The sequence below is a fragment of the Budorcas taxicolor genome, chromosome 11, assembly GCF_023091745.1.
Source record: "Budorcas taxicolor isolate Tak-1 chromosome 11, Takin1.1, whole genome shotgun sequence".
Classification (NCBI taxonomy): Eukaryota; Metazoa; Chordata; class Mammalia; order Artiodactyla; family Bovidae; genus Budorcas; species Budorcas taxicolor.
The window spans coordinates 119,744,140-119,866,035 of record NC_068920.1 but is presented as its reverse complement, the minus strand read 5'-3'; the positions used below and the strand labels follow the sequence as shown (position 1 = coordinate 119,866,035).

General features: G+C 40.4%; 1 protein-coding gene and 1 pseudogene across 1 annotated transcript; both read left to right on the top strand.

Annotated features, from left to right (window-relative positions):
* Positions 1-1,257: 1,257 nt before the first annotated feature.
* FAM161A (FAM161 centrosomal protein A) lies at positions 1,258-26,324 on the top strand. The gene is made up of 7 exons (XM_052649502.1): positions 1,258-1,455; positions 13,893-14,131; positions 15,373-16,542; positions 16,973-17,140; positions 18,754-18,853; positions 25,580-25,734; positions 26,165-26,324. Exons 1-7 carry the CDS (start codon positions 1,258-1,260, stop codon positions 26,301-26,303), a joined length of 2,169 nt encoding a protein of 722 aa, XP_052505462.1. The 3' UTR covers positions 26,304-26,324.
* A 16,950-nt stretch (positions 26,325-43,274) lies between these two features.
* LOC128055709 (protein O-linked-mannose beta-1,2-N-acetylglucosaminyltransferase 1-like) lies at positions 43,275-63,405 on the top strand (annotated as a pseudogene).
* The last annotated feature ends 58,491 nt before the right edge of the window (positions 63,406-121,896 follow it).

Here is a 121,896-nt window from a genome sequence, read left to right as displayed (position 1 = left end):
ATGTTCTATTTTCAGTGTTTCAGCATGCTGATTTGGGGTCGGGGTCAAATCACAAGAGGGTCATGTGCAGCCACAGAACTCGCTGCATGCAAACGCCTGGACGTCCCTTCTGTGGTCATTTGCGGCGTCCATACCTCATGGGCTTCCAACGCTAGCTTTGGCTAAGAATCCAGCCAGTATCTGTTCCAGTGGTCAAAGCAAATCCTCAGCCAAAACAGAGCAGCCTGCAGAAATGTGAGGGAGTAGGGTGTTTCGCAAGTGTTTACATTCCTGACGGAAGAAATGCTTGGTTCAGACTTCAGAGAAGGTGTCTTGATATTGCGCGTTGCGTACCCTAACTTTGTGGTGGTGACAGCAGGTTGTAGGGCCAGGAGTGGGAGGTGGCTGCGGCCTCAGCCTCAGGAAGTAGGGGTTTGGCTGACACAGCACCACGAAGCGACTTAGCATCAGCAGCAGCAGCACCACCACCACGCCTGCTATTTTAAGGCTAGGCTTCTTTTACAGGCGCTTGGTGTAGCGGCAAGGCGTCATTTGAAGCGCCCAAATCCCAAGTGGGAGATGTTGTTGGGGATGAGGTGGAGATGAGGCTTGTTTGTGGCTACTGGTGGGCGTTCACGCCTTCCGATCCCCACCACTATAAAGCGGAGGAACCCAAGCAGCAAACGTGCGGGTCACACACACCTGCACTCTCAATCACTGGTGGGGGAACCAGGCTCCACCTTCCTCCAGATTGGTCGACTTCCGTTAGCTTTCACGTCAGGGTAGAAAGTAACTCACGGCTTCCCATTCTCCGGCTCGCTGGAGAGCCATGTTAGGTCGCGGGATGCAAACGTTACCATTGTCCCGAGACCGCGACACGATAACACGCCCTGCTTTCTTCTGCCGCCGCCACCTCCTCCAGACATATTATTTCAATGAATAAAAAGCCCCACCACTACCAGCACAAGTCGTTTCATTAGTGTAATGTGAGAAGTCTGCATTTAGGGGGTGAAATGCGAAGAAGAGGGACCAGGTGCCCTATTCTGCCGACCAATCCTCTAAACCAGCAAAGACTCAATACTGGCTCCCACTATCCAAGGGGCCCCGCGGCGGGCCCCGGTTTGAAGTGATTTTTGGCCCCTCGCGGCCCCTGTAGCGTCCCTAGTTACCGGGCCCCTAGTAACCACCACCCTAAGCAAAGAGCAATCGGGCGCCTGCGGCCACGCCGGCTTCCCCGCCCCGGGCCAGCGCGGGCGCTCAGGCCTCGGCGGCGCGGTGATGGCTGCTTCGCACCGAGCGGCGAAGTTGGCGGCCAGCAGTCTCCAAACCCCGGTCAATCCCAGCACCGGAGCGCGGGTCGCCCAGTACGAACGCAGAGACCCCTTGAATTCCCTGTCGGCGGCGGCGGCGGCCATGGAGGAAGAGGAGGAAGAAGACGACGAGAAAGAGGCGGCGGCACGGCTGGCGCGGGCGCCGGTAATGCAGGCGAGGGCAGTGGGGTGGGGCTGGGCGCCGGGTGCGACTGGAGGCTGATCGGCGACCCCCGGTGGTGAGGCGCGGGCTGGGAATTGCGAACCCTGTCCTGACCCGCCGTACAGGTGAGCCTGGCCCGCCAAGTCCTCTGGGCCCTCACGGAAAATACTCAAAACCGAGGCGTTGAAAAGTCTTTTAACCAAAGAGATTGTTGTAAAAATTTCTTGGAGGGCATTTACGTTACGCTATTTCTAATGAGAAGTACAGAACTTCATTCTTATGCTCCAGCAACTGTTGGGAGTAGATATTTTCTTTTCTTTTCTTTTTTTTCTTTTTCTTTTCAACTCGAGGAAAACTGTGCTGTCCTACAGAGAATAATCCAAAAAATGCAAGTGAATCAGCTGTGTTGTCAGGTGTGTTTTGTTGTCACTTCAATGTCTTGGTTATTAGTGCATCTTAATACAATACATGAGAGATGATGGTTAAAACCAGCAGGAGTTTAGTGGGTAGATCAGAAACAGAGTTAAGCCTCCAGAGAAGCAAATTACTGAGGCTCCAGTGTTGCCACACGGCTCTTCAGAGTGGGGAGAAACAGCTTTCTCACAGATCAATTTTCAGTGTCGAGTGTTTTGTGAACACCTGTCTACCAGGTAGGGGGCCAAGTCTGCCATCTGCTCTATTCCCTTAAAAGATGAGAACTTTGAATTTTAACCAGCAATCTGCAGATATAAACCTTCTTAACCCCAGGTAAAGATTCTTTTGTTATTTTTGATATTTATTTATTTGGCTGTGCTGAGACTCAGTTGCCTCCATGCAACCTTTGTGTGGATTCTTTAGTTGTGGCATGCAGAATCTACTTCCCTGACCAGGGATGGAACCCAAGGCCCTTGCATTGGGAGTGCAGAGTCTTAACCAGCAGAGAAGTCCCCCCAAATTCTTAATACTGTTTGCTCAAAGCATCTTAGATTAAAAACATGTAGTCTAGTGAAAGTCACTCAGTCAAGTCCAGCTCTTTGCAACCCCCATGGACTATACAGTCCATGGAATTCTCCAGGCCAGAATACTGGAGTGGGCAGCCTTTCCCTTCTCCAGGGGATCTTGTGGTCTAGGGCTATTAGAAATCACTGGATATTTTGGAATTCTAATCTCTTTAATCTGCACTAGAAATGGTAATGAGAAAATCTGTAGTAACACCTTTTATGGGCAGTATTTTACCAACAGATAAACTGCTTGAGGTTATCCAGAGTAAAGCAGATTCAAAGACCCTGAACTTCAACCAGAATGAGTGACCTACAACCAAATTCATTCATGATAAAGCTTCAAATTTCAATACCCAATGAAGGAGGTGGACTGATGTTGAAAAATGATTTGAATGAAGAGAAGAATTTGGAGTCCTGGGTTAGGATCTGTTCATTTGCTAGTTAATATTAAGACGTAACTTCTCTCAGTTTGTTTCCTTATCTATAAAAGAGCTTTAAAATAACTGTCTTTCTTGTCTCACTGGGGTATTATGAGAACGAAATGAGAGCATATGTCATAGCTAAAAGACAGTTTGTGTAAATTAGTAATAATAATAACAGCTGCCAGTGGGGCTGTTATTTGAACACCTATCCAAAAGAGAACAGGAGATTAAGTTCTCTTCTGGCTTGCTGTAGTGGAAAAGTCAGTCATTTCTGTGGTTGCAGGTATACTTCCAGAGTACCCTGTAAAATTGCAAATTTGTATTAGAAACATTACCTTAGGAGAGATCAGTTTATCTAATAAGCTAGTTTCTAAGGGACAGTATCTCACTAAAAAAGAAAAAAGGAAGCTAAGTTTAATGCTATTCTGAGACCACAGTACTTGAAGGAACCAAAAGCAAATCTGGGTCAGCTGCCACTGTAGTAGTGGTAAAGGACCCCCTGCCTGCCAGTGCAAGAGATGTAAGAGACGTGGATTTGATCCCTGAGTCAGGAAGATCCCTTGAAGAAGGGAATGGAACCCATTCCAGTGTCCTCTCCAGGAAAATCCCATGGACAGAGGAGCCTGGCAGGCTACAGTCCATAGGGTCGAAGAGTCTGACACGACTGAAGTGACTTAGCGTGCAGCACATAGCAGTAGACCTGATGGAGACACTGGGGTGGGCAGACAAAGCACTGGAAAGGCAAGAAAGAAGGTGCAGCAGCCAAGCTTTACCTTCCTCACAGTTTGGCTTGATATCTCACCTCGATTTTTAAACGCTAGTTTCTCTCAACTTTGTCGTCTATAAAATGGAGTTAACTCAGCTTACCATAGCCATCACACAAAATTGATTATGGAGAACTAACTGTCATAGTTCAGTTCAGTTGCTCAGTCATGTCCGACTCTTTCCAACCCATGGACTGCAGCACACCAGGCCTCCCTGACCATCACCAACTCCCATAGTCTACCCAAACTCATGTCCATTGAGTTGGTGATGCCATCCAACCATCCCATCCTCTGTCATCCCCTTCTCCCCCCACCTTCAATCTTTCCCAGCATCAGAGTCTTTTCAAGTAAGTCAGTTCTTCACATCAGGTGGCCAGAGTATTGGAATTTCAACATCAGTCCTTCCAATGAACACTCAGGACTGATCTCCTCTAGGTTGGACTGGTTGGATCTCCTTGCAGTCCAAGGAACTTTCAAAAGTCTTCACCAACACCACAGTTCAAAAGCATAAATTCTTCGGCACTCAGCTTTCTTTATAGTCCAATTCTCACATCCATACATGACTACTGGAAAAACCATAGCCTTGACTAGATGGATCTTTGTTGGCTAAGTAATGTCTCTGCTTTTTAATATGCTGTCTAGGTTGGTCATAACTTTCCTTCCAAGGAGTAAGCGTCTTTTAATTTCTTGGCGGCAGTCACCATCTACAGTGATTTTGGAGCCCCCAAATAAAGTCTGCCACTGTTTCCACTGTTTCCCCATCTACTGTCATAGTAGGCCCCTTTAAATCCTTTGGCTTGCCAAAGCCACTTCTCCCAAGCCTCCATGGCTCCATATACACCCCTTGCAGGACTCTGTGCCTGTATAAGGGCATAATTAAGGCATATTTTTTGAATCTAGCCTCAGTTGGAGATATCAGTTCACAGGTCTTGCTTTGTGGTTGATGATGATATGGGTAAAGCAATATTCTATAATTCACAGTTAAAATTTCATGGATTTTCCTAATGGGATAGCCTTCTCTTTTTCAGCAAATTTTGAGCATTTATTAAGTGCCAGTAACAGACTATTCCGAAGTGAGTGCTAGCAGACATCGCTCATGTTATCACAGTGTTTCCAGTCTGATGGGGAAGTTGGACAATAAAAAATGAACAGTCAAATGATTATAAGACAGGAAATGTTGGGAAAGAGGTGCCCAGGCTACTATAATTAAAAATGCAATAGGCGAGGACCTACTTCAATGAGTTAACATTTAAGCCAATGCCTGATGGATGAGAAAGAGCAGCCATTTTTGAAGATGGGGGTGGGGTTGGGGGTGAGAAAAGCATTCCAGGCAGAGGGAGCAACATATACAGAGGCCCAAAGATAGGCAGAGAAAGAGTTTTGTGTGATTAAGAATCTGAAAGAAAGCCAACAGGACTGGAAAAAGGAGAGGGGAAGAGGGGCAGAAGATGAGGTCGGAGAGGTAAGGAGGTCCTTATAGACCAAGGTAAAGAGTTTAGTGTTTATTGCAGGTGCAATGAGAAGTCTTTGAGACTTTTAAGAGATCTAGCATGTTTCTGCTTACATTTTTTAAAGATGACTCTGATGGCTTTGTGGAGAATGACTGGAGGGTTTGACAAAGAAAGGAGATTGGGTAGGAGGCTGTTGCAGTGATTAAGGGGCCAGAGGCAGTGGCTTGGACCTAGAGTCCAGGCAAGAAGTGGACACAAATTGTATAGGACTTATGTGAGGCCAAGGAAGAAGTCAAGAGTGCTTTTTCCCAGATTTCTGGTTTGACCAGCTGCACAGAAGATAATGCCATTTACTGAATTGGGAGTAACTTGAAGAGGATTAGATTCAGAGGCCGGGTGGGAATCAAGGTTTCAGTTTTTAACAGGTAAATTTGAGATATCTGTGAAACTAGCAAGTGGAAAGATGTAGGAACCAGTTGGGCCTATGAAACTGTAGATCTGTGGGGCATGGGTTGGATATTTCTATCTGGGAGTTTTCAGCATTTTTGAAACAGTGAAGTCACTTAGGGGCAGAGTGCAGAGAAAGAAGAGAAGGAGCCTAGTATAGAGCTCTTAAAACCCTCAACGACAGTCAGGTTGCGAAAATGGGGCAAAAGAGGTTAAGATCAGCTCCCGTGGTAGAATTATTGCTGGAGCGTGGAGGTTTCCAATTCATTGGTTTCAGTGATGAGGGGAGGGGTCAGATGCTGCTAAGAGAAGGGACATTTCATCTCTGAAGCAGGAGGGAAGGCGAAAAGGGGCACAAAAATGGGCAGTTTTGTAGATGGAAGGATGAGGGAACTTCCCTGTGATGGTTTCTTTTTTCCTGAAGAAATAAAGGTGTTATCATTTGCAGTTGGGGGGTGGGGGTGGGAGCAGGTAGAATAGCAAGGAACAGGTAGGCAGGATCGTGGGGGCAGTGTGAGAGCCACTTCCAGGAGCACAGGAGGTGCCAGGCTGACCAAGTAGCCATTAGAAATTGTTCAGTTATTAATTTAGTATTACTATTCACAAAACATTTTCTTTTTTGTTGTTGTTACATTTTAATTATAGAAGTAATACATAAACATTCTCCTTTAAAAATTTCGAATGTTATAAATAAGACTAAGGCCCTTTAATACTTCTCCCTGCAAAAATAGAGTCTGGCCTCTCCCCGCCCGTTAGTAGCCACTGGGTTTTATTTTGTTTTGTTTTTTTAATGTTTGTTTTATTTGGCTGCACCCGGTCTTAGTTGCAGCATGCAGGATCTTTAGCTGCAGCGTGTGGGATCTAGTTCCTTGACCAAGGATTGAACCCAGGCCCTGTGCATCGGGAGCCCAGAGTCCTAGCCACTGGACCACCAGGGAAGTCCTAGTACTCACAGTTTTGAATCAGATATATACTCTAGGCCTTTTCCTATCTCCTGTGTACATAGTATTTTAATATGTGGTAGCGTTTTGTAGGTACATATTGTCCTGCCACTTGCTTTTTTTCCTTTTATCATTTACATGTAGATCTGCCTCATTCCTTACAAATCCCTTTAATGCAAAAAAATTTTTTTAATAAAAATTCCAGAATTATAGATGATAACTTTAACACAGATAATGATGAATGCTGATTACTAATGAAGCAACATGTGTTGGCAGGAGTCATCCTCTAAATGGGTCAAGCCAATCTAGGAAAGATTATCCTCTAATCTCATGGCTGTGTGTACAACATTCTAAAAAAGCTCAACAGTTGAAGGGAAAGGGTGCAATCTTAGGCTCTTGGAAAATCAGGCCTGTCGCATCTCTTTAGAAGTTACGCATCCTTCTCTGTCGTTTTCAAACATCTTTTCCAGGTTCAAATAAACTTCATCCTTTTTGTGAAAATGATTGTTATAAGACCTTCTTTTAAGGAAGAGTCTAAAAGAATGAATGGTGGATGCTTTTGCCTAAAAACGATTCTTTGGAATATCCACCCTATTTTAATGATAGCTTTTGGAAGAGAAGCCCTTTCCTTAATACTCAGTAGAATATAGCTCTTTAGAGCAGCCAATATTTCTTTGATTCAGTCTTTTGTGAGGGAATACCTGTCCATTCCCCTTGGGAGGACTTAATATTGTTTTAGCTGGACATTTGTTTATCTAGAAAACACTGATTGAGGGTCTTTCAATGACCATACACTCTTCTAGGTACTGGGGACACAACAAAGCAAAGGCTTGCTTTCGTAATGCTTACTTTCTGGTAGGGGCAGGCATGTAATACACAACTACATCAGCAAATGTGAGTAGAATGTCAGTTGGTGGTGAGTACTTATGAGACAAATAAAGCAGGAAACAAAAAAGGGTGACAGTGAGTCAGAGGAGAGGTTGTCATTTCAAAAACGGGTAGTCAATGAAGACCTTGTGGAGAGGATGACATTTTGAGTAAAGCTCTGAAGGAGTGAGCAGGTGGGCCGTGCAGATATCTGGAGGCAGAGCATCCGAGGGGGAGGGAACAGTTAGCCCTCGGGGTGATTCTGCTGATTCTGTGAGCACTAGAGAACCTGCAGACTGGAATCAGCCCCTGCTGCTAGAGTGAGCTGCTGCTGCCCAGAGGAAGAACACTGCTGGGATGATGTGTTGTTGTGCTTCGTCGCTCAGTTGTGTCCAACTCTTTGCGACCCCATAGACTGTAGTCCATGGGGATTCTCCAGGCAGGAATACTGGAGTGGGTTGCCATTTCCTCCTCCAGGGGATCTTCCCAACCCAGGGGTTGAACCCAGGTCTCCCACATTGTGGTCCGATTCTTTACTGTCTGAGCCACCAGGGAAGCTGGGGTGATACAAGCAGACAAATAGATGGAGAACTAACAGGAAGGAATAGTCCCTTCTTCCTCCTCCAGCCTTGCAGCCTCCCTCTAGCCCCACTTTGGGCAGAATCTGGTGGGAAGCCTCTGGCAAAGCAGAAATGTGGTTTGCAGAGTCCTGTCCCCAGCATCACATAGCAGGTTTGGAGCTGTGAGACAATAGTTTAACAACTGGCTCACATACTTCATGTTTCTTAAAGCTGAAGTTCCAAAGTTCTTAGCCTCCCCACATGACTAAGAAGTGCAGAACCTAGGCTTGAATGAGAAATCTGACACCATGTCTGTAATCTTTCCCCCAAGCCATATGAACGTTCCAAACTGCAAAGTGTCTGACCCTTTCAGCTTTGAAGGGTTGTAAGGGGGCTGAAACCAGATGACCAGGGCAGAAACAGAAACCGCATCTTGATTGCCCTAACCTCCCTTTCCAGGCTTTCTGCCCCAAATTGCTTTGTGCATTTTTACTTTCCTTATAGCCTGCAGCTGTGTGCTTTCCACCATGCCCACCCACCCACCCACAACCCCATCCCCACTGCTTTTACTGTCATTTCCTCTTTCTAGAGTACCTTTTCCCTCTTTCCCCATATACTTTCTCTGATCCTCCAGTTTTTCCATTCTTTGGCTCAGCTCAAATATCACCTCCTCCAGGAAGTCTTTTAGCATCTTCCAAACTCAAACAAAACCAAAGCTCCCTTCCTTTAAATATGGTATCACTTTGTTGCTGAATCCAAGTTCATTTGCCCAATGCACAGTGAAGCCAAACAAACTGACACATTAGAGCTTGGAGCAGAGAAAGGTTTATTGCAGAGCCAAACAAGGACAATGGGCAGCTTGTGCTCAAAAAGCCCAACTACTCTGTTGGGGAAGAGGTTTTATAAGCAAAATTTAGGGGGTGGGCTTCAAGGGTGGGTGACCTTTTCTTTGATTGGTTGATGGGAGGTAGCAGGGTGGTGGTCAAGGAAGCTTAATCATCAGTCTTCCAGTTCCAACCATGCTGGGATCCATGTGCTTCTGCTCAGCCTGAAGTTACCATCCTCCACCTGGGTGGGTACCTTAGTTTCTATATCAGATTGTTTTGTGTTTCCCTTAAGGAGGAACCAGGACCCTGCTCCTTCCAAACACTATTTCTTGACTGCCTTTTTTTTTTTTTTCCTACAGTCCCTCACTCCTCTAATTAATAACTGTTTGCATCTGCTCTTTGAAACAAGGACATGGAAAGACTGTTGTGTCCTGGAGGGCCTCACAGGATTCTGCTCAGTTTCAGCCTGGTCTTTGTGATCTTTTGTGACCGTGGTCCATTTCATACTTTTTTGTACATATTTTTAAAAATTAGTCATTTATTGTATTTTTGGTTGCACTGGGTCTTTGTTGCTGCTTGCAGGCTTTCTCTAGTTGTGGCGAGTGGGAGCTACTCTTTACTGCAGTGCATGGCGTTCTCATTGCGGTGGCTTCTCTTGTTGTGGAGAACACGTTCTAGGTTCATGGTCTCAGTAGCTGGAGCTCGTGGGTTAGTAGTTGTGATTCACGGGCTTAGTTACTCCATGCTGCGTGGAATCATTCCACACGAGGGATTGAACCCGTGTCCCCTGCATTGACAGCTGGATTCTCAACCAGGGGACCACGAGGGAAATCCTATCACTGCTTATTTGGATGCTAGTGTTTGCCAACATTTCCATCCTCAAGTTCTTGCCTCTCACTGCCCACAGGAAGCCTTACCTACACCCAGGGCTGCACCTGCATTTCTGTGTGCATTGCTGGCTCCTGTATTTCCATCTCCAGCCCAGCCTTCTTACTAGGTCTCCAGATATATTTACCCGTCTGTTTCCTGGACATTGGGCTGCCCTACTGTCCCCTCACACTTAGTGTGTCCTAAACAGAGATTAATTTCCTTTCCCTAAAAATACTCCTCTTCCCTGTAGCCCCTCTACTGATAAATGGCAGATCGTCATTTACCTAGACATGCAGTACTCCAAACAGAAAACTTTTTCAGTTTCTTGCGCACAGTCCAGGCCATTGTCAGGTTAATGATTCAGCCTCTTGAATCTCCCAGTAGCCCATTAACCACCACCAACCTTGCTTTCCTTCCCTCCACTTCACTTGCTACCAGAGAGTCCTTCTGAGTGTTACTGACTCACTCTCTGCTCACATCCTTCAGGGCTCCTGGTGCCTGTGGCTTGGCCCACTGGGCTGTTGGTTGGGGCTCTTGACTTGCCTTTTTCACCTTGTTTTCCCTCCTCTGCTGTGCTCCGTATATGCTCTTCCCCACCCCCTCTCAGACTGTATACCTTCCTCTGAGCACAGCATGCTTGTTACTTCCACTTGCAGCGAAAAAACCCTCCTGCGCTTGGGAGGAGTGTGCTGTGTCTTTGGAGTCTAACAGGCGTGGTATTGGAGCCCAGCTCTGCTGCTTACTAGCTGTGTGACTGTAGACAGGTCACCTGACTCCTCTGAGCCTCAGTTTCCTCACCAAGGACAGAGACCTGCCAGTTGCATCATCATGAAGTAACAGTGAATGTTTGAGCCCTAGGCCTCAGTTTCTTTGTATTTTACAGACTTTGTTCTTATCCAGCCTTGTGTCTCCAGTCTTTCTGATCTCTGCAAATTTTGCCTCTTCTTTCCCCCGGTCAGAATTAGACGCTCTTTCTGTGAGCTCTCAAGCTCCCTGATACCGTGACATACATGGTCACTTCTCTGCCTCCCTGCTCAGCTCGGAGGAAATCATGGGCAGGAATCAGGAGTTCTGTCTCATTCAGAGCCTGCTATTGATTATTTATCTGCGTGTCCTCTTCTAAACTAGCTGGAAGCTTCTGGAAAGTGGAGTTGTCTTTTTTTTCCTAATGCTACACATTTATTCAGAAGGTCAGAAGTTTAAAAAGACTAAACATATTGGCAAGAATGTGAAAGAACCAGAAGTCTCAAACTCTTCTGGTAGGAATACAAAAGGAAACAACCATTTTAGATCACAATATGTGCTGATGTGCTCAGTCACTCAGTCGTGTCCGGCTCTTTGCGATCCCATGGACTCTAGCCCACCAGGCTCCTCTGTCCATGGAATTTTCCAGGCAAGAATACTAAAATGAGCTGCCATTTCTGGAAGGCAGAGTTTTTACCTGATTTGTATCTTTCAGCAGCTAGCTAAATACTGAGTGTCTCTAAATATTGAATGAATGAGGAAATTAACAAAGTACTCATTCCCACAGCTAAGAAGGTAATGGTGAAGAGCACATAGAAAAAACAGCAGAAGATATCAGAAAATTCTCTTAATTGAGTTGTATGACTCAAGTGGGCCTTAAGAAGCACTGCTATTAATAAAGCTAGTGGATGTGATGAAATTCCAGCAGAACTATTCAAATCCCTTAACGGATGTTGCCATCAAGGTTTTGCATTCATTATGTCAGCAAATCTGGAAGACCCAGCAGTGGCCACAGGACTAGAAAAAGTCCATCCTCATTCCAGTTCCCAAGAAGGCTAGTACCAAAGAATGTGCTAACCATCGGACAATTGCATTCATTTCTTATGCTTGTAAGGTCATGCTTAAAATCGTGCATGCTAGGCTTCAGCATTATGTGAACCAAGAACTTGAGGATGTCCAAGCTGGGTTTAGAAAAGGAAGAGGAACTAGAGATCAAATTGCCAACATTCACTGGCTTATAGAGAAAGCAAGGGAATTTCAGAAAAACCTCTCTCTTTCATCAACTGTGCTAAAGCCTTTGATTGTATGGCTCATGACAAACTGTGGAAAGCTCTTAGAGAGATGAGAATACCTGTCTCCTGAGAAACCTGTATGCAGGTCAAGAAGCAACAGTTAGAACCCTAGATGGAACAACTGATTGGTTCAAGATGGAGAAAGGAGTATGACAGGGCTGTCTGCTGTCACCCTGTTTGTTTAACCTATACGCTGAGCACATCTTGAGAAATACTGGTCTGAATGAGTTACAAGCTGAAATCTAAGTAGGCGGGAGAAACATCAACAACCTCAGAGATGTGGATGATAACTACTCTAATGGCAGAAAGCGAGGAGGAACTAAAGAACCTCTTGATGAGTATGAGGAGGCGAGTGAAAGAGCCAGCTTAAGACTAAAATATTACAAAAACTAAGACTATGGCACCCAGCCCCATTACTACATGGCAAATAGAAGGGGAAAAAGTGGAAGTAGTGACAGATTTCCTCTTCTTGGGCTCCAAAGTCACTGTTGGTGACTGTAGCCATGAAATCAGAAGACAATTGCTTCTTGGCAGGAAAGCTATGACAAACCTAGACAGTATGTTGAAAAGCAGAGACATTACTCTGCTGATAAAGGTCCATGTTGTCACAGCTGTGATCTTCCCGGTTGTCTCATACAGTTGTGAGAGCTGGACTGTAAAGAAGGCAGAACGCCAAAGAATTGATGCCTTCAAACTGTGGTGCTAGAGAAGACTCCTGAAAGTCCCTTGGACAGCAAGGAGATCAAACCAGTCAATCTTAAGGGAGATCAACCCTGAACATTCACTGGAAGGACTGATGCTGAAGCTGAAGCTCCAGTATTTTGGTCATCTGATGCGAACAGACAACTCATTTTAAAATCCCTGATGTTGGGAAAGACTGAGGGCAGAAGGAGAAGAGGGCGTCAGAGGATTAGATGGCTGGATGGCATCACTGAAGCCATGAATATGAACTTGGGCAAACTCCGGAAGATGGTGAGGGACAGGAAGGCCTGACGTGCTGCAGTCCATGGGGTCACAAAGAGTTGGACACAACGAGGGGACTGAACAACAGCAACGTGACTCATAAAGCAATTCTCCAGTTTATTTGGTAATAAATTTCTGCACACTTGTTCTACTGAAGAAAACCTGTTTTCTTTCATTTGTTTTCTCTTAAGTTATCCCAAGTGGTACAACACTGGCCTCATGTTTTTGAGCCCATTAAAGTGTTATAAGTATTATGGACAACTGAATCTTCTGAATTTTCTGTTGGGAGACACTATTCAGGTTTATTTTCTAGAGTCTTATCAGGTTGGATCTCTATTTTTCTTTGGCAAATATACTTTTTTCATTTTGAGTCTATTTCAGGCAGTAAGCTAAATTTAAAACCATAGTAACCTTTTATGCATAGTATCATAAACAATTTCAATTGTTTCTTACCTGAGAAATTTTTATATACTTGTGGAGGATATGGGGTTTTACCTCTTTAAAGTTCCTTCAGTTAAAGGAAATTGAAAGGTATTTGAAGGGAGTGAGGGGGAAAGGATCAGTCTTACCCTTGTAGGCATGTATATAGAATAACCGCCCTATGTGTTCTTGTTCCCTTGTCACCCCCACAGTCCTTGTCCCCATGGGAGCTACTGTTCTTATTGCCCACAGGAGTGGCTATTTTGGAAGTCCCTCCTACCTTCACCTCCTGCTGTTCCTGAGGTTGCCCCCAACCCCCACCCCATGCACATGGAGGAGAGTTTCTCTCTGGCTTCTTGATGAGCCCCCAAGAATTTTGTTCTCTCCATTCCCACATTTCCCGGAATTCTCATTCAGTTTTCCTCTCTGCTGAAACACGCTTGGGGCCCACACTGCAAAGCCCAGCTCAGAGAGGGCACTGGGCTATGGTTGGTTGGTCTGCAGCAGGAGAAACTGTGTTCGTCATCTCAGATAAGCCTGCGCTGAGAAGGAGGCTCTTTATAAAGCGTGATTTGGTTTGATCCTGCTGTAGTGTTTCTTAGTACATAATTTGAGAATCTAACCACCCTTTAAAAGATGGATTAAACAGTATTTACTTTCTGGCAACTTGGTCTCTCTATCTCCCTCTCTCTCTCTCTTATTCTTAATAAAATACTTATTAGGAGAAAATGTATATAGCTCACGAGTAACTTATGTTATATGTACATAGTCCACAAATAAACATATAACCTCATTAAGTGGACTTTTAAAAAAGCAGCATTGGGAATAAGTGTCAACTTAATTTGTCTTACAACTCCAGACATCATATAACAGGTTTTTTTCATCCTACCAGGCTGATTTTAACACCAGCATTTCTAGGGTGAATGAACAAAAACATATAAGCCATGAGGATTTTGTGGACTTTTCTGATATTTACCACTCTAATGAAGAGTATTTCAGGAAACTAGAAGAGCTGAAGGCAGCCCACATAGAAACTATGGCAAAGTTAGAGAAATTGTACCAGAATAAATTAAATTTAAAGGAAGTTCAGCCAGCAGTCACCAGGGAAGAAGCTGCTAGTGTCTCTTCCAGGTAAGTTTGTCCATACTGTTATTTGTAGACTGTAAGATAAAACGTATACTTAAAAATGCAAAACAAATTATTTCAAAATATTTTCTCTCAAATATTGCTTTGTGCTGTTAATGATATATGGAGGTGGGTTTTTATTCAGATTGTTTGATGGCTTATCAACCTACTAGGTAGCTTCTTGCTTTGAGGGTTATTTGGTGGACATTTAAGTCTTTTCTCTCTGATGCACCACTCTTAGACATGTATCAAAATATTTAGTCTGGGCCGTTTTCAAATGTTGAATATTAGAATTCAGTTTTAAATGTCTTTTATTTTTATAATATGTGGATTAACATGAGCTCTTTACAGATATAACACAGATTGTTCAGAACTAAGACGTAAATCTGATTTGTTTTCAAAATAGTCATTTTTGCCATAAACTTCTTCTGCTTCTTTTGAAACTTGAAGCCCGTCATCCAGTTAGTCAGCACTGATGGTGCATCTCCTGTGTACCAGATGTTGCCTAGGCACTGAGGACTCAAAATCAAGATGCTCTCAAGGAGATCAAAGACAATCTGAGATCCAAAAATACAGCATGGTATAACAGAGTATCATGGAGAGAGAGGAAGAGCAGTTGAACATGTCAGAGTGTGAGTGGAGGGATACAGGCAAGTGAAGTATCATATCGGAGTTCAGTCTTCAAGGAGAAATAGCTGAAGCAGATGTAGGAAGCAAGGAGTGCCCTTCTAGGCACCAGGAACCATGTGTGCAAAGTGCCTTGAGAAATCACCACAGGGTGGGAGAAACTTGCTATGATTGGATCTGACTTAAGAATGGTGACCTGGGTAGGGAGAGGCAAAGGTGAGACTGGAAAGGTAGGCAGGAGCTAGTCTTGAGGGGCTTTATAATCTAAGCTTGGTAACAATGGCAAGTCATGGGAAAGTTTCAGGAAAGAAAGTGATGTGATCAGATGTATATTTTAGGATGGTAACTCTGGAAAACATGTGGAGAATTCAATAGTGGTTAGATATAAGGAAACTACTGTCTCAGGTTCCTCCCCTGTAAAATGAGGGCGTCAACTTAGATCAATTTCAGGCATCTCCCAGGCTCTGTTCTAAAAAAATTTGATAGTTTTCATCAGCCCTGTCCAATTCCTATTTTCTAACTGATTTTACCTTGATCTTAGAAATTATGTAGTTTTTAATTTTTCTATTTGGTCACATGCAACTGAAAAGGTAACCTGATTATTCTCCTCACTTGCTTAGGTCTGTATCAGAAAAGAACTCATATCACCCTGTCTCATTAGTGACATCAATTTCAGAACCTGATTTAAGTCAGTCTTCCTCCTTGATTGTGTCTTCCTCTGAAGAAGAGTTGCCCAACTTAGAAAAAAAGTATTCCAAGAAAAGCAGTATGATGACCTATGCTAAGGAGCTCATCAACAACATGTGGACAAACTTCAGTGTAGAAGATTATATCCAATTTGAAGATGTCAACCTGCCAGTACTTGAAAAACAAAGAAAGAGACCGAAAGAATGGGTGCCAAGGATTACAGTACCTGAGCCTTTTCAAATGACAGTTAGAGAGCAGAAGAAAAAAGAAGAAAGCATGAAATCGAAATCAGATATTGAAATGGTACACAAACTGCTCAAGAAGCAGAAAGAAGAGTCAGAGTGTAAGAAAAAATTCCGAGCCAACCCAGTTCCTGCATTTGTCTTTCTCCCCCTTTATCATGATATAGTCAAGCAAAATGAGGTACGGAGGAGGGCTATGAAGGAGAGAAACAAAGAAGCTCTTTTGGCCTCTCAAAAGCCCTTTAAGTTTGTTGCAAGGGAGGAACAGAAGCAAGCAGTTCGGGAAAAGCAGCTGAAAGACTTTTTTAAGTCTAAAAAGAAAACAAATCGTTTTAAAGCCAGACCTGTACCTCGATCTACTTACGGTTCAACTATCAATGACAAGTTAACAGAAGAAGAACTCTATAAAAACATTAGGGCACATCAGAGAACTCAAGACTTTTTACAGAACCCTTCCCCTCTGCCTTACAGTCCAGCTCGCAGGAGTTTTGCTACAAGGAAGTCCAGGGGTCCTGAACAAGCTGAGAAGTCCAAGTATAAACACAGGGTTAGGCGCCAGACTGCTGATTTGGAAGACCAACCTGAGAGGTATCAGAAACACCACTCAGAACAGAAGTATCCCAAATTCCTGCCAGTCTGTGAACCATGTGACCTTCAGGCAGCCTCACATTCATCCACTAAAAGAGAGAAAATTTTGGCAGACATTGAAGCAGATGAAGAGAATTTAAAAGAAACACGTTGGCCTTATCTGTCTCCAAGGCGCGCATCACCAGTAAGGGATGCAAACACAAAGCCTGCACCTCGTAGCTGCAACCCTCCAATGCCCACGGTGTCCTCCCGAGGAAGAGAGCAAGCCACAAGGTAAGTAACCAATACAGTGATGACTGACTCATGTCACGGTCGCTCTAGTGATTTTGTGTTGGGGGATTTGAAAATACTATGCTATGTTATCTGGTAACATATTTTACTATAAAATATAGAACATATTGCCAGAAGGTGTGCTAAGAGGTCTTCCCCGGTGGCTCCGATGGTAAAGAATCTGCCTGCAATGCAGGAGACTGGGGTTCAATCCCTAGGTCAGGAAGATCCAAGAACTAGATATATTTTCCATTTTATGAATCTTTGGGGCTAGAAAAGGTTACAGTCAGCCTATCGATTTCTAGTTACGACACAGATCCTTCTCAAAAGGTTGCCCTTTTTTTTCAGCCATTGAATTATCCTGTGCTAAATCTTTACTAAACAACATTCTCATTGGCTTAAAGTGAATTAAGCCTTAGTTTGTTGCCCTCAGGAGATCACTTGAGGAAAAGAAAATGTTGGAAGAAGAGAGACATCGGATCTTAACTAAGCAGAAGCAAAGAATGAAAGAATTGCAGAAACTCCTGACAACCCGGGCTAAGGCTTATGATTCACATGAGAGTTTAGCTCAAATGTCTAAATCCAGAATAAAAGCTCTCAGGTATCATGAGAGAACCCTGACCCTCCAGATCACTGGTTTTCAAACTTTTTTTTCATCAGTGGACCCCCCCCCCCCCGAATATATGAATGAATGAAGAATAGTGTTAGTATTTCAGTTTGTGGATTCAAGTTACTATCAATTACTTATAGTTTGCTTATGCACACACACTCTTAACACTCACTCACTTCATGGCAAGAACCAACATGCATACTCACCCCACAATGAAGACCATGATGCTGTGTTGATGGATAGAAGCATTTTATACTGTGGCCATGGTTCACAGTTGTAATCCTGTATCAGCATCTAAACTTTTTATTTATATTATTTTTTATTGTACGGTGTGATATTGAGAAAAATCTTGATTCACACAAAGCTCTTTTTTAATAGCTTGCTGTGTAATCTGAAAATATTCTTCAGTAAACAAATATGTCCAAGACCTGTGTTCTAAAGTCTACACAAAATCTGATAACACAGATTAGCACATTGATGTTAGCATCAGTTATGTGATGTGTCAGTTAACATGTGTGTTAAGGTTTAGTGGTATGTGACACACTGGAATTCTGCAGTACAAAGTTTGAAAATCAGTGTTCCAGAGGAATATTTTTATGTTGCAACATAAAAATGTTCATGTTTAAGTAGTAAAGTATCTCCCTCAAAGCTGGGTAAGTAATATGATTTATTAATTTTTAATCTGATTTATAAGTACCCCCCAAATCTATATTTGCTTTTAATTGTGATCATTCCTTTAAATATTATTATATTATATATAATAATTATTATATATTCCTTTATAATGTATATATAAAATATATATACCTTAAAATGTGTATCAGTGTAACTCATTGATAGAAGGAGCTTGATTTGATACGTGAGCAAAATATTCTCTAGAAATATACTTTTCATCTTTAGAAAGTAAACTGGATTTTCCATAATGCTAAATTGTGTATATTTAAGCATAATTATCATTTTATGGTATAATTATTTTTTCTAATCCAGGAAGTCATGATCTTGGTAGAATTAGTGTATTTTACATAGAGAAAGTAGCATAGTTTAATTCATTATAGGATCTGGTTCAAACAGTGAATATATTTACTGTGAGTTTTTGTGTTTTGGTTCCTGTTTCTCTATATGTGCTCTTTCCATACTCCTTGTTTCTCCCCTACCCTGCTCCCATTTAATTAACTGTGCCACCAGCCTATAGGAGATCTCATCTAGGGAAAAAAGAAGAGCACCGTCTAATTTTCAGAAGAAATTCCTCAAAGAGAAGATACCTAATTTGGACCAGATTTTTTGGTTTCTAAATGAGAGGGCATTGATTAATCTCCTGAGGCCAGTTCGAAGCCCCTTAATCCATTCTTGTTTTGAAGATTTCAGGAATCATAGCATACCCAGACTGCCTGAGATGTAAAATGTGTGCTCTTAAAACCTAGAATTTGTATTCTGCATTCCTTAAAAATTTACCAGTCTAATGGGAAAAAAAATTTACCAGTCTAGAAAAGAAATTGTCATAAAATGTGCTCATGATTTAATTTCTGATTTGTTATCTAAGCTATATGTTATATGTGCAAGTTCTTGTTTCTTTTAAAAATTCCATTCCTTTTATTTGATTTTAGAAAGAGTGAAAAGGAAAGGATGAGAGAATATCGACGAGAACTAGAAGAAAGAGAAGAAAAATTAAAAAACAGGCCGCTGCTATTTGAAAGAGTTGCTCAGGTTGTGTTTGTTGGAATTTGAAAGCTATTGTCAGCCTTTTTTTTTAACCTCTCTAGCTCCTAATTTTCATAGTCCATTCTTCATATGTATTATGTAATTTACTGAGACATTATTATGTGACAGCTTCACCACATCAGTAAGTAATTTGCTTAAATTTGAGCCTTATATCTTGATGAGGTTCATAAGCTTGATAAAGCACATGCTACTAATCCATTCATTTTCAAAATAATAGTTTCACAGCCTGTTTTTAATGGCTAGTCTTTTTTCAGTACCAACTTGGCCAAATATTGAGGTGAGGCTTCATGATACGAATTGGAAGTCTTTGAAGAATTAAAAAATGAAACAAAATGGCTAACTGAATCAGATTTCTTTCTGCCAGTTTTTTTTTTTTCCAGTTTTATTGGGATAAAATTGACATTTGGCAGGTATAAGTTTAAGATGTACAGTATAATGACTTGACATTCATATATTAGGAAATGATTATTACAGTTAGTTAATGCCTATCAACCTTATTGTTACCAAAAAATTTTTTCCTTGTGTTGAGAAGTTTTAGGAGTTACTCGCTTAGCAACTTCCATATATTCCACACTGCAGTGTTAACTGTTGTCATCAGGTTGTACATTACACTCAGTACTTCCATATCTTATAAGTGGAAGTTTGTACCTTTTGACACCTGCATCCAATTCCTCCAGTAATCACAAGTCTGATCTCTTTTTCTATGAGTTTTGTTTGTGTATGTGTGTGTGGATTCCACACATAAATGAGATCTTATAGTATTTGTCCTTCTCTGTCTGACTAATTTCTCTTAGCACCATGCCCTCAAGGTCCATCTGTATTGTTACAAATGGCAGGACGTCCTTTTTTGTGGCCAAATAGTATTCCATATATACCACATTTTCTTTATCCATTCATCTTTTGATGGTCCTTTGGGTTTTTTCCATGTCTTGACTATTGTAAATAACACTGCAGTGAATTGACATAATGATTTCATTTCCTTTTAATAAATACCCAGGAGTGGAATTGCTGGATTGTGTAGGGGTTCTATTTTTAATTTTTTGAGGAATCTCCATACTGTTTTCCATAATGGCTGTGCCAGTTTACTTTCCCATGAACAGTGCACAAGGGTTCCCTTTTTCTCTACATCCTCACCAGCATTTGTTATGTGTTGTTTTTTTTTTGAGACCAGCCATTGTAACAAGTGAGAGGTGGTATTTCATTGTGGTTTTGATTTGTTTTTCCCTAATGATGGTGATGGTGAGCACCTTTTCATATGCCTGTAGCCATTTGAATATCCTCTTTGAAAAATGTCTATTCGTATCTTTAGCCCATTAAAAATTTTTTTTTTTTTGCTCATGACTTATATGAGTTCTTTATATATTTTGGATATTAACCTCTTGTCAAATAGATGATTTGCAAATATTTTCTCCCATTCAGTAGGTTGCCTTTTTGTTTTGTTGATCAGTTCTTTTTTAAGTGAGTCTATAATTTTTAGTTTTAGCCATAATTAGTGAAATTACCTCCTTTTTCTAAAGATTGAAGTATAGTTGATTTACCATGTTGTATTAGTTTCTGGTATACAGCAAAGTGATTCAGTTTTTTTGTATATATGTATACATACACATACATATATATCTATTCTTTTTCAGATTCTTTTCCATTATAGTTTACTACAAGACATTAAACATAGTTCCCTGTGCTATACAGTAGGACCTTGTTATTTATATATTTTATGTAAAGTAGTGTATATCTGTTAATCCCACCTCCTAATTTATCCCCCTTCCCTTTCCCCTTTGGTAACCATAAATTTTTTTTCTGTGTGTGTGAGGACTTCCTTTTTATTGGGAAAAAAAAAAAGAAGCTTGGTGCTGTGAACAATGAATCATGATTTTACTAGGTTTATACTCAGTTTTACAGTCTTTCCCTTTAGAGAAATGTGTCGATGTCAGGTGATCTTTTTGTATCCATAAGGGAAAAGCTCCTATGGGCTATGTAATTTTAAAATAGACAAAATCCCTAGAGGTTACAGGTGCTGTGTTGTGAATTTCAAGCTGTTTCATTTGGAGCTTGCTGCCAGCAAGTGTCTGGGAGAGATGAGTGTTCTATAGGACTGTCCTTGTCAGAGTCTCACTGAGGACAAAGGACATTCGTTGTGGCATATTACAATCTCCCAAAGTTATGGGAACCCTTTACTTACTGATTTGGATATAAGTTTATGTAACACTTTTCACTTTAAGGGTTTTTTTTTCTCACATCCCAGTTTCAACTTTAGGGGAGAAAAATGATCATAAGCTGTTCTACGTTACTCAGCATAAAGTGATTGACTTTTGCTTCACATAGTTTTCCCCGGCTTTCTACTGCAAGTTTTACGTCCACTCGTCTGGATATATCTACCCAGATTTCTCACAGGCATCTTATAGTCATCTTGCCACAAAATAGACCTTCCTCTCTATTTTTGTGTTTTTGTTGGGCTGCAATTTAGATGACTGGAAACCACTGCCCTCCCCCCGCCCCCAACTTTTTCTCAGTTCTCTCTGAGACATGAGAAGTTCCTTTCTAAACAACTTTTGTCTCTACCTTTCTCCATTCCTGATGGTGAAATGCTAAGTGACGCCGTTATTTTCTGTCTGAGTTATTATTATGGTTGGACTGGTTTTCTTGCCTTGCTCTTTGCAAAGCCACTCACTCTGTCTTCTCTTTGCCGTTCCCGTTCCCTTGCCACAGTGTTCACCCCAGTAACGGTGGCAATCATCCACTTCACTGATGCCCTGTGTTCTCATTTTCAGTAAATGGTATCAAGGGAGCTTGACACTGGCCTCTCCAAACAGTGCTGCAAGATGGGTGTTCTTGTATTGCAGAGGAAGAGACTGAAGTTGAAAGAAAGTAAATAACTCTTAATGTCTATAGTTAGTAAATAATGGAACAAGGAACCCAAGTCAGCCTGCTTACAAATGCTTAGCACTAAGCTGTCCTGCTTTCTCCCAGAAGATAAGTCCACAAGTCTTAACATAGTGTGCCGAATCCTCTCTTATCTGATCCCTGTTGACCTCTTTAGTTCATCGACCACTGCACGCCTCCACCCCCTTCTGTGTACACCCTTTACTTGCAGACTGTACCACACCACTAGTTTCAAACTGGAAATCTTTTTTTTTAATATTTATTTATATATTTGGCTGTGCCAGGTCTTAGTTGCAGCAGTCGGGTTCTTTGATCTTTGTTGTGGCATGTGGGATCTTTTTAGCTGTGATGTGTGAACTCTTTAGTTAGGGCATGTAAACTCTTAAGTTGCAGCCTGTGGGATCTAGTTCCCTGACCAGGATTTGAGCCCGGGCCCCCTGCATTGGGAGTGCAGACTCTTAGCCACTGGACCCACCAGGGAAGTCCCTCAAACTTGAAATCCTTATTCAGGCTGTTTCTCAACACCCATATAACTTCTTTGTATCTTTCCCCTGACTCTTTCAAGGCTTAGTATAAAATCACTTCTTGCACTGTGTCCCCAGGTTGAGTTGCATGCTATTTGTTCTGTGTTCTTTTATTACCCTTTGTGCATTTCTGTCTTTATTCCTATATATTGTGTGGAAATTATCTGTTTAATGCTCTCTCTTCTCTTTCAGCTAGTTACTTTTAAAGGTGTTGGTCAAATCTTTGTGTTGCTAGCTCCTAAGACAGCATATGGTACGGAGGACATGTTCATAAACATTTGTTGAACCCAAACTGGACTGTTTCTCCCTGTGATTAGCCCAGGCCTAGAGCACTACCCTAACATAGTAGTGATGAGTCTCAGCAGTAAGAAGCAATTCTGCAATGCTGTGAATTCCCAGTCTTTCTAGTCACCAGAGAAAATGTGGCAAAATAGTGGTGTGTGTGAAATTAAACCTGTAAAGAAGTGTTAAATATTGAAAGCATAGGTTAGTTTCATAGCCGATAGTTTCTTCCAACAACTTCAGCCAACACATATGCTCTCCTCTCCCCATATACTTCTACCTCCCATGAGGGCTTGTCACAAAATAAGTAGTCAGTAATTATTATATAAAGGAAAGAATTGCTATAAAGTAAACTTAGGCTTATAAAACTAAGTATTTTTTTCCTCTTAAAACTAGAGTAGTGATTGTAGACAAATTGCCTAAAGAAACAAAGATAATTTGTTTTTTGCAGTGTCTTAGATATAAAAACAAAATAATCATTCAGTTATTTTAACCACTTTTATTTCATGGTCTTTACAGTTCTTTTGCATGGTGAAATTTGAGGGGGACATGTTTGTTTTAAAAAAGAACAGTTACACACTATTCACCTTGATATGAAATATTAAAAGACAATAAATTCTATATACAGAGTGACTGGCAGTGACTCACCATTGTTTTGGGTTTGTTAACATATATTGGTACTTTTTTCCTTGCAGTTACTATTACTGCTAATTAACAGCTGTTATTTAATAAATTCACTCACAACAGTATGCATTACCCATTTATAAGTGTTAATTATTTTCTTGCTGCTGTTGAGTTATCCCCCTAGCAGAGTTAGCGTGTGATCTAGGACAGAACAAACCATGTTTTCGTATTTCTTAAAAATCACAGGATTTATTAACTGAATATGTTAAATCAGATTTTAAACCAAATATTGGGGCATCCCTGGTGGTTCAGCTGGTAAACAATCTGCCTGCAATATGGGAGACCTGAGTTTCATCCCTGGGTTGGGAAAATACCCTGGAGAAGGGAACGGCTACCCACTCCAGTATTCTGGCCTGGAGAATTCCATGGACTGTATAGTCCATGGGGTCACAAAGAGTCGGACATGACTGAGTGACTTTCACTTTCAAACCAAATATTAAACAAAGCATTACATCAAATTTTAAATCAAATTCAGATAAAGGCTTAAGAGCAGTAACACTGACTAGTATCATTTAAATCTTTTATACCTCATTTGCTTCAATCAGAATATATTCTTTTTAGCACATTGAGTTAGGTCTGGGGTTTCTTTATCCTGCTTGAGTCTTTGGGGCATTATTCTCAGGTCACTTTCCCATGCCTTTCAATTGCCCAAGGCTTGTCTGTTGGTATTCATAGCCTCTGGTTGCATTTTTACTTACTTGTCTAAAAATCATCATCCACAGTGGGTGCATTTTGGCAGCAGTTTGCTTCTTTTTTCAGTTTTCTAGAGTGTCAGAAAATGCACTAGTGATAGTTTCATCCATTGTAATCAGCCCTTGCCATTTTGGTTTCTCCCATGGAACACTAGTCTCCAGGGTCCTTCCTTATCCTGGAATCCCTGGGTTAGGAAAATATCTGACACTGCATTACCGAAGTCAGGCTTCAGGCCACGTTGGATGACCACTACCACTTAGAGGAAGCAGCATGGTAGAGTGAAGAAGACCCAGGAAAGGATTAGGAGACTTGCTTTTCCCTCAGTATATGCTGTGACTTTAAGCAAAGCACTTAACCTCAGGAAGGGTGGACCGAGTATCTTGGTTTCCTCTTCTGTGTTAGATTTTGGGGTGAGACCAGGAGCTCTTCTACACCCTTTTCAGGATGGGATGCCATTGGTGCATCGGGACTGGGCCATTCCGCATCACTTTCCTTTAGTTCCAGGTTCAGAGAGTGATTTTTGGCCCTGTGCTAGTTCACACCCACTCATAGGAGGTAAAAGTGGACAAAGCCAAGGCATTCGTGTGAACCTCAGTCATCTTGTGAATCTGTAAAGCCTGTGTTATCAGGAGCCAAGGCACTCATATGAACCTCAGTTATCTTGTGTTTCTGTAAAGCCTGTGGTCTCAGGAACTGTGATAATTGATTTGCTTTAGGTATGAGAGGGTCATCAAGACTCCCATGCCCCAAAGCCAGGAAGTAACAGTCTGGAGATTTGAACCCAGTTCTAAATTCATGTTTTTCCTGCTGTATCCATTGCTTCCCCCACACAGTAAAGATAACAACACTGATGATTTATACTCTTCAGTGGATCAGAGACATGGCTTGTAAAGAGTAAAATTTATAGTAGGCACATAAAGAACCCTCTGACACCTGTCACATGATCTTATTTTCTTACTGATTTTTTTTTTCAGGTATCCTTGAACAGTCATGAAACAGTACAGTGTAAAGAACAATTATAGTTCAAAACTCATGTGACCATTACCCATGTTAACAATATAGCATTAGAGCATTGCCAGTACCCCCCCAAACACTGTGTGCCCTGCCCAGATTAAAACTATTTCAGCCAGAGGTAACCACCATTTTAACTTTTGAGATAAGCATTTCCTTGCTTTTCTTTATGGTTTTACCACTGATGTACCAATCCCTAAGCAACGTAGTTTAGTTCTGCCTGTTTTGGGTCTTTTCTACTATGTGTACTCTTTTGTGGCATGCTGCTTTTGTTCAGTGTTGTTTGTGAGGTCCATCCATGTTGTAACATACAGCTAGAGTTCATTTTCTGCTTAATTTTAGTCTGTTTTATGTACACACCAGTATTTATTTATCCATCTAGTGTTGATAGATATTTAGGTTGTTTCCAGTTTGGGGTTGTTACAAACAACTATTCTGAGCATTTTGGTGTGTCTCTTTGGGCACATAGGTAGGAGTTTCTCTAGGCACATACCTAGGAGTGGGATTGCTGGTCAGAGTATGCATATTTTTCAACCAGCTGTGATTATTGAATTTAATTTTCACTGGAGCTTTTAACATTTTTAATGGAAACTTGAAGTATTTTGTCCTCCTCTAAAAAGGTTTGTCTTTCCTATAGAAAAATGCAAGAATGGCAGCAGAAAAGCATTATTCTAACACTTTAAAAGCACTAGGAATATCTGATGAGTTTGTTTCAAAGAAAGGCCAAAGTGGAAAAATATTTGAGTACTTCAGCAATCAAGAGATGAAAAATTTCACTGAAGATAAAGAAAGGTAACATATATAAGATGTCTGAATGGTTAACCTTTGAAAAAATTCTTACTTGCAGAAAAGCATAAAAATCTGTTCTATAAGATTTTAAAAGGTGTTTTATCTAATGGAACACACGTGAAGTGTTACAAAACATACTGACATTTTAACATGTTTGACACTTCAAAATATTACATGGTGATGAAATATTTTTTAAAGTCGAATAATGTAAATTTCTGACATAAATAGTGAAAACAATAACATGCTTTCAAATGAAGCTTAAAGAGTCAAACTTTACTTTCCCAATTGGTACTTTTATAGACTTTTCTTGATAAATTGGAGCTTATACACTTTGAGGAAGACTGGCTGCAGGATGGCATACATTGCAGAGGGTTTGTTTACCTTTAAACCAAATCCTTTTTGCTTTGAAAGATTGATAAATTTCTTCCTCTAGCTTTAATGAAGAAGAAAAAATAGAAGAAAGAGAGAATGGGGAAGAAAATTATCTTACTGATACCAACAGCCAAGATTCTTGCAAGGAAACAGATGAAGTCAATGAAGAGAATGGAGAAGAGAAATGTGTTGAAGAATAAAACTGAGTCAATTGCAGGGTCGCCTCTCTGTGCCCCTGCTGTTGTTGGCAACATTGGGCATCAGAAGCTGTACTTGTGGTGTTAAGGACATCTATGAGAACCCATCTGTTATGTGCAGGACTCTTGAGCGAAGTCCTCCTGTGGCCTGGAAAGGCCAAATCCAGCTAATGGGTCATTTGATCATTTAGAGTCAGGTTTTGCCTTCCAGTTTTAAAAATCACTATATATGGTCTGTTTGCAACTTTGATCTATTTTTTAAAAAAGTTTGAGAATCACAGCTGTCACAAACTGATTAGATATAAAAGTATACATCGCTTTATTATTTTGGGTGGAAAAATCACTTAACATTGAGAGTAGAGAGAAGTATTGGCCTTTGGTGATTTGTTTGGAAAAAGTGTTCTGGAAAGCATGAATTGAAAAATAAATATTTTTAAATTACACTATTTTCTCCTTCTTTTTCTCTTCAATACATCTCACAAAATGAACCCTCAAAGTTATTTTACTAGGTATTTTAAGTTTCTTATCTGAGCCATTTTTTGAAAAGTAGTAAGATGTAGGAAAAAATAGATAACTTGCACAATTATATTCATTTATGCACCGAGAGTTACTGTTTAAATTATCCACACCATCGTCACTTTTTCTTCTACCTACTTTCATTCCAGTTTATTTTTAAAACATAAATTATTAGAAAAGTTTTTATACTAGTTTTTTAACTCTGTTTATTATGACAGGTGGAAATAATTGTAGCATCTGAGTTATAATCTTAATTGGAATTAAATATCACCCCTATTTTATAGATGATGAAATTGTACATACGAACTTGTTCAGGACAGGTCTCAAAGTAACTCAGATTTAACCCTTTAATACTGAACTTACATGCTGTTGTAGATACTTGTCTTTCTGTGCATAATCTCGGTTTGATTTTATGAATCTTATTTTGCTCTTTGAGCAAACTTTTGCTTTAAAAATTCAAATCAGTCATAAAGATGTGATTGAATAAGATGTTTTTAGAAGAAAAATATCTACATCCTTTAAAGATGATGAACTAATAAAAGTGTGTATAATAGCACTGTTTACCAACTGGCAATTTATGCCTTAAACTACAAAAATGAGGTGATTTTTCTCAAGGGCAAACGCTTACTCCTAATTCCTTTCCTACAGTTTGTGTTAAACTCATTATCATTAGATTGAAAACTCTCCTTGAGAGTTGGCACTAGTTAAAAATTCATCTTTCTATTGCTTGAATATTTTGCACAGGATTGTCCATATCAGTTCAGTTCAGTCGCTCAGTCGTGTCCGACTCTTTGCGACCCCATGAATTGCAGCACACCAGACCTCCCTGTCCATCACCAACTCCCGGAGTTCACTCAGACTCACGTCCATCGAGTCCGTGATGCCATCCAGCCATCTCATCCTCTGTCATCCCCTTCACCTCCTGCCCCCAGTCCCTCCCAGCATCAGTCTTTTCCAATGAGTCAACTCTTCGCATGAGGTGGCCAAACTACTGGAGTTTCACCTTTAGCATCATTCCTTCCAAAGAAATCCCAGAGCTGATCTCCTTCAGAATGGACTGGTTGGATCTCCTTGCAGTCCAAGGGACTCTCAAGGGTCTCTTCCAACACCACAGTTCAAAAGCATCAATTCTTCGGCGCTCAGCCTTCTTCACAGTCCAAATCTCACATCCATACATGACCACAGGAAAAACCATAGCCTTGACTAGACGGACCTTAGTCGGCAAAGTAATGTCTCTGCTTTTGAATATGCTATCTAGGTTGGGCATAATTTTCCCTCCAAGGAGTAAGCATCTTTTAATTTCATGGCTGCAGTCACCATCTGCAGTGATTTTGGAGCCCAAAAACATAAAGTCTGACACTGTTTCCACTGTTTCCCCATCTATTTCCCATGAGGTGATGGGACCGGATGCCATGATCTTTGTTTTCTGAATGTTGAGCTTTAAGCCAACTTTTTCACTCTCCTCTTTCACTTTCATCAAGAGGCTTTTTGGTTCCTCTTCACTTTCTGCCATAAGGGTGGTGTCATCTGCATATCTGAGGTTATTGATATTTCTCCCGGCAATCTTGATTCCAGCTTTTGTTTCTGCCAGTCCAGCGTTTCTTATGATATACTCTGCATATAAGTTAAATAAGCAGGGTGACAATATACAGCCTTGATGTACTCCTTTTCCTATTTGGAACCAGTCTGTTGTTCCATGTCCAGTTCTAACTGTTGCTTCCTGACCTGCATACAGATTTCTCAAGAGGCAGGTCAGGTGGTCTGGTATTCCCATCTCTTTCAGAATTTTCCACAGTTTCTTGTGATCCACACAGTCAAAGGCTTTGGCATAGTCAGTAAAGCAGAAATAGATGTTTTTCTGGAACTTTCTTGCTTTTTCCATGATCCAGTGGATGTTGGCAATTCGATCTCTTGTTCCTCTGCCTTTTCTAAAACCAGCTTGAACATCAGGAAGTTCATGGTTCACGTATTGCTGAAGCCTGGCTTGGAGAATTTTGAGCATGTGAGATGAGTGCAGTTGTGTGATAGTTTGAGCATTCTTTGGCATTGCCTTTCTTTGGGATTGGAATGAAAACTGACCTTTTCCAGTCCTGTGGCCACTCCTGAGTTTTCCAAATTTGCTGGCATATTGAGTGCAGCACTTTCACAGCATCATCTATATAGTAGGTACTTAATAAAGGGTTGAATAAATAGATGAATATAGTTTTAAATTTTACTTATAATTACTTCAAAATGAGTACACATAGATTGAAAACATTTCCCTTTCAATTCATTGAGAACCTATTCAAACGCAATTCACAAATTGTAACATTTAAAACATAACTTACTTCCTAAGGATTTACTCTGCTTTCTGGTTCTTCTCAGTTTTTTGGGTAGTGTATAGGACTTGGTTTCAGGACCAAGCTTCAGTTTTCTTTAAAAAATGGGAATTGTATAGTCTGTGGGGTCGCAAAGAATCAGACATGACTGAGCAAATTCCATTTTTCTCCACTTGACCTATCTTGGGTGGCTGTGGGAAAGACTGGCTAATATACGGAAGAGTTCTTTGTAAGCTAGGGTATTCAAGTGACAGTGTCAGAGGACAGAGTAGTCCTCAAGAAACTTTTAACTAGACCTTCTTTTATTTAAATGAGGTACAAAATTATTTATATATTTTGTTAGAAATTATATTTGAACCGACCCAGATAAACATGATGGTGTGATCACTCACCTAGAGCCAGACATCCTGGAATGTGAAGTCAAGTGGGCCTCAGGAAGCATCACTACAAACAGAGCTAGTGGAGGTGATGGAATTCCAGTTGAGCTATTTCAAATCCTAAAAGATGATGCTGTGAAAGTGCTCCACTCAATATGTCAACAAATTTGGAAAACTCAGCAGTGGCCACAGGACTGGAAAAGGTCAGTTTTCATTCCAATCCCAAAGAAAGGAAATGCAAAAGAATGCTCAGACTACTGCACAATTGCACTCCTCTCACATGCTAATAAAGTAATGCTCAAAATTCTCCAAGCCCGGCTTCAGCAATTGTGAACCATGAACTTCCAGATGTTCAAGCTGGTTTTAGAAAAGGCAGAGGAACCAGAGATCAAATTGCTAACATCTGCTGGATCATCGCAAAAGCAAGAGAGTTCCAGAAAAACATCTACTTCTGCTTTATTGACTATGCCAAAGCCTTTGACTGTGTGGATCACAATAAACTGTGGAAAATTCTGAAAGAGATGGGAATACCAGACCACCTGACCTGCCTCTTGAGAAACCTGTATACAGGTCAGGAAGCAACAGTTAGAACTGGACATGGAACGACAAACAGGTTCCAGATAGGAAAAGGAGTACGTCAAGGCTGTATATTGTCACCCTGCTTATTTAACTTATATGCACAGTACATCATGAGAAATGCTGGGCTGGAGGAAGCACAAGCCGGAATCAAGATTGCCGGGAGAAATAACAATAACCTCAGATATGCAGATGACACCACCCTTACGGGAGAAAGTGAAGAAGAACTAAAGAGCCTCTTGATGAAAGTGAAAGAGGAGAGTGAAAAAGTTGACTTAAAGTTCAGCATTCAGAAAACGAAGATCATGGCATCCGGTCCCATCACTTCATGGGAAATAGATGGGGAAACAGTGGCTGACTTTATTTTGAGGGGCTCCAAAATCACTGCAGATGGTGATTGCAGCCATGAAATTAAAAGACGCTTACTCCTTGGAAGAAAAGTTATAACCAACCTAGACAGCATATTCAAAAGCAGATTCATTACTTTGCCAACAAAGGTCTGTCTAGTCAAGGCTATGGTTTTTCCAATAGTCATGTATGGATGTGAGAGTGGGACTATAAAGAAAGCTGAGCCCCAAAAAATTGATGCTTTTGAACTGCAGTGTTGGAGAAGACTCTTGAGAGTCCCTTGGACTGCAAGGAGATCCAACCAGTCCATCTGAAAGGAGATCAGTCCTGGGTGTTCATTGGAAGGACTGATGTTGAAGCTGAAACTCCAATACTTTAGCCACCTGATGTGAAGAGCTGGCTCACTTGAAAAGACCCTGATGCTGGGAAAAATTGAGGGCAGGAGGAGAAGGGGATGACAGAGGATGAGATGGCATCACTGACTCAATGGACATGGGTTTAGGTAGACTCCGGGAGTTGGTGATGGACAGGGAGGCCTGGCATGCTGCAGTTCATGGGGTCGCAAAGAGTCGGACACGACTGAGCTACTGAACTGAATTGATATATGAACCACTATTTTTTCTTAATAAATTTAAGTATAATTGATTTACACTATTATATTCATTTCAATATACAGTGTAATGATTCAATATTTTTACAGATTGTACTCCATGTGAAGTTATTACAGAATAATGACTATATTTCCCTGTGTTGTACAGTATATCCCTGTTACTTATATATTTTATACCTGGTAGTTTGTGTCTCTTAATCAACTCTTTCCCTATCTTCCTCCTCCCCCTTCCCTCTCCCTACTGGTAACCACAAGTTCGTTCTCTATACCTTTGAGTCCGTGTCTGTTTTGTTATATAAATTTATTTTATTTAATTACCTCATTTTTGGCTGTTCTGGGTCTTCATTGCTGTGGGTAAGTTTAGTCTATAACACTGTCTTGAAAGTAGTTTTTTGTTTTTTTTTCCCTCTTGGCCACATCACACAGCACGTGTGATCTTTGTTCCCTGACCAGGGATTGAACCCTATTGGAAGCACAGAGTCTCAACCACTGGACCACCAGAAAAGTCCCTTAAAAGTAGTTTTTAAAATGTAATAATTATTTTTAAAACTTCTGCCCCATTAGAAAAAGGTGATTGAATATGGTGTCTTACTTTGGAAATGTTGGTTTAACACTTGATGATAAAGCAGTCTGAAAGATGGTTCTAAGCTGAGTGTATCTCAGCGATGGGCTTGAATGCCCATCATGCTGAGAAAGATACTGCACAAGACTCAGTGCTTAGTATTCAGTGTCCACATATGATGAGGTTTGCTATTGATCACAGTGTACATAAATGCTTATTTCAATCATCTGCTAACTTTGAACTTTTTGGCTCACTCCAAACAAGACTGGTTAAACCATCATTGTTTTTGCCTCCTTATGTTGCTGATTAAGAGCTCATACCAGGTACAGGAGAAGTGCTCTGATATTTTCCTGTCCCTTGTGCTTGTGTTGAGAGTATTAGCCTCAGTCAGAGGTGTCTTTGCAGGATTTTCTTTTAAAGCCACTTGTCTGTTTTGTGAGGATTGGTTTTGGAAAGCTGCTGATACAGTCTGTGAAGCCACCTGCCAGGGCACACACAGCCTGAGCTGCATAGCCACAATAGTCACGGGAACAAAAGTAGAGGCCGTGTCCCAGACTGGCACTTGGCTGTCTGAGGACCGGACCATGTGAATAGCCAGGGACAATCCACACAGTCAATTTGGTGACACTGACTTCTTTGAAACAAAATGAGCAGAAATGTTCTAGTAGTCACTTCTTTCCACACCAAATGGGCATCTTGCTCCCTCCTGCTCCTGTGTGTGCATCCCACTTCAGAAATACTGCTCTGGGTCCCTGCTTCCTCTTGCTGAGGTCAGTCAGTGTGGCTCGATCCAAGAGTGATTGTAGGGCTGAGGTCACCAAGGCAAGTAGGGCAGAAAATAAAGAGCCCGTTGTTCAAAGTCAAATACACAACACGTATCATTAGGCTTGCTGATAAATGCACTTTGCAGTGAGTCGGGTGGAGGCAGAGTCAACCAGAACTCCGGGTCCACCACTGCGGCCATGTCCAGTGTTAGATAATTGCAAGGCCCTGTGGAAAACTAAAAAACCATGCCAGGATGCTTCACGGCACCCCTGGAGAGCTGAAAGGAACCTGCCAATTGAATCAGCCTCAAGGAGGGGACGAGTTATGACTAATGTCCTGGTGGCCCATGGTTCTGCCGCAGGAGAGCACACACAAAGGGTCAGAAGCCTAGTGTGTGCCGCACCCACCCTCTGAAAGGTGAACATGTGCAAAGGTGAGGAAATTACATTTGCTCAGACACTTGAAGATAACAAGATCTTACTGCAGAGGGTGACAACCAGGTGTTAACAGCTGAACTTACATAATATATTTTGTATAGAGAAGGCATTTAGAAAATTGCTTTAAATATAATGTTTAATTCTAATCGTATCCTTTAAAATATCTACTATTGCATGCATTTCAATTCATGTTACAATAAGCATTTCAGTTACTCAAAGTTTTCCTCAAAATAGACAATGTTTTAATTACCATTTGGAACTGACATCACAACTAACTAGGAGAATCCAAGTCTTACAAAGATGAGTGACAAAGATGATAAATGAGAAGAGAGGAAGGAGAGAAGACAAGACATGGAAGTGAATGCATTGATCAAGGCATTCTGTAAAAAGCAGTTGAAATCTAACAGAACTGATAGTAAGTGGCCAAAGAGTTCAAAGTGCAAACTATCAGGATCCTAAGAACTCAGAGAAAATGGGGATAAATTCTGGATGAACCTTAGGTGCTTTCCAGTTGAAAAACCAATGAACAAACCTCTGAATCTCAAACACTGGGTACCACAATTCAGTTTCATCTCCAAAAGAAACCAGAAAGTTTCCCAAAGAGTTGTGCCACCTCATTACATCTCCTGTAACAGAAATTGTTTGCTTAGACTTAAAACCAACAGTTTCAGTTCAGTAGTCCACATCCCAACACATCTTTAAAGCAGTCATTTTCTCACTGGCAAGTGACCCTCCAGCCATTCTGAGCCACTTCACAGCCTCAACAAACCTTGCCCCCCTTGTCTCTCTGGCTGCATTCTGCTTACCCCATCTGGAGCTCTGCTTTACCCCGCTGCCTGACTCCCCTGGGGTCTGTGCATCTTTACTCCTGTCACTTTTTCCAGGGGTCTTTCGGTGCCTTTGACATTACCTTGACATGTAGTAGCTCTGACTCTCAAGCATCATACACACCTGCCAACTCAGAACCTTCCCGTGTTCTGTTGTAATTGGTAGTGATGGTCAGTCCTTGAGGGCCACACTTTTCTTTCACCTTTGAATCCCCAGGACTGGCCCATCACCCTTCATACAGGAAGGGCTCAGTCTGTGTTTTTGAGTGATTGATTAATGAATAAATCTAAAATATGTTTCAATAAACATATTGAATAAACATTTCAATAATCATGTAAAGCACAATATGTTTCAATAAACAATTTCAATAGTATGATGCTAAGAATAACTTTTTTCCTAAAATTGTTACACTAATCTTAGTTTGAGCATAACACAAGGGTTTTCACTACCCACTTGTTCTTGGAGTGTGGGATTTAAGCATTTTAAAAAATTAATCTTTTTTTTTTTGCTGTGGCGGGTCTTTATTGCTGCATGCGGGCTTTCTCTAGTTGTGGTAAGTGGGGGCTACTCTTCGTTATGGTGCATGGGCTTCTCATTGCAGTGGCTTCTGTTGTTACAGAGCACAGGCTCTAGGCGCTCAGGCTTCATTAGCTGTGGCACACAGGCATAGTTGGCTCTGTGGCATGTGGGATCTCCCCAGACCAGGGATCGAACTGGTGTCCCCTGCATGGAGGATTCTTAACCACTGGACCAGCAGGGAAGCCCCTAAGCATCCTTCTTTTAAAGCAGGCTGTGTTTTACTGAAGGCTTCTGATTCTTTTATTTTAACCGGAGATCTAGCCTATAAATAACCTATATAAGATAATCAGAATGCTCCATAACACATACTAATTTATTCAGTCACTAAGAGCTTAATCTAGGTACTGAGAACACATCAGTAAAGAACAACAAAAAGGAATCCCTGCTCTCATGGAACTTATATTCTAGTGGGGGGTGATAAGCAGGTGGGGTGGGATGGGATGGGATGAGGAGGGAGGTTCAAGAGGGAGGAGACATGTATGCATATAGCTGATTCATGTTGATGTTTGGTAGAAACCAACACAATTCTGTATGTTAATTATCCTTCAATGAAAAATAAATTTTTATATATAATAATACATATTAAAACATTATGTCAGCTGATGAATAAAGAAAAATAAAGCAAGGTAAGGGGGTAAAAAGTGACTGGGGAGAATTTGTCTAATTAGAGTCAAGGAAGTCTTTTCCGATAAAGCAGCACTTGAGCAAAAACATGAAGAAAGTAAGCACTGTATCAGTTCAGTTCAGTTGCTCAGTCATGTCCAGCTCTTTGTGATCCAATGGACTGCAGCTGCCAGGCCTCCCTGTCCATCACCAACTCCTGGAGTCCACCCAAACCCATGTCCATTGAGTCAGTGATGCCATCCAACCATCTCATCCTCTGTCGTCCCCTTCTCCTCCTGCCCCCAATCCCTCCCAGCATCAGGGTCTTTTCAAGTGAGTCAGCTCTTCGCATCAGGTAGCCAGAGTATTGGAGTTTCAGCTTCAACATCAGTCCTTCCAATGAACACCCAGGACTGATCTCCTTTCATATGGACTGGTTGGATCTCCTTGCAGTCCAAGGGACTCTCAAGAGTCTTCTCCAACACCATAGTTCAAAAGCATCAATTTTTCAGTGCTCAGCTTGCTTTATAGTCCAGCTCTCACATCCATACATGACTATTGGAAAGACCATAGCCTTGACTAGACAGACTTTTGTTGGTAAAGTAATGTCTCTGCTTTTTAATATACTGTCTAGGTTGGTCATAAGGTGTGTGGATAACTGCAAAGGGCATCTCAGTTAAAGGAACAGCAAGAACAGTGGCCCTGAGGTGGGAGTGAGCCTGGGATTTTGAAGAACTACAAGGAAACCAGTGAAGCCAGAGCAATGAGGGACAGAGAGTTATAAGATGTGAGGTTAGGAAAATAGTGGGGCCCAGATTCCCTGGAGCCTTCTACACCACAGTAAGGCCTTTGTATTTTGTTTTAAATGAGATGGGATGCTCTGCGAGTGCTGAGAACTGAAGAGGGACTTGAGTTTGAAATGGTCACTCCGGCTGGTGCATAGGAGACCAGTGAAGGTGGTTTCAATGATCCAATCATCCAAGTGAGAGATGATGGTGGCTTGGACCAGTGTAGTAATAGAGGCAATAATGAGAAACATTCAGATTCTGGATCATTTTAAAGGCGACATTAAAAGGAATTTAAGGTGGAATGTGAAAGAAATTGATGAGTCCACGGATGAAGTTTCTAGATTGAGCCACTAGAAGATGGAATTGCCACTTGCTGAAATGGGAAAGATTTGGGATGAAATGGGTTAGGGAGGTGGGCTTCCCAGTTGGCACTAGTGGTAAAGAATTCACCTGCCAGTGCAGGAGATGCAAGAGATGCATGTCCAATCTCTGGGTCAGGAAGATCCCCTGGAGGAGGCATGACAACCCACTCCAGTATTCTTGCCTGGAGAATCCCATAGGCAGAGGAGCCTAGCAGGCTACAGTGCATAGGGCCGCAAAGAGTCAGACATGACTAAAGTGACTTAGCACACAAGAATCATTTTACAACTCAAAGGCAGAGGTAAGTAAACCATTTACTGGTGGTGGGAAGGCGGGGGTCTGTTAACATGGAAAATGCTGAGAAGGGAGCCAAGGAGAGGCAACAGCCCTCAAATTCAGCACACTAACAAGTTTAACCAGTCTCTGCAGCCCTGGGGACCTTTTCATGATATTTATACATCTTAGGCCGGATATGGAGTTACCATGGTTCTTAAAAAGGAACTAGAGGATCAAGCCATTTGAAAATTCTTACTTAAAAGGAAGTCAACATGTTATCTGGAGAAGGCAGTGGCACCCCACTCCAGTACTCCTGCCTGGGAAATCCCATGGACAGAGGAGTCTGGTGGGCTGCAGTCCATGGGGTTGCTAAGAGTCGGACGCGACTGAGCAACTTCACTTTCGCTTTTCACTTTCCTGCATTGGAGAAGGAAATGGCAACCCACTCCAGTGTTCTTGCCTGGAGAACTCCAGGGTTGGGGCAGCCTGGTGGGCCGCCATCTATGGGGTCGCACAGAGTCGGACACAACTGAGGTGACTTAGCAGCAGCAGCAACATGTTATCTATTTACAACTACCTTGTGATTAGGCATCATCCATCCCACCCCACCCCATATACCCATCTATCGTGTTGTGCTTTTCACACCTCACTTTTTTTTTTGGCTGTGCCTTGTGGCTTGCAGGATCTTAGGGCCCTGACCGGGACTTGAACCCGGGCCTGGGAATTGAAAGCACCAAGTCCTAACCACTGAACAGCCAGGGAATTCACTTTCACGTGTCTTTTTAATGATGTAGTCCCTTCTCCTCCCCCAGGAGTAACAACTTACATTTCCCCTCTAAGCCTACCTGAACTTGTTCTTATCATGCATCCCAGATACAGTAATGCTGTAGTTTCCTGGAGAGCACATTCTATGCCTAAAAGAAAAAAAGAGCCTACCTTAAATCCTGGGTTCAGCTCATAATTAGAAAATATTTTCCATTGTCTGTAAACAGTTACTAAGAAGCTTTAAATATGTTTACTGTTTAATAACTGAAATCTCAAAATACTTCCTTTGAAAACAAGGCAATTTTTGCTCTCCCTCCTTTCAGTGGTTGTCAGATGGCAGCTGCCCCTCTCCTTCACTGAGTATCCTGGGATCACCTTCCAAATAAATACTTGTACCCAAATCTTCATCCCAGGGTCTGCTTTGGGGAAAGCCCAAACCAAGACGGTGGTCGTCTGAACATCTGGAATGTCGAGCAGCATTGGGCCTGCACTTCACCTGGCAGCAAAGGGTGATGTCAGAGGCAGCTGACTCATGGCCATATGTCCCCCACTCTGGGCAGCCCTCCCTGGAAGTGGCCGAGCAGACATCTCAGTGTGGAGCTCTGCACATGTGAGGTGCAGGCACATGGAAATCTCTTTTCTGTTTTACATTTTCAAGCAGTGAGAGAAGAGACACAATGAACAGATATATTTCAAAACTATAGTATAATCTATGCCATGTGTGTAACTGAAAAATATGTAGTTAAAAAATACTTCCTTTAATAAGTATTCTGTCATTTTAATACTCTCAATTTTTTCTTTTTTCTATATGTTTTTTTCCTGGTTATTTTCTCAAGTTGGGGTTTCAAGAATTTCATTTCAAGAACTAACTTTACTTAATTTTTGTCTGGGCTTTGGGTTAGCTTGAGTGCTTTCAGGAGGATGTTTATTAATAATGCTTCAACTCCAATTAGCAATCTCTCCTGGAAGAGTGAACACTCTACTGTCATTTCTAAAGTAATTCTACAACCTCACAAAATTTGATTTCCATAAAAGAATGTGAAAGTCATCTCAGATAATTTAAGCAGCAATTTCATCTGACAAATGTGAGATTTGATTCTTTCAAATAAAGATGTGGAAAGCAAAATTGCTTTCATGTGAAAAATACACATGATTTAAATTTTTTCAAATCAATTACTCATAACACTTTCCCTAGAGATTTGCTTCTAAATAAAAACTGAGAACTACTATTAAAATTTCAAGACCATTAGTCTTTCCTCTGATTTTAAGACATGGTTCATGTTGCCATTCCCCAGATGTTTGATATGAAGATTTCACAATGACACTGACAGAATAATAGGGAGCAACTGCAGTCACTGCCATATCTGAAGCCTGCTCCATGTAAAGTAACGCCAGATTCTTAAGCAGGGGCTAAAAACAGTAACATGAGTTTTAAAATAGAACCTCAACATGCATTTATTTAAGAAGTGATGGCTCCTTCAGAGGAATAGTTCTCAGTATATTTTGAGCCACTAAGTGTGTGGATAAGCACATACTTAGAACACTCCTTCTGGTTTGAAATTGATTTCTGAGCTTAGGGTGTATTCTTTTGAGTATCACAGTGGTGCCAAATATTTCTTCTTCGAGAACAAGGTAATTTTTTTAAATACTGACAAAAGTAACTTGACAAGACTAGTGAATAAGATAAGTAGTCAAACTAGTGGCATTTGTTTCAAAAAAGAAACTAACAGCAAAATAACCAGACTGGTGTTCTCACCTTGCTCAGAAGTCACCTCTGAGATGGATCTATGAAGCTCCCCGAGGGCAGGGCCTGTGACCATTTTGCCAATTACTGTAACTGGTGCAGTGTGGGTGCTCAAAAAATATTGGTTGAATGACTGAATAAAGGCAAAAATTGACAATGGTGCTAATTCTGTGATACTCATTGAATGCATGTATTTGAAATAGTTGTTTAAAAAAGAAAATAGTTTTTGTTATTTGCAAATTTGACAGTGCTCTAATGGTTTATAGGAAATGCCCCAAGCTACTCAATTTTCTTTCTTTTGACATAATACCATCTTCTGGATTACAGTCCATTTTGCAAAATAAAAAGAGCACTTTTTCAGTGAGTACATTGAGTAGATAGGGCAAACAGAATCACTCCTGTTTTATAGATTAGAGCACTTGATGCTGGACTGTTGAGTAATTTTCCCAACATTAGTGTTATTCATTAGAATATTTTTAGCCAGTAATAATGCAAATCCTAACTTAGATGACTAATGTCCATTTCTGACAGAAACCACTGGGAAAGGGGAGGGGATTGAGTAATGAAAACAATACTATCACATAAATGAGCTAGCTACAGAGAAAAGTCCTGTGCATTGCAGTGTTTTCTGTATGAGGGAAGTCATTTTAACCTTTGCAAGTAATCATATGTTCTGTTTGAAAGGAATTCTGGAAATAATTTATCCCACAAAGCAAGTCTTTTCTAATTCCTCTCACCAAGCAGGGTCTGAGCAGAATCTTTCATATACTGTTAATGTGTCATGATGAACAACAGTGCTACTCATTCAAACACAATACTATTAACAGCCTTTGTAAATCCAGTCTCTGCTCCCACTAAAAGAGACAGCCTAAACTCACCATCCATCCATAAAGCCAAACAACAAACTTGAAACTTAGGGCCTGGAAGAAGAAAAGGATGAGGAGAAAGGTAGATACGTGAAAACATTTCTCTTAACTAGTTAAAGTCAGAAAATCTGTGATCACTTATAAATTCTTGGTGGAGGAACATTCTTAAAGAGATGGAAATACCAGACCACCTTACCCAAACCTGAGAAATCTGTATGTGGGTCAAGATGCAACAGAACCGAACATGGAACAATGGGCTTGTTCAAAATTGGGAAAGGAGTACATCAAGGTTGTATATTGTCACCCTACTGATTTAACTTACATGCAGAGTACATCATGTGAAATGCCAGGCTGGATGAATTCCAACCTGGAATCAAGATTTCTGGGAGAAATAGCAACAACTCAGGTATGCAAATGATACCACTCTAATGGCAGAAAGCAAAAAGGAACTAAAGAGCCTCTTGATGAGGCTGAAAGAGGAAAGTAGAAAGGCTGATTTAAAATTCAACATTCAAAAAATGAAGATCATGGGATCTGATCTTATCACTTCATGGCAAATAGATGGGGAAAAAGTGGAAACAGTGACAGATTTTATTTTCTTGTATTCCAAAATCACTGTGGATGGTGACTATAGCCATGATATTAAAAGACGTTTGCTCCTTGGAAGAAAAGCTCTGACAAACTAGTCATTAAACTAGTATTAAAAAACAGACACATCACTTTGCCAACAAAAGTCAAAGCTATGGTTTTTCCAGTAGTCATGTACAGATGTGAGAGTTGGACCGAAGAATTGATGCTTTTGAATTGTGGTGCTGGAGAACACTCTTGAGAGTCCTTTGGACTGGAAGGAAATCAAACCAGTCAATCCTAAAGGAAATCAACCCTGAATATTCATTGGAAGGACTGATGCTGAAGCTAAAGCTCCAATACTTTGGTCACCTGGTAAAAAGAGCCAACTCATTGGAAAAAGACCCTGATGCTAGGGAAGATTGCGAGCAGGAGAAGGGGGTGATGGAGGACGAGATGGTTGAATGATATCATTAACTCAATGGACATGAGTTTGAACAAACTCCAGGAGATAGTGAAGGACAGGGAAGCCTGGCATGCTGCAATCCATGGGGTTGCAAAGAGTCAGACACAACTTAGCAACTGAACAACAAATAAATTCTTGGTAGAGAATTAGATATACCTACTTCAAGTCCTAACCAAAAAAAAGTCCCTCATGATCTAGATCCTGCCGTGCCCACCTCTCTGATCTAATTTCCTGGAGCCCCATTGTTAGACATTCCACTCCAAAGCCACACTGACTGTCTTGCTGGTCCTCCTGTTCCTCCAACACACCAAACCTTTAACCACCACAGGACCTTTGCACATGCCTTTGCTTATACTTGTAACATTTTCTCCAGATTGTCACCAGACTTGCTTTCTCACCTCATTCAGTCTTCTGTTCAAATGTCACCTCTGATAAGCCTTTTCTAACTTCTATATCTAAAAAGGCACCACTTCACATTCCCAGTCTCTTTTACTCTGCTTTTCCCATAGAGCATTGATCATTACTAGGCATAATGTAATATATTTATTTGTGTATTTATTGTCTGTTCTCCACTAACATGTAAGCATCCCAAATGCAGAGATGTCCCCATCTACATTGTTCACTGCTGTGTCCTTGGGCCTAGAAGAGTGGCAAGCAAATATCATTCCAAAATATTTATGAGCATCTGCTATGTGCCAAGCACTGTTCCAGATGCTAAGCATATAGTGAACTAAACAAAACTCTTTGCCCAATGGAGCTTATAGTCTAGTGACACATGGTAAGTGTTTGATCAGTATTTGTTGAATGAATGCTCAGGACTATAATAAAAATCCACTAAAATAAACATTTAGCTCCATGTTGTTGTTTAGTCGCTGAGTTGTGTTTGACTATTTTGAGCTCCCATGGACTGTAGCTGGCAAGGTTCCTCTGTCCATGGGATTCTCCAGGCAAGAATACTGGAGTGGGTTGCCATTGCCTTCTCCAGGGGATCTTCCCAATCCAGAGATTGAACCCGTGTCACCTGCATTGAAGACGGGTTCTTTACCACTGAGCCCCCAGGGAAGCCCATTTAGCCCCTCGGTAACCCTAGTTGTGTCAGTTTCCTGTGGCTGTGTAACATATCACTACAAACAGTCTCTCATAGTCTTGGAGGCCAGAAGTGTGAAATCAGTGTCACTGGGTCAAAAATCAAGGTGTCACAGGGCCTTCTTGCTCTGGTGGTTTTAGGGAAAGATTCGTTCCTTGTCTCTTCCAACTCCTGGTGGCTGCTGACCTTTCTTGCTTGTGATGACATCACTCCAATCTCTGCCTCCATCTTCACATCACCTTCGCTATGTCTCTGTCAAATATCTGTCTCCCTCTCTCTTACAAAAATGTATTGATGGCATTTAGGACAACCAATAATCCAGGATTATCTCCCCATCTGAAAAGAAATCTGGAAGAAAAAAAAACACACACACATCTGCAAAGTCCCTTTATCCAGATAAAGCAGCATTTACAGGTTCCAGCTGTTTGACCTGATATCTCCAGGACCATCACCTAGCCTACTACACTGACATTTTGTATTAATAGCTGAAGGGAAGTTCCCACGAGGAGAATACCAGGAGGTATCTTTTTGCATTTTTCCTTTGCTGTCCTTGGAAAACATATTTATCTCTGGAAAACAAAGAAAAGCAATGACTATTTTCAAATATAACAATAGAATTGCATTTTCCAAAGACTTGTATAATAACATTTGTGATTCGTTCATAAAAGTGTTTGTCTTTATCCAGAAACTCCCACAAAATTAAGTTAATGAGCAGTGGAGATGGCAAAGCAATATTTGAGAACAAGTTGTTTTATATCTTGTACCATGAGATTCCCATCATAATTTGCAGACAGAACATAAAGCCCTTACCATTCATCACTTGCAGTCATTATCTCCTCATCATGAAACCAGGTTGTGACCTCAGAGTCCTTGCCACATGCCAGGGCACAGAACTGTGTCTGTTTCACAGTTAGAGCTGGAGTCCTACAGCCTTTGGGGGTATTTGGGGGCCCCCACAAAAAGAGAAGAACAGGCATGACTAACAGTAATGTAATTTTGATGCTGTTAAGTCTTCCCAAAATTTGATTTGGAGGCCCAGAATTTAAACTTGTCCTGCTTTCTGGTCTCTTAAAAACAAGTGTGGGCCAGGGTGGGGCCACCAGGGGCATGGAATAGATGGAAGCTGCAGTGCGCTGGGCAGAGCTGTGCGGGCCTCAGCAGGGCCTGGGCTCCCTGAGCCATTCCTGCAGGCATGGGTTGGCCAGGACAGTGGTGACCGCCCTCGCACCCCCTGCCCCCCAATACAGCATGGATGACTGGAAGCCCAGCCTCCTCATCAAGCCCTTTGGGGTGTGGAAAAAGTGGAGTGGTATCTTACTGGGAAGTAGAAACTGACCTGGGCTTCCCTGGTGGCTCAGACAGTGAAGAATCTGCCTGCAATATGGGAGACCTGAGTTCAATCCCTAGGTTGGGAAGATTCCCCTGGAGACATGGGAACCCACTCTCTTACCTGGAGAATCCCATAGACAGAGGAGCCTGGCGGGCTACAGTGCATGGGGTCACAGAGTAGGACACGAGTGAAGCGACTTAGCAGGCATGCTCGCTCCTCATATAGGTGAGGCCATGGTTGCTGTTCCTCAACATGATGGCACCTGGCCAAGGGTTCATCTGCATCATTAAGGACAAGGGCTCCTTCCATCTCAAGGACACAGCCAAGGCTCTGCTGAGGAGGCGCGACAGCCAGGCTGGCCCTGTCCTGGGCTGGAGAGACACCTGGGCCTTTGTGGGATGAAAAGGAGGTCCTATCCTTGGGGAGAAACATTCTGACTCACCTGCCCTCTCCTCCTGTGGGGGTTCAGTTCTGCTGAAGACAGATGTGCCACTAAGCTCAGCTGAAGAGGCAGAGATGAAGGTGTGCCACTGGGCAGACACGGAGCTGAACCGTCACAGCCACTGCTTCTGCAGCAAAATCAAGGGCGATGAAAACGTGTACAGCTGCAAGGACCCCACACCTTCCAAGTTCAGCCCTGACCCACCCCCAGACAACAAGGTCCTCAGTGCGCCTGTGGCTGTCGTTGCAGGGAACCGGCCCAGTTACCTGTGCAGGATGCTGTGTTCTCCACCCTCAGCCCGGAGGTTGTCTTTCCAGATGATAACAGTTTTCATCGATGGCTACTATGAGGAACCTACTGCTGTGGTGGCTGCTGTTTGGTCCAAGGGGCATCCAGCGCACTTCCGTCAGTGTCAAGAATACCTGTGTGTCTCAGCACAACAAGGCCAGCCTCACTGCCACTTTCAATCTGTTTCCAGAAGCCAGGTTTGCTGTGGTTCTGGAAGGAGGACCCGGACACTGCTGTGGATATTTTCAGTTTCCTGAGCCAATCCATCCAGCTGCTAGAGGAGGACGACGACTTTCACTGGATCTCTCCCTGGAATGACCAGGGCTGTGAGCACACAGCTGAGGACCCAGCACTGCTGTGCCATATGGAGGCCATGCCCTAGGCTGGGCTGGGTGCTCAGAAATCCTTGTACAAGGAGAAACTTGAGCCCCAGTGGTCCACACTGGAAAAGCTCTGGGCTTGGGATATGTGGATGCCGATGCTGGAACAATGCCAAGGTACAGAGTGCAACATCCCTTATGTGTCCTGATCCTACCACTTGGGCACCATTGGCCTCAGCATGAACAGCTGCTTCCATGAGGATTACTCACAGAAGCACAAATTCAACACAGTTCCAGGTGTCCAGCTCAGGAACATGGACAGTCTGAAGAAGCACGCTTATGAAGTGGAAGTTCACAGGCTGCTCAATGAAGCCGAGGTTATCGACCACAGCAAGAACCCTTGCGAAGACCCTTTTCCTGCCAGGCACAGAGGGCCACACCTACACTGCCTTTATCCAAATTGAGAAAGATGATGACTTCATCACCTGGACACAGCTTGTCAAGTGCCTCCATTATCTGGGACCTGGATGTGCGTGGCAACCACCGGGGCCTATGGAGATTGTTTCAGAAAAAGAACCACTTTCCGGCGGTGGGTGGCCCAGCCTCTCCCTACTCGATGAAGAAGCCACCATCAGTCTTCTTGGAGCCACCCCCAAAGAGGAGGGAGCCCCAGGAGCTGGAGAACAGATGTGAGAGCCTCTCCAGGAGCCTGCAGGGCTGGGTGCTGTATACCCCCAGGCAGGCTAGCCCTTCACCCAATCCTTTAGGATTTTGTAGACACTGGTAGGGGCTGGGGATGGTTTGTTTTTAACATGAGACTTAATTACTAACTCCCAGGGGAGGGTGTCCCTGCTCCAACACCTCTGTTCCTGAGTTGAAGGTCTATTTATTTGCTCCCTTGTCAGGAAAGGGCAGGAGAGTGCCTAGGAATCACTGGGATCCCTGGATACTTGATCTTGCCTGCCCTTTGTAAACTTCCTCCTCCCAGGCCGGGTTCAGAATCTAACCTATTTCCTGAGGGCCTAGGAAAGAGGCTGAAGCCTGGAGGGCCTTGATTTTTTTTTTTTTTTTTTGGACTGGGGTGCTACCCTGAGGGTGGGGCAGGCTCTTACTCAGGAAACTGCTGTGCCCAAACCATGGACAGGCCTAGTTGGGGCCCACTGGCTGATGCAGACTCACTCAGAGACCCTCAGACACGGAACCAGGCCTCTTCTCAGCATCTTCTTCGTCCAGATTTCCGAAGCTGTATAACGTGGTCATTGATTAAAAAAGGAGAAAAGCTCAAAAAAAAAAACACTAAAAAACAAAGAAAGAAACAAGTGTTCTACAACTTTATTCAAACAAAGTATTTTGACAGTTTCTTTAGTGGGAAAGAGTATGGATTAGATAAATATGGCCAGTTTTAATAAATGTGTAAAATCACACTTATTTTTCATAATAGTATTTGGTCTCGTGAAAATCTCATTCTTAAGTAATATACTCTGTTGATTAAGTTAAGTCTTCGGAAAGAAAGATTTAAATGAGTCTCATGAGTCATTTCATTTATGATGGGCTCAGGGTACGTTTTTATTTCTTGCCTCAGTATTTTTAAAGTAAAATTATGAGAGTAAGTTATGAATTTCTCTTTAACCAAAAAACCTAGTTTTAAAGAAAGACATTGATTCTGATTTACTCTGTAAAATTTACAGCATACATTTTTTTTTTCTTGGAAATTAGAAGTGTCTCAAATATGCTATTTCATGTATTCATGCAACACTTGTTTTTTGAACACCAGCTATTGCCAGGCACAGTACTAGGCACTGGGAATACAAAAGTAAGTAAGACCCATTCCCTGTCCTCCAGAACTGTGCAGTGTAAATGGAGTGGTGACAAGTACATGGTTCCTCATAGACAGTGTGAAAATGGTGCTTTCCTGGTGCTGGCCAGGGTGTGGACTGGGAGCAGAGCCCCACCAGCCTTGGGAGACCAGACATCTCTTGTGAAAGGAATCTGAGGCCTAAAGAAGGAGTACAAATCAGCCAGTTGTTCAGAGTCTGCAGTGTGTAGGAGTACATGCATGTGAAGGCCCAGAAATGAGAGAGAGGCTGGTGCTTGGGAAATGGAAGTGGGTTAACATGGCAAGAATTGAAAATGACAGGAAAAGGTTAAAATAAAAGAAAGAGGGAGACTAGGGCAGCCCCTGAGTGGCCCCAAAGTTTTTTTTAAATTAATTATTTTTTTTGCCTGTGCTGGGTCTTCACTGCTGATCGGGCTCTTTTTCCGATTGCAGCGAGTAGGGGCTACTCTCTAGTTGTGGTGTGTGAACTTCTCACTGCAGTGGCTTCTTTTGTTGCAGAGCCTGGGCTCTAGGGCATGTGGGCTTCAGTATTTGCTGTTCTCAGGTTCTACAGCATAGGCTTAATAGTTGTGGCACACAGGCTTAGTTGCTCTGAGGCACGTGGGATCTTCCCGGATCAGGGATTGCACCCGTATCTCCTGCATTGGCAGGTGGATTCTTTACCAGTGAGCCACCGGGGAAGCGCCCATGCCCCCCACACCAAGCTTATTAAAGTCGTGACTTCAAAAATGGCAATGGTACGCTTGCTGCTGCTGCTGCTGCTGCTGCTGCTAAGTTGCTTCAGTCGTGTCCGACTCTGTGCGACCCCATAGACGGCAGCCCACCAGGCTCCCCGGTCCCTAGGATTCTCCAGGCAAGAATACTGGAGTGGGTTGCCATTTCCTTCTCCAATGCATGAAAGTGAAAAGTGAGAGTGAAGTCACTGAGTCCAACTCTCAGCGACCCCATGGACTGCAGCCTACCCGGCTCCTCCGTCCATCCATTTTACAATGATTGTCCTGGTTGCAGTGAGAAAATGGATTGGCGGTTGCTAAGACAGAAGCAGAGACCTGTCGGGCTGGGATGAGAGAGGTCCAGGGGACACACTGTGGTTACCTGAACTGGAGCTCAATAGGAAAGGTGACAGATCTGAACAATAATTTCCAATAGTAAAGGACAAGGAAAACAGTCGTGCTGCAGTTCATGGGATCGCAGACTCTGGCATGACCTAGTGACTGAACAACAACAATATTCTTGAAACAAAAAGTTAGAGGTGTTCATGGAGCCATGAAAACTTTTAGTGGTCTGTGGTGAACAAGTTTTCAAATCTCTTGTTTAAGCCTAATTTTATATCTTAAGAACAGCCTTGAAAATAGCTTTCTCTGATTTTTATTCCTAAGGTCATCTGACATTAGCCTAAATAAGTAAACCTAACCTGTCCATAGGGTAGTGAAGTCACTCAGTCATGTCTGACTCTTTGCGACCCCATAGACTGTAGCCTACCAGGCTCCTCCATCCATGGGATTTTCCAGGCAAGAGTACTGGAGTAGGGTGCCATTTCCTTCTCCAGTCCATAGGGTACAGAAACCTATCAAAGCTGCTCTGATCTCAACAGCGGATGTATGGGAGCAGCCAGTCTTATCATCACAGGTACTCATCTTGGCTCTCGGGAGCAGTCAGTGAATTTACCTGCTGCTATCCCGTTCATCAAGTTACCCACCCCCAACCCCTGGGGTGAAGGGATGAATGCAGGTTGCAGAACACACTCAGGAGTGGAAAGGTCAGAGAACCTCTTTCTTCCTGAGTCCGTACTACATTCCTCTGCCGTCACCTGGGGCAATAAGGCGCCACTCCTTGGAGGACAGGGTCTGATTTATAAGCTGAGAAGGGCTGACAGGTATGTTAAGGAAAAGGCAAATGTCCAGCTGCACTTCTTTTTTTATCCAGCAGGTGGCAATGAGTAAGTGACAAAACTCCAAGGAGAAACAGAGCCAAAGCCAGAAGGGCATTGAATAAGCATCTTTAAAATTCGTAATTAAAGGCCAGTTTTTTAAATATTAAAATTTTGTTCAAATTGGCATAAAACAGAAGCCCCTCTAAAGGTTCTCAGGATTACAAACAATTGTGGCAGAAACAAGCATTTTAAATTTTTAATAAAAGCAGAATTCTAAATTCTGTGTCTTTTAATGTAAAGAGATGTCTGACCAGTCCCAGTGGTGAAACAGAATAGTCTGCAGATGACCTCAAGAGACCACTCTGGGTTGTCTGGACAACGGACCAGCTGTGACCAGCAGTCTCCCTATTTCTTTCAAATTCCCCTTTCCTTGGCACAGGTGACTTCCTCCCTCCCTGCAGGAGGGGTCACAACTTCCCATGGACACCCAAGGAGTCCAGACACAAGCAGCTGGCTCTCAGGTAATTCTTGACAGTTGACATCTACACAGTCTGATAGCAAGTAGTCTGCATGAACCCCACTGACAAGAATGTTTACAGCTTTGGTCTTGAAGAAGAGAGGATGTCCCTTCATCGAAATGCTCACTTATGACATGTCCCACAGAGCACCTTGCCCCTGTGTGACCTCTGTCTGTACCTTCTCTTGCATATTCTTGGTTGGTAAAGTTCCTACTTAAGCCTGTTCCTGTGTCTATGATGTTGTGAATTTGCCTGAGCTCTGTTGTACAAGAACCTATGCTTTAAGTTGCTTTCCAGATGATGAGTGTTCCTTATGCCTTCCATGGTCTCACCATTGTGATCTCGCCAGGGAGCAGAAAGTATAGAGTGAGATAGCAATATTCCTAGTTAGAATAAGGCAAGTAAATCCATGGTCTGTTTTCTAATGGACTGTCTTTAAAGCACTTACAATCCACTGTTAGGATTTGGAATGAGACAAGGAATGTATACTTTTCATTTCTCTGTTGTTACTTTTGACAGTGTCGGTTTAATTGATTTGTAAAATTTATCCTGACACTCCTGCCCCACATGTCTGTGGAAACATCCAGTGTTCTGAACACCCCTTTTTCCTGTGTTTTTCTGTGATGGAGGTAGTGAGGCAGAGACAGGGAAATCTTCCAGTGTGAAATTAAGGCATGAAAGACTTGATCACACATACACAACAAAGTCTCATGATTTTACAGTTCCTTTCAATCTGTTTGTATGAACAAAATCTGTTATTTTTGGTCAACCCAATTAATGACTGAAAAACTAAGACAGAGCAGCTCTCCAAGGTTAAATTATGGAAATCCCTTTTGTACCAATTTGCAAAAATCACTGTTCTTTTGAATGTGATTAAGATATTGTGTTTGTGAGGGCTTGAGGGGTCAACTTATATTTTGTTACACCATGTCACTAAATTCTACAGTTGATGTTGATAATCTTCTTAACCTATAGAATTACAAAAACTCTTTAAAGTTATTTTTCTCACTCTCTACAACCCACAATACTATAAGTTTAATTAATCACTCTTTCATAACAAGAAATTAGACTTTCAGACAGAGCAGTTATGGAAAACCCCAACATAGTTCCAAAGTTGAATAAAGATAATCTTGTATTTGGGCTTTCCAGGTGGCACTAGCGGTAAAGAACCTACCTCTCAACACAGGAGACCTAAGAGACACAGGTTCAGATCCCTGGGTTGGGAAGATTCCTTGGAGGAGGGCATGGTAACCCACTCCAGAATTTTTGCCTGGAGAATCCCATGGACAAAGGAGCCTGGTAGGCTACATTCCTAAGGGTCTCAAAGAGTCGGACACAACTGAAGCGACTTAGCACGCATGCACAATCTTGTACTTAAATAAGAAAATATCTTGCCAATGATAAAGATGTGCTGTGCTTGTTCAATCGTGCCCAATTCTTTGGGATCCCATGGACTGTAGCCCACAAGGCTCCTCTGTGCATGGGGATTGTCCAGGCAGGAATACTGGAGTGGGTTGCCATGCCCTCCTTCAGGGGATCTTTCCAATCCAGGTCTCCTGCATTGCAGGCATTATCATCTACATCACCAGGGAAGTCCAAGAATACTGGAATAGGTACCCTATCCCTTTTTTCTAGGGGAACTTCCCAACCCAAGACTCGAACCAGGGTCTCCTGCATTGTAGGTGGATTCTTTGCCAGCTGAGCTACCCAGGAAGCCCAATGATAAAGATATCTAAAACAAGTAAACCTATGATTTTCAGTAATTTTAAGGAGTAAAGGGAATTCCCTCTGGCAGGCTCTGTACTTCCATTGCAAATAGCCTGGATTTGATTCCTGGTCAGGAAACTAAGATCCCACGAGCCACTGGGCATGGCCAAACAAAAAAAGAGAGAGAGAAGTAAGGTAACACCTACCCATTTGCACATGTCGAAGCAATGGTTTTATTTGTTGACATTATTTGACATACAAATGGAAACATAATGTTTTATAACTTGCTTTTTAGGCTTAATATATCTTGGACATCTTTCCATGTCATTCTTTCAAAAGAATATGTAACATCCCAATACATGAATATCATTATGCTAACCAATTCCATATGTATAAATACTTACAATTTTTCAACCTTTTGCTTTTATGAACAATGCTGCAATAAAAATACTGTACATGTATCTTTTTATCTTTGAATGATTATTTGTATGAAATACATGAAATTAAAACACGCTTGCTCCTTGGAAGGAAAGCTACGACAAACCTAGTGAAAGTGAAAGTGAAGTGAAGTCACTCAGTCGTGTCCGACTCTTTGCGACCTGTGGACTGTAGCCCACCAAGCTTCTCCGTCCATGGGATTCTCCAGGCAAGAATACTGGAGTGGGTTGCCACTTCCTTCTCCAATGACAAACCTAGACAGCATATTAAAAAGCAGAGGCTTCACTCTGCCAACAAAAGTCCATATAGTCAAAGCTTGGTTTTTCCAGTAGTCATGTACAAATGTGAGATTTGGACGGTAAGAAGGCTGAATGCTGAAGAATTGATGCTTTCGAACTGTGGTGCTGGAGAAGACTCTGGACAGCAAGGAGATCAAATCAGTCAAACCTAAAGGAAATCAACCCTGAATATTCATTGGAAGGACTGATGCTGAAGCTGAAGCTCCAATAATTTGGCAACCTGATGCGAAGAGCCAACTCATTGGAAAAGACCCTGGTGCTGGGAAAGATTGAGGGCAGGAGGAGAAGGGGGTGACAGACGATGAGATGGTTGGATGGCATCACTGATTCAATGGACACGAATTTGAGCAAACTCAGGGAGATAGTGAAGGACAGGGAAGCCTGGCATGCTGCAGTACATGGGGTCGCAAAGACTTTGTGACTGAACAACAACAATTGCTAGAGGTAAAATTGCTGAGTCAAGCAATGTGATGGCTTAGATTTTAACAGATATTGCTACACAGTCCCTCCAAAAAACTGAACCACTCTATGTTCTTGTATAAACACTGTATCAGGACAGGGCCATAATTTTCAGGGTTTGGTTGCATGGAAACTCTTGCTTTGCAAGAAATCTTTTTCAGAATCCAGAATGTAAATCAGAAAATGAGCTTCATTTTAGCAGAAGCTGAAACAGAGGTGGGAGGCCTGCAGCTCTGCTTACCTGTCTCTGTGGTACCTCCTGGAACACAGAACAACACAATACAGACAGTTCTTTCTTTGTCCACAAGTATTATTTGGCTGAAAGTAGGACTAACATGATAGAAGACTTAAAAATTATACAATCCCTAATTATACTTCAATTTCAGGCACAATTTTTAGTAATTTAGTCCCAGTATTTTTTATGTGTTCTTTCATTGGTTTCTTTTTCTTTACAATGAGCATCTGTTTGTGGCAAAGTTCTGGTCCTTTTACAGTCAAATAATTTACACCTTTGTCTAAATTGTACTGAATATGTAAATCCTAAATTTGCTCTCACTGGAATCAACACATTCATTTTTGGTTTCTCCGCATTTTATTTTTAAAATTTTTTCAGTTTATTTATTTGGCTGTGCTGGGTCTTCACTGCTGCACACAGGCTTTCCCTAGTTGCAATGAGTGGGGGCTACTCCCTACTTGTGGTGCTCAGGCTTCTCATTGTGGTGGAGGATGGGATCTGAGGTATGCGGGTTTCAGTAGTTGTGGCACTTGGGCTTTGTTGCCCTGCGGCACATGGAATCCTCCTGGACCAGGGACTGAACCCATGTCCTCTGCACTGGCAGGCAGATTCCCAACCACTTGACCACCGGGGAAGTCCAAGTTCTCTTCATTATAATAAAAATAAATATTCAAATATTTGATTTTAAATATTCAATATGTGAATAAAACCTTCAAATAATCACATAAACTCATTAACAAAGGCAGTGACTTCCAAAACTGAACCTCTTGGTTCTATCATCGTGTATTTCAAAATGTCAATTCACTAACTGATAGAGAAAAATGTGAGCTGAGGGAAAGGTGAGTTGGAATGTGAGCAGAAAGGCAGGTGGTAAAGATCTGAAGAACTACTTATATATTAATATCATTGCAATCACTGACTCTATTCGGTGATTTAGAAACCTACTTGCATTTTTTTCTTCTTGCCTATTTGCAATAGTTTTATCAGACTTTAACAAGCTTATTGCTTCCAGGAAAACAATTGAAAGAAGAGTGCACCAGGTAAAGAATACAGAAATGTCCCATTCAGCTGGGGAGCCACTTCAAATCCTAGCTTCTGTGTGATTCTTCTAACGGGGGCTTCTGCCTCCCCTGGTTTTCCAGAAGAATGCTCATCTATCTATTTTTCCCCTAAACCTTCTCACTTTTATTGTGATTTTTGTCAGATTGAAGAGAAATTATCTAAGATTTATTTCAAGTTAATTCACATAGGCATAATGAGGCTTATTATTTTTAACCAACCAGGTATTGTCCCCCTTTTCATTACTATGTAATGCTTCTTAAAAACATCCAGAAATACTGGCTCTTAGAGACAAGGCTGGAACACATTCAACTCTCTAAAAGGAGCAGAACTTTAGCCTCGATCAGAGGCTTATTGTGAAGGAAGAAAAAAAATCAGTAGAAAATACACAGAATACTGGAATGATTATATTCATTGATTCAACAAATGTAGAATGGAGCAATGTGCTAGTTGCTAGGAGAGTACAAAAAGTATAAACCATGATCACTACTCAGAGTTTGTGATATTGTCAGGGCAACTAGGCTCATACCCTAAAAAAGTTACATGATAATTTCAGTAGTTTATGAATAAAATGTGAAATGTGTGATACAGATTATGGTTGCTGTAGAAGACCCAGTTTCAGAGTCTTAGTTCATTGACCCCCTTATAGTTTCACATGCCCTTTTACCTGCTTTAGACTTTATGTCCAGCCACTTTTTTTTGCAATTAAATAAAATTTTAATTTTTCATTGGAGTATAATTGCTTTACAATATTGTTAGGTTCTGTTGCACAACTATGTGAATCACTGTAGTTTTGATTTGCATTTCTGCAACAATTACTGATGTTGGGCATTTTTTCATGTCCCTGTTGGCCATTTGTATGTCTTATTTAAAGAAATGTATATTTAGGTCTTCTGCCCAGTTTTTGATTGGGTTTTTTATTTTCTTGTTGTTATTAAGTTGTATGAGCTGTCTGTATATTTTAGAAATGAAGCTCTTGTCAGTTGCGTCATTTGCAAATATTTTCTCCCAGTCTGTTGTTTGTCTTTGTTTTCTTTATAGTTTCCTTTGTTGTGCAAAACTTGTAAGTTTGATTAGGACCCATTTGTCTGTTTTAGTTTTTTATTTCCATTTCCTTGGGAGAGTCCATCCTTGAAAGGAATTTAGAAAAAAACTTGACAACATGTTTTAAAGCTACTATATCTCTCAAACCATTTTTTTCCATTTGTTTTTATTTTGTTTTGTTTTTGGCTGTTCTGCATGGCATTTGGAATTTCCCTGACCAGAGATCAAATCTGTGGCCCTTGCGGTAGAAACTTGGAGTCTTAAGCACTGAACCACCAAGGATATCCTCTCAAACCATTTTTTAGCCTGCTAGTTCTTCAAGCTACTTTGCTGTTCTTACCCCTTTCAGTACCATGGTTCTCAAAATAGTGATCTACTCTGTTTCTTAGTTTCTCATTACCCAATATTCAGTTATTGTTGATAGCAGATTATTAGCGCCTAAATGAACACTACTGCTATTGAACACAATATCCAAATTAGCACAGCGTTCAAGGCCCTACAAAAGTTACCTGCCACTTTCCTTTTCATTTTACCTCCTTGTCTCATTTACACTTCAGCCAGTTGGATTGATCATTCCCCACTTGTACCCTCTGCTTTCCCACCTTTGTGCCTTTGCTCAAGTGGTTTCCCTCACCAGGAAGACTCTCTCCTTAATTTGTGAATTGGTCAAGACCCAGTTCAAATGTGTATTATCCCAGAAGAGTTCCTTGATCTTCCCAATCAGAAACATTCCCTTCCTCCTCTACACACCAAAGCACATTGTCAACTTTACTGCAGACATACTGTATTATGTACATCTTTGTATTTCTTTCAGCATCCCAACAATACCTTGCTCATATTAAGTCCATCATCTTTTTCAAATGAATACGTTTACCTAAATCATTAAGATTTAATTTTACTCTCATCAGAAGACTTATTAAGGTCCTTATAGTCTCCAAATCTATTAGACTAATACACTAAAGCTAAGGAAAATTGTAGAATGGTCTATGCTAAAGAAAAAAAGTCTTCTTTTATTTGAACAGTTTTAATGGAGTGACAAATTAAATCACAAATATTCTCCAAAAAGGTTTGCTTCTGAGATATGTTTGCATATAGTATTTCTACAATTCTTGGTCAACATGAAATTTCCATGGAAACAGATCACACATACTGGAGAAGAAAGAACTGAACTGTGTTTGAGCTGCATTTTGTCATCTCCATGGAGCTATTTGTGCTAAATATTTGAGTGCACAGGGAAAGTATAATTGAAAACCACCTAAGTAAAGACATAATATTTAATGCTTGTAAAAATGACAATATCTGCTGTGAGTTTTAAAGATTTTTGAATACATGAAGATAATATAAAGTTCAAATATTTCTTGACTCATACATTAGTATCAGCATGTAAAATACCCCTTTGCCTCTTTGCTAGTCCATAAAAGGGAAAGAAATTAAATGCTCATCATGGAAAGGGGGATCATGCTGTTTTGGTCCCCTAGAAAAACTGATTTCTTCTGGATATCATTCAGCTATTTGTACAAAAAACCTTCTAGACTAGATTCATTGTCTGGCAATTAGATATCTAACAATTTTGATTTGAAATATGACTAATCAAATAAGGACAGTTTGCTTAAAACATATGGAAAGAAATTCAAAGATTAAAATATTTTTTACTCACTAGATAGTGCTATAAATCTTTCTGACTTATGATTTGAGAAATGTATTTTTTCCTAAGCACTATAAAAATTTACCCTTAGTTAAAACTACTTAAAATCACTGAAAAGGCTATATCTTAAACGTTATCTTTTTCTAATCTGGCTTTGTAAAATTAATCTACCTTTGTAAATTAAAATTCTTAAACATTGTTTCGTACAACTCCAAATGTTCACCAGGTATCAGAAACACCTTACGATTTCCTTCAAATTCTCATGTACAATGCATCAGCTGTACCTTTATTTCTACATTTCAATAAATGTAACCAGAGCAAATATAACATAGAAAAGATGAAAAGAATTATAAAAATTGTATATTGTGCTCATTGAAAATGTGCACATAGGCTGTTAATATAAATAAGTTTTTAATGAAAAACAATTAATTGTCATGGTTGTAGAACAAATAATAATAGTGTGATGTAACTTCTTTATATTAATAGCCTATGAAAGCATTGCTAAAGGCAATTTTAATGTATTAGAAACATACTTTGTGGTTGTTTAGTTGCTAAGTCCTGTCTGACTCTTTTGTGACCCCATGAACCTGTGTCCACCAGGTTCTTCTGTCCATGGAATTTCCCAGGCAAGAATACTGGAGTGGGTTGCCATTTCTTTCTCCAGGGGATCTTTCCAATCCAGGGGCCAAACCTGTTTCCTGCATTGCAGGCAGATTATTTACCGTCTGAGCCACCAGGGAAGCCCAGTACCATACTTAGCTTGTTCTTTACCAAAATTTATCTTACAAAAAAAAGAGTATCGTTTACTCTGCCAGGGTCAGAAAGTGTTAAAATGCAAGAAAGTAAAAGTAAAAACAAAACCCAAACAAACAAAACAATAGCAGAAAGCTGCCAATAGACTATCACTTCCATTTTGATGATTTTAATTATCTTCTGATAGCTATGCTCCAGTTTGAATTTGAATATAGCCTCTATCTAGTTGGGCAGAATAAGGCTGAGTGATAACTGCACCCCCCCATCCCCCCCACTGCAGCCCCCCAACCCCCTCCCCACCATGGGTTTGCTGCATGCTAACTTTCTCCACTTGGGGAAGGGCGGCCTCTTAGGTCTATGCTTCTGTTTTCTCACCTGTCTTTGTAGGGCTGCCTATATCTTCAACTAAACTACAGGCAAACATGCTTACAAGCATTGCTCAGTTTATTAATAAACTGGCATAATGTTTGAAGATTTAAAAACCTGAAAACCAAGATCCTGAAAAAGGGGGTACTAATAATTCTTGGACTCCAGAATAAATACGCTGCTAAGAAACAATCTTAAATGTCAAAATATAGGAGAAAGATTAAAATTAAGATATTAATAATGATTACTTTGTTGGGAACCTACCATGTATCAGGTATTTTACACATATCATTGTATTTAACTCCTAACACCCCTGAAAAGTTGGCATTTTATCATGACTGAGCTGAGAAAGGTCACCTACCTCTAGTCACACCGCTAGTTTTTTAGAAACTACAATCTGAATTCAGACTTGTTTGAAAAGCTCACATTCTTCTTCCTATATTATACTGCTATAGCAATATGATAAAATATTCAGTCAGTCAGTTCAGTCACTCAGTCGTGTCCGACTCTTTGTGACCCCATGAATCACAGCACACCAGGCCTCCCTGTCCATCACCAACTCTCGGAGTTTACCCAAACCCATATCCATTGAGTCAGTGATGCCACTCAGCCGTCTCATCCTCGGTCGTCCCCTTCTCCTCCTGCCCCCAATCCCTCCCAGCATCTGGGTCTTTTCCAATGAGTCCACTCTTCGCATGAGGTGGCCAAAGTATTGGAGTTTGAGCTTCAGCATCAGTCCTTCCAATGAACACCCAGGACTGATCTCCTTTCAGATGGACTGGTTGGATCTCCTTGCAGTCCAAGGGACTCTCAAGAGTCTTCTCCAACACCACAGCTCAAAAGCATCAATTCTTCTGGGCTCAGCTTTCTTTATTGTCCAACTCTCACATCCATACATGACCAGTGGAAAAACAGTAGCCTTGACTAGACAGACCTTTGTTGGCAAAGTAATGTCTCTGCTTTTGAATATGCTGTCTAGGTTGGTCATAACTTTCCTTCCAAGCAGTAAGCGTCTTTTAATTTCATGGCTGCAATCACCATCTGCAGTGATTTTGGAGCCCCCAAAAATAAAGTCTGACACTGTTTCCACTGTTTCCCTATCTATTTCCCATGAAGTGATGGGACTGGATGCCATGATCTTCGTTTTCTGAATGTTGAGCTTTAAGCCAACTTTTTCACTCTCCTCTTTCACTTTCAAGAGGCTTTTTAGCTCCTCTTCACTTTCTGCCATAAGGGTGGTGTCATCTGCATATCTGAGGTTATTGATATTTCTTCCAGCAATCTTGATTCCAGCTTGTGCTTCTTCCAGCCCAACGTTTCTCATGATGTACTCTGCATAGAAGTTAAAGAAGCAGGGTGACAAGATACAGCCTTGACATACTCCTTTTCCTATTTGGAACCAGTCTGTTGTTCCATGTCCAGTTCTAACTGTTGCTCCTGACCTGCATATAGGTTTCTCAAGAGGCAGGTCAGGTGGTCTGGTATTCCCATCTCTTTCAGAATTTTCCACAGTTTATTGTGGTCCACACAGTCAAAGGCTTTGGCATAGTCAATAAAACAGAAATAGATGTTTTTCTGGAACTCTCTTGCTTTTTCAATGATCCAGTGTATGTTGGCAATTTGGTCTCTGGTTCCTCTGCCTTTTCTAAAACCAGCTTGAACATCTGGAAGTTTGCGGTTCACGTACTGCTGAAGCCTGGCTTTGAGAATTTTGAGCATTACCTTACTAGTGTGTGAGATGAGTGCAATTGTGTGGTAGTTTGAGCATTCTTTGGCATTAGACAGCCCTTAAAATAATAAACATGATGACTCTATCCATTTTGAAGAAAATGTATAATGAAGCAAAATGTAGTGTAAATGAAAAAGAAAAATGTAAATGAAGCATAATATAAAAACATAAATGTTCAATGATCCTAAAGTCATTTATGAGAGGGCATTGAGACAAATTAAAATAGTTGCCACTTTAGAGCATATATATTAATAAATTTATACCTAAATATTTCACTTTGTTGAATTTTTATAAATATTATTTTAAAACTTTTGATTTTTCATTTCATTAGAAAAAAATACAACTGATTTTTTTGTGTCTTGACCGTATAACCTTGCTAAACTCACTAGTTCTAGAAGATTTGTTGGGGTGGAGGAGATAGATTCCTTGGAGTATTCTTTGTAGATAACTGAGTCATCTTCAAATGTCTTCCTTTACAATCCATATACCTTTTATTGATTTTTTCTTGTTTCTAATGCCTAGGTCTTCCACAATGATGTTGAATAAGAGCGATGAGAGAGATAGCCTTGCCTTGATCTTAAGGGGAAGCAGTCAGCCATTCATTGCTGAGTATGTCAGCTGTACATTTTTTTGAGGATGCCCTTCATCATGTTGAGAAAAGTCCCTTCTATCCCTAGGTTCCTGAAAGTTTTTTTTTTTAATCATGAATTGGAATTTAACTTTCTCAAATTATTTTTTTGCATCAGTTAAATGGTCATGTAGTTTTTCTTCTTTAGTCTAGTAAATTGGCAGATTAAATTGTCAATACTGAACACCTCCTCCATTCCCAGAATAAACCTTGTTTGGTCATGATGTATTATTCTTTTTTTATATTACTGAATTCAATTTGTAAACATTTTGTTGAAGATTTTTCTATGATCATGAGGGGCACTGAGCTCATTTCCTTTTCTTGTAATATCTTTGTTTTTAAATCAGAGTAATGATGGCCTCATAAAATGAGTTCAAGTTTTTTCTTTCTTCATGCCTCTCTGTTTTATGTTGGATGAGTTTTGGTAGTATTTGGTTTTTGAGGAATTGGTACATTCCATCTAAGTTGTTGAGTTTACATGTACAGATTTGTTCATACCATTCTCTTATTATCTTTTCAATGTGTGTAGAGTCTAGTAATATCCATTCTTTCAGTTTGGATACTGGTAACTTGTGTCTTCTCTCTTTTTTTTGTCAGTCTTGATAAAGTTTCATCAATTGTATTGATTCTTTCAAAGGAACAGCTTTTTGATTATAGATTTTCTCTACCTTTCTGTTTTTAACTTAATTTTTATGCCTCTATCTTTATTTTTTCCTTCTTTCTTCTTGTTTTGGGCTTATTTTTGCTTTTCTTTTTCTAGTTTTCTTAAAATGAAAACTGAGGTCAAAGATTTGAGACCCTCCTTCTTCTCTAACATAAGCATTTTAATGCTCTAAAATTTCCTCTAAGCACTGGTTTAGCTGCATCTCACAAATTTTGTTGGATTGTATTTTTTCTTTTTTTTTTAAACTTCAAAACATTTTCTAATTTCTTTGTCCCAGGGATTATTTAAAAGTATATTGCTTAATTTCCACGTGTTTTCAGAGCTTCTTGTTATCTTTCTGCTATTGATTCTATTATGTCAGAGAACATACTTTGCATTATTTCTAATTCTTTTATTATATTATAACTTATAACCTAGGATATAGTCAATCTTGGTAAATCTTCCCTGGGCACCTGCAAACAATGTGTATTGTGTTGTTGGGTGGAGTGTTGTATAAATGTCAATTAGATCTAACTGATATTCTTTTTAAAAAAAATTCATTAGCACTATTACATTGCATCTTTACTTCTTAGATTCTTGATTACAATGATGATTAGGCAAATCCTTCCAAATTCTATTTGAATTACAGTAGTTTTGGAATGATAAATTTATAAGCTCTGGTGTTAAGTTCTTTTATATCTATATCTTCTAAGTTCTTGTTGATTTTCTGTTTCCTAGTTTGTATATTACCAAGAGAGAAGTACTGAAGTCCCCAGCTATGATTGTTGATATGTATATTTCTTCTTTTACTTCTGACAGGATTTGCTTCATGTATTTTGAAGCTTTGTGGTTAGGTGCATAAACAATGTCTGCTTAATTAACTGACTTCTTAATTGTTGTGAAATAATCTTTACCCTGGTCACTTCCTTTGCTCTGAAGTCAACTTTTATGTTTTTGTTGTTGTTTAGTCACTAAGTCATGTCCAACTCTTTGTGACCCCACGGACTACAACATGCCAGACTTCCCTGTTCTTCACTATCACCCAGAGTTTGCTCAAGTTCATGTCTACTGAGTTGGTGATGCTATTTAACCATCTCATCCTCTGCCACCTTGTCTGATAGTAATATAGCCATTCCAATTTTCTTTTTATTAGAATTTTTAATATATATCTTTTAAAATTATTTACTATTTAATCTCTAAATCATACTTGAAGTGAGTTTCTCATATACAGCACATGTTAGGTCATGAATTTTTTTGGTCAGTTTTGACAATCTCTGTTTTTTAGTTGGTATATGGACAGAGGAGCCTGGCAGGCTACAGTCCATGAGTTGCAAAGAGTAGGCCATGACTGACACAACTTAGCATGACTTAGCACACAAGCACATATAGGTCCTTTAAACATAATGTAATTACTGATGTGTTTAAGTTTACGTTAACCATTTTATTATTTGTTTTCTGTTTGATTTCTTTGTTTTTTGCTCCTTTGTTTTCTTTGTCCTGCCTCTTTTGCTCTTTATTTGTATATTTTTTTAGTGTTCCATTTTAATGTTTTGAGATTTTTTTACTATGTTTCTTTATCCTGATTTTTGGTGGTTACTCTATTGGAGAAGGCAATGGCACCCCACTCCAGTCCTCTTGCCTGGAAAATCCCATGGATGGAAGAGCCTGGTAGGCTGCAGTCCATGGGGTTGCCAAGAGTCGGACACGACTGAGTGACTTCACTTTCACTTTCACTAGGGATTATAATATACATACTTAATTTTTCACTGCCTAGATAAAATCAACATATTACTACTCTAAGTGGATTATAAAAAGAATACCATCATATAGCCACACTTTTGTAGGGTATTGTAGTTTGTCCTATGTATAACACCTCTATACAATGAAAATCCCATCAGATATTATTACTATTTTTGCTTTCAACAATGAAACATGCTTTATAACAACATAAGAAGAGTAATTTTATATTTACCATTTCTGTTGCTCTTTCCTCATTCCCAATGTTCTAAGTTTCCCTTTAGTATCATTTCCCTTTTGCCTGAAAAACTTCCTTTAGCAATTTTTTTAAAGCAAGTCTGCTAGAAACAAATGCTCTTCATTTTCACTTACCTGAGAATGTTTGTTTGTTTTTTCCACTTTAATCCTAAAGGATTTTTCTTGCTGGATATAGAATTCCGAGTTGCATTGTTTTTTTCAGCATTTCAAAATGTTCTGTTTCCTGGCCTTTATGTTTTTTAATGAAAAATTCATCTTCATTTGAATAATTGTTCCCTATATAATACATGTTTCCCTCCCCTTCTCTGGATTTCTAGACAAAAATCTCTTTTGAAAACTTTTCTTTGCCTTTAGTTTTAAGCAGTTTGATTATGATGTGTCTGGGCGTGCTTTTGGATTTATCCTTTTTATTTTAGATCATTTAAATCATTAATTTTTATTGATCTACTTTCAAGGTCATTAACTCTTTCCTCTGCTTTCTTCACTATGTCCTTGAAGCCATCTAGTGAACTTTTAAATTTGGTTATTGTATTTTTCAGGTTTTGGTTATTGTGTTTTTCTTCAATTTCCACAAGTGGAATTCATCTATTTCATTGCTGAGACTTTCTATCTTTCTATTCATTTCAAGATTGTCTGGAGTATTTTTCCAATATCTACTTTAAAATCTTTGTTGGATAATTCCAAAATCTGTGTCCTTTTGGCATTGGTGTCTCTTGTCTTTTCTCAATTTAGATTTTCCTGGTTTTTGGAATGCTAGATTTTAGGCCATAGCTTGGATATTTTGAAAACTGTGCTATGAAATAGAGTCTTATTTAAATCCTATAAAAATGCTGATTTTTTTTTTTTTGTTTGGTTTTAGTAGTCAATTCATCTGGCTGGGATTAGACAGTAAGTTTCAACCAAAATTTCTAGGTCTTGATTTCAATATATCAGTTGTGTTTGCAAACACATCACAGTGTTATTTGTATCTGTACTGTATGTTTGCCACCCAGTGGCCAAATTCCTGGGCAGTAATCTATCTTGTAAAATTAGTTCCCAAAACATTTGCTGCGATGCGGAAGGCCAGATTCACACATGCACAGCTTACCTCTATTATAGTTTTACATGGGGGCTTGGGTGCTAGAAAATTGGGAAAAGAAATAAAAGAAAGAAATCACATGTGATTTCCCGTATTTTCTCTGCTTATTGGGATGCCCTGGTGGCTCAGGCAGTAATAATATTGTTTCCTTTGCTGTGCAAAAGCTTTTCAGTTAAAGTAGGTTCCGTTTGTTAATTTTTGCTTTTATTTCCACTATTCTGGGAGATGGACTGAAAACGATGTTGCTGTGATTTATGTCATAGAGTGGTCTGCCTACGTTTTCCTCTACGAGTTTTATTAATATATATGTAATTATATTTAAGCTTTTTTTTTGCATTTTGATATAAAATTTTTCATTTACAATACTCCAAGAATAAAATAGCAAAAGGCTCTCTGATACCTACAAATTTAGAAAAATTTAAAACGATAATGAATAGTAGCCAATGGGTCACTATAAACTACTACAAAGTTTCCATCACTTAATTTTGTAATTTAAGATAAACAGGTATTTAAGCCTGAAGAGTTACATAGATGGACATATCTTAATTTTTCCTTTGAACATCATTCACCAAATGGTCAGGAAATCTGGGAGCCTCACTGGGCTTCGAGGTCTCCCATAGAGGTATTACTCTCTCAAAACAGTATGTGATTCTTGTCCACTCTGGGACTTGAAACTAGGCTTCTATAGCAAAGCTACTAATTTATCACCATAAACTTAGGTATCTAGCCAAAGGGAGCGGTAGTGTTCGGGCTTTCGGTCCTTCCACTCTGGCTTTTCCGCAGGGTTTCCCCGCCCTACGCTACGCAGACAGTGTCCCGCATGTGATCCGATCTTTTGGCCTGGGCCTCGCCTCTCACTCCTCCGCGGTTCTTCGCCTGCAGTGGGCCAGGCCTCAAAGGAAAGCCTCGCTGATTTATGCGCCCTGCTGGTTATGCGTGTGTGAAAGATTAACGGCCCCCATTCCCGCGGCCAGGCCGTAATCAAACCCCTCGCTCCGCCCAGTTCCACGACTGGAACACCCACATTGGCACCCGGGAAGGAGTCCGGCTCGAGGGGACACCTTTGCGCACGCGCGCCATTCGGTCTCGCCCCCGCCCCGCCCCCAGCAGCGGCCTGGGCAGCCGCGGGCCAATCAGGGTGTAGCTCGCTTTCACGTCCCACGCTGCGCTGCGCACCGTCTACCTTTCTAGGCAGCAGTAGCACACAATAGTCTGCTAGCGTTGTTGACGCTGGCAGCGTTCTTGTAAATCGTCACCCATAGAAACGGCCTTCCCCCGCGGCGGCCTCTAAGCGCCTCCAGAATGACGGGAAGAGGCGGGTGGATGGGAGAGGGGGAGCCTTTCGTTTTCAGGAAAAACTTTAACTCTGCCGACCTCCCCCGCACTCCTCTCAGGATAGAAACGTTCTTTGACTGCGCTGATAGTCGGTGTTGTGTTAAAGGAAAGAGATAGTTTTCAAACGGTAACACTTTCTTCCTTGAGAGGTAATGCGGGTACCTCCGTACCCAGAATCCCCGAGATCTCGCGTGGCGTGTTTCCGGTCGCTGTGCTCTCGCCTGAGCAGTAGGGCGAGGTTCGGCGATCCGGAAACTTTTCCCTCCGCTCCCGCTCTAGCAGGATCCTCACCGGAGGCCTCTTTACCTCCGCAAATTAAGTGTCCCTGTATTCTTTGATTGTAAGAAGAATACTGCTTTTTTTTTTTTTTTTTAATGCCTGCTCCCTGCAAAACTGTCCAATAGTAAGTACATAAACGTATGTAAAAGAAAAACACAATCTCGTCACCCAGAAATAACGTATTAACTTAGTTCTGTATAAACTTAGAGCTTTCATACATACACATAAACTTTTTTTTCTTAATAGGAAAATATGAGCATATTCTATTTTCCAAATGCCTCACATCTTTCCAGATAAAGTAGGTTACATTAGCGTTTTTAATGGCTGTATGGATTTAATGGCTATATGGATATAGTATTAATACGTTCAGTCAGTTTCTAGATTGTTGGACCTTTAGGGTATTTACAGTTTTTCAGTTGTGCAAACAATACTAGATGATTATTATACATAAACCTGTACATATCCCTGATTTTCCTTAACATAAATTCATAGAAATACATTTACTGGATCAAAGGGAATGCGCATTTGTAGAGTTCTATATGTTACCAGACTCTCCCCTTGAAAAGTAGTAGTTTTCCACCAACATAGTGGGTGAACCATAGCTAGGTGGTCTTCTTGCAGATCTTGAGTATTGTTAATCTTTGTGATCTTTATCACCTTAAAAAATATTATCATTTTTTCATCTTGTTTTAATTTACATCTCATTGACCAAGTGTAAAACTGAGCATCTTGCATATATTTATTGGCTCTGTTTTTGTGAATTGCCAATTCATGATTTTTGCCTATCTGGAATATTAACTTTTTTTTAAAATTATAAGAGCTTTTTGTAAATTAGGAATATTAAGTTTTGTCTGAATGTAATCACAAATATTTTTACCTTTTTAATTTATCTTTTATAATATAGCTTGTGGTGTTTATTTGCTGAAAAGTTTTTCTTGTCTTCTTTTTCTATGTATGGCTTCCACCCCGCCAATAAAACTTTTATTGAAGGAAAAAAAGCAGTCTAGGGAAAATAACATATGATGCCAGATGAACTAAAATAGCAAAGAATACAATTCATTTCTAAATTATTTGTATATTATCAATTTCAATTAAAATGCAAACAAGATACTTTACAGATAGAGCTCAAGAAAACAATACTAAAATTCACTTAAGAAAAACTACATGTTTATAACTTTAAAAGAAAGTTATTTTAAGAGAGGAGAGAGAAGCAGAGTGAGGAATGGACTATGCCATTGATGTGTGGGCTAAGTAGAAAGACAATAGAGGTACAAGAAAAGTAAGTACATGATAAGATTATATAAAATATATAACAAAATTGTATATGTTCAATTTTGTATTATGTAAAAACTTTATATAGAACTAATCAGAATCAGAATCTATAAATAAGTGCAAATGAGTAGAAGTTAAAGCTGATGGGGTTGTTGTGAAGAAAGACATTTTTAGGTAGGTCTTTTCCTGTTTCCAGCTTTAATGTCATGCTTACCTGTGTATTTTTTTTTTAACATTTTTAGATACCTTCTTAAAAATAGTTCAATATTTAGTCCTTCTGAAGTTTAGTTAGGAGGAGGAAGGGAAGAATCTAGCATGATTTTTTTTTTCCCCCTAAATGACTTGGTTACTGCTGCTGCTAAGTTGCCTCAGTAGTGTCTGACTCTCTGTGACCCCAGAGGCGGCATCCCACCAGGCTCCCCCGTCCCTGGGATTCTCCAGGCAAGAACCCTGGAGTGGGTTGCCATTTCCTTCTCCAATGAGTGAAAGTGAAAAGTAAAAGTAAAGTCGCTTAGTCCTGTCCGACTCCTAGCAACCCCATGGACTGCAGCCTACCAGGCTCCTCCATCCATGGGATTTTCCAGGCAAGAGTACTGGAGTGGGGTGCCATTGCCTTCTCCGAATGACTTGGTTGCCCTACACTATTTATTGAACATTACCCAGTCTTCTCTCTGATTTAAAATTCTACCTTTATACTGTACTAAATTTCCACATATACTTTACTTTCTATTTCATTGACTTGTTATTGGATAATAATATTGTTGTTTTAATATACTTTATTTTTAAACTGCTGGTAGGGTAAATCCATGCTTAATAGTCTTCTTTTTTGGAATATATTTTTAAAGAATTGTTTCTGAAAAATATATTTGATGTATATAAAAGAAAAATTTGTCATATACATACATTAAAATGTGAAGCAACCATTGTAAGATCTATGACATGAACTTGCATCAGTCTATATATTCTTCCCATTCTACTTATGCCATCCTCTCCATAGATATTTCTTCCATAGTAACTTTAAAATTGCTTTGTCAAATTAAAAGAGTTGTGATTTTGATTGGACTTGAATTAATTTTATAGATAACTTTAGGGGAGATGGGCATCTTTATAAAAATAATACGTAGTTTTTACTGAGTGCTTTCTTTGTGTTCATTCATTCAGTCCCCACAGCAACCCTATTATCATCATTCTCATTTTACAGATGAGAAGACTGAAGCATAAAGAGATTGAATAACTTGTTGAAGGTCAAGAAACTTGTTGAAGGTCAAGCAACTAATTTGACTTAGTAAAGTCAAATGCAGGCAGTTTGGTCCCAGAGCCTGTGCTGTTAACCTCTTACGCTGAATTGCCTCTCCACAGTATGCAGTCTGCTCATCTATAAAGGGACATGCCATTCAATTTGCCTGTACCACTTCCTCATGTTCCAGTCAACATCCTTATCTTTTATTAGTGAGCAGGTACCCACTTAACCCTCTTCCCTCCCCTACCATAGCTGATTGGACCAGGAGTAGGATTCAAATCGGTCCAGTCAGATTCTCTCTTGAGAAATTTGCAATTCATCTTACCTGGTCTCAACCTAGAAAGTGATGACACTAGCACATAAGGGAGGGAGAAATGTCTGACCCACATCAGAGAGCGACAGACAGACAGACAGCAGAAGACTTGCAAAGCCTTGGGTTCGCAGAAGTGAGTGGTAGGGAAGTTAGTTGCCTGGGGTTCTGGAACTTTCTGGGTCCTGGTTTGCCCTACTAAGCCTATCTACACAAGGTACTACTCTTCAAATAAACTTCTCTTTCAATTTAAAGTCACTTACATGATTCCTCTTCCTTTTGAAACCAAATATGCTGAATAGAAGTATGTGGCCCTCTGTTTACCCAAGTTTTCCTTTACTGTTTCTCAGTGTCATTTTCGGAAAAGGCAATGGCACCCCACTCCAGTACTCTTGCCTGGAAAATCCCATGGACAGAGGAGCCTGGTAGGCTGCAGTCCATGGCATCGCTAGGAGTTGGACATGACTGAGCAACTTCACTTTTACTTTTCACTTTCATGCATTGGAGAAGGAAATGGCAACCCACTCCAGTGTTCTTGCCTGGAGAATCCCAGGGACAGAGAAGCCTGATAGGCTGCCGTCTATGGGGTCGCACAGAGTCAGACTCGACTAAAGCGACTTAGCAGCAGCAGCAGTGGCATTTTCTTCCTAGATCCTATATGATTTTGTTCGGTTCATTCCTAAATATATTTAAGGTGTTTTTCCTCTTTACAGTGATAAATCTGTTATTGTTGTCCCCTTTACATTTTAATCTACAAAAATTCTACTTTCATCAGTTGAGTCTGCCAAATGTCAGTGACTTGTAAATGTGACATTAGCCTTTGAGATGCATTTCAAAATGATATGTTTCCCACAAGGCATTTTTTTTTTTAGTTCTATACTTTCAGTTGTGCTGGTGATGATTCATCTAAGGATGATGATGATTCATCTGATGGTAGTGAGCCATGAGGATCCCAAAGAAGTATAGAGTTTCCTTGATTTAAAAAGAAAGTATCATACATGAATAGAAACATTGAGTTCCCAACAGTATTTGGCTAATGTTAGATAAAATGAAACTTTTTTTGGCTGTGCCAGGCAGCTTGTGGGATCTTAGTTCCCTGACCAGCGATTGAACATTAGGCCCTCAGCAGTGAGAGTCAGAGTCGTAACTGCTGGACCACCAGCGAATTCCTGAAAACTATTTTTATTTTTTTTTTAATTTATTTTAATTGGAGGCTAATTACAATATTGTGGTGGTTTTTGCTGTACATGTCACATGAATCAGCCATAGGTGTACATGTGTTCCCCATCCTGAACCCCCCTCTCACCTCCCTCCTCATCCCATCCCTCAGGGTCATCCCAGTGCACCAGCCCTGAGCTCCCTGTCTCATGCATCGAACCTGGACTGGCGATCTATTTCACATATGTTTCAATGCTATTGTCTCAAATCATCCCACCCTTGCCTTCTCCCACAGAGTCTAAAAGTCTGTTCTTTACATCTGTGTCTCTTTTGTTGTCTTGCATATAGGGTCATCGTTACCATCTTTCTAAATTCCATATATCTGCATTCAGTTCAGTTCAGTCACTCAGTCATGTCCGACTCTTTGCGACCCCATGAATCGCAGCACGCCAGGCCTCTCTGTCCATCACCAACTCCCGGAGTTCACTCAGACTCACATCCATCGAGTCCGTGATGCCATCCAGCCATCTCATCCTCGGTCATCCCTTCTCCTGCCCCCGTTCCCTCCCAGCATCAGTCTTTTCCAGTGAGTCAACTCTTTGCATGAGGTGGCCAAAGTACTGGAGTTTCAGCTTTAGCATCATTCCTTCCAAAGAAATCCCAGGGTTGATCTCCTTCAGAATGGACTGGTTGGATCTCCTTGCAGTGCAAGGGACCCTCAAGAGTCTTCTCCAACACCACACTTCAAAAGCATCAATTCTTCGGCATTCAGCCTTCTTCACAGTCCAACTTTCACATCCATACATGACCACAGGAAAAACCATAGCCTTGACTAGACAGACCTTAGTCGGCAAAGTAACGTCTCTGCTTTTGAATATACTATCTAGGTTGGTCATAACATTTCTTCCAAGGAGTAAGCGTCTTTTAATTTCATGGCTGCAGTCACCATCTGCAGTGATTTTGGAGCCCAAAAAAATAAAGTCTGACACTGTTTCCACTGTTTCCTCATCTATTTCCCATGAAGTGATGGGACCGGATGCCATGATCTTTGTTTTCTGAATGTTAAGCTTTAAGCCAACTTTTTTGCTCTCCTCTTTCACTTTCATCAAGAGGCTTTTTAGCTCCTCTTCACTTTCTGCCATAAGGGTGGTGTCATCTGCATATCTGAGGTTATTGATATTTCTCCCGGCAATCTTGATTCCAGCTTGTGCTTCTCCCAGCCCAGCGTTTTTCATGATGTACTCTGCATAGAAGTTAAATAAGCAGGGTGGCAATATACAGCCTTGAGGTACTCCTTTTCCTATTTGAAACCAGTCTGTTGTTCCATGTCCAGTTCTAACTGTTGCTTCCTGACCTGCATACAGATTTCTCAAGAGGCATGTTAGGTGGTCTGGTATTCCCATCTCTTTCAGAATTTTCCACGGTTTATTGTGATTCACACAGTCAAAGGCTTTGGCATAGTCAATAAAGCAGAAATAGATGTTTTTCTGGAACTCTCTTGCTTTTTCCATGATCCAGCGGATGTTGGCAATTTGATCTCTGGTTCCTCTGCCTTTTCTAAAACCAGCTTGAACATCAGGGAGTCCACAGTTCATGTATTGCTGAAGCCTGGCTTGGAGAATTTTGAGCATTACTTTCCTAGCATGTGAGATGAGTGCAATTGTGCGGTAGTTTGAGCATCCTTTGGCATTGCCTTTCTTTGGAATTGGAATGAAAACTGACCTTTTCCAGTCCTGTGGCCACTGCTGAGTTTTCCAAATTTGCTGACATATTGAGTGCAGCACTTTCACAGCATCATCTTTCAGGATTTGAAATAGCTCAACTGGAATTCCATCACCTCCACTAGCTTTGTTCGTAGTCATGCTTTCTAAGGCCCACTTGACTTCACATTCCAAGATGTCTGGCTCTAGATGAGTGATCACACCATCGTGATTATCTGGGTTGTGAAGATCTGTTTTGTACAGTTCTTCTGTATATTCTTGCCACCTCTTCTTAATATCTTCTGCTTCTGTTAGGTCCAGACCATTTCTGTCCTTTATGGAGCCCATCTTCGCATGAAATGTTCCCTTGGTATGTCTAATTTTCTTGAAGAGATCTCTAGTCTTTCCCATTGTGTTGTTTTCCTCTATATCTTTGCATTGATCGCTGAGGAAGGCTTTCTTATCTCTTCTTGCTATTCTCTGGAACTCTGCATTCAGATGCTTATATCTTTCCTTTTCTCCTTTGCTTTTCGCCTCTCTTCTTTTCACAGCTATTTGTAAGGCCTCCCCAGACAGCCATTTTGCTTTTTTGCATTTCTTTTCCATGGGGATGGTCTTGATCCCTGTCTCCTGTACAGTGTCACGAACCTCATTCCATAGTTCATCAGGCACTCTATCTATCAGATCTAGGCCCTTAAATCTATTTCTCACTTCCACTGTATAATCATAAGGGATTTGATTTAAGTCATACCTGAATGGTCTAGCAGTTTTCCCTACTTTCTTCAATTTAAGTCTGAATTTGGCAATAAGGAGTTCATGATCTGAGCCACAGTCAGCTCCCAGTCTTGTTTTTGTTGACTGTATAGAGCTTCTCCATCTTTGGCTGCAAAGAATATAATAAATCTTGGTGTTTTTCTTTCTGACTTACTTTGCTCTGTATAATAGGTTCCAGTTTCATCTACCTCATTAGAACTGATTCAAATGCATTCTTTTTAATAGCCGAGTAATATTCCATTGTGTATATGTACCACAGATCTGAAAACTATTAAGACCAGTCTTTCAGATACAAAATGATAAATCAATCAGTTCAGTTCAGTTCAGTCACTCAGTCGTGTCTGACTCTTTGAGATCCCCTGGACTGCAGCATGCCAGGCCTCCCTGTCCATCACCAACTCCCAGAGTTTACTCAAACTCATGTCCATTGAGTCAGTGATGCCATCCAACCATCTCATCCTCTGTTGTCCCCTTCTCATCCCGTCTTCAGTCTTTCCCAGCATCAGGGTCTTTTCAAATGAGTCAGTTCTTCACATCAGGTGGCCAAAGTATTGGAGTTTCAGCTTCAGCATCAGTACTTCCAATGAATATTCAGGACTGATTTCCTTTAGGATTGACTGGTTGGATCTCCTTGCTGTCCAAGTGATTCTCAAGAGTCTTCTCCAACACCACAGTTCAAAAGCATCAGTTCTTGGCTGCTCAGCTTTTAGTCCAACTCTCACATCCATACATGACTACTGGAAAAACTATAGCTTTGATTAGATGGCCCTTGTTGGCAAAGTAATGTCTCTGCTTTTTAATATGCTGTCTAGGTTGGTCATAACTTTTCTTCCAAGGAGCAAGCGTCTTTTACTGGCACTTTTTCATGGCTGCAGTCACCATCTTCAGTGATTTTGGAGCCCCCCCAAAATAAAGTCTGTCACTGTTTCCATTGCTTCCCCATCTATTTGCCATGAAGTGATGGGACCAGATGCCATGATCTTTGTTTTCTGAATGTTGAGCTTTAAGCCAACTTTTCAATCTCCTCTTTCATGTTCATCAAGAGGCTCTTTAGTTCTTCTTCGCTTTCTGCCATAAGGGCAGTGTCATCTGCATATCTGAGGTTATTGATATTTCTCCTGGCAATCGTGATTCCAGCTTGTGCTTCATCCAGCCCAGCATTTCTCATGATGTACTCTACGTATAAGTTAAATAAGCAGGGTGACAATATACAGCCTTGACATCCTCCTTTTCCTATTTGGAACCAGTCTGTTGTTCCATGTCCAGTTCTAACTGTTGCTTCCTGACCTGCATATAGGTTTCTCAAGAGGCAGGTCACGTAGTCTGGTATTCCCATCTCTTTCAGAATTTTCCACAGTTTATTGTGATCCACATAGTCAAAGGCTTTGGCATAGTCAAGAAAGGAGAAGTAGGTGTTTTTCTGGAACTCTCTTGCTTTTTCAATGATCCAGCAGATGTTGGCAGTTTGATCTCTGTTTCCTCTGCCTTTTCTAAATCCAGCTTGAATATCTGGATGTTCACAGGTCACATACTGTTGAAGCCTGGCTTGGAGAATTTTGAGCAATACTTTGCTAGAGTGTAAAGGGACTTCCCTGGTGGCTCAGATGGTAAAGTGTCTGTCTACGATGTGGGAAACCTGGGTTCGACCCCTGGGTTGGGAAGATCCCTTGGAAAAGGAAATGGCAATCCACTCCAGTACTACTGCCTGGAAAATCCCATGGACAGAGGAGCCTGGTAGACTACAGTCCATGGGGTCCGAGTCGGACACGACTGAGCAACTTCACATTTACTAGAGTGTGAGATCAGTGTAATTGTGCAGTAGTTTCAGCATTCTTTGGAGTTGGAATGAAAACTGACCTTTTCCAGTCCTGTTGCTACTGCTGAGTTTTCCAAATTTCCTGGCATATTGAGTGTAGCACTTTCACGGCATCATCATTTAGGATTTGAAATGGCTCGACTGGAATTCCGTCTCCTCTACTAGCTTTGTTTGTAGTGATGCTTCCTAAGTCCCGCTTGACTTTACATTCCAGGATGTCTGTGTCTAGGTGATGATCACACCATCATGAGCAGTGCGTGCATGGGACCTTTTGAGGGAGGTCACCATTGCAATTATCTTCATTACCTCCACCATAGTGTGGCCCCAGGTAAATAACAGAGGGAACACAGCCCCACCCATCAAGAGAAAATTGGATAAAACAATAGGAGACATTATTTGGATAAATATTTCAAATCTAGTAGACAAAAATGTAAGGGTTAGAGAAATTGAAGCTCATTCTTAATATAGGCATGTAAGTTTATCCAAACCCTCTGAGTCAAGTGTGTTTCAGAACTCAAGATTGTTGGGATTTTAGACAGGAATATAGTGTCTATATAGTGTATAATATAGCATAGTGTATTATAGTATATAATATAGTGTATAATATAGTGTATATAGAGGAGCCTGATAGGCTACAGTCCATGGGGTCGCAAAGAGTCAGACATGACTGAGCGACTTCACTCACTTCACATAGTGTATATACCATATTTTCTGTAACACTTCAGTGGGGTCTAGAGTAGCATTTTAAAATCAAACATAATCAAACGTGCCACAAAAAAATCCGTTAGTATTAACACTAATTTGGATAAAGCTATATAACCTATATAGTAACCACACATGTTCAGGTAAGATTTTGCTGCTAAATGAATTTGACTCAAACTTGTGAAAAACTTTAGGTTTCTAGAGACTTTTTTTGGATTTTGGAATTTTAGTAATAGTCTATAGATCTGTACAGGTGAATATGTTCTGATTTGAACATCTGGTGAGCACTGGGGGTCAGTTACAGTGTTCTTTGAAGTCCTGGCTGGGTTAGATAGTCTGTGGTTTGGGTGTTTAGTCTGAAGGCAAGAGAGTATACTTTTAGAAGAACAAAATACAGACTTTGAAGTAATTATTGAAAAAATTATGTTTTAAGTATCTTAACTTGCATTCTTAACCTTTGTCATCAGTCATTTCAATGTGTGGTGTATTTTTTTGTTTGAAAAGAACTGCAATAAACAATAATACTCTATAAAATCTTAATATTAAAAATTGCCTTAAATGATCTTTGGTGTTTTCATCTTTTATTTCGAGCATATAGAAGCACTTCCTTCTAAATATCCTATGACTGTAAAGATACTATTTCAGTTGAGTCTTTTAAGGTATCAAAATTAAGGAACCTATTCAGTCATCATATACATTGAGTGCTTAGTCTGTGTCAGATTGTACTAAGTGCTGAGGATATCGTTTGGCAGAAGAGAAGCATACATAAATAGGATATTATAATATCCTGTGATAAGTGATGTGATAGGGTAAGAACAGTGTACCATGAACACCATGTTCTAGGGTATGGGAGGGACTAAAAGTTAACCAAGAAATTAGGCACGTGAAATGGGGAGGGAAATTTTAAAATGTTCTGACATAGTGATTTTCCACATACAGTTCATCAACCAGCTGAATCAACATCACTTGGGAATTTGTCAGAAATGCAGATTCCCAGGACTTACTTCAGACTTCCTGAATTTAAAACTCTGAAGTTGGAGCCTAGCAGTCTGTTTTAATAAACCTGATCATCCCTGTGATTCTGAGGTACACTACAGTTTGAGAGCCACTGTTATAAACAGTAAATATGAAAAAAATCAGAGCACATATGCAATCTGCTATAAATGGCAAGATGTTTAGTGTAATTGAATGGCATTATTCACTATTTAGTGTATCTGGATGGGAGTGGTGTGGCAGCGTGGAGGAGTCATGGAAATGAAAGATAAGGTTGGAAAGGTAAGCATGCTTCATTTGGGTCTTATCAGTCATGTTAAAGAATCTGGATTTAATTTATTCAACAAATGTTTATTTTATATCTACACTATAGTACAGTGTACAAAATAGATTCCCTGCTCTCAGGAAACTTAGCCTTGTTGTTCAGTCGATCAGTCGTGTCCAACTCTTTGCAACCCCATGGACTACAGCATGCCAGGCTTCCCTGTCCTTCACTTAGCCTAATAAGCAAATAAAAATATATGTTTTTATATCAGGTGGTAAAAAAATGCCATGACACAACAACGTGGATGAATCTCCAAGGAATAATGTTATGTGGAAGAGGCCAACCCCAAAAAGTTAATATGTATGATTACACTTATATAACATTCTTGAAATAAAAACAATTAGAAATGAACAGGGTAGTGGTTGCTGAGGGTTAGAAGGGAGTAGAGGTTAGAGGGTCATGGGTGTGGCTGTAAAAGAGCACCATGAATCCTTGATAGAACTGGAAATGTCCTGTATCTTGGCTGTATCAACGTCAATATCCTAGTGGCAATATTGCACTGTAGTTTTGTAAAATGTGGCCACTGGGGGAAACAGAGTAAAGGGTACACAGGATCTCTATTATTTCTTGCAAGTGCTTATGAATCTACAAATATTGCAAAGTAAAAAAGATTTTATGAATGATAAATCAGGATAGAGTATCAAAAAGATGAGGGGATTTATTTTATATGGGATAGTTAGGAAAGACCTAGGTGACGAAGGCAGAGCATTACATAGGAATACTTGGAGAATGTTAGAAATACAGAGACCCTGAGATAGAGTGTGCTCGGTGTGTGTGAGGAATAGCAAAGACAGCATTGTGGATACGATAGATGAGCAAGAGGGGAGAGCAGTAGGAAATGAGATCAAAGAGTTGGTGGAAGTGGTAATGGTAGGAACATCATATAAGGGGTTATAGTCACAAAGACTTTTCATTCCGAGTAAAATGGGAAGCCATAGGAAAGTTTAAGCAGGAAAAGTAACAATCCAACTTAACCTTTTAAATGCTTTGCTTCACAGGGTGAAAAAATTGACTAAGTGAAGGGAACATGAGATTATCGAGGTTTGGTCCAAGGTGGCAGAGGAGAAGGCAGTGAGAAGTAGTGTGACTGGTAGTGTGAATAAGTTTTGTAATACAGTTGACTGGATGTTCTAATGAATTGGATGTGGGATGTGTGAGAAGGAGAGGAGTCAAGTGTGATTCCAAGGTTTGGGCCTGAGCGAGTGGAAGAATGGTGTTACTGTTTTATGAAGTGGAGAATTTGAAGGAAGAGTACTCTAGGGCAGAAGATTAGCAGTTTAGTTTTGGGCTTGTTGAAATGCCTGTAGACATACAAATGGAGATGGGAAATATCCTGTGGGATATGTAGTTTGCATGGGAGTTGGGCTCGACATGGGAATTTGGGAGGCAGCAGCATGTAAATGGCATTTAAAGTCATGGACTAGATGAAAACTTCAGTGAGTGAGTGTGTAGATAGGGAAGAGAAGAGGTTTATGCAGTGAGTCCTGGACTCTCGAATTTTTAGAGGGTAGGAAGATAAAGGAGAATTCAGCCAAGAATGCCAAGAAAGAATGGTCGTTGAGGTAGAAGGAGAACTGAAGATGGGGGTGACTTGGAGATCTAGTGACAAAACTATTTCAAGAAGAAACCAACCAATAAATCAAATGCTAGTGTTAGGTGGTATGAGATATGAACTGAGATTTCTCCTTGAGATTTGGCTGCATGGAGGTCATTGTTGATTCTGATAAGTGCAGTTTTTATGACACAGTGGGAGGAAAATCTGATTGGAGTAGGCTCAAGAGAGAAAGGAGAGTCAGTAAAAATTAAGTATAGACAATTCTTTGGAAGTGCTTTGATCAGGGATGAGGAGGTGCAAAGAGAAGAGGCAGAAACTCTACCCTAAGAACAGTGGGGAGTCTATGGAGAACGCTTAGTGTCTACCCTTTCAAGGACAGTTTAAAATACTTGACATGACTGCTTTGTTAATGTGTTTTCATTAGCTATTACATGCAAGAAAAAGTGATTATGTTAGCTAACATCTTAATTTTATATCCTATGAAACAATGTCATTGAAAGTAACTAACTTTTTAAAGAATATTGGATATCAGGTTTTGATTGTTTGCCTTAAGTAATAAGAGATTTGTTCTATGTCTGTGTGTGTGTGTGTTTATGTGCATATGTATATATACAGTTGATCCTTGAACAATTTGGGACTGAAATGTGAAGGCAGTTTAAATGCATATTTTTTCAAAAAATATATTCAAAACTTTTTTTAGATTTGTGACAGTTTGAAAATAACTCAAAAATTGTGTAGCCTAGAAATATCAAAAAGAAGTAAGGTATGTCGTGAATGCATAAAATATACGCAGGTACTAGGGTATTTTATCATTTGCTGAAGTATCATTTACTGGATCGTAGTTCATAACATTATGCAGGAGGTGGTGACCAAGACCATTCCCAAGAAAAAGAAATGTAAGAAGGCAAAGTGGTTGTCTGAGGAGGTATTACATATAGCTGAGAAAAGAAGAGAAGCAAAAGGCGAAGGAGAAAGGGAAAGATATACCTAACTGAATGTGGAGTTCCAGAGAATAGCAAGGAGATATAAGAAAGCCTTCTTAAGTAAACAATGCAGAGAAATAAGAGGAAAACCATAGAATGGGAAAGACTAGAGATCTCTTCAAGAAAAGTAGAGATACCAAGGGACTATTTCATGCAAAGATAGGCACAATAAAGGACAGAAAGAGCAAGGACCTAACAGAAGCAGAAGAGATAAAGAAGAGGTGGCAACACTACACAGAAGTACTGTACAAAAAAAGGTCTTAATGACCCAGATAATCACGATGGTATGATCACTCACCTAGAGCCAGACATTGTTTAATGCAAAGTCAAGTGGGCCTTAGGAAACATCACTACTAACAAAGCTAGTGGAAGTAGTGGAATTCTAGCTGAGCTATTTCAAATCCTAAAAGATGATGCTGTGAAAGGGCTGCACTCAATATGCCAGCAAATTTGGAAATTGCAACAGTGGCCATAGGACTGGAAAAGGTCAGTTTCCATTCCAGTCCCCAAAAGCAATGCCAAAGAATGTTCAGACTACTGTACAACTGTGCTCATTTCACATGCTAGCAAGGTAATGCTTAAAATCGTTCAAACTAGGCTTCAACAGTAAATGAACCAAGAAATTCCAGATGTTCAAGCTGGATTTAGAAAAGGCAGAGTAACCAGAGATCAAATTGCCAACATCCATTGGCGCATAGAAAAAGCAAGAAAATTAAAAAAAAAAAAAAACATATGCTTCATTAACTATGCTAAAGCCTTTGTGTGGATCACAACAAACTGTAGAAAATTCTTAAAGAGATGGGAATACCAGAACACCTTACCTGTCTCCTGAGAAACCTGTATGCATATCAAGAAGCAACAGTTAGAACTGGACATGAAACAACAAACTGGTTCAAAATTGGGAAAGGAGTACGTCAACGCTGTATACTGTCACCTTGCCTATTTAACTTATATTCAGAGAACATCAAGAGAAATGTCAGGCTGGATGACTCACAGGCTGGAATAAAGATTTCTGGGCGAAATACCAACCTTAGATATGCAGATGAAACCACTCTAATGGCAGAAAGCGAAGAGGAACTATAGAGCCTTTTGATGAGGGTAAAAGAGGAGAGTGAATAAGCTGGTTTAAAACTCAACATTCAAAAAATGAAGATCATGCTATCTGGTCCCATCATTTCATGGCAAATAGATGGGGAAAAAGTGGGAACCATGACAGACTACTTTTCTTGGGCTCCAGAATCATTGTGGATGGTGACTGCAGCCATGAAGTTAAAGACACTTGCTCTTTGGAAGAAAACCTTTGACAAACGTAGACAGCATATTAGAAAGCAGAGACATCACTTCGCTGACAAAGGTCTATAGTCAAAACTGGTTTTTCCAGTAGTCATGTATGGATGTGAGAGTTGGACCATAAAAAAGGCTGAGCACTGAAGAACTGATGCTTTCAAATTGTGGTGCCAGAGAACACTTTAAGGAGTCCTTTGGACAGTGAGGAGATCATCCAGTCAAACCCCCCAAAATCAACTCTGAATATTCATTGGAAGTATTGATGCTGAAGCTGAAGCTCCAGTACTTTGACCACCTGATGTGAAGAGCCAACTCATTGAAAAAGACCCTGATGCTGGGAAAAATTGATGGCAGAAGGAGAAGGGGGTGATAGAGGATGAGATGGCTGGATGACATAATTGACTCAGTGGATATGAGTTTGAGCAAACTCCGGAAGATAGTGAAGGACAGGTAAGCCTGGCGTGCTGCAGTTCATGGAGTCGCAAAGAGTCACACTTAACTTAGTGGCTGAACATCAACAACTATAAAATATAAACAAGTCTATTGTAAAAAGTTCAAAAGTTTTCAAAATTTACAGTCACTTACAGAGCATACATGGCAACATTCCCAGTTAAGAAAAAGATAAACAGACATAAAGATGCAGTGTTAAATCATAACTGCATAAAATTAACTATGACACATGGTGTACCACTTTAACTGGAGAAGGCAATGGCACCCCACTCCAGTACTCTTGCCTGGAAAATCCCATGGACAGAGGAGCCTGGTAGGCTGCATTCCATGGGATCGCTGAGTTGGACATGACTCAGTGACTTCACTTTCACTTTTCACTTTCATGCATTGGAGAAGGAACTGGCAACCCACTCCATTGTTCTTGCCTGGAGAATCCCAGGGACGGGGGAGCCTGGTGGGCTGCCGTCTATGGGGTCGCACAGAGTCGGACACGACTGAAGCGACTTGGCAGCAGCAGTACTACTTTAATAATTTCATAGCTACCTCCTGTTGCTGTAACAATGAAATCTAGTGTTTCGTGTTGCAAGTAAAATGCTATGTGACACTAAACATCTCCATGTGAACAGTTGTGTCTCTAGTAAATTCTATATTGCAGTAAAAGATTATCTCTTATGGTTTTCAAAGATTTTTCATCGTGTTTAGTGTAATGCTATAAACTTTGAATAACACCAAGGACCCATACAAGGTGCTGCTAATGATCCTGGAAGTTCTTCCAAGAAGCAGAGTCAATATATTACAAGAAAATTTTGAACTGTTTGATATGCAGCATAGATTGATCTGTTTGATCTGCAGCTGTGGTTACCCACCATTTCAAGATATATAAATCCACTGTAAAGACCATTGTTAATAAAGGAAAAGGAAAAGGAAACTGTTGCTTACAGAAACTTGTAACTGTTGCAAAACTTTGCACTGTTTATGAAACGCCTTTTTATCTCATATTGAAAATGTAACCCATTTGTGTGGGTGAAGTATTGCTGTAAGAAAGACTTATCTATGGAGTCTAATATGATTCCAGAAAAAATGAAGTCATATAACAACTTAAAAGGAAGGTGAAAGACCTAAAGCAGGAAAAATTTATGTCAGCAAGAATAGTTTGATAATTTTAAAAAGAAGTTTGGCTTTAAAATGTCAAGATAATAGGAGAAGAAGCTTCTGCTCAGCAACAGACAGCAGAAAAGTTGTCATTAAAAGAATCATTGAGGAGAAAGGATGTCTGCCTAAACAAGTTTTTAATGCAGAAAAAAGTATTCTATTCTGGCAAGGGGAGGGGTATGCCACAAAAGACATTTATTAGTAAGGAAGAGAAGTGAGCACCAGCATTTAAGGAAAGGATAAGCTAACTTTACTATTTTGTGCAAATGCAGTCCAGTTTATGATCAGGACTGCCCTTATCTATAAAGCTGCTAACTCCTAAACCATGAAGGGAAAAGATAAACACCAGTCTTTTGGTTTTACAATAAGAAGGCCTACACTACCAGAACACTTTTTCTTGATTGGTTCCGTCAATGTTTTGTCTCTAAAGTCAGGAAGTACCTTTGCCAGTAAGTAATTGCCTTTTAAATTTCTTTTGATACTGGACAATGCCTTTGGCCACTTCAGACCTCATAAGTTCCACTCCAAAGGTGTTGAAGTGGTTGCTTGCCACTAGACACAATGTCTGTAATTTAGCCTCTAGATCAGGGGGTCATGTGAAAGTGTTAGTTGCTCAGTCGTGTCTGACTTTCTGTGACTCCGTGGACTGTCATGGAGCCTGCTAGGCTCCTCTGTCCATTGAATTCTCTAGGCAAGAATACTGGAGTGGGTAGCCATTCCTTTCTCCAATGGATCTTCCTGACCCATGGATCAAACCCAGGTCTCCTGCACTGCAGGCAGATTCTTTACCATTGAGCCACCAGAAATCCCAGATCAGGGGGTCATAAGGACCTTTAAACCTCATTATGTACGGTACTTTATGGAAAAGATTGTCAGTGCTATGGAAGAGAAACCCAATAGAACATCATAAAAGTCTGGAAGGATTATACCATTGAATACATGCCATCACTGTTGAGAAAAAGCCCTGAAAGCCATCAAACCTGAAAGGAAATTCCTGCTGGAGAAAACTGTGTCTAGCTGTTATGCATGACTTCACAGAATTTACAACAGAACCAGTCAAGGGGATCGTGAAAGAGATTATGGATATGGCAACAAAGGTAGCGAGGGGGAGTGAAGAGTTTCAAGATTTAGATCTTGGAGAAATTCAAAAGCTAGTAGACACCACATCAGAGGAATTAACAGAAGATGAGTTAGTGGAGAAGAGTGCTTCTGAACCAAGACCAGAAAATGAGGAAGATGTAGAAGAAGCAGTGCCAAAAAACAAATTGACATAAGACAATCTGGCAGAAAGGTTCCAATTATTCAGGACTACTTTTGACTTCTTTTATGACCTCAGCACTTCGATGATATGGGCACTGAAACTAAAGCAAATAGTGGTGGCTACCATATAGAAACATTTTTAGAGAAATGAAAAAGCAAAAAAGTCATTCAGAAATTACAATATTTCCTTAAAGTTACACTGAGTGTGCCTGTCTCTCTTGCTTCCCCTTCCATCTTCTCCACCTCTTCCACCCCTAAGACAGCAAGAGCAACCCCTCCTCCTGCTCCTTCCCAGATTACTCAATGTGAAGACAAGGATGAAGATCTTTACGATTCACTGTCACTTAGTGAGTGGTAAATCATCACGCGAATAGTAAATCATCATTGAAGTAGTAAACTTCTGTATGTGTCTTCGTGTGAAAATCTAAAAATTGTGGGGCAAAAACTGTATGAGACTTTTTTTCGTGTCTCCATCATTATTGCCTAAGTGTTCATTTTACAGAATATCATGTGGTTTGTGGCATATGAACATTTTTAGAGAAAGGAAAAGGCAAAAAAGTCAGACAGAAACTATGATGTATTTCCATTGTGTTGCATTGAGTATTCCTGCCTCTCCTGCCTCCCCTTCTACCTCGTCCACCTCTGCCACATAAGACAGCAAGATCAATGCATCCTCTTCCTCCTCAGGTTACTCAGTGTGGAGACATGTGGATTAAATGAAATAATATTCATTAAGGGTTTATTATAGAGCAGTAACAAAAGGTACATCTGATTTGATTTTTTAAAAGCAAAACTTCTAATTCTTTCGCAACTAACTAGTTCACATCTAATGTTCCCATATATGTATATATCTGGGAAAAAAAAACCCTTTAATGTAGATTTACATGAAAATATTACTTGGTTCCAGAAAGAAATATAGAAGTAAAATCAGTTTTAGTAATTGTTTTCCAATTTAGAACATTGTATTGGCTGGGATTCTGCTTTTAATAAACTAGTCTCTTAAAGATACAGATGTAAAACCTAGAGATGGGGGACGGGATGACCCTATGAGACAGGAGATTTGGACATCTCTGCCATGTGGGCTGAGTAGTATATAAGCCAGTTTACAGAGAAAATAGTTGTATGTAACATTCACTAAGAATTTAATGTCAAACTACCAGGCTTTGCAGAGAAATAACCTGCCTAAAGCTCTGTAGTTTGTAAGTGAGAGAAATGGGTTTTGAACCCAGACAGTTTATATTAGAAGCACAGGAACTTCACCACCACCCTCACAGAAGAAAAGGAAGAAAACTGAGATAAAGAGGAAGAAATTGAGATAACAAATGGCAAGGGTTCTGCTTAAAGTTGCATAAGCAGAGAGCAAAAAGGGAAGTTATTATAAAGACACAGTAAACCTGGTTACCTCCCAGAATTCAAGGGCAGGGTCTCTGGAAGGACTTTGAATTGATGATTCATCAGGAAGCAGGCAGGATGTCTCACCGAATGGCAGACTTTATAGTGTCTGTAGTATACAATGGGGCTTCTATAAATAAAATCTTTTACTTTCAATTATGTTCGTTTCCATAAATGTGCAGTAGCATACAATATGGGTCAATAACACAAATTTCCTTCAGGTATAAGAGAAGCAGCACCAGCCTAGGAGTCTGAAGATTTGGTTTTTGTTCATAAACGTTCATGGAACATAAATGTTCATGAAAACTTTTGGGAGTGATAGAGTACGCTTGATATGTTTAGTACCTAGGTGGCAGTGTTGATTTCACAGGTATATACATATGTTAAAACAGTGTACACTTTAAATGTGCAGTTATACCTCAATAAAGTTGTTTACTCTTTTTTTTGAAGTATAGTTGATTTACTATGTCTTGTTAGTTTCTGGTGTAGAAAAAAGTTATTTAGTTATATATATATATATGTATATGTGTATACATGTGTATACATACACATATATATGCCAAAGCCTTTGACTGTGTGGATCACAATAAACTGTGGAAAATTCTGAAAGAGATGGAGATACCAGACCACCTGACCTGCCTCTTGAGAAACCTATATGCAGGTCAGGAAGCAACAGTTAGAACTGGACATGGAACAACAGACTGGTTCCAAATAGGAAAAGGAGTACATCAAGGCTGTATATTGTCACCCTGCTTGTTTAACTTATATGCAGAGTACATCATGAGAAATGCTGGACTGGGAGAAGCACAAGTTGGAATTAAGATTGCCAGGAGAAATATCAATAACCTCAGATATGCAGATGACACCACTCTTATGGCAGAAAGTGAAGAGGAACTAAAAAGCCTCTTGCTGAAAGTGAAAGAGGAGAGTGAAAAAGTTGGCTTAAAACTCAACATTCAGAAAACGAAGATCATGGCATCCGGTCCCATCACTTCATGGGAAATAGATGGGGGAACAGTGGAAACAGTGTCAGATTTTATTTTGTGGGGCTCCAAAATCACTGCAGGTGGTGACTGCAGCCATGAAATTAAAAGATGCTTACTCCTTGGAAGGAAAGTTATGACCAACCTAGATAGCATAGTGAAAAGCAGAGACATTACTTTGTCAACAAAGGTCCATCTAGTCAAGGCTATTGTTTTTCCAGTGGTCATGTATGAAAGTGAGAGTTGGACTGTGAAGAAAGCTGAGTGCCAAAGAATTGATGCTTTTGAAGTGTGGTGTTGGAGAAGACTCTTGAGAGTCCCTTGGACTGCAAGGAGATCCAACCAGTCCATCTGAAAGGAGATCGGTCCTGGGATTTCTTTGGAAGTAATGATGCTAAAGCTGAAACTCCAGTACTTTGGCCACCTCATGCGAAGAGTTGACTCATTGGAAAAGACCCTGATGCTGGGAGGGATTGGGGGCAGGAGGAGAAGGGGATGACAGAGGATGAGATGGCTGGATGGCATCACTGACTCGATGGATGTGAGTTTGAGTGAACTCCGGAAGTTGGTGATGGACAGGGAGGCCTGGTGTGCTGCAATTCATGGGGTCGCAAAGAGTCAGACACAACTGAATGACTGAGCTGAACTGACGTAAATATTCTTTCTCTTCCGTTATGGTTTATTACATGATATTGAATACAGTTCTCTATGCTATACATAGAACCTTGTTGTTTATCTATTTTATATATAGTAGTTTGTATCTGCTAATCCCAAACTCCTAAATTCATCTTTCCCTGAGCACCTTTCCCCTTTGCCAACCAAAAGTTTGTTTTCTATCTCTGTGAGTCTGTTTCTATTTCATAAGGAAATTCTTTTGTGTCATGTTTTAACTCTACGTATAAGTGATAATAATATGGTATTTGTCTGTCTTTCTGACTGACTTCACTTAGTATGATAATCTGTAGAGCCATTCATGGCATTATTTCATTCTTTTCCATGGTTGAGTAGTATTTCATTATGTCTATATAGCACATCTTTATCTTTTCATCTGTCAGTGGGCATTTAGGTTGCTCCCATGTCTTGGCTATTGTAAATAGTGCTGCAGTGAACTTTGAGGTGTATGTATCTTTTCGAATTAGAGTTTTCTGCAGATATATGCCCAGGAGTGGGATTGCTGGATCATATGGCATCTCTACTATTAGTTTTTTAAGGAACCTGCATACTGTTTTCTGTAGTAGCTGTGCCAATTTATATTCCTACCAACAATGCAGGAGAGTTCCCTTTCCTCCACACGCTCTCCAGCATTTATAATTTGTAAACTTTTTAACAATGGCTATTCTGAGCAGTCTGAGATAGTACCTCATTGTAGTTTTGATTTGCATTTCTCTAACAATTAGCAATGTTGAGCATCTTTTCATGTGCCCCTTGGCCATCTGTGTATCTTCTTCAGAAAGTGAAAGTTGCTCAGTTGCGTCCAGCTCTTAGAGACCCCATGGACTATGCAGTCTGTGGAATTCTCCAGGCCAGAATACTGGAGTAGGTCACCTTTCCCTTCTCCAGAGGATCTTCCCAACCCAGGGATCGAACCCAGGTCTCCTGCATTGCAGGCAGATTCTTTACCAGCTGAGCCACAAGGGAAGCCCAAGAACACTGGAGTGGATAGCCTATCCCTTCTCTAGTGGATCTTCCTGGCCCAGGAATCAAACCAGCATCTCCTGCCTTGCAGGCGGATTCTTTACCAACTGAGCTATCAGGAAAGCCCAGCTATTTAGGTCTTCTGTCCGTTTTTTGATTGAGTTTATTGTTGTTGTTCTTGAGTTATATGAGCTGTTTGTATATTTTGGAAATTAAGCTTTCTCTGGTCGCATCTTTTGCAAGGTTTTTTTTTCCCATTCCACAGGTTGTCTTTTCATTTTCTTTTATGGTTTCATTTGCTGCATAATAGCTTTTAAGTTTGGTTAGGTCTTATTTGCTTATTTTTGCTTTTATTTGTATTGCCTTGGGAGACTAACTTAGAACATTTGTGCAATTTATGTCAGAGAGTGTTTGCCTATTTTTTTTCTAGGAGTTTTATGGTGTCATATCTTACACTTAAGTCTTTAAGTCATTATTAGTTTATTTTTTGTGTGTGATGTGAGGATATGTTCTACATTCATTGATTTATATGTCTGCCCAATTTTCCCAATACCACTTGCTGTAGACTCTTTTCTCCATTCTATATTCTTTTTGTTTGTTTGTTTTGAACCTTTAATGAGAAAAAAATGTAATATCGAGCTCAAAAACATAGTGTGTTTGTTGTGCCAATAGGCCAAGGATTAGGGATACACAGGATAGGACTAGCAAACAAGATACATGTAAACAAAGATACACATGATCATAGAGTGAAAAACTGGTGCCTGGCACAATTTTAAGTCTTAGTTTCCTCATCACGGGCTTCTCTGGTGGTTCAATTGGTAAAGAATCTGCTTGTAACACGGGAGACCCAGGTTCCATTCCCGGGTTGGGAAGATCCCCTGGAGAGGGGAATGGCAACCCACGTCAGTATTCTTGCCTAGAGAGTTCCATGGACAGAGGAGCTTGGCAGGCTACTGTCCAGGGGGTCACAAAGAGTCAGACATGACTGAGAAACTAACATACTTTCCTCACCACTCAGCAGCCAACATGTTGGGGATCCCATGGCTGATGGGGAATAGACATCCTGACTCTGGGCATTGCAGGATGCCCTCCAACCATCCACCTCCAGCAGTATATGGTGCCTCTTTCTCAGAAATTTCTTGTCATGCTTATATCCCTGAATCGTCTCTTTGGGCACCTTGATCAGATGCAGGCTGTTGGCAGCCTCCAGAAGCACTTCCCACTCCACTTTGAGTGTCATACATGCTATGAAGTTGGGGTTGAACTCCACAGGGTTGATATAGACCTCAGTGGCCATGCAGAGGGAAGCCATAGGGCCTCACTCCCCACACATGCAAGCTCAGCAGATTGTGGGTGAGCAGCTTCATGTTTATGTTACATGCTCTTGCAAAGCTGGAACGAGAAGGTCCATTGTATATCCTTCCCTCCTTTATTGAAGATTAGTTGACCAAAGGTGTGTGGGTTTATCTTTGGGCTCTCTATTCTGTTCCATTGATTCAGATGTATGTTTTTGTGCCAATACCACACCATTTTGATTACTGTAGCTTTGTAGCATTGTCTGAAGTCTGGGAGACTTATGGCTCCAACTTTGTTGTTTTTCCTCAGGATTGTTAGAGCAATTCTGGGTCATTTATGGCTCCACATAAAATTTTGAGTTATTTGTTCTAGTGCTGGGAGCCAGTGTGAGGAACTCTACCCATGGCAAAGGTCATGAGGAAGGAGGCTTTGGCATATGCAAAGGCGGGATCGAGCCTCAGGAGACCCCCTGTTCCCAAGCATCTACCCCCAAAACCAGAGTGCCTACTTTACTGTTTTATGCTCTCACCTACACCTCTGACTTTATGGGGGGCTCTCCCCCATCACCATTTCTCTCAGAGAAGGAGTTAACTTGCAGCTCCAGTTAATAAAAATTCCTGGGCGTGACAAGAGTGTTTCAACTTACAAACTCCTCTGAAGGTTCTCTAGCCTGCCTGAGCGGGTTTGTCTGGCCACATGTGATTGTTTACAGCCTCCCAACCGTGAGAGGCACGAGATGCTTTAAACTTTCTATATACAGACTCTTTTGAAAAGTTAGAAAATTATTAGTATAGTATTAGTGGGTTGATTAGAAATTATATTGGTGAAGGGTTTTCATTTGTTGAGCCAATATTTGCTGCTAAATCTCCATAGTCCTCGCCCTTATAATGAATATAACTAGCATATAGGAAAAATAAGTATTAACCTTTAAGATTAATCATGTTAAACTTTAGACTAAGTAAATTCCTTTCTTGATTGTAACCCACTACACCCTCACCCTATAGGAATGCAACTTTATTTGGATGGTGGTGCTTGGTTTAAGAAAAAATCACCCCTGGAAAAAATAAGTTTTCTAGTTGACTGACTGTTACCAGAAAGGGCCATAAAATGTCAGCAGGCTTCATGGCCAGAAGATGATGTAAAACCCCTAAGACCTTTGTATAATTTTATATGAAGCACCTGATTGTGACAAGGGTAAGGTCTGCTGACCCCCGCGTGACTCTGTATTCATCCCTATGTATAACAAAAAGTATATAAGCAAACCTGAAAAATAAAGAAATGGGATCAGTTTCTGGAAAGACTGATTCCCCCGTGTCATTCTTTCCCCTTCTGGCTGAATTCGCATCTGGTATGTGGGTACTCACCAAGCCTGCTAATTCTGCCTGGGCTTCTAAGATCGGACTGGGGAGGCCTCAGTGCCTCCTCTCCTTCGGGAGAACAGAAAGACGCCTGTGGCCTACGTAGCTGGTGATTGGTATTCCACATAAACCAAGTTATTCAGCCTCTTTTTCTCCACTAATTTTCCTACTACACTATCCGTTTCTAATCTCTCTCTATATCTGTAATTAAATAAATTTTTTCCTAGGACACCGATTCCATCTCCCCTTCAAATTACCAAGGAACCACCAGCGCTGGACCCCGGCATTCTAGTTCTGTGAAAAATGTCATGGGTAATTTGATAGAGATCACATTAAATCTATAGATTGCTTTGGGTTCAGTTCAGTTCAGTCCAGTCGCTCAGTCGTGTCCAGCTCTTTGCGACCCCATGAATCACAGCACGCCAGGCCTCCCTGTTCATCACCATCTCCCGGAGTTCACTCAGACTCACATCCATCGAGTCCGTGATGCCATCCAGCCATCTCATCCTTGGTCGTCCCCTTCTCCTCCTGCCCCCAATCCCTCCCAGCATCAGGGTCTTTTCCAATGAGTCAACTCTTTGCATGAGGTGGCCAAAGTACTGGAGTTTCAGCTTAAGCATCATTCCTTTCAAAGAAATCCCGGGGTTGATCTCCTTCAGAATGGACTGGTTGGATCTCCTTGTAGTTTAAGGGACTCTCAAGAGTCTTCTCCAACACCACAGTTCAAAAGCATCAATTCTTTGGCGCTCAGCCTTCTTCACAGTCCAACTCTCATATCGATAAATGACCACAGGAAAAACCATAGCCTTGACTAGATGGACCTTAGTTGGCAAAGTAATGTCTCTGCTTATGAATATACTATCTAGGTTGGTCATAACTTTTCTTCCAAGGAGTAAACGTCTTTTAATTTCATGTCTGCAATCACCATCTGCAGTGATTTTGGAGCCCCACAAAATAAAATCTGACACTATTTCCACTGTTTCCCCATCTATTTCCCATGAAGTGATGGGACCAGATGCCATGATCTTCGTTTTCTGAATGTTGAGCTTTAAGCCAACTTTTTTGCTCTCCTCTTTCACTTTCATCAAGAGGCTTTTTAGCTCCTCTTCACTTTCTGCCATAAGAGTGGTGTCATCTGCATATCTGAGGTTATTGATATTTCTCCCGGCAATCTTGATTCCAGCTTGTGTTTCTTCCAGTCCAGCATTTCTCATGATGTACTCTGCATATAAGTTAAACAAGCAGGGTGACAATATACAGCCTTGACATACTCCTTTTCCTATTTGAAACCAGTCTGTTGTTCCATGTCCAGTTCTAACTGTTGTTTCCTGACCTGCATACAGGTTTCTCAAGAGGCATGTTAGGTGGTCTGGTATTCCCATCTCTTTCAGAATTTTCCACAGTTTATTGTGATCCACACAGTCAAAGGCTTTGGCATAGTCAATAAAGCAGAAATAGATGTTTTCCTGGAACTCTTTTGCTTTTTCCATGATCCAGCTTTGGGTAATATAACCATTTAAAAAATGTTAGTTTTTCCAATTCAAAGCATAGGATCTTTCTGTTTGAATTATCTTCAGTTTCCTTTATCCATGTTTTATAATTCTCATCATATAAGCCTTTTACCTCCTTGGTCAAATTTGTTCCTAATTTATCTTTTGATGTGATTTTAAAAGAGATTTTTTTCTTTCCCTTCTGATATTTCATTGTTAGTGTAAAGAAATGCAACAGATGTCTGTATGTTAATCTTGTATCCTGTTTTTGCTGAATTTGTTTATCAGTTCTAGTAGTTTTTGTGTGTAGTCCCCATTTACTACTATAGGAAGTGATTGTCTGGGAAATTAAGTAAATTGTTCCAGCATATGTAGTAGGTAGTACAGTGAAGATTCAAATCCATGTCTTTGGATTCTGTGAACAGGGTACTGTCTCCTTGTGCTTGCCCAGTCCCAGGCATTAGAAGTACAAAAAAAAAAAAAAAACACAAAGATGAGTAAGGCACAGTCCCTGCCCTCTAGAAGCTTAGAAGCCAGCCAGTCAGTTAGAAATGTAAGCAGATAGTTGCAGTAAGTTCTAACTCTGTGTGCTAGAGAGTTATACAGTCTCCTGGAGTAGCTGCAGCATAAGGTAGATGTCATATCCCAGGTCTCTTTTTCAGTCTGAAGAAGAAGAAGTATTAGTCGCTCAGTTGTGTCTGATTCTTTGTGACCCTGTGGACTGTAGCCCACCAGGCTCCTCTGTCCATGGAATTCTCCAGGCAAGAATACTGGAGTGGGTTGCCATGCCCTTCTCCAGAGGATCTTCCTGACCCAAGGATTGAACCTTGGTCTCCTGCACTGCAGGCAGATTTACCATCTGAGCCACTAGGGAAACCCTATTATTTTATTTTATAGTACTTGTAAGTTTTACTTTCTTTATAAAGATTAACTCATAATTCTCATTTAATAATGTTATGAAGTAGTCACTATTATATTTCCATTTTACAGGTGAGAAAATAAGGTACAGGTAGGTTAAATAATTTATCCAAAGTCACACACTAGTAAGTGGCAATGCTAGGATTCAAATTCAAGAAGTCTAGCTCAAGAGTTTATATTTCCATCACTAGACTTTGTTGCCTCTAAACCTTTCTAGCTCAGAAAAATTAATGTTCAGTTCAGTTCAGTCACTCAGTCGTGTCCGACTCTTTGCAACCCCATGAATTACAGCGCGCCAGGCCTCCCTGTCCATCACCAGCTCCCGGAGTTCACTCAAACTCACGTCTATCGAGTCCGTGATGCCATCCAGCCATCTCCTCCTCTGTCATCCCCTTCTCCTCCTGCCCCCAATCCCTCCCAGCATCAGAGTCTTTTCCAATGAGTCAACTCTTCTCATGAGGTGGACAAAGTACTGGAGTTTCAGCTTCACCATCATTCCTTCCAAAGAAATCCCAGGGCTGATCTCCTTCAGAATGGACTGGTTGGATCTCCTTGCAGTCCAGGGGACTCTCAAGAGTCTTCTCCAACACCACAGTTCAAAAGCATCAGTTCTTCGGCGCTCAGCCTTCTTCACAGTCCAACTCTCACATCCAATGTTAGCATCCACCAAAGTGATCTAATTCTAGGGTGTTGACTCATTAGGTGCCATCTTATTGCTTAACAATGAACAGTGTAACTGTCAAGTAGACTGGATACACTTGTTCAGTTTATTATGCTTTTTCTAGGCAGTTCTACCTAGGAAGGCAATTTACAATCAAAGGCTTGTTGGCTTACTTGGAATCAGATCAAATGGAATTAGCTGGTTGATCTTAAGGACCTTCTGATTTTATTTGTACTATAAGGTTATGTCTGTGGCAACCATTTCCCTGTACAATACTGAAGATGTACTGCTTTTAAGATGTTTTCTAAACTTACAGTATGACCAGTCCTCCTCAAGGTTTGAAATTCTCTTTATTTAGACATTGTGTTAGTCAGGCTTCCTCTGTTTGTAAGTGTGGACAGTCCCAACTCAAATAAATGTAAGCACAATGGAAATTTCTTGACTCATGTCCCTGGCAAGTTAAGAGATGGATATAGCTTCTCTTATTTTCACTCAAATGAAATCATCCTCCAGGTTTCTTTTTTTATCTGTAACCTTCCCCCTCCACAACTCTTGGCTCTACTTAGCTCTCTGTGTTGACCTCATTCATTCCTAGATAAAGATACTACCATGATGGGTTACCTATCCTGTTTTGTATCAGTCAATATGATACAAGAGAATGAGATACTCTTGTTTAGTTCAGCTTGGTTCATTTGTCCATCTGTGTGGCCTTAAGTGTCTGAGTTTACTTGATAATCCCACCAGAAGAACATGTTGGAATGAAGAAGGCTACATTCCTCAAAGGATGTACAGACAAAATCAATAGTATCAGTAAATCATATTGTAGCCTGAGACAAGAGAAAAATTCATTAAAGTAGATTCAATCCTTATTTAAAATTTTGATGGGTTCATTATGGATTTTTTCTATTAATTTTGATTTTTAAGATATTTCATTAAGATATTATTTATCTTGATTTTTCAGTTTTTTGGCATCCGTTAAATTTTGCATTAAAGGCAGATGTCTCACTCTCCTGGCTTCCTGACCTTAGTCTTGGCCCTGTTATGAGGAGTCAACTTACTTCAGAGGTTAACATGGTGTCTGGCTCAAAGTAAGCGCTCAATAAGTGTTTGCAAAACAAATAGATTTATGAATAAATTGAAAAGTTTATTCTGAAATATATGATAAAGCTGCTTTCTATCGTTTTTTAATATACAAAATACATGTTTTACAAATTCATGTTAAGCAAACTCATAAGAAACTGAATGATAATCAGAACATTAGTTTAAAAGCCTGCAATTAGAAATGTGAGAAAATAAAGTTCTTGGAGAGAAGGGTAGAGGAGTAGAAAGCTTACTGATGTTTGTTGTGCTCATGTACTATGCATTTTATTTACTTATTATCCACTATATGAGGCATTTTGTGTATCATTACATTTAATACAAGCCTATGTGGCTGATATCTTTATATCATTTAAATAAGGAAGCTGAGGCTCAGACAAACTTGCTCTATAACTAGTAAGTGACAGAGAAAGGATTTTAACACATATCTTTCTGTGTGAAATGACCTTATTCTGGCTGCTGTGTATATTGGAGGCAAGGTAAGCTAGAGTAGAGGAAAAAGAGAAAAATACAACTGTATCTGTCCACAGTGTCAAATCCATGTCTTACACATAAACACTGAGAATATAATTATGAAACAAATGCATAATAAATAAAACTTCCAATTGGTCTAGATAAATTAGTTACTTTGGCTAACTAAAGCATTATTCCCTTCTCAATTCGACTCTTTTTTTTCATTTAAACACAAAAAAGAAATAACTTACCTCTTCTCCACATGCCCCACGTCTTAAAGTAATTCACAATTATGGATAGTAGTCTGAGAACTTTCATCTCATCACCTCTCACCTAAAATTCAGAAAGGTGTATATGTGTGTGTAAAACACACCGAACATGTACATGCATTCATTCTTTAATGCATTCAAAATATATAGCATTTATTGGATAGCTGCTATTTCCATTGGGCTGTTTTGCATTTCTACATGCTACACACACACACACACACACACACACACACACATACGTGCATGTCAACTTATAACAGGTTAGAAAAACAAGAAAGAGTTTTATCAGAAAGAAACGTTGGGAAATCCCTACAAGATCTAAGACAGAATCAGATATATCTAGGAACAAAACTAAATGAAACCACAACCCAAAAATGTGTAGGAGGAGAGGGTTATAGAAATATGACTTTGGTGTCATACCAACTCTGGACTCAATGGATAAAATAAGTGAGATGGACAAGCCCTGGACATTCATTAAAGTGATTAATTGAGGGGTATATTAACTAGACTGGGACTTCCCTGGTGGTCTGCGGCTAAGACTCTGCACTATCAGTACAGGGAGTCCTGTTTCCATCCCTTGTCAGGGAACTAGATCCATTATGCTGCAACTGGGAGGTCTCAGGCTGTAACTAAAGATCCCAAGTGCTGCAACTGAGACCCTGCACAGCCAAATAAATACATAAATAAAACCAAGTAACTAGGCTGGTTGACCTCAACCTGTCTCCCACTCCTCCACTAAACAGCAAGTGGCAGCAATGCTTGTTTATTGGCTAAAGAAGTATGGACACTGAAGCTGAAGAGAGGGAGTAATGCTCCCTGAACCAGCTCCTGACCCCCAAGAGAGACAGGAAATTCCTCAAAAGAGAAATCATTAAGATACTCTTCCTCGTAGCATATCCCTTAGCTTTAGTTTAAAAAGGGCAAGCTATTATTACATATATTGAGCAGGAAACTAAGAATTAACAGGTACAAAATAAACAGATATAAAAATCATCAAAATTTTGTGAAAAATCAATCCTATGTAAGAAAACCATGGATCTCAACAAAGAGAAGAGCTAAACATTCAAGGAAAGAGTTTATTGATGATCTGTTAAAAGAAGAGAGGTAGTTGAAGAATAAATTAGTAAGTGGAAGATAGAGGCTGAGAAATTTCCCCTTTTTCATTTCAAAAGACAAAAGTTCAAAGATCTAGAAGATTCAACATACATGTTCAGTTCAGTTCAGTCACTCAGTCATGTCCGACTCCTTGAGACCCCATGGACTGCAGCATGCCAGGCATCCCTGTCCATCACCAGCTCCCGGAGTTTACTCAAACTCAGGTCCACTGAGTCGGTGATGCCATCCAACCGTCTCATCCCCTACTCCTCCCGCCTTCAATCTTTCCCAGCATCAGAATCTTTTCAAATAAGTCAGTTCTTCGCATCAGGTGGCCAAAATATTGGCGTTTCAGCTTCAACATCAGTCCTTCCAATGAATATTCAGGACTGATTTCCTTTAGGATTGACTGGTTGGATCTTCTTGCTGTCCAAGGGATTCTCAAGAGTCTTCTCCAACACTACAGTTCAAAAGCATCAATTCTTCAGCTCTCAGCTTTCTTTATATTCCAGCTCTCACTATAGCTTTGACCAGATGGACCTTTGTTGGCAAAGTAATGTCTCTGCTTTTTAGTATGCTATCTAGGTTGGTCATAACTTGTCTTCCAAAGAGCAAGTGTCTTTTAATTTCATGGCTGGAGTCACTATCTGCAGTGATTTTGGAGCTCAAAAAAATAAAGTCTGTCACTGTGTCCACTGTTTCCCTGTCTATTTACCATGAAGTGATGGGACCAGATGCCATAATCTTAGTTTTCTGAATGTTGAGTTTTAAGCCAACTTTTTCACTCTCCTCTTTCACTTTCAGCAAGAGACTCTTTAGTTCTTTGCTTTCTGCCATAAGGATGGTGTCATCTGCATATCTGAGGTTATTGATATTTCTCCTGGCAATCTTGCTTCTAGCTTGTACTTCTTCCAGCCCAGCCTTTCTCATGATGCACTCTGCATTTAAGTTAAATAAGCAAGGTGACAATATATACTATACATCCTTGATGTATTTCTTTCCTGATTTGGAAGCAGTCTGTTCCATGTCCAGTTCTAACTGTTGCTTCCTGACCTGCATACAGATTTCTCAGGAGGCAGTTCAGGTGGTCTGGTATTCCCATCTCTTTCAGAATTTTCCACAGTTTGTTGTGACCCACACAGTAAAAGAGTTTGGCATAGTCAATAAAGCAGAAATAGATGTTTTTCTGGAACTCTCTTGCTTTTTCCATGATCCAGCAGATGTTGGCAATTTGATCTCTGGTTCCTCTGCCTTTTCTAAATCCAGCTTGAACATCTGGAAGTTCACGGTTCACATATTGCTGAAGCCTGGCTTGGAGAATTTTGAGCATTCCTTTACTAGCGTGTGAGATGAGTGAAATTGTGCAGTAGTTTTAACATTCTTTGGCATTGCCTTTCTTAGGGATTGGAATGAAAACTGACCTTTTCCAGTCCTGTGGCCATTGCTGAGTTTTCCAAATTTGCTGACATATTGAGTGCAGCACTTTCACAGCATCATCTTTTAGGATTTGAAATAGCTCAACTGGAATTCCATCACCTCCACTAGCTTTGTTCATAGTGATGCTTCCTAAGGCCCCCTTGACTTCACATTCCAGGATGTCTGGCTCTAGCTGAGTGATCACACCATTGTGATTACCTAGGTTATGAAGATCTTTTTTGTATAGTTCTTCTGTGTATTCTTGCCACCTCTTCTTAATATCTTCTGCTTCTGTTAGGTGCATACCATTTCTTTTATTGTGCCCATTTTTGCATGAAAAGTTCCCTTGGTATGTCTAATTTTCTTAAAGAGATCTCTAGTCTTTCCCATTCTGTTGTTTTCCTCTATTTTTTTGCACTGATCGCTGAAGAAGGCTTTCTTATCTCTCCTTGCTATTCTTTAGAACTCTTCATTCAAATGAGTTTATCTTTCCTTTTCTCCTTTGCCTTTCACTTCTCTTCTTTTCATAGCCATTTGTAAGGCCTCCTCTGACCACCACTTTGCCTTTTTGCATTTCTTTTTCTTGGGGATGGTCTTGATCACTGCCTCCTATACAATGTCATGAACCTCCATCCATAGTTCTTCAGGCACTCTGTCTATCAGATCTAATCCCTTGAATCTATTTTTCACTTCCACTGCATAATCGTAAGGGATTTGATTTAGGTCTTACTTGAATGGTCTAGTGGTTTTCCCTACTTTCTTTTCAGTTTAAGAAGAGAGAAAAAGAGAATGCAGAGGAAAAAATAGTGATAAAAGTGTATTTTTTGGAGTTTAAGAAAGATGCAAGTCTTTAAATTGAAAATATTAGCCAAGATGAACAAAACAGAACCAAAACTTAGACTTGTCATGGTGAAATTTTAGAACACTAGGGATAAAGATAAAGTCCTAAAAGCTTCCAAACGGACAAACAGGTTAAGCTCAAAGGAATGAGAATCAGTGTGGCACCAGATTCCTCACTGGCAACACTGCTGGAAGACATAACAGTGTCTTCTACGATCCGAGAAAAAAATAAGACAAACTCGCTTTCGAGTGAGAGTATAGAATATTTTTCCATACCCGAAGATTCAGAAGTTTTACCCCTCGCCCCCCAGATCATTATTGAGATAAACATTTGGGTATGTACTCTAGCAAAATGAACAATAATATAAGAAAAAGGAAAATGTAGGATTTAGTAACTAAAGTGAGGGGGAGACTGGGTAGGCTTAGGTACAGTGTATTCTGGACTACTACTAATCATCTTGTATCCTGGACCTCCAACACCACACCAAATAGGACCCATTCCAATTCTAGATAGTACTTCAGATTTTCATCACCAACAGGCTTCTCTTAAAGAAATATAATCATAAATTTTGTTGGCCATAAATACCCAATAAATAGTAACTTCAAAAAATTGGAGTTGAGGGAGATGTAATAGAAAAGTTCTAGATAGAGGTGGACTTAACTTTAAGCAAATAAGGCTTAAGTTTTAGGACCTTCAGTGACAAGGCTCCTAAAGGCTCAATCAGGCTCCTTAGAGTGAGGGGAGGATGTTAGCAGCCCCAGCCCAGTGCAGGAATACTGCCTACCTAGAGTCACCTGCCTAGGCTATCTAATTCTCTTTGACCTCTTTATTTCTCTTTCTTCCCATTACAAAGGCTATTTTAGATATTAGAAGACAGCAGCCAGATTTCAGAACAAAGGTAAAAATTATTTCCATGGAGAGATCTCAGTATACTCCACAAGAAGGTAATTCCTGTTGTTGTTTTACTAGTGTTGAAATCAACACCCAGATAGTATATGACCCCCTCAAGTCACAAATCAGCAAATAATAGCCACAGCAGCATACTAATAGAATCCCCAAGTCTTGTCTTACACTCCTGTGTCTAAGCACACTGGTATATCTCTTGGGCAGTTACGCAGGTCTGTGCTGGGTGATCATGCAGAAACTCCCGAGGATAGTGCCTGACCTTGCAAAACTTGCTGCATTCCTTTAGTAATTGATACGTCCTCAGGCCTTACCAGCTTGTGACCTCAGAACAAGGTCACATAGCTTAATATCCAGACTGCAGATGTGTGCCCCTGAAGTTGGGAAGTGTGGTGTTCTGCTGGATCCACACGTTCCTCCTCACCTCCCCTCAAATCCAAGGAGTATTTAGGAGTTACTTTTCATCTCCATCAGTCCCTCACTTCCATGAGTTTCCTCCAGGGCCCTGGGAGAAGCCTTGTCAGTGTTTTCAAAATGGGTGTATGTTTTTATAAAATCTGTAAATATTTTTATAGCAGCCAGTTGACTTCTGTCTTTTTCTACTGTTTCCATTCCTTTACATTCTCCTGTTTATGGTGGTACTAGAGCAGCTGTGGGCTTTTTATAGGATCTGGCTAAGAGGACACTAAATACTATATTATACTTATAGGTTCTTCAAAAACATTTTTTAAAAGGAAAGATAAGGAAATATGCTATTTTTAGCAGATTTTAGTTCAGTTCAGTTCAGTTCAATTCAGTCACTCAGTCATGTCCAACTGTTTGCAACCTGATAAATTGCAGCACACCAGGCCTCCCTGTCCATCACCAACTCCAGGAGTTCACCCAAACTCATGTCCATCGAGCTGGTGATGTCATCCAGCCATCTCATCCTCTGTCGTCCCCTTCTCCTCCTGCCCCCAATCCCTCTCAGCATCAGAGTCTTTTCCAATGAGTCAACTCTTCACATGAGGTGGCCAAAGTATTGGTGTTTTAAAGTATGAAAGTTTTCAGCTTTAGCATCATTCCTTCCAATGAACACCCAGGACTGATCTCCTTTAGAATGCACTGGTTGGATCTCCTTGCAGTCCAAGGGATTCTCAAGAGTCTTCTTCAACACCACACTTCACAAGCATCAATTCTTTGGCACTCAGCTTCCTTCACAGTCCAACTTTCACATCCATACATGACCACAGGAAAAACCATAGCCTTGACTAGACGGACCTTTGTTGGCAAAGTAATGTCTCTGCTTTTGAATATGCTATCTAGGTTGGTCATAACTTTCCTTCCAAGGAGTAAGCGTCTTTTAATTTCATGGCTGTAATCACCATCTAAAGTGATTTTGGAGCCCCCCAAAATAAAGTCTGACACTATTTCCACTGTTTCCCCACCTCTTTCCCATGAAGTGATGGGACCAGATGCCTGATCTTAGTTTTCTGAATATTGAATTTTAAACCAACTTTTTCACTCTCCTCTTTCACTTTCATCAAGAGGCTTTTTAGTTCCTCTTCACTTTCTGCCATAAGGGTGGTGTCATATGCATATCTGAGGTTATTGATATTTCTCCCAGCAATCTTGATTCCAGCGTGTGCTTCTCTCAGCCCAGCGTTTCTCATGATGTACTCTGCATATAAGTTAAATAAGCAGGGTGACAATATACAGCCTTGACGTAGTCTTTTTCCTATTTGGAACCAGTCTGTTGTTCCATGTCCAGTTCTAACTTTTGCTTCCTGACCTGCAAATAGGTTTCTGAAGAGACAGGTAAGGTGGTCTGGTATTTCCATCTCTTTCAGAATTTTCCACAGTTTATTGTGATCCACACAGTCAAAGGCTTTGGCATAGTCAATAAAGCAGAAATAGATGTTTTTCTGGAACTCTCTTGCTTTTTCGATGATCCAGCGAATGTTGGCAATTTGATCTCTGGTTCCTCTGCCTTTTCTAAAACCAGCTTGAACATCAGGAAGTTCACGGTTCACATATTGCTGAAGCCTGGCTTGGAGAATTTTGAGCATTACTTTACTAGCATGTGAGATGAGTGCAATTGTGCAGTAGTTTAAGCATTCTTTGGCATTGCCTTTCTTTGGGATTGGAATGAAAATTGACCTTTTCCAGTCCTGTGGCCATTGCTGAGTTTTCCAAATTTGCTGGCATATTGAGTGCAGCACTTTCAAAGTGTCATCTTCCAGGATTTGAAATCTTCACATTCTAGGATGTCTGGCTCTAGGGTAGTGATCACACCATCGTGATTATCTTAGTCGTGAAGATCTCTTTTGTACAGTTCTTCTGTGTATTCTTGCCACCTCTTCTTAATATCTTCTGCAGATATTAGCAAATTTAATGTCAGATATTATTGACGTACCCTAAAGACACATTTTTAAAGTGTACAGTTTGGTAAGTTTTGACTTATGGATAGTCTGAAAAACGATCACCAAATCAAGATAATGGACAAACCCATCACCTTTAAATGTTTCCTCCTGCCTCTTTGTAATTCCTCTCTCCTGCCTTCACTCCCATCCCCAGGAAATCACTGATCTGCCTTCTGTCAGTATAAATTAGTTTGCATTTTCTGTAATTTTTCTATAAGTGGAATCATACAGTATGTACTTTTTGTCTGGCTTTTTTCACTCAACCCAGTTATTTTGGGATTCATCCATGTTGTGCGTATAAATAAAATAGTACTCAATTTTATGGATATGCTGCAATTCTCTTATCCATTCTACTGTTGAGAGACATTTGGATTGTTTCCAGTTTGGGGGTGTTACAAAGCTGCACTGAACATTTACGTACAAGTCTTTGTATGAACATATGCTTTCATTTTTCTTGGCTGAGTACCTGAGAATAGAATGGCTGTGTCAGATGGTAGGTATATATTTAATTTTTAAGAAATTGCCAAGTCTTCCCAAGTCGTTGTATCATTTTACATTCCCACTAGCAATGTATGAAAGTTCCAGTTGATCTATATCCTTGCTAATACTAATTATGGTCAGCCTTTTATTTTAGTCGTTCTAATAAGGATAGTGAAATCTCACTATGATTTATTTTAATAGCTAATGATGTAAGTATCTTTTTATGTGCTTATTTGCCATCTTTTTAGCTTCTCTCTGAAGTATCTTTTCAAGTCTTTTGCCCGTTTTTTACAGATTTGTTTGTTTAAATATTTGGTGTTTGTTTTCTTATTATTGAGTTTTGAGAGAGTGCTGATAGATTCTAGATAGTCTCAGATGTGGTCTGGTTCCATATAACCAGGATAAACCAGTCACTATGGATGACAGAATATTTCCCAGGCTGATTACTGAGTCTTAAATAATGCCACATGTGGGGCATATTCTACTTCACCCTGCAATGTAGTCTTTACAGTACTGGGCCCAACCACTCTGTAGGGGAAAAACATTTGCTGGGTCTCCTTTCCTGTCACACTAGTGCCACACTTCACTTCTGCCACCAGGTGTGTAGCTCTTCCACACATCTAACAGTTCCTTGACACCAGCTGGGTGTCCCATATTTTAACTCAAACCTGACACTATCTATTTGGAAATAGTATCATATCTCATAGGTTAAGGGCTCAGTCCCACAAGACCACCCCCACCCGCCACCCCCCGCCGCCAACACACGCACCTTCAGGTGCCAGTCGCAAGTCCCAGAGTGTCACCTGTGGTCTGACTGATCAGCTAAAAAAACTTATAACCTGCTCTTTAGGTTTTATCATTTGCTAGAACGGTTCTCAGAACTAAAGGAGACATTTAACTCATGTTTACTAATTATTATAAAATAATATGATAAAGGATACAGATGAATATCTGTATGATAGAGATGTATAAGGCAATGTATGGGGGGAAGGGCACAGAGTTTCCGTGTCCTTGTCAGCCATGCCACCCTCCTGGTACCTCCATCCTCCATGTGTTGACAACCTGGGAGTTCCCAGTACTTTGGGGATTTCTGTGGCAGCTTCATCACATAGTGAAGACTGATCATTAACTCATTTTCTAGCCTCTCTCCCCTTCCTGAAGGGTTAGGGGGTGGTCCTGAAAGTTCCACACTTCTAGTCATGGTTTCGTCTTTCTGATGACCAGCCCCCATCCAGGAGCCCACCAGCCACTGTCTCATTAGAACATAGCCACTCCGATCACTTAGAAAATTGCAAGAGTTTTAGGAGCTTTGTGCAGGGAACCAGGGGCAGAGACCAATAAATACATCTTCTATTATTTCATGCACTCTGAGTTCTTTTCACGGCTCTTTTTCCAGCATGAGAAGACAAGTTCAAACCTGCACAGTAACCTGCCTGCGGTCTAGCCTTACAATCTCCCGAAAGCAAATGCTTTAACAAAAGTACAAAAGAATCATCAGTTGCTGTAATTAGAAAAACAAAAAACCAGTTATTGTACTGGAAAGCATATAGTCCTGCTAACATTTGTATCCCTGAATGAAAGACTTAACATTTTAAGCTTTCAGATGCTTTACAGTTGCAAGCAGTTTGTCTTCACAGCATCTCTAACAACAATTGATGGATTCCTGCTTGTCATTTCCATTTTGACAGCTTTTCCACAAAGCAACTCTCCCTTCTACAGAATGTCTATTATGGTGGGGGCGAGGAGTCTCTGGATCAAGGAATAAGCAGTTTGGAGGTTTCTAATGCTTCCAGATCTGTAAGCCTAGCATCTAGTCCTTTCCAAACACTGGTAAACCTGACAGAAGAGTGAGAGTGTGACCCTAAATGGAGCCAAGAGCTTTTCCCTGCTACTATAACCTTTAGTCATGCAAAGACAAGCAAAGATTTTATAGAGGGGCATGGAATAGTAAACCGCATGGAAATTAGAGCTAAAATTGTACAAAGAACAGCTGTAGGTCAGCTAAAACTGATTGGAAGCCACAGAGCAGAAGAGGAGCTAAGGGAAGTCAGGAGTCTTGGAAAAAATTGGCAGTAGTATTAAAATTGGTTGTATCTCTGGATACCAGGAATATGAAAATATTTCCCAAAGTTTTACCATTTTTCTACCTTAATTCCCTTTTTGTTTATGCTGCTTCTTGGTTTAAATGAGAAAATTCCTTAAGTCATCTTTCATCAGATTTTATTGCAGAATCTTGCAAAATTTTGGAAACTAAAACTAAGTCAACCAAAGGAATTTTTAAAAAATTACAGTTGTTTGGAAAGCATTTATTATGGGATCAAAGAGCATTATACCCCTCAACATCCTCTGACCACCTTATCATAGTCAATATAGTCATCATCATCATCTGTGCATAACTATTGTCTTAATTATTCAGTTCAGTTCAGTCGCTCAGTCGTGTCAGACTCTTTGCGACCCCATGGACTGCAGCAGACCAGGGTTCCCTGTCCATTACCAACTCCTAGATCTTGTTCAAACTCATATCCATCGGGTTGGTGATGCCTTCCAACCATCTCACCCTCTGTCGTCCCCTTCTCCTCCTGCCTTCAACCTTTCCCAGCGTTAGGTTTTTTTCCAGTGAGTCAGTTCTTGACAATAGGTGGCCAAAGTGTTGGAGCTTCAGCTTCAAAATCAGTCCTTCCAATGAATATTCAGGGCTGATTTCCTTTAGGATGGACTGGTTGGATCTCCTTGCAGTCCAAGGGACTCTCAAGAGTCTTCTCCAACACCACAGTTCAAAAGCACCAATTCTTCAGCACTCAGCTTTCTTTATGGTCCAGCTCTCACATCTATACATGACTACTGGGAAAACCATAGCTTTGAGTAGATGGACCTATGTCAGTAAAGTGATGTCTCTGCTTTTTAATATGCTGTCATATGTTGGTCATACCTTTTCTTCTAAGGAGCAAGAATCTTTTAATTTCATGGCTGCAGTCATTATCTGCAGTGATTTAGGAGCCTAAGAAAATAAAATCTGTCACTGTTTCCATTGTTTCCCCATCTGTTTGCTATGAAATGATGGGACTGAATGTCATGATCTTAGCTTTTTGAATGTTGAGTTAATAGTTAAGAATGTTGTCTTAATTATTAGCATTAACCATCTGCCAGGCACCAAACCACATGCTTTGTACGTAATATCTTTCAATATCTCAGAACAGCCCTATGTGTTAAATATTATCCCCCTCCCGATATTGAAAACCAGAGGCACAGAGAAATTAAGTAACCCACTCACAGTCACAAACTAGTAAACAGTGAAGTTAAAAATCAAATGCCGACCCATTTAACCCCACTGTCAGGCTTGTAACTGGCTCACCATATTCACATTTTCACTCAGTGATTGGTACTTGATGGAAGCAGATTTACCATGATCTAGTGAAGCTTAGCTTTCAGGACTTTTCATTTGTATGAGTGCCTTCCAAAGATATGTCTTTGTAAAATTAACAATCAGTTAAAACTGCTGTCTCTCAATCCAACTCCTCCTTACATCATGGGGCATTGGAGTGGCTGTGGACATTTTGGGGATCATGCTGAACTGGGAGTTGGAGAATATATTTAGTTTGAGTTCTGTGTGATATTTTATGTAGTTTACAGTCACTTTTGTGTACAGTTAAGCAACTGCTATCTATGTTGGTGTAGGAATGGCTTTTAGTAATTCTCTTACCACTGATTGTGCCAACTCATGAGGTGTTATGACAGTTAAACTGAGAGTTAAAAGGTGGTGGGAAGGAAAAAGAACAGAGAGGGGATTAGAGCAAATATTACATTTTTGACATTTTAAATTAAACTTGTTTAATAATTCAAAAATCTTAAAGCTCCTTACTATTAGAATTAGCTAATTAAACCATTAATGAAATTAGGTACAGTATTTTGGAGACATTTTATTAAGTGGTTTATATGAATGTTCATCATTTTTTCTGGATAATGTGCTTATATGAAGCAACTCATTCCCCTGTGGTGCCTGATGAAACATAAATTTGATGAGAAATTTATGTGGCATATGATCACATGTGGTGTGTGATAAATTTATAACATTGGCCTGCCCAGCTTGAGTTGTCAGATGAGCAGTGAGAGGTCTACCTGGGACACAATCAATGAAGCATTTGTCTGGTGAATGAGCAAATGAATGCGTGAATGAATCATTAGAATTATAGGGTTTATATAGTATCAGACTTACATATTATTCTCTAGATTGAGATCCCTTGGTTCAGAGAGGCTGAGTGATGTACCTCCTAACACTCAATGGCTTTCCAAGTGGTGCTGCTAGTGGTAAAGAATCTGCCTGCCAGTGCAGGAGATACAAGAGACACTGGTTCATTCCTGGGTCAGGAAGATCCCCTGGAGTAGGAAATGGCAACCTGCTCCAGTGTTCTTGCCTGGAAAATCCCATGGGCAAAGGATTAGTGGGCTACAGTCCATGGCGTCACAAAGAGTTGGACACAACTGAGCAACTGTGCAAACACACACAACACTCAACGGCTGAGTGAAACAAGGACTCGGGTTGCCTAACTTTCAATCATGTGCTCTTTAATAAGATTTCAGATCATGGATATTTTCTAGAAGGCTTTAAATAACTCTTCACCATTTCTAACTACTAAAAGTACCTCCTTTATAGCCCAGGGACTGCTGTCCTTCTGTGGAAAAGAATTCCTTGTTAGAATATCAAATAAATAAGGCAGTGATTGTTTTAAATGACTTCATGTTATCTGACCTGGTTCTGATAGACAACAAGCCAGAAGAGTCTTGCAGAGGTGGGATGAAGTGGGGAGTTGGGGGTGAGAGATTCTCTGTTATTGTTTAGTTGCCAAGTCATGTCCAACTACTGGAGACGTAAGAGATGTGGGTTCAGCCCCTGGGTCTGGAAGATCCCCTGAACAGAGGAGATCCCTTGTCCAGGAATCCCTTGGACAGAGGAGGCTGGTGGGCTACAGTCCACAGGATCACAAAGAGTTGTACACGACTAAAGTGACTTAGCTGGCAGGAATGTCCAACTCTCTGCAATTCCATGTACTGTAGCCCACCAGACTCCTCTGTCCATAGGATTTCCCAGGCAAGAATACTGGAATGAGTTGCCATTTCCTTCTCCAGGGGATCTCTCCAACCCAGGGATTAAACCTGAGTCTTGACTGCACTGGCTGATGGATTCTTTACCACTGAGCCACCAGGGAACCCCAGAGAGACTCTTTAGATCAAGGGTTTTCAAACTGAGAGTCTTAACCCATTAGTGATGAGTGAAGTCAATTTAGTGGCTGAATAATAAAAAAGAAAATATCAGATTGCATTGCCATATGATAAGGGAACTAAGTATTGCCTAGGTAAAACTTTGATAGACCTTGTCATAATATCTATATTTTTTAAGGTGGATTGTGGTCAGAAAATTTTTTAATTAATTATATTTTTAATTAAAGTATAGTTGATACACAATATTATTTAAGTTATAGGTGTATAATATAGTGAATCAAAATTTTTAAAGGTCATACTCTGTTTATAATTAATATAAAACCTTGACTGTATTCCCTGTGTTGTACTATATATCCTTGTTGTTTATTTTATACCTAATAGCTTGTACCTCTTAATGCTCTACCCCTATGTTGTCCCTCCCCCTAGGATTTTTTTTTTAAACTAGGGTTGGTGACCAAGTGCCTAGAACAGAATAAGAGTAAAACATTCAGCGTAGTATGTATTTAGAGGAAATAAACCTAGGGGCAGAAATGTAACTGTTTTCGATTGAGGGGAAAAGGAAAGAGGAGGACTACCACAGTTGGGCCAGCGTTACATGATGGACAGAGGAGGAAAAGCTCAGAGCCTGTGTTGTAATGCCAGAAGTTGAGGCTTGGAGGTCTCTACAGAATGGGTGGGAGACCCAGGGCCCTGAAAAGTCTCTCATTGAATGGAGATTCAGCGTGAGCTTGAACCTGTGATGGAATCTGATGTGGACAGGCTTACAAGAGGCCAAGTGAAAGCAGAGATCACTGGGCTTGGGAGAATTTCAAGGTTGTTGACTTTGTAGTCAACTGAGCTCCAGGTTTATTCATTCCTAGATTTTGAGGTATAAAAGGCTATGAAGTGGAGTTGCTCAGTCATGTCTGACTCTTTGCGACCCCATGGACTGTAGCCTACTAGGCTCCTCCATCCGTGGGATTTTCCAGGCAATAGTCCTGGAGTGGGTTGCCATTTCCTTCTCCAGGGGATCTTCCCAACCCAGGGATCGAACCCGGGTCTCCCGCATTGTAGACAGACGCTTTACCATCTGAGCCACCAGGGAAGCATAAAAGGCTATACCTAGAGTTTTTGGGAGTGAGTGTAAAAGCACTGGAGAATCTGGCACACTGGGCACCTACTGAGTTGTGGGGGATCCTAGAGGTAGTGGGGTGGGGTAGGCCAGAACTATAGAATAGGATTAAGATGTCATCACTATTACCTATTTTATTCAGACTCCTTATACACAAAAGTTAAATATTTATAATACTGAAGTGCTATACCAAATAATATCCAAGTAGAATAATGAGCATAAAAGTGTTATATCCACCTTTTTATTAGCATTTCCCTATTGAATCTTTTCCTATTCCTTTATTTTTAACTGTGACAAGTTGTTTCAAGTGTGTCCCTTGTAAATAGAAAATAGTTATTTTGATTTGAGAATATATCAAAATGTAAAACAGTGTTTTGATTAGGAAGATGAGTAACTGTCAAGATTCTAGTATGTTAAAGAAGCAATTATAAGAAAATACTAAAAAATATTAACTATATAACTGGATGGGTTAAAACAGATAGTTCGCCAAGTAGCTTGAAATACAGCTCACTAAATCTGAATCTGTAAAACTGTGATTACTTGTAAGTTACCAGAAGAAGAAGAGAGGTGAGAGCAAATAGTACTATCAGATCATATTGACCAATTCCAGATTTTTGGGGATTTGACATACAGCTATTGTGGAAATTAAAAAATGATTTTAAGAAAGATATGTGCTTAATCTGTTTTAAAAGTCACTTGAGGCCTTGGGAAAAGGTCAAAATTTAGCTTGAGATTTTTATATAAGAAAAAATCTCTAATATCAATAAATCTACATCTTAACAAGATATTTGTCTTCTAGCTAGAAGAGTAAAAAATACTTTTGTCTTAAAATTTCTGGGAAAAATACTTGAACCATGTTTATTGTATTTATATAAAAATACAGTATAATGGCTCCACTGTCAAGAATTCCAGGAGTTGAGTATAGTTTTGTTGTTGTTTTCATTTATGTTATCTAGTACCAGGATAGGTTTTGGTTGAAATGTTTATGCTGTCTTACCTGATTTACTTTGTTATGTCATAAAGAAGACTGGCAAAGGATCAGAACCAGGAAAGTCAACCTGCCCACTCTGGCATCAAACTTTCAGGATTATGAGCCTCTGGTAACTGTCTGAGTGGACCTACTACAAATAGCTGTGAAATACATTAGGCGTGCTGCCATTATTCAGGTGGCTGCATTTTCTGTTCTGATTATCTTGGCATAGGATAAATTTTTTCTCAGTTTCTGTGTTAACAGAAAGAGGGTTAAGATTAGATGGTTAGTGTGGTAAACATGGACTAACCCAACAGGGCCAACAGATATCAAGCAGAATCAGTTTCACTGCCAAGCTAAGCTAAAACTTAAAACAATCATTTTCTCAGTAAGACAGAAATACTTCCTGGGCTATAGTTAGCTAATTTCAACAACAGCATTTGACAATGTATCAAAGCTCCCTTACATCAGCCATAGTTAATTAGTATGAGGTGGCAATTATACTATTAATGTAGAAACACTGAGATACCATCTGAATGAAGTAGTAATTAGATTAGAAAGGATTTAAAAGATAACTCTCATCGGAAATCATGTTGTCTATCAAACTTACTGGAAAAATAATCATTGTTGAAACTGAGTTATACTTGGAGGTTCTATTTTCTCTACTTTTGTATATCTTTGAAGATTTCCATTAAATAAGTGATAAGGAAACAAAAGTGTAAAAGAACCTGAATCACTTTTTTTTAAACTCCTCTAGAAGTGAAAATAAAATTTTAAGTGACGGGTTATGGAAAAAGTGAATGCTGCAATGAGTGTAACTAGACCTTACCACAAATTGAAGGGCTGACTCATTTGAAAAGACCCTGATGCTGGGAAAGATTGAGGGCAGGAGGAGAAGGGGACGACAGAGGATTAGATAGTTGGATGGCATCACTGACCCAATGGACATGAGTTTGGGTAAACTCTGGGAGTTGGTGATGGACAGGGAGGCCTGGCATGCTGTGGTTCATGGGATTGCAAAGAGTCAGACACAACTGAGCGAGTGAACTGAACTGAACTTAACCACAAACTGAATTAATAGTCATTAAAAATTTTTGCATTGATTTTTGTGTGTATAAATGTGCCAGCTTCAGTGCTCATAATATATGTGGTAAAAGTGAAAGTGAAAGTCACTCAGTTGTGGCCAACTCTTTGCGACCAGACTACTGGAGTAGGTAGCCAGAATACTGGAGTGGGTAGCTGTTCCCTTCTCCAGGGGATCTTCCCAACCCAGGGATCGAACCCAGGTCTCCCTCAGAGACCTTGCCGGCTGATTCTTTACCAGCTGAGCCACCAGAAAAGCCCAATATTTGTGGTAAGGCTGAGTAAAATGTTTTTTTGTAAGTATTTTTGTAAGTCAAATTCATTCTGAAAATTACCAGTGGCCAATGTCAGTGAAGCTGATAGAGGGCAGCATGGTCTTGTGATTTTTAGCAACAGAGAAATGGGCTAAGATCCCAGTTTTGCTCACTAAAGATGTAGACCAATTAAATCATTAATCATTAACATCATTAAGTGACATGAAGTGTTCAGCACTGTACCAGAACAGCGTGATGTAACAGTTATGGCATAGTGGTAGGTTTGGAGTCACACATGGACTAGAATCCTGGTTTGGCCATTTACAGCCATGTGATACTGGGCAAAATAACTTAAACTTACTGGACCAGGTTCAGCATCCTCTGCTCTGTAAATAGGAACAATAATAGCTAACTGAGAGGGTTGTTTTAAGGATAAGATGAAATATAGCCCATTATGTATCTAGACTAGTGTCTGATATATGTACAGTAAACAGTGGTTGTTATTATTACTGTCTGCTCTGTTGAGTATGATATAGTCTCTCCATAGTGATAGTGGAATATATTAATAGAAATATCCTTAGTGGTAAGTAGATTATAGAGATAGAAATATCTTCTTGCACTATGCAGTATAAGATAGACACATATGGAGGGTAGCCTAGCTCTTGATATGGGCAACATTATTCAGACGAAATCTTCTTACATCAATCTCTCAGGCTTCTTTACTTTAGGGGATCTAACATCTAGGTTTCTTGCCACCTCTCAAAGCTGATATTTTGAAGAATCAACCAAGAAGAAAGCAGCCCTGCTAAAACCTGTTTCACCCTCTAACTTTGCACCCACTGTCTTCACAGCTAGACCTCTCTTCCAGGTGCTCTTATTTCCAATTGATCTGACTCTAGGTCTGCCCCTGGCACCATGACAATTGCCTATCTTATCCTCAGATCAGACCACCCTTTGCATGCCATTGCCTGGGTGGAGTTTAGCCACTCACCCTAGGCCTGGATGTTAAGATTTCTATGTTCCTCCCCAGTTAAGAGTGTGTCCATCTTTTTAAACAGTTGCTTTCTCACTGCTGCCCTTTCCCTGGCTCTATTTCTCACCCACCCCAACTCCTCCTAGCTTGCTGCATAACCACTGCATAAGTATCTAGTGTGTAGAGGATATTCACTCAATATTTTGTTGAATAAATGATGTTTACATTAATCATGGAAATGGGACAATATTCAGTTGAGCATAGGCATGGGCGTGGGTAGTTCTGTAAACCATTTTATATTTACTATTCAACACTGGGCCTTTTGTTGATGTCTTTCTATTCATTCTGATTGTCTAAAGCTCATTCTGTAATATATTTCTCAAGAAAGTCACTGGGAACAACATTTCCCTGATAGCAGTTTATTTGTGCCCTTTATACTTGAGTCAGTTTTGCTCTAAAACAGGTGTTTCAAACTTTAACATCTCAAATTTCTCAAAACCCTGGTCACTTCTTTCTATCTTCTCATTGGCAATAGCAAACCTCACCTCCAACATTATAGAGGAAATAGGAGCACCATTTCTGAATATAAAGCATATAAACCTTTCCTCCTTCCTGTTGTTAAAACTGAGAGCCTGTCCTTCCCTGGTGGCTCAGGCGGTAAAGAATCTGCCTGTAAAGCGGGAGACCTGGATTTGATCCCTGGGTTGGGAAGACCCCCTGGAGGAGGGCATGGCAGTATTCTTGCGTGGAGAATCCCCACGAACAGAGGAGCGTGGTGGGCTACAGTCCACTGGGTCACAGAAAGTCGGACATGACTGAGCAATTAAGCATAGGATGCACTTCTCATTTAGATTCCATTCCCTCCTCCTAAGGAACATTACACTGTCAGTTATAGTTTTTTGTTCTTGTATGTTTACATTTTCTCTTTCTTGGTTAGACCCTTCTTATCAAGTTTTAAATACATTCCAGTCATTCCCATTAAAAAAAAAGTCCTCAATCCCACATTCCCCCTCCAACTATCATCCTGTCATCTTATTATCTCCTTCCCTTTGTGACCCACTTTTTGAACATGTGATTCGTACATGCTGTGTAGCTGCAGTGGTTGCCTTCTCAACATCCATCTCCCATTCTTCCCACAGAAGCTGATTCTCTCATGGCAGCAACGGGTCAAACTCAGTTCAGTTCAGTTCAGTCACTCAGTCATGTCCAACTCTGCGACCCCATGGACTTCAGCACGCCAGGCCTCCCTGTCCATCACCAACTCCCAGAGTTTACTCAAACTCAGGTCCATTGAGTCGGTGATGCCATACAACCATCTCATCCTCTGTCAGCCCCTTCTCCTCCCGCCTTCAATGCTTCCCAGCATCAGCGTCTTTTCCAGTGAGTCAGTTCTTCGCATCAGGTGGCCAAAGTATTGGAGTTTCAGCTTTAGCATCAGTCCTTCCAATGAATATTCAGGACTGATTTCCTTTATGATGGACTGCTGGTTGGATCTCCCTGCAGTCCAAGGGACTCTCAAGACTCTTATCCAACACCATTGTTCAAGAGAATCAATTCTTTGGCGCTCAGCTTCCTTTATAGTCCAACTCTCACATCCATACATGACTACTGGAAAAAATGTAGCTTTGACTAGATGGACCTTTGTTGGCAAAGTAATGTCTCTGCTTTTTAATATGCTGTCTAGGTTGGTCATAATTTTACTCCAAGGAGTAAGTGTGTTTTAATTTCATGGCTGCAGTCACCATCTGCTGTGATTTGGGACCCCCCCCCCCAAAATAAAGTCTGTCATTGTTTCCACTGTTTTCCCATCTATTTGCCATGAAGTGATGGGACCGGATAACATGATCTTAGTTTTCTGAATGCTGAGTTTTAAGCCAACTTTTTCACTCAACTTTTTCACTTTCATCAAGAGGTTCTTTAGTTCCTCTTCACTTTCTGCCATAAGGATGGTGTCGTCTGTATATCTGAGGTTATTGATACTTCTCCCAACAGTCTTGATTTGAGCTTGTGCTTCATCCAGCCCACAGTTTCTCGTGATGTACTCTGCATATAAGTATATATAAGTACATGGGTCAAACTAAAGAGTTTTATTTCCTAGCCTTCCTTGCAGCTAGGAATGTCCACATGGCACAGCTCTGACAGATGACGTGAAGTCAGCTGTGGATTTATAGATGTTTGCTTTCCTGGTATAGGTACCAGACCTTTCCCCTGATGTTTCTTTCTTCCTTCTGTCTGTAGCACTGGCTTGATAGTGAGTAGCCATTTTGAATTCCTGATTGGGGAAAAAAAAAAAAAAGCCATACGCTGAGGATGACAGAACAGAAAGAAAGCTTCTAGGACATTAACGACATCATGGAACCACTGCACCAGCCTGAATGTCACCCTCTGTCATTCTTGCTATGTGAGAAAAATAACTCTATTTAGTTAAGCTACTGTCATCGGGTTCCATTACATGTGACCAAATGTGATTCCTAATCTATACTCTTGCTCCCTACATTTCCTCACTCACCTTTGACTCACTCTCAAACCATTCCATTCTGGCTTCTGGCCCATCATTCCACTGGACTCACCAGTGACCAGCAAGTTGTGAAATCCAAGGGACATTCTCAGTTCTCATATTACTTAACCTCTCAGCAACATTTGACTCTCTTGTCCATGACTTCCTTTTTGAAACACCGTCTTCTCACAGCTTCTGTGGGTTAGTTCCTTCACTTGTAACTTCCCTCCCTGTCTCTTGCATGGATTAATGTTTATCTTCTAGCCAAATTTAACATCTTTCAGCCTCTATAACATACCATGGCCTCAGCAACATGCTTTTCCTTCTATCTGAAATGTTCTCCCCTTTCCCCTCTTGCCAGATAACTCTTCCTCATCCTTCAGTTCTCCATCCATTCTTTGCTTTTTCAGGAAGGCCTCCCTTGACCTCCTTGTGAGGTCAAATTTACTTATTCTGTATTCCTTCTTAGCTCTTACATAGTTATAACTTTACTATCTTAGTGTAACTTTAAGTTACCTTTTTCTTCAGAAATTAGGCCCCATGATAGCAGAAACCAGTCTATTTTTGCTCATCTTTATATCTCCAGAACCCTAAATATTCCCCAACACAGAATATGTGCTCAAGAATTAGTTCTTGATACTTCCCTGGTGGTCCAGTGGTTAAGACTTCGCCTTCCAATGCAGGGGATGCGGGTTTGACCCCTGGTCAGGGAACTAAGATCCCACATGCCTTGGGGCCAAAAAACCAAAAAATAGAAAACAGAAGTAGTATTGTAACAAGTTCAACAAAGACTTTAAAAATGATCCACATCAGAAAAAGTCTTAAAAGAATTAGTTCTTGGAGTAAATGGATGAGTATACAATTATATAGTGATATTTTATTGTCTGTCTTCTTCTAGCTCCATGAGAGAAGGAAACATTTATTTTATTCACAATTGGATATGTAATACCTAACACATACTGCATGGCACATAGAAGGAAACATGATATATTAATATTTTGTTAATTTTGTTAATATTTTGTTTATTTTGAATAAAAGAATAAATGAATGAGTATGGTTTCAAGATAAATATTTTAGTAGCTCCACCAGCAGCATGTCATTGTTTGGGTTTTTTTTTTAAAAACTATCTTTTGATTAAGTTTCTGGTTATGATAGAGCACCAAATATCTTTATTGTCACTAGAGAAGAGTCTTTTTGGAAAATATTACCTATTAGCTTCAATATATCATGTCTAAAATAGGCTGTCTGTAAAAATGAATCTATACACTTCTCCCCCTCTTCACTGCTGTCACCCTCATCAAACACACTATCATATTTCCCCTGGACTAAATTGGACCACACACTTTTCCTTAAGCATGATTTATTAAGCTGTTCATAAACTTGAACAGTCCAGAGTTTTTATTATATCTCAGGACCAAGGATATATCTGTTTATGTTTTCTCCAAGACAGGTAGGCATATATATACTTTTACTATAAAATATAGCATATTTTTTCCCCCAGAACAGTTCAGTTCAGTTCAGTTCAGTCGCTCAGTCGTGTCCGACTCTTTGCGACCCCATGAATTGCAGCATGCCAGGCCTCCCTGTCCGTCACCAACTCCCGGAGTTCACCCAAACTCATGTCCATCAAGTCAGTGATGCCATCCAGCCATCTCATCCTCTGTCGTCCCCTTCTCCTCCTGCCCCCAATCCCTCCCAACATCAGGGTCTTTTCCAATGAGTCAGCTCTTGGCATGAGGTAGCCAAAGTACTGGAGTTTCAACTTTAGCATCAGTCCTTCCAGTGAACACCCAGGATTGATCTCCTTTAGAATGGACTGGTTGGATCTCCTTGCAGTCCCAGTGACTCTCAAGAGTCTTCTCCAACACCACATTTCAAAAGCATCAATTCTTCAGCGCTCAGCTTTCTTTCCTGGAACAATATGTACTTTAATCAAAACTTCCAAGCTACTAGTTTAACTTAAGGCAAAAAATCATATAACCTAACCAGCAAAGTCCTTAGCAAACCATTTACATATTACATTTTCAAATATACATGTACATTTGACCCTTGAGCAAAGCATTGGTTAGGGGCACCATCTCTTCAAAAATCCTTATATAATTAATTTTAGAGTTAGCCTTTTATATCTGTTTGTACTTTCACACTTGAGGATTCAACAAACTGTGGATCGTGTAGTATGTATTTACTGAAAACAAAACAACTTCCATCCCCTGCAGTTAAACCCATATTGTTAAAGGGTCAACTGTGTATTCCTAGCTGGGAACCCTCTAATTTCTGAATTCTGGAACAAATGAGCTGTTGTCACACAGACCTCAGCCTTTTCCTGGACTTTTTGCACAAAATCCCCTCTTTCCCCTCTTGTGGGACTTCCACAAATTTCTATAAATGCCTGGCATTCAGGGCATTGTCACCCCATAGAGCAATGTACCACAGAAAGATGAAGGCTGAGTGATTGGCTTAGCAGCAGATCAAGGTAAGCAGGTAAACTTGATGAGGTTAACGACCTGAATATGGATCCCCTTATGCTATTCAAGTTGTGGACTTTTATTAAAATCTTCATGTTTTCCAGTGGTCATGTATGGATGTAAGAGTTGGACTGTGAAGAAGGCTGAGTGCTGAAGAATTGATGCCTTTGAACTGTGGTGCTGGAGAAGACTCTTGAGAGTCCCTTGAACTGGAAGGAGATCCAACCAGTCCATCCTAAAGGAGACTTGTCCTGGGTGTTCATTGGAAGGACTGATGCTGAAGCTGAAACTCCAATACTTTGGCCACCTCATGCGAAGAGTTGACTCATTGGAAAAGACCCTGATGCTGGGAGGGATTGTGGGCAGGAGGAGTAGGGGACGACAGAGGATGAGATGGCTGGATGGCATCACTGACTCGATGGACATGAGTTTGGGTGAACTCCGGGAGTTGGTGACGGACAGGGAGGCCTGGCATGCTGAAGTCCATGGGGTCGCAAAGAGTCGGACACGACTGAGCGACCGAACTGAACTGAACTGAACATGTTGCCACAAGAGGAATGCACACCTTAGTCTAAGTCACTTCCTGATGCACTCCTCACTTTGCTAGTTTTCTCCCCATTTTTAAGACACCAAGTTAAGCCATTTGCCAGGCTGAATCAATCAAACACAGATGCCCTAATTCCTCGCCCCCACCCCTAAGCTATGCAAACTGGGAGACCAAAGACCGAAATAAGATGTACACAACTCCCACTCCATCTGGCAACATATATTCAACATGCTACATAAAGTATAATTTCCATTTTATTGTCTTTTCAGAGAAACCAGTATTTCTTCAGTCTTTAAGGACTTGGATCCTCACATGGGCTTTGGTGGAGGATGTGGGGCAGCACCCACAGGTCTAAATTGGGGTGAAGGTGTTTGGTCCTTCTGGGCTTCCCGAGAGCCATTCTTTACAACTCACACAGTAATGTATTTTCACATATAGTTTGGGAAGCATATAGGCTTCGAAAATACTCGCTTCAGAAATGTCCCTGATGGCTGTCTTTTCACCTTGCTTACAGTTTCCTTTGTTGTGCAAAAGCTTTTAAGTTTAATTAGGTCCCATTTGTTTATTTTTGCTTTTATTTCCAATACACTAGGAGGTGGGTCATAGAGTATCCTGCTTTGATTTATGTCGGAGAGTGTTTTGCCTGTTTTCCTCTAGGAGTTTTATAGTTTCTGGTCTTATGTTTAGATCTTTAATCCATTTTGAGTTTATTTTTGTGTATAGTGTTAGAAAGTGTTCTAGTTTCATTCCTTTACAAGTGATTTCATTCTTTTACCAGTTTTCTCAGCACCACTTGTTAAAGACATTGTCTTTTCTCCATTGTATATTCTTGCCTCCTTTGTCAAAGATAAGGTGTCCATAGGTGCGTGGATTTATCTCTGGGCTTTCTATTTTGTTCCATTGATCTATATTTCTGTCTTTGTGCCACTACCATACTGTCTTGATGACTGGAGCTTTGTAGTAGAGCCTGAAGTCAGGCAGTTTGATTCCTCCAGTTCTATTCTCCTTTCTCAAGATTGCTTTGGCTATTCGAGGTTTTTTGTATTTCCATACAAATTGTGAAATTATTTGTTCTAGTTCTGTGAAAAATACCATTGGTAGCTTGATAGGGATTGCATTGAATCTATAGATTGCTTTGGGTAGTATATTCATTTTCACTATATTGATTCTGGGTCGGGGGGATCCCCTGGAGGAGTGCACAGCAACCCACTCCAGCATACTTGCCTGGAGAATCTCATGGACAGAGGAGCTGGCAGGTTACAGCTCATAAGGTTGCAAAGAGTCAGATACCACTGAAGTGACTTAGCACGTATGCACGCAGCACCAAGGATGGCCCTAAAGATTATCATACTAAGTGAAGTCAGTCAGACAGAGAAAGACAAATACAATATGACATGACTTATACGTAGAATCTAAAAAATAATGCAAATGAACTTATTTACAAAACAGAAACAGACTCACGGACTTAGAAAACAAGCTTATGATTATCAAAGAGGAAAGGCAGGGGGAGGGACAAATTAGGAGGTCGGGATTAACATATATACACTAATATATATAATAGATAATCAACAAGGACCTACTGTATAGCACAAGGAACTCTATTCAGTACTCTGTAATAACCTATATGGGAAAAGAATCTGAAAAAGAATAAATGTATGTATATGTATAACTGAATGACTTTGCTATACACCTGAAACTGACACAGCAATGTAAAGGTACTATACTCCAACATGAAATTAAACATTTTAAAATTAAAAAAAAAAGAAATGTCCCTAACAGCTGCAGCCTCTACAATGTTCCGAATGACGAACTTCTTAATGGCTTTATCCTTGGGCACGCATCAGGCACAGTTGGTGCAGTGAATAGGCTGCACGTGGCCGTGGCCCTTTTTGGCACGACCATTGTTCCTTCTTTTCTTGGTCATCTTGGAAGCAGGGAGGCGAGAGAGCAAAAATATAGCATAATTTTTTCTTGTGGCAGAGGATTATTTCCATTCTTCATTCTAGAAAATATTTACTTAAGGAAAAGAAATATTTTTAAGCTAGCAACAAATCTTTGTTTTCAAATGACCAAACTGAAAACATCCAGTTTAAAAACAAAAACAGCCAAAGACCTTTTAACTGCCCCTACCTCCCTGCCCCATGAATTCTTAGCCTTTGAAGTGCCTGAGATGCTCAAGGAGATTGACAAGAAGAGTCAGTCATGCAATTTTGACAGCCCTGAGAATGCACCCAGTCTTGTAGTCAACATATCTGGATCCTGCCCTTCCTCCAAGGTCAAGCTCCTGTCTTTCTTCCTCAACAAACCTTCCCTTCACCCACTCACAGCTGTGACACTCAACTTATTATTAATATATATGTCTAATAAACACATGTGTATATGTATCCTTTCTCTCCCATCAGCCTGAGAAGGATGGAACACATATCTTACATACTCTTGTATTCTCAAAACTTAGTGCAAAATCTTGTAGGTAAAAGGTTTTTCTGCTGCCACGGCTTATTATTATTATTGCTAATTAGATTTACCAAGCACTTGATATTGTGCGAGGCACTGTGTTAGGCTAGTAGGTGCTATTATTGTTCCCTTTTAACACAATGGGCTTCTCTGATAGCTCAGTTGGTGAAGAATCTGCCGGCAATGCAGGAGACCCTGGTTCGGTTCCTGGGTTGGGAAGAAGGGATAGGCTACCCACTCCAGTGTTCTTGGGCTTTCCTTGTGGCTCATCTGGTAAAGAATCCACCAACCTGGGTTCCGTTTCTGGGTTGGGAAGATCCCCTGGAGAAGGGAAAGGCTACCCACTCCAGTATTCTGGCCTGGAGAATTCGATGGACTGTATAGTCCATGGGGTTGCAAAGAGTCAGACACGACTGAGCAACTTTCACTACTTAACCAATGAGATTTTAATTAACTTGCACAAGTCATAACTAGTGAGCAGTGGACCCAGGACTCAAGCCCAGTACATCATATTTCAGAACTGGTGTGTTTAACCACTAGGATACCTTGTCCCTCATGAATATTCATAGGTACCAAACTCCAAGAAGGCTGCATGTGCTCCTGACTAATGTTGAGACAGTACCAGAGGACCAGCTTTGCTCATAATTGGATGCCTGCATCCTCAGTCACTCAGTCATGACCAACTCTTTGTGACCCCAGGGACTATAGCCCACCAGGCTCCTCTGTCCTTGATATTTTCCAGGCAAGAATACTGGAGTGGATTGCCATTTCCTCCTCCAGGAGATCTTCCCAACCTAGGGATCAAACTCGCATCTCTTGCATCTCCTTGAATTGACAGGCAGATTCTTTACCACTGAACCCCTTTACCCCTGAGAAGCCCTTGCTCCTAATTACTCAGAGGCATTTCGAATTGTTTTCAAATAAAGTTGTTAGTCTGAAAATAATTAAGAAAGAAACCATTTTTAAAACAGCAGGAAGGGGTAATGTATAGAGGTCCACTTTGACATTTTGATTTGCACTTAAACACATAGCTCAGGGATATACAAAGCCACTATGCTAAGACTGCAGAAGCATTAAAAATCAAATTGCCTTAGCCTTATTAACTTTCTAGAGAACTGTTCAGTTCAGTTCAGTCGCTCAGTCGTGTCTGACTCTTTGCAACCCCATGAATCGCGGCATGCCAGGCCTCCCTGTCCATCACCAACTCCTGGAGTTCACTCAAACTCATGTTCATTGAGTCGGTGATGCCATCCAGCCATCTCATCCTCTGTCGTCCCCTTCTCCTCTTGCCCCCAATCCCTCCCAGCATCAGGCTCTTTTCCAATGAGTCAACTCTTGGCATGAGGTGGAGTTTCAGCTTTAGCATCATTCCTTCCAAAGAACACCCAGGACTGATCTCCTTCAGAATGGACTGGTTGGATCTCCTTGCAGTCCAAGGGACTCTCAAGAATCTTCTCCAACACCGCAGTTCAAAAGCATCAATTCTTCGGCACTCAGCTTTCTTCATAGTCCAACTCTCACATCCATACATGACTACTGGAAAAACCATAGCTTTGACTAGAAGGACCTTTGTTGACAAAGTAATGTCTCTGCTTTTTAATATGCTATGTGCTGCTAAGTCGCTTCAGTCGTGTCCAACTCTGTGCGACCCCATAGACGGCAGCCCACTAGGCTCTCCTGTCCCTGGGATTCTCCAGGCAAGAACACTGGAGTGGGTTGCCATGTCCTTCTCCAGTGCATGAAAGTGAAAAGTGAAAGTGAAATTGCTCAGTTGTGTCCGATTCTGTGCGACCCCGTAGACTGCAGCCCACCAGGCTTCTCCGTCCATAGGACTTTCCAGGCAAGAGTACTGGAGTGGGGTGCCATCGCTTTCTCCAAATATGCTATCTAGGTTGATCATAACTTTCCTTCCATCATATCATCTCTGGGGAAATATTTCCCTAAAGCTCCAAGCCTCTTGGTGACCAGGATGAATAAATTGGTCTTCTTCCTTTTTGTTTCGCCATTTTCTGCCATAGAGGGCCAAAAGAAAACCATCTCAATTTAAGATTTAAGCTTTATTTGTTGAAGTTACTAGCTAGTTAAACAGGAAGCAAGAAAGGCATTTTGTGTTGGCATGACAGTAGAAAGTCTTTAGCCACATTCCAACTTAATGATGGAAGATTAGCCAAGGTTGTTATTAAGTTTTAATCTCTTCATTTAATCAACCTTCCTGTCAAGGAATTAATACCCTTCCTGTCAAGAAAAAAAAAGCTTTGCAAAGTCTTGACTGTTGAGATTTTAACCAGCTTACCCTGTTGTATTTTGAGTAAAAGGCACTATATCACAGACCACAAAGTTTCCTCAAAAGCTCCAGAGAAACAAATAGATGGAGAAAAAAAGTCCAAGGGTACAATAATCCAGAGACTTGAACATACAGCAAAATGGAGTTTCTCCAAATTAGCAGGAGAAGCAGCAGATAAGATCAACTGGCAACCGAAGATATCCTTGTTATTCCCTGGGCTAGAATCATGCTGGCAGAAGCTTTAACTAACTAAATTTACTTGCAAGTTCTCCTAAAGGAGTGATCATATTGCACCAGGGTCACTTTTTATAACATGGTATTTTGCAAACAAGTTCCTAGGACCTTTACAAGTTCCTAGTAAAATATTTGACTTCTAAACCTCAATATAAGTATTAAAATGTCAGCATGTCCATTACATGTCCAAACTATAAAAGATACAAGTTTAACTATCTACTGAAAATGGAAACTCCAGTAATTTTTATGACTTCTTAGAGCATACAGTCTTCATTTTGAAATACTAAAAGCCTCCAGGAGGTATTTATCCAAAATTAGCCTCCTTATGCAAAGAACTGACTCATTTGAAAAGACCCTGATGCTGGGAAAGACTGAAGGCAGGAGGAGAAGGGGATGACAGAGGATAAGATGGTTGGATGGCATCACCAACTCAATGGACATGAGTTTGAGTGAACTCTGGGAGTTGGCGATGGACAGGAAGGGCTGGCGTGCTGCAGTCCATGGGGTCACAAAGAGTCGGACACGACCGAGCGACTGAACTGAACTGAACGACACCTTGGATTAGCGCTGTTCTGGCAGCACCTGTAGCCAGATCTGGTTACAGTTATTAAATCTAATGCTGGAGCTGCTGACCTCCAGAAGACAGGTGTCCTCTTCAACAGCAGGTCCCTATTCTGGTCAATAAAAAATATGCCCTATTAAATTGCCTTCAGGGCTGTTCTGTTTGCTCAGGTATCTGGCCAGCATAGTAGCCTTGTCACAAAGTATTAACAGAGTTTTCATCTGTTCCCCAAATAAGTTGCTATGTAGTTAATTAAGCATTACATTTCCCAAAAAAAATACTCACTTGGCTAAATACAGAATAACATTCATCAATTTATTGATTAATTAATCCAATATGTATTGAACATCTATTATATGCTAAACATTGCAAGGTTATAGAGATACAAAAATTAATGACAAGGAATGTCTTTCATCAATAAGCTGACCTTAGCAACTCAATAATTGTGTAAAGGATCCAGATTAGATCCTCTATCTATATTTTATCCACTTAGCCCAAACTTCAAAGCCTACTTCAGGGCTTACCTCCTCACCCACTCATTTAGGAAAACTTTATTGGGTTCTTAAAACTGTGTTAGGCACTGAAATGATGAAGATGAAGAGAATATAATCCCCAACACCAGGAGCTCCGAGCCTTGCAGGGAGATGGACAAGGTAGACAGGACCAATTCTGGAAGACAGTGTAAGCCAAGCTAATCAAAGAGTGTGGGTTTTATGACGGCAGCAAAGAGCTATTAGACAACCCTAAGGAAGAAAATTGTGATTAAATTTGCATTTTATTATAGAAAAGTCAACTTAGCAATGACAGAGACAACAGATAATAAGGTAGAATGACCAGAGGGAAGAAACCAGAGGGGAGGAAAGTCGATATTCCAAAGTGATCCAAGAAGTAGAAATAATATTTTAATAACAAACTGAATGTGAAAACTGAGGGAGAAGATGAAGTCCAAGATGACTTCCATGGATTCTGGCCCGAGTGGCATTAGCAGCAGGAGAAAAAAGAACAGGATTGGTGAGAAAATGAGTTCAACCTTGAACATTGCAGGGGCCTTTGGAACAGCCAGGTATCAACATCAGGTTTGCTGTTATAAATATTTGTCTAAAACTCATGAAAGAAGTAAGGGTAGGAGGTAAGGATTTAGGCTGAAACATGATTATGGATGACATTGCCAGTTGTGTAGCCATCCCATACAATTCCCTAGTCCCAAATGCCTTTTACTCATCTGACATTCTTTTTTTAAAATTAATCTATTATTCATTAATTAATATCTTCAATACATATGGAACTTCGATATCATATTCCAGGTGATGCCAAAAGACCCTGGGTGCACATAGATAAATAAGCTTTTTTTAAAAAAAAGCTTATCTATTTGGCTGCATTGGGTCTTAGTTATGGCATATGGGATCTAGTTCCCTGACCAGGGATCAAACCCAGCCCCCTGCACTGAGAGCGTGGAGTCTTAGCCACTGGACCACTAGGGAAGTCCCAATAAAAAAAAAGCTTTGGTTCCCTACCCTAAAGGATAGGATCTCATAACCTG

Bases quoted from the DNA above. Each gene is read 5' to 3' on its own strand.
- FAM161A (XM_052649502.1), top strand. From the start codon at position 1,258: ATGGCTGCTTCGCACCGAGCGGCGAAGTTGGCGGCCAGCAGTCTCCAA. The intron at 18,854-25,579 runs GTTGTGTTTGTT...TCTTTCCTATAG, and splicing joins TATTTGAAAGAGTTGCTCAG to AAAAATGCAAGAATGGCAGC. The intron at 25,735-26,164 runs GTAACATATATA...TTCTTCCTCTAG, and splicing joins TTCACTGAAGATAAAGAAAG to CTTTAATGAAGAAGAAAAAA.